The following is a 118,262-nucleotide window of genomic DNA, read 5'->3' as shown; positions in this document are numbered from 1 at the left end:
GTAGCCACTCATGTGCTGTCATTTGCTCATACTTGTGTAGTAGTTGTTGTTTATTGTGGGCTCATACACTTCTTATATGAATGTAGTACTTGAGTTGTACATAAAAAGTACAAATATTTTGCAAATAATAAATTCGAGGACAAGCTGACAAGCTGCAAAGAGGAGGAAACACTGTGATAGAGGCATGCAAAACGACGATCGGTAGGAAAGTGCGACCAGCATATGTTGGATAGTACATATGTACATTAGACTGGGTCGAAAAAAAAAGTTGCTAATGTCCGCCCCTAAATTTAAAGATTATGTTGAGAGGGTTCTGGAAAAATTTACGATATTAATGCAGCACATTTGTTGGTTACTAATAAAAATTACGTATGCGCCCTGGTACACTTTAAACTTACCACAAAAGCGCCGACAGACTTGAGTGAAGGTTTTTGATGCTGGTGCAATTGTCTGTTTGTGCGTATTTAATATGCCATGTGCATGCTATTGTTATATATCTTTGTTTGTAATATTTCACTTTTTTTTTCTTAAGCATTATTTTCGAAAATTTGCGCTTGATTGCACTTAATCAACAAAGGTACGGTTATCAAGAAGTTTTTTGTGCACTTTTTTTNTTAGGTGTGGTTTATTTGGATCTTAGGAAGGTAACACTAAGAATTTAAAGACATTTTTTTGCAATATATATGCGAAGGGCGAACCGTGTTTGATTTTATACAGAGAAGCAAAAAGTTTACCTTAACTTTTGCATTTTGAGCAAGCAAAAAGTGAAAAATGTGCTGTTTTTCCTTTGAGCAGAAAATAACTGCTATTTTTTGCTTTTCTATTTTTTAGGTATTCCTAAAAAGTGATGCTCAGGTCTCACAGCGGTCGCTAGCAGAAAATAAGTGATAATTTTTGCTTTCCGATTTTTGGACAAAACCCAAGCCCCAGTGTAATTTTGAGCTCGAAAATCCATAAAAAATTCCCAAAAATCATCAAACGTTTCGAGTAAACACCGAAAACATCTTAAAGATACCGAAAACTCTCCGAGATCGGGCTGGATTCTGTAACTTTGAACTTTCAAGTGTACACTGAAAATTGAGTACAGTTTTCATTTTGCGATTCAGCAAGTGTGATAATGAATTTCAACTCTCAGGGCTGGTTTCTCCAACTCAACTTAACTTAGTTAAGTCAATTTTCTTCACTTAGTCAAGAATAAGCTGTGTAAAACGTAGGCTAACTTTTGAAACAAGTCCAAAAAATGGCTAAACTAAGTTAATTTGAGTTGGAGGAAGGTCCAAACTTAGATATAGTACCGAAAGAGGAGGTAGTCGATCAACTATCGAAAGAGTATGCACATAAAAATATATATTTACTTTTTAGGTACGTTTATCTACGTTTAGGTACAACTTTTTGGCAAATAGGTACAATATTAAAATTTAGTATTCATCACTGTTGCGAAAAACATTATTGTGACGTCAGTGAAAGGGTGGATGCTGTCAAGGCGACAAAGAGAGGACTGGCGGGCCGCGTAAGGGGCCACCTTTGTTTCGCTGCATCGTGGGTGTACACTGCTTTTTCTCACAGTTACAAAATCTAGCCTCTGGTCGGAAAGCTCTAAAACAATTAAAAAACAAATTATGCTTTAAAAAAATATTAGCTAAATAATTTTTGCTGGCAACCCTACGCAACTAATTTCTGCTAAAGCACCTATCCTATGTTAATACTTTGTAAATACTTTACATACCCTAAATATAATTTAAGATTAAATTTTTTGGTAGCTGGCAATACTGCTCAAAATTATTTGAAACAATTTTTGTATCATTACCAGTAAAAACTTTCGAAAAATTGCCATTGGCAACGCTACTTAAAAAATTAACTGAATAAACAATTTTTAAATCCGCTTCCTTTGGATAATCCTTTTATTTAATATTTTAATACATACATAATTTTTTGTATTTTTTTAACTAAATCAATAGGTCATGTTAAAACTTTTTCTAACACTGTTTATTTGAAATCAATCTTGAAATATTTTTTTTTATAACATGTAATTTAAATTTTTTTTTATTTACGATATTTCTGGTAACTTTGTTTGAGTTTATTTTGATGGGCTGCCAATGTTTCCAACACCCACAGTTTTCCTGTGCTATTTAATCGGCGATCCTACTGAAACTTGTTGTTTAGATTATTTTTCATAAATTAAGTATTTTTAGTTTTAATAATTTCAATAAGTGCCAATTTATAAAAATGTTGTAAAACTTTTCGTTCGATGCGAATCCTGAAAAAGAATTTTCTACATAGTTGGCAATCCTATTTTAACAAATTCTTGCTCATTCGTGAATAGTTTTAACTTGATGCTAATTTGGTTGTCTTTTAAATAAGTTATTTAAATGAATTAATTTTTTTATAGTTAAGAATTCTTAGTAAAAATTGTTGGTATGTATAGAAAAATTTTCATTATTAATTTTGTATTTATTTTAATTATTTCCACAGCTGGCAAATTCCATTTGGAAAGTTGCTCGCGTCAGAGTTTTTTAACTCACAAATTTAGTGGAGTTTTAATTGTTACATAGGCGGCAACACTTTCGGAATATATTTTTGATGATTCTATGATACATTTCGTTTGACGCCATTACCCAAAATTTTGCGTAAGTTACTTAATTTATAAACAGTTTTTAATAAATAGCAAACCTATTTAAAAATAATTATTTGAAATATTGCTAACACTCTTCACATCAAGTCCCTAAAGACACATCTTGCTCTATAATATATTTTTGTGATAGTTAAGGATGTCAAAAACTTCTATCTTTATTATTCAAATATGTCTTTTGAAATACGCTTGCTTTTTTAACCCTTAAGTAATTAATATTAAATATAGTACCTCAAACATTTCATCCCAGAACACCGATCAGTCGAGAGATAGACAAACTCTGACTCGTAAATCACAAGTCTGTACACTAATTACATGCATTTACTTATGTCTGGCTGTGTGTAAATAAACGTATTTTCACATGCATGTGAATGAGAAGTTTGGGTTTTCCATAATTGAGGGGTTTTACCAACCTATCACGCAAAATTTCTCGTAAATAATTAAAAACAAAATGTGTGTGTTTTCTTGCACATAAAAGGGATCAATAAGCCTATGAAATACCTAAAATAAAAACAAAATGAATGCGCCAACCAAACAGCTGCGGCAGACGCTATCCAATGCAAGACCTTTTATCAACTACAGACCTACATATTTACACACATGCAACATATTCATAGATATACATACATATGCTTACACATACTTAACGCATAAACACGTACTGCATTATACTAATTTTTCTTCTTAAGAAAAGAAAAGGGTTTATATTTTTATATATAGTATGAATACACCGTAGTAGTATTAGAGAGCTTTTGTTCAGCTTTGGAAGGTTGTCAACGGTTTGAAGATAATACAAAGCAAGCAGTGAAATAATATGAGTAGAAGAGACGAGTGTGTACACGCATTAATTACTTTTAATTTTGTTTACTCTAAAAATTTTATTTTTACTTTTTAATATTAGTTTAGGATTTCGCTGCGTTGGCGACGGTTACGTCCTTCTGGCACTATTGTTTAAGTCCTACATTTTAATAGATGAGTATGCAAGTCAACCCATATGATTTAATAATGAATTCATCGCTTCACAATAGTTAGAATAGTTATAGCACATTTTGTACCGTTTTTGAGAACGAATTTTGAATACTTGATAAAACGGCTCTTAGTATTTAGTATTAATTGTAAAACTCGCGAGACGACGCCCAGGCTTAGCCACAGCTACAACCATAATACATTGAAGTTTTATTTTAAAGCTAGACTGCAGAAAGACGAGCTACTTGAAAAAAAGTGCAAGAGATGCATTGGAGTTTTGAAGCTTTGGCGAAATTGTTCACCAAAAACTTTTATTTTTTGAGCTTTTAAGCTGAATTTAGCTGCTTTTGACGAAATGTTCTGCCGAAAGCTCACCAAGAACTCTTTCTTTTACTTTCAGGTGCTTTAAGCACAAAATAATTGCAACAACTTGATCGTACTAAAGACGGAAAAGTCAACCAATAGCTATTTACTGAAGCTTTACGCATTTAACGTAAGTTTCGACAAAAATGTTTTCAACGATGTGCGATCCCGTTATAATTAAACAACATATTTAACGGGTCTTAATAAAACGAAAAATGCTTGGAGTTACTGTTTGTTTCTTCCTAAGCTTGGTAAATTGGTTATAGAAATAAAAAGTAAGCAAGTAAGTAACGTAAAGACTCTCTAAGGCTGAGTTCTGTCGTCAAAAGTAAGAATTTTATAGTCTAAGGGCCAATTTCAAATGAATATTTAAACGGCACTTAAGTTTAATTGTGGATTGTTGTTTGAATGTCATTTAGCTTTCGATGAGTTTCAGATCAACTTTGTTTAAATATGCCAAACAATTGGCAGCACTGCTGCTTGTTTCTTGAAATTGTTGTTGCATTTGCTTGTTTGTTTGCATATTCTGCTGAACAGCTGATTGTTTTTTGGTGGGATTGATTAAACAACCTATCAATCAAACTTGGTTGGCGTGTATAAAAACAGGTTTGCATATCTCATATTCAAATAGCCAATATTGGCCATTTAAGTGCAGCTTAAATGTATGATCTGAAAATGAATAGTGGAAGTTAATCAACAATCTCTACTTAAGTAGGCCATCTGAAATTGGGCCTGACAGTTGCTAAATTTGAAACCTAAAATTCTAGGTCGCCTCCGAACGGCAAATGGTTTTTATGAGAAGCGATTTCATGGCAGAAGTACACTTGACCGCAGATCGGGAATCGCGTAGATGGATCTGGATGACAGTCTTCCTAAAAAAAAATTTCAAAAATTTATTGAAATAGTAACTCTTCTGACTATGAATTTTTGAGGAAAATCATCCTTATTGACTATTTTAATAAACAAATTTAGCAAAACGAAGAACAGTTTAATATTTTAACAGGCAGGAAAAACTTAATCAATATTGCTTAAATTTAAGCCAAACGGCAACGCTGATCACAAGGGGCGCTGCCTCTGTAAATTATTCGTGCGAAGCATTGTCTCTTACACAGTGAAAAAAGTAATAAAAGCTCTCAAAAAAGCAAATCCCTACAGGGGTTTGAAAAACCGCATAAATTCAAATCCGCATAAAAAGAGACCTAAGTGTACATATGTATGTACATTCGTACATTCGTTTTAATTTGGCACTGACTTTGTGCTATTTGTTATTAATTTCCCTAGCATTTTCTTTTTTCTATTTCTTTCGCATTAAAAAGAACTAATTACTGGCATAATTAATAACTTTGCTATAGCTTCGGTAATCTTTCGCTGCTGTGACATGCCACAACGAAAGGTATACATAATAAGTACATATGTACGTATACCTGTATGAAAGTTTGTGCTCCGCCCGCTTCAATTCGCATTTCTTTTCAACGAATTTCATTAACAAAATTTACTTTGCCGAGACGCAAGCACGAAAAACTTAACTTCATACAGAAATCTCCTTCGTATGCCGTAGATATGAGAAGTCTTTGACTTAATTCAAACTCGAACAACGTAAATTATTAAAAACAAAGTTTAAGCTGTGTTGACCTCACCAGGAAAACTTACGTTGACATATGCTTACCTGAACCTACAAAGTTATGTACATTAGACCGTATCACATTGTAAGCAAGCAAAAGAAATTTCACTGTACGCCCCTGAGTCAAATGTTTGCAAGGCAATTTCGACAATAAGATTTTTTATTAAATAGTTACGGACGTTAGGGTGGTTAGGGAACTGAGATTTAGTGGGTAAGTACTAGAACGGGTTACTTGAGATCAATGAACTTTGGAAGTAAAAAAGTTTCTCCTCTAGAGAAAATAATAGATAAATCATACTTTGAGATCCAATTGCCGAAGATATGACGAAAAATGTAAAACGGCGTAGGGGTCGGCAAAAAAAACCAAATTGCCTTGAATCGAAATACTTTCTCAGAAAAAGTTTAATAATTTTTGGAGAGCCTTAATTTACCAACATTAGGGTGGTTAAAACAGAAATCTGTTACAAAGTATCACTATAGGTTACTTGAGGTCAGTGAATTTTGGAACATTGTCCCTTCGGGACAATCTTACTTTAAGATCCAAAAAATTATATTTTTTTTAATTGCCTTGCGGTAATAATTCAGACCAAGGGGTGTATCACGTACTTTTTCCGAAACGGTACACTAATGGCAAAAAGTATTGCTACAGAGCATTTTTCACAATACATGAAACAATTTTTATTAAATTGTTTTCCTCTAATTTTTATTAAAAAAATTTTCATACTACAACAAAAATCATAAAAATATAATGTGTGAAATTCAATAATTTTTCATGAAAATTTTGAACTTTAGAATAATAATGTACAAGTTTGAAATCGCTAAAAAATCACAATGATTTCTAACGGACTTCAAATAAACCTCCTTATCTATTTGAGGGAATATTTTTTTTGTTTTGTATGTATCTTACCCCATAACTTTAAACCACGTTAAAGGATTTTTTTAATTCTTTAAGGAAACCACGTTAAAGGATTTCTATAATTCTTTAAGGAAAGGTTGTATCCCAGATATGGTCCCATACTAATTTGGTTTAAATCCGATTATTGGATCTATTGAATATTCCTGAGTTTTGCAAAAAGCTTAGAGATTTTATTTTTAGTTTTTTTGATGTAGTATGAACTACATTTTTATAAAAAAATTATCGATAATAAATTGTAATAAAAAAGTTTGTATATATTGCGAAAAATTCACTGTGCCAACACTTTTGTTCGTCAGTGTATGTACATACATATGTATACATTCAATTTTATACGGCTGGCAGCATGTATCGAATAACCCTTCCGTAAATACATATATCTACATATATACATACATACATATGTATATGTAAAGGTATTTACATACCACATTCGCATTCAACCCGATAATATTTATTGGAATTAAGTATTCGAATTCTTATTTGTCTTAATCAATATCGACGAGTATATGAAATGGCAATCATTCTCAAGTGTGCTTGTGCGTGGCAAAGCGCCCAAATGTCCTGGTTTCCGAACATACCGCGTATGTTAAACTTTAAGTTATAAGAATGTTTTTCCAACAGCAGCACCTTCGAGTGCATTTCTGCCACAAATAAGCTGCTTATAAAACCCTTTTGCTGTTCGAGGGTCTTTCAAAAGTATTGCAATACTAAAAGCATGCCATTGAATAATTGAAAAACTTGGCCTAAACCTTTTGAGATTCCCTAAACTTTTTCGTGGTAGTTTAATTCGGTAATTTCGATAGAATGCTTACGACTATTCCCATACTTAAGTATATATGAGTAAGTAAGTATGTACGAGTAGGTACACAAGTTATGCCGCAGAAAAATAATAAAAACAATCAAGGATTTGTATGTCGATTTCTCCTGCAAATTGTACATTGTTTGTGCAGCTCCTCAATGTATTTGCAAGTTTTTTTTTATTTGCGTGCTTATCAATGACTACCCAGTAGAGAGTAAGGGATGGTTTCTGCATGAACATAAACATGTAATAAATAAAAAAATCTCAATAACTTTGCCATTGGTTCTTTGAAAATAAAAACATATTTGGAATTTAGCTTGTAACCTGATTTTATTATCTTTACAAGAGCAATACGCTGTCTAACTCGCAGCAAGGAACCACTTTTTTCAACGTGGGAGCAACTCTTGTCCACTTTCTCTGTAATCTCATTATCGAAACGTCTTCAAATTTAAAACTAGTTGCCAGTTGCCCAGATTTACTTATTTTCTTTCCTCGAAATTGCTTCTGCATTAATACCCTTCCATTCTATTGCGTTAAAGGAGTTTTGGACGTTTCAGAAGGCTGTTTCCGTCAATCTAACCTTCAGGGTTTTCCCTCAACTCAGCTTGGTGTTTACGATAAGCGAGTTTCTAACTTGTCCTCCCTAGTTTTGGCAAAGAGTATTCAGGGCGGCGGACATAGCCGAGTCATGTTACCACTCAGAGGCGTCAAGTTTTGATACCTGTTCTAACAATTTTTTCTATGCATAAAATCGTCGACAGACCGAGTTCGGTTAGATAAAATGTTTCAGATTTTTTTTTTAACTTTTCTTATAAAAACTCCATGTTCTTTTCTGATTCCATGAAAAAAATTACCGCCATACTGACCCACTATTTTTCCCTACTGTGTTTATGAATAGTTCGTCTATCTGAAATATTCATGCCGAACTTGACTCGTACATACACATGCAAGTACATAAACATAAAAAAAAAACCTAAGGCATATTATTACCAAATTGCATTTTCATGTTTTCANCGTCGGCTCTCGACAGACCGAGTTCGGTTAGATAAAATGTTTCATACTTTTTTTTTTTAACTTTTCTTATAAAAACTCCATGCTCTTTTCTGATTCCATGAAAAAAATTACCCCCATACTGACCCACTATTTTCTCCTACTGTGTTTATGAATAGTTCGTCTATATGAAATATTCATTCCGAACTTGACTCGTACATATACATGCAAGTACATAAGCATAAAAAAAAACCTAAGGCATATTATTACCAAATTGCATTTTCATGTTTTCAATTGTTTGTCAATTTTCATAATAAATTGCCCATTGACGTGTTAACAACCACAAATTGTTGCTATCGACAATATTTTCCGCATTGACTATTCTAATCTAATGCAATATAGATAAAATAATACTCCAATATTCCAAATAAACATTTACCTCAGTACATACATACATACATACATGTACATGCCGCTCAATGATCAAATCGCCCAACTCCACTCAAGTAACTCATTTGCCTATTTTTCCAACCATATCGAATAATCGTTTCGCATTCATNCCCGCATTGACTATTCTAATCTAATGCAATATAGATAAAATAATACTCCAATATTCCAAATAAACATTTACCTAAGTACATACATACATAAATGTACATACATGCCGCTCAATGATCAAATCACCCAACTGCACTCATTTGCCTATTTTTCCAACCATATCGAATAATCGTTTCGCATTCATTTTGCCATCAATCTAACTCTGACGAGTATGCAAATTATTTACTCGCATTTGTGGAAATTTGCGGTTTGCGGTTTCAGTTCCTCGAAGTCAGTGTCGCTTAACGGTATACGAAATAATATTGGTGTCTCTTAAACGTTTTGCTTTCTTTTAAATTTTAAACGGCCGGAAAGTGAAGTGCTCGCATAAAATGTCACTTCCTGCAACAATGTTATCGCCAACATCGTCGTCGCCGTCATTCTCGGTCACCGGTAAAGCATTGCAATTGCAGTTATCGCGCCCACTACCGCAATTGCCCACACGTAAAATCTACAATCCAGCGTTTTTTTTCAACGAAACATATCAACATGAAATCGCCAATAATTATCGTGACTTTAAGCAAAGATCGCGTATACCGCGACGCAGGCGGCATACGATTTATGTGCCATACAGGCGTGAGGCCTTTTACGGTGTGGTGTCCGGTGAGCGGCGGCCAGTGTTGCCAATAGCTGTGCACGATTTTCCAAGGTATATTTAGCGAAGTGATGTGGTCTAGTTTTTAATTTACATATTTAAAATTACATTCGATAGCTTTATAGAGGCCCTTCTTCAAATATAACGAACCAGCCCAAACTTTGTTAACATTTTCTGAAAGTTCGATGAATTTGCAAAAGTTAGCTTGTATTTTCATTTTATGACCTACTAAAACATGGTTAAAATAAATGTCTGAGCGAAATTAATGGTTTAAACATATATACATATAAAATTTCATGGGAAATATTTTCGTAGAACATTTTAGCCCATTTTGGCCCATTTTGATTCTTCAAGAAACCCGCAAAAGGTAAATTTGGACAGTCGTTAGAGGACTGGTATATTATAGAAAATTATTCTTCGGAAAATTTTACTCGGAATGTTCTCAGGCAAAAACTTCATGCCACCAACGTAAAAGTCTATAAAATTAAAAACTAAATTTTTTACATTATTTTTAATTTTTATTCAACAAATTTTGTCTTTGTTGTCAGAATTTGGTTTCAAAACAAAGTAAAAAATTTTTTTAGTTATTCGTTTTTTTATGGAAAATCTTATAATATAATAAATATAATTTTATGCAACAAATTTGTCATTATGCCAAAAAACCTAAAAAATTTAAATTATGGGATGATACGTATTAAAAAAGGTCAACGTTAACCAAAGCGGAAATTACTAGTTTTTATATTTTTTTTTCAGCTTTTGACTTGTTTTACGGAAAAAATATTTTACGAGTTCTTTTTATTTGTTTATCAATTCTTAACAGTTATCCGCAAATATTTGTTTCGGCGTAAAAATTTTGTTTAAAATTAAAGTGAATTATTTTAATTTTTTTTTATCATTTTGTTTATAGATTTCAACTTATTAAATGCAAAATAAATATACAGTTTTTCATCAAATACAAAAAAATTCTAAGAAATTAAAATAAAATTGTAGAAAATTAAAGAAAAATCATGCAAACCTAAAGGCTGGTTTTCACTATATCAAATTCAATGGCATTTGTCGTCAAATGGGTGAAAACACATTGTCACATGGAACTTAAAAACGGTTTATCGATTGATTTAGATTACAATAGGTCTTCAGTCTTGTACATGTGCTGGTAAATTGGCTATCTGTCGGTTTTCGGCCCATAAAATAATAGGTAAAGGTATGGGAAAAGGAGATAAATTTGTGTCAAAATATGTTGAATATTTTTTTTTTGTCAAAATATGACATAAAGAAAACTAGTCTTACAAACTTTTGGAACTTATGATTAAATTTATAAAACATATATCTAAAATAACAATTAAAAAAAATATAATATATTATTTTACCAAGTTTTCTGTAAATATTTTTTTACTTCTAAAAAATCTAAAGTATCTGAAAGTTTTGCAGCAATTAAAAAAAAATTCGACTACGTGTTTTTTACATTTAAAAAATTTATTTAAAAAAGTTTTGCATAATATATTTGAAAAACTCTTAATTATGTATTTAAAACAGTGCTGAATATTTTAAAAAGCTAAAAGCATTAATTGCGAGTTAAAGTCCCGGTGAAGTCTGATGAGGTGATCCACGAAATAGCAGCTATAACTTCTATCATGTGTAAATTATTTGTTGTTTTCCCACATAATTTTTCATTAGAAACGGCCTCAAGCTTAATAAAATTGTTGAATATTTTATTTGAAGAAATTTAACAAAAAGTTAAAGAAAAACTTGCTCCCTGCTTTAATTCTAATTATAAATCTAATCTTTTTATTTATTTATTTGAAAAATTTAGCTAAGAGTTTAAGAAAAATAAATTTATTCTTCTATTTGGAAAAAAATAAAATTTTGTTCCAAAAAGTTTTAAGGCAGTGTCACAAGATTGGTACATTTTAAACAGATTTGTACATTTTGGCAGTTACTGAGTAGTGTTGGTTGGAAATTCTTTTTTGAGCTGAACTCAAATTTCTAAAGAACGCCACTCTGTCACTGCCAAATACAAATCTCCACAAATGTACAACCCGTGTGATCCCTGCTTTAGAACCATTTTCCATTTCTTTATGGCGTTTTCGGTTCTACAAAAAATATTGCCATTGCAGATTGCCCTTTTCTTAGAATTTGTGCGTAAAGGGCAAAGAGAAGGTAACCTTTTTCGGTTGAAACGAAAACACCATTAGTTTTCAAAAGAAATTTTGTAAAAAAAAATTATAAATTGACAGACATTTACATTGAGAAGCATAGAAAAACTAAAAAAAATAAACTTCTCAAACTTTCCCTAATATTCTTATAAGTAGTGTTGGCGCGGGGACATCAGCTCCTTTGGCTGGGGCTGGGTTATTCCGTACGAATGAACGCAAACGCTCACAGCACTAAAAGTATTCGATGTTGTACCTGCTGGCAGGTTAAAGAAGAAAAACTTCAAAAGCGGAAAACATACGGGCAATATGTATGTATTTCCGCAACGATGGACTCCAACATTTTATAAAATCATCAAATGTACTCGTACTTAAGCAAAGGAATGTAATTACCGAAATAGTTTGGAAAATAAACCTTTAATCCTTGGAAATTAAGGCTTTATCATATCTACATAAAAAATCTGTTTACCCCCTTTTGACAAACATAATCAAAATAATTTACTCCTACGCTTGACCATAAGCGCTCCCCTAATGGAAACTGTCGAGGTAGGCAAATAAAAAAGCTATTTGTTTTAATCAGCCTACTACGGTAGTTTTTCTTTGCATCAAAATGAAAATGAAGAGAAAAAACACTCCCCCTCCAACACCTTTGTAAATAGTAGATATAATGTTCTGTGAAAAGCATAATACAAAGCGCAAGGTCACCGAGTGTAATTTACGAATGAACTTTTGCGACAAGAAATTAAAAGAAGCCAAACATGTACTTTAGCGCTTCATTAAAGCATTCACCTAAGAGCTACTTACAGCTAAATACAACGCCTACACACAACAACATTTCGGATGCAGACAAGCCAACGCATAAAGTTTTACAATAGTACCCGCACACTAGTCTAAGTACTTGTGCAGCAAAAGCAAAAGCAAAAGAAAAAAATTACAAAATTTTATTCCCTCTTTTATGTTTGTAAAGTAGGCGTATGCGTATGTGCGTGAGTCGGGGTGTATGTGTGTGTATGTGGGGGAGTGTGGAAAATCCGCAACTAAAAGCCACATAAGTAAACATAAATGCAAGAACAACAATACATACAAATAGACATTGCTGTAGAGGGCATGCTGAAGATGATTTCAGTTGAATGGAGGGCAGGCAGCATAGGGGGCCAAAATCGTAAAGAGCCTACCAACTATACACCATGGTATCAAACTCGCCCATATGTATGTATGTATGTATGTACGAGCCTGTTGATTACTTTGTATAGGTGTAAGTGTTTTGTACAGTGGATGGCGTTCGAAGAAATATTGATTAATTTTAATTTTCTTGACTGAAATTTTATTTTATCCACATGTTCCTTTTGAGTTTCCCACTACAGGCAAGCCAGGTAATCGGCGGAGCTTTCCCAAGATAACAGCTTGTTTCCAACGGTCATTGATTACTAGCGTCTTGTGATCTCCAAGAAACTGTTAAAAGCTGGCCATCGGTATACCTACCGCGCACTGCGACGCGAGGATATGGGTGGTCGTATACTATTTCTTGTCACTTTTAAAGTTATCATATTATGCAATATGAAAAATTCAGAGACCTACCGCATACAGTAAGGTATTTTGGCTAGTCTATGTGTAAATCAAAAGCTTTCTGGGATGCCCATCACTCAGGCTGGATAATATCAATTTGAGGGCGAGGGATTAAGGCTTAGTAGTCTAAGATCTTGAGATTTGGCATGCGAATCTCTACATTCTTAACCTAAAGAGACTACTTTGGTCTCAAACCACTTTTTTTACTTCTTGAGGAGATGGTCTGCTAAATATCCAGCTAGAGAAGTACACCTATCGTTTGTACTTCCTACATTCAAAACTTCCTTTGCTTCTAGTGAATTGCATGCAAAATTTCACTGTATTAAATAGTTCAATGGTAGCTCTATGCGGATGACCCCAAAGGATCGCGTAGTGCGCCGTTTTTACCATCATAAAATTTTTCACCGCTGTCATCATCTAGTTTTTCACACTGTACTTTTATTATTAGCCAAGTGCTCAACCAAGCATGCATTAAGCGATAATAAATTATTCAAAAAGGCAGCCATAATGGCAAACCACCTGTCAGTTGTGTCAAGCGGCAACGGTGTATGCAACAAACCAACTAACCTGAACTTTCCAACACCTCTAAGAAATCCACAACTCAGTCAACCGGGCATGGAACAACGCGACTGCTTTGAGCTTAGCATACCGAAAGCATCTGTTCATGTGTATTATATTTCGCTTCTTTTTAGTTACTTTCATTTGCTGCTTTGGCTTTCGCATTCTGTAGCTATTTGTGTTTTATTCGCTGTCGACTTTTCTTTAATGCTCCACAACACATTGGACTAATTACAGATTCACTGCCGTTTATACGACACCGCGCGGTCGTCAGACATTGTGTGAGGACGCACCAGCTGACGATACGTACAACGCGACGGTGCAACGCATTCGACAAGCTAACGACTATAAGGAACTAAAAGTGCTGGTCGAACGACAGTTAAGGTGGAGTGCGAACCGCAAGAGTGCCGTGACCAATAACAGCAGCAGCAACAGAAGAAGGGTTAACTCGACAAAGAGTAGCCTGCGGCAAAAAAGCGCAAAAGGTGAAGGGTTTGCTAGCTGCAAAGCGGATAAGTGGGCCACGGTTGGTGAAAGAAAGTGCGAGAACTCATCAAAGTTGCGAACAAATAACAGCGCTGACGTCAATGTAGACATTGCCTATGCTAATGGAAAATGGTACGATTATAATGACGATGATGAAGAAACCGATAGTAATGCAAATGACAGCGTAGGGAAAGTTAAAGAAAAGGCAGTACGGCGGACACATTGTAAACAATCGTTGAGGACGAAACAAGCGATATCGAACACACCAAACAGCTTTTGGAACGAAGATACTCAGCGAAAGCCGCGAGAAGTTTTTTGTAGCAGAGCAACTTCAGTCGTAAGTTCATCTAACCGCGGAGTGAGACCACAAATCGACAGCCACAACAAAAGGGAGCACCCGTTAAGTAAAGAGGATGTCGCCTTCCTAAATTGTCCAGAGCAATTTTTACAATTGGCTTGCGATTACTACGAGCAGGGGTTCCTGCGGCACATCAACTACCTCCAAGCTATCGGCAAGCGAAACGCAGCGCGACGCGAACATCTGAAGCGTGCAACGAAGGGTGCATCTTCACAGCAGACAAGCAACAGTAGCAACGACGAAAACGCATCGGCAGCGACTAGCGCCACCAATACACCGGGGAATACGCCACGTTTGCGTAGCGCTGAGCATTTTTTCCGGCTGACCTATCTGCTGCGACACATCGGGCGCAAGCGTAGCTTTAACATCGGCATCAGCGCGAAGAAAGCGCAATCCGCTGCCGAAAACGGTGAAAACAACGACCGTCGGCGTAACAATTCATGCGCGATACGCGTTAAGATCAAACCGAGCGCAACTCAAGCGCCGCGTTACGAAACCACCAACGCAGCTAAACAGTCGACAGCTGTAAAGTGCACGGCGACCACGTTAGATGGTGGTTGTAGCATGAACGATTACCTGAATGCCAATTCGCCAACAACAATTAGTAGTACAACAAATACTGTAGCAACGCGCGCTAATTTCCATGAACTAATTGATCATCTAATGCAATTAGAAATAAGTGACATTGATGAGTCATTGCCGAAAATTACATTAACAGATTGTTCGGCCATTGATAACAACGGTGTCGATGAGACAGCAGCAGTAGTAGCGAGTACAGTTACAAGAGCAACAGCAACAGCAACAGCAACAACAACAACACAGACCAACGATAACGCATTTGCATTTGAATTTAATACAATTTACAACAATAGCAATAATTTTAGTGCCTACAACGCGCTTCATTCGCAGGTGAATAAGCAGAAGGAACAACAGCAACAAGAAGACCAACAACCGGTGCTTAGTTCAGCGCGTCGCAACGGTTTCACGTTGAGAGAAACGAAATTTGGTGCTAGTGCATTGCATTCGAGTCTCGAGCTACCCGAGGAAGTCTATTATAGCAGCGAGGCGAGGCCACCGTAAAAGGTGAGAGAGCGAAGTACAGTTGAGTGATGTTGAGAGTAGGCGTTTGGCTCAATGTTCTTCCAAAGTTTGTAGTTTATGTCTTACGGTCGACTATATATGCACGGATGTGTATAAGCTTGATAAGGAGAGTGAAAGTGGTGTCTACTTGGAAGATTTAGGCATATGTACATGTAGTTCAGCTTCCGAGCTCAGTCTGATTATTGCACTGTTTTCCTGCCGGAAATTATAGTTTTAATAAAGAACGAACCATTAGCATAGTGCAGTAATTCGCAAAGTGGTCCTGGTTGGAGTACCAGGGAGAATCGACGGGAGTCTACGTCGGTGCAAAAAAATGGGGTTCACAACTTGTAAGTTCACGAAAATGTATCTGGTTTCGATAGTAAAGAACATAAATGTTGACTTGGCTTTACCTATCAATGTACGCAGATAATACACTGCTCAAAACAATTAAGGGAGTGGGGAGCAGAAAGGGTCCTTAGTTTGAGTAAAGTCCCATCAGAGACTGCCGCCTATCTCAACCTGCATATAATCTTACTGTTGAGTCACAAATATTCAGTAGCTCAGGCAGAGCAAAATGCAAAGCACGTAAGCTGCTTATCCGCAGACAGACACGAATTGCCTGTAGATTTCGGAGTCAACCATCCGCACAGCGCTAAAATATCTGCAATTCGTAAAAGGGGCAGCCAAGTTACTTTTCTTCCAGAGGTCAAAGGTTAATTGATCTCCCTTGACTAAGCACCTTTATCTGCCAACAATAAAGTATAAATATTTCTTTATAACAATCTTTTCAGAAGGCCTAATTGCCAGTTCGAAGTCGATAATTTCTGTTGCTCAGTCGGGAGCGGTAGTAAATTCTGCTTTTCAAAAATCTTTCAGCCGAAAATTCTGATAGCTAATAGAAATGTATACAAATTTTATTTTTCTATATTACAATCTCTCTCTACTCCAATGCACTTCTTACATTTATTATAAAGGACTTTTAACCCAGTGGAATAGTATTCGGCGTCTTTGTCTACAAAATGCTCGTCTTCTGCCACTTTCATTAGAAAATCTTCATCCTCGGATAAAAAAGAACTGTATTTCAAAAATTTTGAATAAAAAAACCCTGTATTGAAAAATCGGAAAACCATATGGGTAAAAAAAAACAAGTACGCACTGGTTTTCTCTATGTCTATATGGTTTTCCGATTTCCCCATACAGAATTTTGCAATACAGAATATTAAAATACAAAATTTTACGATACAGAATATGAAAACACAGAATATTGCTGTGCAAAGTTTTAATACAATACAATTTTTAATACAGAATTTTAACCATAACCAATCCATCCAACACGTTCAGTCTAGAGCTGGAAAATTATCGATTGTCGTGGCCATCGACAGTCAATAGTCACAACCATCGATAGTATCTTTTTTATTTGAAATAAAATACTCGGTCAACCCGGACTTTTATTTTTTTAGTTCAGTAATAATAATTAAGCTTGGCCAAAATTTTTTTAAAATCGAAATAAAAGTCCTTGCCTAATAATAAACAAACCGCTTACCCAAATTAAAAAAACTTGGTGTTCGGATTTTTCAGATATTTTTGTACATTTTTCCTAAAACTTCGAAAAAGAAACATAATCTAGAATTCTGGTCCAGGAGGTCCTGGGATCAAAGGAACATGGATAAGTTTATTATACGACAATATAGTACCCCGGACTTTTTTTGCCTTTCTTAAGATATTTGCCTTTTTGGCCTTTTCTACATTTATAAAAGTGATTATAGCATTTACATTTTTTTTTTTAAAGATTAAAAAATATGCACATGCCCATGCGGCTTATAGAAGCGCAGGGACCTCTTGGCAAATTGGTGTTGGAAAAATTCAAAGCCGTTTTCTCAGCTAACGTAGGCTTGGAAACAATAAGGGATGTGGATAAAATTGTAAAGGGCGAGGAAAACGCCCTTATTCCTGATAATATGAACGTTTCAAACGTTCCATATTTAAATTGGGCTCCACTTGTATCAACTTACGTCGAGCGCACATTTAGTACATTCAAGGCTTTTCTTCACGAAAATTGAATGAAAATGCTTCCAGAAAACTTCAAAATGCATCTTGTGGTTCAATGTTACTACAACTATACAGATTAAAGCTTTATGAGTTAGAAACTCGAAAGGATAAAATAGTCAAAGATTCAAAGTACAAATTTTTCATATAATGAAACTAGTTCATAGTTTTTCTCTTTTTACTTGTAATATAAACATTTCTAAAATAAATGTATTTTTTGATTGTTCTTCGTATTTTCTGTCTTTTTTTAGTGCCTTATTTTGCTTTTTTTGCAATACCTTTTTTTTGCCTTTTCCTGCCTTTTTCGCTATTTTATTTTGCCTTTTTCAGCCTATTTCGTTATTTTATTTTGCCTTTTTTATAGGTTTTTAGGTCCTAAAAATCCGTTCTCTGGTTATAAGACATTAAATAAATCTTCCAAATTTTTGATGAAAGTTGCGTTGATAGTCCCGGAAATCAAATAGTAAATAAAAAACCCCTTTATGGAGCAAACCTTATTTACTAGCGAACTTTGTATTAAAGCTTGTAACAAATCCAACCAAAACCCATTATTCAATTATTGTTTTTGCTTGGTCCGTGAAATGGCCGTTGACATCTGCTGCCCTTTGAATACTTCTTGGGCCATTTTCTATGAAAAAAGCCTTTAATCGCGTTAATAGACATGCCTAGAATGATATCAAGTACGTAGCTGGCTATTTCGAGACATTTCCAAACTTGAAGTTTCTTCCACTCTCAGACCACTGTGGGCGGGGGTGGGTTCATAAGCGGTAGGATTTTTTTAATCAGGATATCAAGTATTTTTTATAAGAACTGCTAACATCTAATTTGGCCCCATAATATAAATTTTTCCCATAAAAATTCGTCAAAGCCTTTCCAAGTTTTAGACGGTGAACAACTATCTGGCTCCTTCCGAAGTTTTCACCTTTCCAAGCAAAAAAATGTACATAACCGTCCAATAGCGCTTTTTCCTTGCCCAATCAAAGCTGGTGCTTTTAACAGAGCTCCTTGCTAAACTGCGTTAGTCGTAGATAGCAGAGCTAAAAACTAATTTAAATCAATTGTATGCATACTCACGTCAGTTTAATAATTTTTTAAAGCTTTTAATTTTTTGAATAACTAAATACCTTTTCCCAAATTTACGTTAATTATTCCTTTTCTTTTTCACCCTCAGCTTTGCCGATAATATTTTTACAAACTCAACTGTCTTGCCACTTCACGCATCAAAAGCACTTTGCAGCATAATAGCAAACTATAAACAATTCGCCACTCGACAAAAAATCTCAACAATCCCACGACGAAGCATAAGAAGATTTATCGAACTCAAAAGTGCCTTCGTCGTTAGCCGCAGTCGCTTAACAATTCGCTGTCGTCCTTTGACATCTTAAGTGTGAGATCAAGTGTGTTGTTCGACGACTGAATAACTCGCCCCCGCCCCATACCACCGACAGATAGCATAGCTGTTGATATTTTATTTCTATTAACTTTCCGTTTTTTTTTGCGCATCAACGTCGCTGCTCTGTGAACAATGGTTGCAATCGAACATCGTCAAAAGTCATCGACAGCAGCAACAGCAACAGCCACAGCGACATCAGCAACAACAATCAACATAGCCGTACTATCGCCAACATCGTCCGCCTCATCAGCATCGGCTGCTTCGAATACCACTACGACGACCACTTCGAGCATTCAACAACAGCAGCAGCAACAACAACAGCAAGAGCAGCAGCAGCAATCACATAAAAGTCTCGAGGAGAAGAAGCAATTGGTTGAAGAGGTATTGAAATCGAATCCAAAATCACCCATACAAAAGCAGTTAAGCAAAACAGATAAAATGTCACAGCTGGAATCACCCGCCGATACAAAAAATGCGGAGAAGCAACAGCAAAACAAGGATGGCGGTGCAGTCGCGAAGAGCGCGGTTAGTCAGCGTAATGTCGATATAAAAATTTCCAAAAAATCGAATTTGGATGCAGCCACTAAGGAGCTTACGAAAAAGGTACTCAAGCTGGATTTGACGGGGAAGGATTTGGATGAGTTCTCCATTAAATCGCCCAAATCGCCAATAGGTGAGTAATAAGTATACGCACATATACTAAGGCTTTCCCGAAAATTGTGAATTATATAACTTTAACGAACTCAGAGCAGTTTTTACGTATGTACCTATGCTTTGCGGGCTAGGTTGACATTGTTCTTATTATGTTGGTCAGATTACGATGAGGGCCTCCGTTTGATACTATTTGGTTGGAACACTATCCGTTGCGGTATTGAGTTCAAAATGTGGCCTTGTGTTGAAAAAACTAAAGCTTGTTACTTGAGCATTGGATGGACGTGACCTGGTGATTACTTGGCAAGATACATATGATTACTCAAGTTGCATAAACTTGGCTAAGTAGCCATGATTTACTCTTAGACATTAAGTAAGGTGAATGTGTAAGAGAAGGTTTTGACAGAGGCAGAGAGAGCTAGGCTCCCAGATTCCATTGGTGTTTTATCTCAGAGCATAAACCCAAATCAGTAGGCTTTGAGTGAAAATTCAAGATAGAGCTTGGGAGTAAAGCGGACCGTCTAGCTAGGACGGCGGCAGCTCGTCGCCCATAGGGTTTTTCTCTGCGATCAGACCTAGCATAATCAAGGAAGAATCGGCATCGGCATCGGTACCTGAAAAAAAATTGGAATCGGTCGGACTCTATTATTGGCCAGTACCCGATCAAAGCTTTTGTGTGAGCCGAGGATTGCTACTTAGCTAGACTTAAAAAAAGTCTCTTTCTCTCCCGACCTTGCAACTTGTCAGTTCACAGAAACGTTTAGCAAAATATTTCCTAGCATCTAAGTACTGTGCTGCCTCTTGAGATACTAATGCCTAACTATAATTCTTTAATATCCTTTCAGCGCGTTTACCGCATCAAACATCGCTTACCTCCTCGGTCGATGTGGAGGATCGCAAAACGTTACGTGAGGCCTTATACCAGGGTATATTTCATCGACATCGAAGAACCATTTTCGCTGTGGGCAGCTTCTTGCGAATGCTACGCAGCCGCAATTCACAATATAATACCATACGTAGCTCGTCGGAGGGTGAGGATGTGGATGAAGTTAGATAAGACGATGTTTTGTAGATGCGGCAAACCACAGAAACAAGTATATACATGTAGATAAACATATGTATGTATATTTAAACGGATATACTTATATAGAATATATATAAATACATATATGCAAACATACAAACACAAAAAGAATAGGAAGCAAACAAAAAATAAAAATAATTATATACAAAAAAAAAATGTATGTTAAGCGCATAAACGTGAGCGAGCGATAAAAAAATAAATAAATTATGTTATACTAACAACAAAAAGTATACACACATACAAGCAAACATATAGTGGTGCATAGTTAGCTAGAGTGGTTAGTAGATTATGTAGACACAGCTGCATAAATGCATAAAAACATACTTACATGAATGTTCAAAATCATATGCGCCAAAAAACACATAAATACATACAGACATACATATATTCATACATATATTCATATATGGATATGAACTCACAGAAAGTCATAGGATCTTTATGTCATTGTTGTGTAGAAATGTATGCAGGTAAATTATATACGCAGCCACAGCCATAAATTCATACATAGAAAACGAACCTATACATATTTATTGAAAGTTGTACGAATGTAGTTAAATAAAATTGAAGAAAATATATACATATATACATAATTGTCAGAACTAAAGCAAACTGTAAAAAGAATTTGAAAGTAATTTGCGTTGGTAATTCGCAAGTCTAATGATTTTTCGATTTCTCATAAAAAAAAATTAAAATATAAAAAAAGATACACTTTTCATTTTTTAAGCCTTTCACTTAGTGAAATTTAGCTTGTAGCTTAATATAGTCGTCATATACACGTACCACTTCAATTCATGTAAGCATGCAAGTATATAAAATTATTTGAAAACTTGTACTTAGTACCTACTAATATATGTTTTGCACATTTCAGCCGACATTTTTTTGGAAGTGACTTTTTCTAACTGTAAATTGCTTGCTTGCCTACATTGTGTATGTACGTTATGTAAATTGGTAGTTTTTAGTTTTCTTACTACGCTGAATCGAGCAAAAAAAAAGGTAAATTTAAAAGTTTTTAAACTATTTTTTAAATACAAGTGCATACTTTCAAAAAATTTGTTATATGTATGTACGAGTAGTGTTGTCAAACGAGTTTTATTATATACATACACACATACATACATAGATAAATAATATTTTTCAAACCATTTCGCTTAACACATTCCGTATAAGCCGAATAACCTCGAATTAGTTACTTACATAGATAAAGAAATACATAAATAAATATAAAAAATTAATAAATTGGAGTTTTATTTAATAGACAAAAAGAGGTTAGTACTAAAATACAGGCAGAAGCGTTACTTATATTTTGAAACAACTACAAAAGAAATATCAAAATGAAACAAGCAAACTATGAAATTTTAAATAAATATTTACTAGTTGGTAACCCTCATAATAATGCTTAAATCTTTTTATTTATTGCGAAATTCGTCTACTGCTGGAAACACAAAATAAAAAACAAAACTTTTGCAACGATTCGTATAAATAAAAAAGATTTTCCGTACGTTTCCAAGGCAATTAAAAACTGCGTATAATTTTCGACACGAAATGGATATCATAAATTTTGTGTTTCTAGTTCAGCTTTCGTCATTCGAAAATTTTACCCCAAAGAGGTGTTTTATTTGATTTACTATACAGCTGGCAATTGTATTAAAGAAAAAAGAATGTGCGGAGCAAAGTTTTATGACACAAATTCATTTGACATGATTTAATTACATTTTTTTTCATAGACTTATTGTAGGTCATATAATTTATAAAATTTTATAAAATTTATTTTTTTTTTTACAAAACGTACAATAACTTTAATTTTCGAAATACATAGCTGGCAACCGCGCAAGAATGAAATTCGAAATATTGCTTTTCAAAACCTCTTTCGTTGGATACCCATTTGTAGTTTATTCAGCCTTACTTAACTTATGCAATTGTAGATATTTGGATAGCTGGTAAGCCGATTCAACAGGTGGCAACCCAAAAAAAATATATTCTACTATAAATATGTTTCACAAATCTGTGTAATGGAATCACTTTTTTACTACATACATATTTGGCAACACAAGTCAAATATAAAAATTTTTTTGAGCTATTGAAACTTATAAAGTTTTAAATTTTTAGCTGGTTGGCAACCCTGTTAAAAATAATTTGAAATACAGCTTTTTTGAATTACTCAACTCTAAACTCTGTTTTTTGGTTGACTCTTTGGTATAGAATTTCACAAAGTAAAAACCCTCTTAACGCTATAGAGTTGTACAGAAAAATTTTGTAGATAGAACTCGCTGATTAAGATGGGCGGACTGCTGTTGAAAAGACCACATGGTGGCTGAAGAACTTGTGAAAAATTCGGAGGACATGCAACTTTTTTAAAGAAGAAAGAAAAGAAAATGCAAGCAGTCAGAAACGAAAGATTCCCGGTTTGAACCGGGCAAAGAAAAAAGTTTTAATACACACAAATATACTATTTTATCTATAAGAAATTTATTACTGAAAAGAGTAGTGATATGACAAATTTTTTATTACAAATAAATATATATGCTATATATATACATACAAGGAATATAGTAAATTAGATATGTAATTCATCGCTGAAGTTAGCGCGATTATAGAGTGATCTATTAGCGATTACTCTGTCGCGGTTTAGGCCAAAGCAGCCACGACGCCAAAGTGCGATTGATCCCAGTACTATAGGTACGCACAGCAGAATCCCAACAAGTAAACCTATTAGAAAGAGACTACTCGAGCTACCTCCTTCGGTGCTGCATTTTAAACGTCCTTCTGCTGAACTTAGTTGCAATAGCGGTAGACTTCTCAAAGCATTTGGTTGATAACAGTTGATATCCTGAGTCCATCTAGGAGTCGTATTATTTATTTGGATCGATAGTACCTCAATGAGCCAACGATTGCTGCAATCACATGTCCAGTAGTTGTAACGTAAATCAAGTTCAGTTATCTTATCCCAACGTTCGAGCATTCCGCGATCCAAAGTAGATAAGTTATTGTTGTGCAAATAAAGCTAAGAAAAAGAGAAGAAAATCTTTGTTACATTTCAAGATTATATTTTAAGAGGAAACGTTGGAGAGGGTGATCTAAAAAGATCTATTTCTGAAGGAAACATATTCCCCTGAAAGAGAGTTTGGTTTCCTAGATAAAAAAAAACAAAGACGAAGAAGGTTATATTTCGACTACGTCATGCATCTTAAACATCTGTTGAAAGTATAGTTTAGGCTTGGCTACATCTGAAAAAAGGAAAGTCATGAATACAACAAAGAAAGTGTTCTTAACTTTTCCCACGTCTTCAGAAGTAGACATATATTTTATATCTGATCATCCCGCGATTGCTTAAATTTTTACTACTGACCGGCTACAATTTTTCAAGAAACACTTTGTGCTTCTGGACTTTGCAGGCGGAACCGATAGTATTTTTCATGCTCCCGATAACTTGAGTTAATGCCCTTCAACATCTCGTTTCATTTGCAGATATGGTTTGAGAAGATTCGATCATGGCTTTGGTTATATTAGGAACGTTAGCCACTGCATTCCCTCGAAAACCGAAACAAATTTTTGTACCCTCTTTCGGCGGCTGCCTCCAGATTAGTTAGAACACCTACTCACAAGAGGCAGAGAAGCAGCATGCTAAGGGCTGGATAGTTACAGAGCATGTACTGCATGTACTGCACTGTGCATGAAAGTTCTGTGCGATAACAGTGCCTTTATAGCAACCGGACTTCCAATATAAGGATCCAATCTTTCCTTTATCCGGTTACAACTCAATAACTCCCCGCTTTTTTACGGCTAAAACCACAGCTTATAAGAGTTCAAATCTGGTATACCGTGTCCATTTAGGATCCATCTGTATATATATACATGCATTGTGTCAGCCATCCTCTCGCCTTCCGGTCAGCCTTCGACCTCGATAGTGGCTTTGATATTCGCTATAAAGTACAGGTTCAGGGAGCCGAGTTTACAAAGGTTTGTACATCGCTTTCATTTCTCAAAACATTAACAGAACCACTCATAATGCCTCCTATCACGTCACGCTTCTTAGACTATATCTGCTTCCTCAACTTAACAAAGGAAAAGTCAAGCCAACTCAAGTTACTTTTATAGTTGCGGTACTTTTGGGAGTTTGAGATCAATGAAATCCTTGCGGAAAATTTGAGCTTAGCTCGAACTCGATAATGATGCCTCTGTATACCAATGACACAAACACCATGAAGTTCAGACGATTCTTGCAGTAATTTTAGACATAGAAGATGGACGTCAAAAGACATGTAAGGTGAAGATCTAACATAAGTATGTTAAGGAGGTTTGTCGCAAAATTTGCGACTATGGGTGTAAACGACTCGCATTAGGCAATTTAAGTTGTTCGGAGTTTATATAACTAATTTTGAAGCTTGAATAAACTACCAAAATAACTCAGTGAAATTTGCGAAAATTATAGCCAATACTAGAATTAGGCTCAGAGACAATATCTAAGGCACAAAGACACGTTTGATGGCTCTTAAAATTGGATAAAGATTTTGGAGGAAACTTTAGAGTCCAGTTTTATTTTATGAAAAACTGAGAAAAGACAGCATAGAAGAGGGAAAAATTCGCTGAATACCATATCTATTTATCTAATATGGTTTGCAGCTTAGCAGTATGTCTCTTTCCTTCCGGTTAGCTTTACTGGCCTCTTACGATCCACCGTTCGAAAACACATGGAATGGACACAATTGGTCACAAAGTGATTCACGACTAATGCTAGTAGTTTTATAAACATGTTAGGGCGATTTCAAGATTAAACCGATCTAATAGAAGATGGTATCAAAATGCCGCATTATCTGAACTTACCTTTTCCAATGGTGGATAAGACAATATTTCTGGATTCGAAGTATTCTTTGCGAAAGCCTTGACATCAATTGTGGACAACTTTGTATTACTCGATAGGATTAAAGTAGTTAAGTCTATACATAAAACAAATAAAAAGAGTAATGACCATCATCAATAAATCATTCAAAATCTCAACTTACTTTGCAGCTCCGAAAATGCGCCGGGACCGATTACTTTCAGTTCGGGCATGTAAGCCATACTCAGATAGGTTAAGTAGCGTAGAGTTGGGAAAATACTGAAAAAGATATAGTGTGCAAAATTCATGAAAGTATGTTAATAAAATCAAACTTATAAAAGAAAAATAAAATCAAAGTTAAACATACTTTTCGTCCACTAAATCCTCTATGGGATTCTCATCGAGTACCAACTCGCGTAGATTTGGCGCTAAATTTAAATGATCTGGTAGTTCGTCTAAGAGATTGCCACTTAGTATAAGGGTCTCCAAATCGCGCGGTCCGTGAAGTAGAGTATCGGGTAATTCGTCCAGTTCCATGTATGACAAATCTAAAGTCTTTAAAGAGAAAAATATACGCGCATAAATAAAAAAAAAAATGTTAGTGGCATTTTTGGGTATAAATGTAGGTTTGTTTAGTAAGAGCTTTCCATTATCATTTCCTTAAAATTAATATAAAATATGTCTGTTTTGATTATATTTTTGGAGTATAACCTGGATAAATAAGCCGCCGTCCGTTTTTTCTGTTCATCGTCGAATGGAAAACGTAACAAGATATATGCCTATTACGGCATCCGACGGATGCCATCCGCACGGATCTAATCCGATTCGCACTGGCATAACAAGCGACTGAGAAGGATTGGATAGATTAGATCAGATTGGTATCCCTCGGATACATGCCTATTCCATTCGGATGGCATCCGTCGGATGCCGTAATAGGCATGATAATAAAAAATCTCTAATCCGACAGAGAGACTTTACTGAGACGATTTCTGTAACCCATTATTGATGAAAGTATTTTTTAAACTAGCATGTTTACTAAGTTTATTTAAATTGCTATTTCGTACATTAGGTATTGTCTAGGCACTGAAAAAGGTGCTGTTATATTTTTTAGACTATGCATCCAACGTTAAAGTGGTATTCATTTATAGCCTTTTATGATACAGATAGTCCAAATGTCGTTGAAAAATTAACAGTTTCGAAAAACCAAGCAGCTGCCAGATTGAATAGAGACATTGGTCAGAGAATTTCCAACCATACTGTTACTGAGTTTCGTCTTACAATGCATATTCGTAAAAAGCGGCATGTAAAAATAAATATCGGCTCTCTGATGTAGTCATCTAAATAAGTTTAAGACTTGATTTGAGTTTAACTCTTGAGGAAGTGCGACTCGAACTATTTCGGATTCCTGCACAAAAACAACCCTAAACAATGGGAGGCTTCCAAAACCTCACAGCCATTTCTACTTTTCCTAAACTTGCCAAATAAACTAGTTGATATGGCTGATAAAACAGGATGAGAGGAAGTAGATGTTCCTAAATTTGGTTGAAAACATCGGATGAAAAATACCTTATATTATTATATATCATAAGCTAAAGCTCAAATAACCTCAAGTTCATTTCCTTAGAAAGCCCCACAGTACCATTAGCCCAACTAGCTTTCTTAGAAACCCTTAAGAGTTGCTAGATCATTCAAAATCCATTAGATAACTTAATTTGTCTGCCTGATTATATTTTCCCCCTTGCCTTACCAACATGATTTTCAAACCTAGATTACACAGGTATGTACATTTACTAAATGCGATATGCTCCTCAAAAAGATCTGACTTATACTGGGCAAAATAGCTACAAGAACACTCCATGGTCTTCTAAAATCCCAGTCATTCTGATATGTCGAGCTTCAAGATAGCGATAACGAGGGCATTATTCGAGCAAAGGTGCAAAGGGCTTTTAAGGGTTACTACTCCACCATGGTAGATGTATGTCAAGCGTCAGCTCCACCGGACCTTAGCGACCATAAGCTACAGAAAATTTTTGCAAGCACATTCGAGGTCCTGCAGTGGAATTCTGAGAATCGCTACGCTAAATTTTTGTCGGTAAAATTCTCTAAATGAAAAGCAGTGGGGCCTAAAAGTATTCAACATGGATGAATAACACATGCAATGTTTAATCAGCCAAATATGGCAGCATGAGGGGAGTGTAACTAGATGCTGCGTAATATTAGGGGCGCCTGCTATTTTTTTGGAGGTTTTTGGTAATAAAAATTAGCGATAGCAAATGTTGGAATCCGGCTGCTGGTCTCAATCTTGGTGCCCAAATGCCTACAGCCCCGACCGTCATTGACGAACTGAGCCGCAAAAAGATCCTCAAATCGTTTGGTACCGAGGCAAAGAAACGCATCTGATAATAGGACGATCAACCGGACTGTCATCACATGCATCGCCAATATGGACTTCTGGTACCAGTTCTATGTAGTGTGCGAAGAGTTAGACCTGCCAGAACGCTAATATTGATTTTTTTTTTATCATGTGACGTTAATCCCTCACCCGATGCCAGTCACATTTTCCTCTGGCAATATTTGGTATTTTAATGGACCAATATTACAACTTCTAGAGAAGTAAAAAGTTTTGATAACTTTGCTCACTCCAATTAAGAACTCAAATGGATAATCCTCACCCTAATACATACCATAGCATCATTTATAGCTTACCTTCAGGTATGCCAGTCCAGAAATAGCCGTTGCTGAGTTTTGATCAATCACTTGAAATGTGTTTGCGGACAAGCTTAAACTCTCTAATTTTGGTAAATGCTCAAAAAGATCAGAGTCCAGGCTGTGTATGTCATTGTGACCCAAATTAAGTTCCACCATTTTTCCTAGCGGCAAGTAATCATTAACTGAGTACAAACCCTTGAAGACATCGGGTTGCAAAGTTTTAGTTGTCAGCTTATTATGGGACAAATCTAATTTAATCAGCTCTGTTAAGTTGGCAAAAGCAGCTTTTGTTATATTCGTAATTTGATTAAAAGCCAAATAGAGACTTTTCACTGGATAACTGGGAAATTCGCCAATGCTGGTAATGTTGCTGTGTTCAAATTTGATGACATCAAAAGTTATATCACCATTTTGTAGAGTTTTCCATTCTTCCACGCTGAAGAGTGAACTCATTTTCTTACTACTGCAGTCAATTTGGCTATGATCAGGGTTATGGAAACAGCTACATTTTTTGCATAAATCGCTCTCGAGGACATTTATCTGAAAATTTATAAATATACATTATTTAGTAATCTAAAAATTTTAGACTAACGTGGTAATGAAAAATAACTCGATATGCCGAAATTGGAAATGATTGCAAATATTGAAAATGTTGGTCAACTTTCTTACCTTAGGTGCGGGTGTAGCTGGAGCAACAGTTGCATTAGCATCCTGTTGTTTTATGGGTACGGCCTTTTGTGTAGTTTCGTCCGCAGCCTTGGTCAGAGCGCAACAGAGCACAACAAAAACAAGTGCTGTCAGCCAATTATTTTTGAACTTCATTCTAGTCTGGAAAGCAGAGATTAAAAAAAGTTTATTTCTGGTTTGAGCCCATTTTCCGCAACCGCAAACTTCCATAGAAAGTTTAACAGTTTCGAGACTTCAGCAGGTTTTGTGGTGTTTCTAATTCAAAGTAAGTTTCGTTTAAGATAATTTCGTTCGCCTATTGTTAGTTGCTTCTCTGCTTTATATATTTATAAAGGTGTTGCGAGTTTACCCAACTTTCAGCCTTCAGATCCACCTTGGAGCCATCAGTGCAGATGGCTGCTGGCTAAAGTACGATATCAGGAGTCAATCCTTCTCCCATTCACCCCTTGAAGAAACCTTTTCTGAAAATTATTATTTAGTCTAGTAGGCGGGACTGTGTAGCCCAGGTGCCTGCAGTCTGCTGGAAGATCTTCCAAAATTCTAAAGTGCCCGAACTTACAGACTTCCAAGGACGATCACCTAGTGCAGTACCGGAGCCTCTGCTACATCACCTGCGACCGCTCTGGAAAGAACTGCTAAGCCTACCGTCTCGAAGGTCATAACGCTGAGAGGTCCATGAGTTACCCTTCAACGGTTATCACTGGGAATGCCTTGCTCCTCTTGCGGTTCAATTTTGGTCTGTTGAGCCAAGCGCTGGGTTATAAGTCAATTCTCAATTGCAAGAGCTCTCTGGTCTGGCGTGATCCAGTGGCGGTCAAAGATGTTTCTAATGCATACAAAGCCTCAGCTCTCGCAGTTGGTAGCGGTTCTAAAATGCCATAGTGCGATTGGCATTCAATGGTAAGGTTAGGAATCATTTCTCATTCGTGAGGTTATGGTGGAAATATTTTGGCTCGCACTTGCTGACTAACCCAGGGGTGCTCTCAAACATTGAAACTAACCGCATTCGTAATTTTGTAAACGGCTCGCGGGGGGTTTCGCTGATTAAATAATAGACCCCATTTAGCTTTTGTGGTACCACAAAAGGCAATCTCTTAATTCCTCAAGTGCGTCCCTTGTCTGGGACAACCACTATAACTGAACCTAATCTACGTAACGGGTGTCTTTATCCATGGAGGGGGCCTAAAAGACTACTTTTAGCCTTAAGGCAAATGGGTGCTTACATGATACAGTGTTGGGTAAGGCGGAAATTTCTAGAGCCAGAAATATAGATGTGAATGTATTTTCAATGTCGCGGAAAAGTATGGCGCAATTACCTTTGCTGAAGAGATACTATGGAAGTACAAAATTGAGTACCCCAATGCTGAGTGATAGCTTAATGCCAATACTGAGCACGTCCTCACATATTGTTGAGTATTTAATGAAGACTCCAAAACTGACACAGAGTCAGCATCTGGGGTATATGTATGTATATCGAAGGCAACGGCGACAATCTTCACTTTACTCTTGGGCAATATGCCTCGATTTTATTGGTAGACCACGAGAGGACGCAGGTTGGCCACCACTTATGTTGACCTCACTATCAGAGTTTAAGTAGGTATTTGCTTTCGTTGGGCAAACGGGACTGCAGACAACTTGTGGCATTGTTGATTGCTCACTTGTTGTAGCACAAACACCTGACTCATAAATGACGAGCCCATTTGCCCCGCCTTTATAAGGAAGACGTGCGGAGGCAACAATGAGTTGAGACACAAACACTTGAGTTTTTTATCTCTATCGATGTGATCACACATCGTTTCGTGTAACCAGTAGTTGCGACAATAAAGTCCCATTATAGTTATAGTCTTCGAATTGAAGGTCCCCAGCCTTTGTTCTGTTTATATTCGCAGACGGCTTCAAAAAGCATTATATCTTTAAGTAGCAAGATATGCTTGATATTCCGCTGCTAGACGAGTGCCGCGCATTCTCCATATTTTACCATAAAGTGAAGCATTTATGTCCTCGTTGGTAACAGTTGTGAGTTCCAATTTAGTACTTTGTCCAAAGTTACCCCAAAACACATATTTCGCCAGGTTGGAACTCAATTTTAATCCCTCTCCGGGTGCAAAGGTCATGCAGCGCTTCACAGTCAGTTCGTGGATTATATGAGCCAAAATTTCATAGTACGTCGGGTTCAAACAAAAATAGAAAAATTGCCACTCCCTTTGAAAGCGGTAAAAACTTAACTCCAAAGTTAAAGCGGAACTTTCGTGACTGAAGCACGCTCTCTGTAAATTGTATATCGTTCTCACCAGACGAATGCTTGCTAACCTAAGCAGGGGGTTCAAGGTATGCGCAATAAAGAGAGCTTTTTTGCACTTTTTACTATATCTGAATAGGAGTGCATTAAAAGCTATAAACCCATTGAATTAAAGTTCCAACGAATTGTGATTCAGCCGATTTTTATCTTTTTACTTATACACTTATAGCACAAATCGATATGAAAATTCCACGAACGTAAATACTTAAAATGTAATTCTTAAATTCATACTTGGTTCACATATGTAACTACCAAGTACATATATATGTATCGGTTTTCTTTGTTTTTGCAAGGGTATTATAAAAGCACTTGTTATTGCTAAAACTTAGCCAATATTATAAATTTCGCAGATAAGTACTTGATATAAATCGAGTATAGTGTTAATCTATTATTTGTTTTTGCTTTGAAAATATATATGTATCATTTAAAAATTATTTAGCGCAACTTACAATTTGTTATCAAAGCAACCGAGTCTAAATACTTACTGAAAACGCTTTCAACTTAGCAAAATAATTTTATCAATATCTTATCACTACTTCGTACAGTTATAAAAATTGTTATAATCTTATCAATGCCAAATATTTTTTTTTTGTGATAAGAGTAGCGTTGAATGTGGTTAGTGTTTTATGAGCTAACTGTTATAACAGTTTAACTGGAGTAAACGTTATCTTGCCGGCGAAAAAATTGAAATATTCAATGCAGTTTGTTAGCCGTCAATTTGCCGTAAATGAAAGTGGGTATTCACAACTGCGCAGAAAAAGAGCTGGGTGCTAGCTCTTAAATTCCCACAAAGGCCGCTAAGTTGACCAGAATTTCGGTGTGGATTTTGTAGATCTTGATCTTTCTGAAACCAGTGTAAGGTTAGATTGATTTAGGTTAGTTTAGCCGATAACGCGCAAGCGCCGAAGTGTCCGAAAATCTCATGGCCCATACAATATTAACGGATCATTTGGACGCCAGCAGGCAGAAACCCTTCTGCATCCTTGGTTGACAGAATAGTAGAGAAAAAGCTGTAAGCGAAAACTGAGGTTTAAAGCGAGATCACTGGAGTGAATCCCGCAGCCTACTCTTTAGTTTATCATGGAACCATCCGTACATCTTTTTAGATAGCCGTCACCCTGAATATAAACCTGTCGCACATCTCTACTCGTTCCTCTCTGTGAGTTTTATGGAGAATTTTTTGTCTACCATTATCAACCTGCGAGAAGTTGATCGTAGAGATCCTCCAGTAGAAGATTCAAAATTAATTCCACAGATTTATTGGGTGTAGAGATTTAATTTTACCTGGTGAAGAATACTACCTCCAGCATATTTTAGTAGCCCACTCAGGACCTGTAAATATTCTCCAAACTAAAGTTAATCTTGTTCCGGGCCATTCCCTCACTGCAAATAGTTTTATGGGAAGCTTTTTCATGGCAGATATGTACTCGGAGGTTTGCCATTGTCTGCCGAGAAGCGACTGCTGTTATAAAAACGTTTTTTATTCGTACCAGAGATGGAACCTGTGTAGGTCCTAACAGGAACTATGCACTATTAAAAACTTGGCTACGACGGTGTCACTGATACCCAAGTTCTCGGGTCGTTATGGTATACTTTATTCAGACTTTACAGCTCCACGGAGCTACTCGCCACAAGTAAGTTACTTTCACGAGTACCAGTAAGCGACAATGCGATATCAGTGCGGTTTTGAATTGTCCAACTTCTCTTGTAGCAATATCTTTTCCATTGCGGGTCGGACGTACTTTCATTAGATTCTAGGGAGCCGACTTTTTCTGAGACACCCATGACTTTGTGCAAAGTATGTAGTGCAGACTCCTAGCGCATTGGCAATTTTCACTGCCGTTAATGAAGTTTCTTCCAGCGCTATTTCTCTAAGCGAGCAGCTTTTTAATATAAACTGTCTTATTCCACCTTCATGAAGTACACTTGATTGGTGAGCTACCAGCACGACGTTGGCTACATTGGACTTGATGAGTGACGTTATGGGGGGTGTTCTCTTGCAAAGTCCGCGGCACTTCTACAGTTCACCGAGCTAGCCTTTGCCTATCCGCTGAAATCTCAACAGACGGTGTTCGGTGAGTGTTGACCTTACTACTGGTAGATATCATGGCGCGTGGTATTTGCGTTCAAAGCCTTTCGCTCTGTTCAGTTTATTCTTGAGTATTAAATTCGACCGGTTCCACCTGCTGTGTGCCTTCGTTGCGGTCATTTTAAGCCATTGGAGAGCTCCATAGTGTCATAGCTCTAGGCGAAATTGTTTCTTCTGTCTTTTTTTTTTTTGAGAGATAGTAAATTTTCTGGGTATAGATATGCTGTAATCGGGTTCGGCTGAGTATCTCCGTTAGTCGCCAAGTATTCGAAGTCCTCTGTCCGCATAAAAACCACCAATTCGGCCGATCCTCGAGACAGGTTTTATGAAGGCTTCAACCTAAACCTTCTGGATATTTATACTTTCAATAGCTTTTTAGCAGTATCGGAGACTTATGGTGTTTGTTCTGGTTGCCCAGGGCAGTTATACTAATTCTAAGGTGGGGTTCATTGTGATACTTGATTTAATTGCAGTCGAACTTCTAGGTTCGTGGACGACCAGCGAATCTAAATTTCGTAATAAATTTTGATTCGTTGAAGCGCGAATAGCAGCTTGACTATCAAACAAAAGGCTTCAAAATCCGGATGCTGAATACATAGTTCTTTCTGAAAAAAAACTTTAACAAAATCAGCCAGTTAGGCAGATTTAGAAGACTTATTGGGAAACTCCCATTTCAATCACAAGTTTCATAGTGAGGCAAGTGATTCCCAGCAGACATATACAGTGCGTTACAGCTCACTGTTTTAATCAGCTATCGATGAAATTAGAATTGCGGACAGGCCTTAAAAACTTCCGTTCAGACTAATAAAATGGTGGATGGTAGAAAAGCTTTGGTATATCTTTGCATCAGCAAAGCCGCTTTCTGAGCTGAGTTGAGGGAGGGACTGTTTAGTGAATTGGTTATGATTATATCTAAGCTTAGATATGTATAAGCTCTTTGTGTGCACGAGGCCTTATAGTTTTCGAAAGCAGCCTATAGCAAGCTTACGAAAGACATGTTTGCTGGTACTTATTTCTTTACGATAGACAAAGTGATCGAAGACTTCGCGATTTCGACTAAAAACTATCCCGAAAAATTTACTAAACTTATTTAGCTCGCCCGTTTTCGAATGATATGCAAAAGGCTAACTAGCATCTCCATAAAAGCTCAACTCACGCATGTCATAAACGGACATCAAGTATCACTCGATTGTACGATGAACAACTTTAGGTTACAAAATGTACCAAGAGCTGCGAGTACTTTCTCGAAATATTTCTACATGTAAAAAACGGCTATGCTTGTAATTTCCCCTAAACAATTTGTTTTCTAAGTAAATTTATGCAGAGAAGTATACTCTCGGTCTTATTGTTGCTGTATAAGCACGCAGTTCCCGAATTGGTTTGTAGTCTTATTCATCTGACTGCTTCAACCTTAGGTCCAGGAAGCGCTAAAGGTGTGAGTTGGGTGGGGTATTTGAGGCATGCGAAAAAGTAGGCGGTGTTGTGCGGTCCGTTTCTGACGCAAGTATCTGCGATTTGCGGGCCTAACCTGGCTCTGTACGAGTTTAGGCGGCTGCACCAGCCGGAACTGAGTTAATCCAGGGTTGTTCTAGTCGCCATTCGCTCATATCGATGGGTGGCGGTTGTTCACCGAGGAATATAAGTATTTCCGCAGTGTTCGCTTTACAGTGATAGCTGCTTCGCATTAAAGCTTGTTGATCTGACGATGGTCCCTTCCACGCTCTCCAGATCGATCCGGATACCACGCCAAGAGCCATCATACCAGTATACATCCTCGAATATAACTACTATCCTATTTCTATCATATCGCTTTGCTTGGAGCGCGTCGAAACAAACCATTTACTGCCGAACGGAATTATTTAAGCAGGAATGCAATAACTAAAGGAAATTCTTCATTTCGAAACATGAGAGAATTGCAATTTTACTTTTATTTAATACTATTTACATACATACAACATTATTCAAAAAGATAAAAGGAAGATTCCTTAAAATTCCATAAGTGATTGCTGGTTTTTACTTCATTTCACAGAAATTATAGCGTTTCCATTGCCAATCCTTAGGCTTACAAATATAATACTGAAAAACATAACGGTAAAGACGTATGTATACATTTTTACACATAAATATAAAGCATTAAAAACTATCATAAACACAACTACATATCGTTCACATTTTTTGCAACACTTTAGTAACGAACTATTTTAACCAATTTCAATGTAAAAATATCTATGCCTAGACATTTCACGTTTGACTTTACGCAGCACTCTGCTACTTCCTAATTCTCGTACTTTGGTGTGCATTTCCCTTTAATATTTTAATTTCTTTCCCACATCCGACGCGTATTCTCCATAAAATCGCTCCACATGCGCTGCATTAGATTGGGTTGCTGCGGATCCACCGGCGGCCAAGGCACCATTTGGGGTAATGCCCAAGGAGCTTGATTAAAGGGTGCCAAGGGTAATGGACCGAATTGCGGTGCGGTTGCCGGTGGTAGTGGCTGCGGTAGTGGCGGCCATTCCGGACCCAGCTGCGCATTTTGCTGTTCCACATTGAAAGGGGGTGCCTGCGGTGGTTGATCCTGCAAGAGTAAATAATTTGAAAATAAATGTCCCTAATTACAAAGCGCACTGCGCAAATCAGCTATGTACAAACCAAGCATTATGTGTACCCACCTGTTCGATGTCGACTGCAAAGCGGCCCTCATTAACTGCCTTTTGTATGGCATCACGCAACTCTGCTACCTCTTGCAAATTCTTTTGGTTGATGTGCACAATGCCATCGATGGGTGCGAGTGGACGGCTTTTATCCGTAAGCCATGTGGGTTGTACTATCTGAAATAACCAAAAAAGTAAGCAAAAAGTAAAAGCACTCATAAGGGTAGGCTTCCCTCGAAAAGTAAATTTTTTTACCCACCTGACGCTGCGCTCTCTGCATGTCGTACGGCAAATGTACGTGAACCGCTATTGCAGCCTCATTCGGTACTGGACGGGACTGAAGAAATATGCAAAGAAAAATTATATATTGTTTTAAAAATTAAAAAATGTACATATGGATATAGAAAAAGGTTTAATATGTACTTACACTAATTAAATTAGCGGAATACAAAATGGAAATTAGAAAAATATATAAATATTCTGACTGCTGCATTTTGATTTCGGCTATTTTGGATAGTAACTTCAACTGCAATGAAAATGCACATTTTAATTTACAGTTGCTTAATGAATCAGGGGTTGCCACATACAACTAAAAAATTATTAAATTAAAACTTCAATAAAATAAAATTAAATAAAATAAAGTAAAATAAAATCAAAAAATTAAGTGAAACTTAAAAATCAAGAAATAAAATTAGACTAAAATTAAATAATAAAAATTTAAAAATTGAAAAGAAAGTATAACCAAGCAACAAATAAAAAAAACATAAAACAAAAATATAAAATAAATAAAAATAAAATCAAATCCAAAAAATTTAAGATGTGGAGATCTCCGAAATAGCAGCTATAACTTCTACCGCTTAGACTTTGTTGCTTTTTCAATCGTGGTAAAAAGCTCAATAAAAATATTAAAAATAAAATGTTAATAAGCCACAATAACATTGACAAAAATAAAATAAACCAAATAAAAATAAAGTAAAAAAATAAATAAAATAAAAATAAAAATGAAAAATAGAATAAAATAAAAATAATATAAAATAAAATAAAATAAAATAAAATAAAATAAAATAAAATAAAATAAAATAAAATAAAATAAAATAAAATAAAATAAAATAAAATAAAATAAAATAAAATAAAATAAAATAAAATAAAATAAAATAAAATGATGTTAAACTAAGCAAATATAAGTCAATAACTAATAAAAAAAAATTAAATTAAATTAAAACATAAATAAGATAAAGAAAAACTAAAATAAGATACATTTAAAAAAAAAAAACTAAAAACGTAAGATTCAATAAAATAAAATGAATTAAAATACATTAAATATAACAAAATAAAGTTTAAAAATATAAATGAGTAAATAATGTAAAAAATAAAGCAAGATAAAAATAAAAACGAAATAAATAAACTAAATTAAATTTACCAAAATATTTATAAACTAAATTAAAATAAGGTACAATGGGCCGTATGAATAAAAACTAAGCAATTGCTTTTTCTTAAAATTTCATACCTTTTACTTCAATTTTGTTTGAATAAATTGAGTAAAAGATCTGAAATTTTAAGAAAAAGCAATTGCTTATTTTTATTCATACGTCCCAATGAACAATAAGGTAATATGAAAATTAACTTAAATAAAAAAAATAAACCAAAATCATATAAATCACAGTTTTAAGCATTAAAAAAGTGTGCAATTGACAAAAACTGGCTTTGATTTTTTGAAATTTTATTGCTAACGCTCTCCTGCATTTTCATAATAAATTCATGTTTATATGCAAAAATTCGTCACCAAAAAAATTCTCAAAAATCAACGGGTTTTTAGCCTATTGAAACTTGCACTTCATGAGAGTAAAATTATATGGGATATAAAACTGCATACCCAAAAATGTTCTAAAGATTCAGATTAAAAAGTTGAAATTGTGAGGAAAATTTTTTAAATTTTCCTAAATTTTGTATAATGTCTAAAACTTGGATTTGTATGGGCTTGGTTAAAGTTTGGACGCCATTTTTATAAAAAAAAATATCATAATTCGAAAAACATTACAAATATTAAAAAAAAATCAACACGTGGTCATTTGTTTGAGTCACTGACGGACGAAGTCCAGAGGTTCATCAAGCAACCTCTGGACCCGTCAGCTTACCGATTGGCCCTGAACGGCGTTCACAGGGAGTCAGTCTCGAGTTATGTAGACTCTAGACCTGTGAATGCCGTTCTAGGCATACCGCCTCCGGACATAGACGAGACGGAGCTTCATCTGTCTCTGGAGACACGAACGACAATAGCCCAACTCCGCTCTGGCTACTGCAGCAGGTTACCCTCCTACCTGAGTAGATTGAATGAGGATGTGCCAAATGAGTGTCCGGCATGCGGAGAGACCCCACATGACTCGAAACATCTCTTCCCATGCCCGGAAAACCCGACAACCCTAACGGCTTTGTCCTTGTGGACCAACTCAATAGAAGCTGCACGCTTCCTAGGGCTGCCGTTAGTGGAACTTGACGACAACGACTGAGATACCAACCGATCTGGGCGAGGTTGTTGTAGCCGCTACAACAACAACATAAGTTAATAGTAAAAATTTTTGTTTAAAACCAGCTTTCCAATTATGGAACAAATTGGACATTAATACGGGTACTCCAAATATCTCGAATCCTGCGCCACCTACCGGCAAATTTTTTTGTGGAGTTATTCGTTTTCATTTAGGTAATATACACTTGTGGTCAGCTGAATAAGTCAAGTGACATTTTGACTAGTTTTGGCTATTTTTCTTTTGTTTATTTCATGTTTATATTTTTGTATAACAGTTTAGCACTTTACCCAACCAGCGCTAGGAATTTTATCCCTTACAAACGAAATTGTCGACCATACTTTATATATATTATTACTTTAAAAAAATTATTAAAAATCAATGCAAATTTTCTGGCGTCTTGAAATTTGTAATTTAACCTACTAAAATTTAATGAGCTACAAAACTACATACCCGAAATTTTCCTAAAAATTCTGAATAAAAAGTTTAAAATTTTTGGGTGCAAATGTTAAATTTTGTTTAATTTTCAAAATTTGTGTACGAAGTTTGAAATGTGGATTTAAGTGGCGCTGGTAAAGTGCTAAACTTTCATTAAAAAATATTAACATTAAATAAACAAAAAAAAAATAGCCAAAATTAGTCAAAATGTCACTTGACTTATACTTAAACCTCGCGCTACCTACATTATAAATTTTTTGTGGAATTATTTTTTTCCACGTAGGTAATATATGTACATACATTCCGAACATGCGCGGTCCTCTTGTTCTCCTTTATAGCTGCACCCGAATGATTTGCTTTTCGAATCGCAAAACAGAATAGGTCCCCTGTTCTCACACGGAGACAACTGATCATCTGGCAATAGGGTTGGAAAGTACTTGTAAATGACTAAAGGAAACGCGGGTTGCTCGGCTTTAACTGGGCTGCTTGGAAACACTGAAAAATCAAGCATTGAGAAGTATTTTCACAGTCTAAGCAACCAGTCCGAGAAACCATTGCCCCAACCTTACACTTCACCTTCGAGCGATAAATGTGAGCATGACCACAAACGCACTGTGGAATTCGGTTTCTTGCAATAAGTACTCAATATATTTGATAGTGGTGTACATGTCGAATCTTAGAACCTTACTAATTATTTTAGTTTTAGTATAGACTCCGTTTTCGAAGTTGTATAGTAGACAAGGATAATGTATGCATTATACACCCCACTTTACTTGAATAGGTAGGTACTTACGATTTTTCTATCAGCAAAAAATCAACTGCTTTTTAACCGACATAAAAAAGGAGGAGGTTATCAATTCATAGAAATATTTTTTTATGTATGTTACCGGATAGCTTTAAACCATGTGAAACGGTTTCGGTAATTCATGAAGTCGGCATTTTTTTGTTTAAAAATGACTAGTTACTTTTAATTTTTTAGCTTAAGACTTTATTACTCCTTTAAATAAAAATATGGAAACTTAACATTTGTAGGTTTCTTAAACGAATGTTTATAACCGTAATCATTACACATATAAACTTTTATGCACAAGATTGCATATTTGTGTGCAAGTTAACGTTGTTAAAATATAATTTTTTGGTGAGTTTACGCTTTTTACAATGCGCTATTTGAAATAAATTTGCCGCACTCTACAACTTTACGGAAGCAACCTATTTACACAAATATTTGTCAAATACCTATTTACAGTGTTAGCACTCACGGCAGTTATGTTAACATAGAAAATTCATTGCTGAACTAAATTACAATTGCTTAGTCAAGAGTCAGTCAAAGGCGTTCATCTACTGCGACGCCCCTTCGCCGTCTTTACAGGTGCTGTCGTTGTTGCTGCCGCTCCAGCTGCCGTTGAAGCATTCATGCGCATCTGTCTGAAGTGCCCACGTGCTTGCGCTTTTATGCTCTCCACTTCACGCTTAACATTGTCATTTTTATACTCGACTGGTGGAGCGGGTGGCTCATCTGGCGCGGAGTTATCAAACAGTTCGCTAACGTCAACCATGCGTGGTTTAAAAAACATATTCGGCCGTATAATAGATTTTCCATTTGCTTTGAACAGACGCAGAATTCCCCATGACGCTTCAGCCCTTTCACTGTCCGGTACTGAGGGTTGCTCCACTTCCGATTCGAGCACCCAAGCAGCATTACGCACCTCAATGCGCAGTCGCTCGCACTCTTCGTGACTAATATTTTTGCTGACATTCAACACCTGTAAAGTGGAGGAGAGTTAAAAGTTCAGCCATTAGTTTGAAAATAAGTTTGGATACATACCTGTTCTAGCGGGTTTACAATATAAAGCGCCGAGTGATCAGGCTTCGCAATGGCTCGTCCCTCATTCAATGATATCGCGCGATTATGAAAATCAAATTGCGAATAGAATTCGAAAAATTGCAGCAACAATTCACTCGCGTTGGTTGTGTTGCTACTACGAAAGGCAATGCGCTCCAAATCTCGTGCGAAGCTGCAATTTATGCCGTCTTCGGTGAGACGTATATCTTCTGGTGTGGCGGATTTCATTAGCGCGTTGATCGTTGGAAGTATCGGCTGTTTCATTTGTTGTAGGAAGAATATCACAAGGCAGGTGAGCGAAAAGTTGGTTATCCAGCGCCCGGGCGAGGGATTTGTTAGGCCACAAGCCTGTGCCCAACGCCGAATACAGAACGTCAGTGGGCGTACGCGTTCATCGAACTCGCCAAACATGTAGAGCAATTCTGACATGTAGAAGCCGGTGCTGTGGACAAGTAGAAGATATGAAATTATATTAAAATAATAATCAGTTTATGTCAGCGCAAATCAATTCTCGACTAATTCGTATTTTTTTTTTTTGATTCCAGAAGAAAGTCTGGAGGCATAGTAAGCGCCTTACGGGGACACACGGACTTAATTTTCTGCCGATGCAAGAGGTGTATATAACTACATATACTAGTGATGTAGGACTGTGTTAAAATTCCCATGTATTCTGAAAACTACTATGGGAACGTCTCGTTAAGGAAATGCAGAGCCGACTTTCATGAAAAGCAGTTGCAGCATATATTTTTGCTTCTGTAAGTTCGCGATCATCTCGAGGAACAGAAAAGGCAAGCATTTTTGGATTTTCCTTTAGCGAATTAATTCTAAATGGCTAGGAGTTTATAAATAGGGCCGAAGTTGTGCGAGTTTTATGACACCTCCATTTGTTTTTTTTTCAAGTGTTCCTTACGTATGAGATGTGATTTTCACAGAAACTTCTGAATAAGCGCCCGAGTCTAAAGATTGTTGTGCATATTTTCCGGTGTTTGTGAATTTGCCGAAGTTAGGTTAGGTTACAGTTAACAAGATGGAGGGCTGTTAAAGGAGGTCCTTATATTTTGTTACAACTCACGCTTTTGGTGGGGGTTCTGACAGGTCGCTTTCCAAACGGAATTACAGGATCGCGCTTTAAATATCATCCGATCCTTTTTGTAGCATTTTCTAGAGAATTATGAGGTGGAATCACTTCAACTCTTTTTACTAGACTGAACCGCTTTCCCAAGGCTAAGCTTAAATTAGGTACCGTTGTATTGACCGTACCACCTTACAATCCAAATAAAAACGCTGCGTAAAACATTTTTACATTTTTTGTTGACACATATATGTATACATTCGTTAATAAACATTTTTTTTATCCCTTTCAGGAGAAAGGCGAACTTGCTTCCCAAAAAGTTTTTCCGGTAAGACAACTGAGTGAATCAAATTTAAAGTTTTCGGTTTTTATATGTAGTTTTTCTTCAACTACTTTATTATACAATTTTAAAAATACTTTTTTTATCAAACTAAAAAAATTTACCACAAATTAGAAATAATTACTTTAAGATAACAAAAAATTATAGAAATTATAGATAGAAAAAAATTACAGTTTTTTAGAAAAATCTCATTTTTAGAAAAAACTTTAAGATATATACATTTGAAAGATAAATTTAAAAATATTCTGTTTTTGTAGGGGAAAAATTTTGAGGAAATCGAATTGTAAAAAAATAAGGAATCTTTTCTTAAAAAAAATCTTTTTTTTTTACTGACTTCAAAATAGGAGCTCGTTTTCATTTCGTCATTTACATTTCTAATTGCAGACTTACCCCTTCGAAAGGGTTAAATAGTTATACTGGAATAATCGAAATACTTTCTTAGCAAAAGTTTACTACTTTTTGGTGAGCTTTAATTTACTGACCCACCCGAATAGTGGTACGCAAGGTAAATTAACTAATTACAACAATTGTGAATCTAAATCTACATGGCGTTGCACAGGAGAGCTTATAAACCTAAAAGCATTACTTCATTAATGCGAAAAATAAATAATAAAGAAGTCCAGTTTTTGATGGTTGCGGTTCCTTAATAGCGATCAAAGATTCTTCTTCCGTCAGAAAGTTTTTGTTATTGTAACAGCATAAATGTTCCCCACACCAATGGGAAATACAACTGGAGCGAAAGTCCTTGGCCAGATATACATGGATCTGGACCGTTCCGGTTACGTAGGTCCGGCTGTCGTTGGAACGGACATATAGGAGGTCATTTCAGAGCAAAATTGTTCTAAAAGCCTGGAAAACCACTCGCACCTCTTCAAAAATAGTGCCGACGTGGAAGTTGAGACCGAACTTCGTTACAAAATGGAATGAACTTGAAGTAATGTGGGTGCCGGAACACTCTAGTATTTAAAGTAACGGACTGGCTCATGAATTGATGAACTGCGTATCTTTGGAGCATCCAATAACATCGGAGTCCATCTTAGAGCCATTTATTAAATTGACCATCTGCCGTATTTTTGGTTCAAAGTTTTGGCTTCAACATAGGTCGATTTGGAATTTTATCTCAGCATAGAACCCGTTCGGTTTATTCTTAGTACCTGTTGAGTACACATTGTGAATGTGGCCTTAATTTCAATGCTATCTCACTCAGATAAATGTGTGGAACGCAGCTTCCTACTGCCTTTTTTAATGCTAAATGCCTTTGCCGCCTGCTTTAGTAGTCAACCTGTGTGCAGTTGACTAAAAATATTCATCATCTAGAATTACAGCGAACGTCACAATGAATCACGCGACATACCATAGCGGATAAAAATTGATTACAAAGCCACGTACAATGAAAAAAATTCAGCGCGTTAAAGGGAAACCTTCAAAGCATTTCAAAACAAACCCAGGCATTATTGTTATACTTTTAATTTGTCTCTGCCTCGATTTTTCTTGTTGTTGCTGCCAAGCGCGCAGATAACTGATTCACCTGTGCGATTGTAAGCAATAAGCCCTAACAATGAAGAGTACACAAAAAATTGCGATAACCAAGTATCGCGATGAGGCAAGAACGAGTTCATCAAACAAGCGAACAAGTGTCGAACAAGCTTTGTGTTAGAAAGCGCTGCGATTTTTGGAATACACCTGTGCACCTGTTTCCACCAACGTTCGCCAGCGCTAATAGCAGTTTACGTTGGCCTAGTGTTATACTACATATCTTATCAGCTCTTGGAACGCTGGCGGTGGCTTATCTTATCAGCGTCACTTTGTTGTAGCTTTGGTAAGCGTGTACGCAATTCTTTTCGAATTTCGATGTTTTAAGTTATTTTCGTTTGCAAAAGAGTGTTGGATCATTGTGGGTTTGAGGTATGAGTTCACAAAACGGCTGCCAGTGAATTTCTTCAGCGAAATTTGAACGAACGACAACGACATTCGAACGGTGAAGTGAGACTCGGAAGTGAAGAGGTTGCATTTAGGAGATTTTCTTTAAAGAAAATAATTAAAAAATAATTAAAATAAAAAAGGGGAAATCAATACGGAAAATTTTTCGAAAAACAAATATCGTTTTCGTGCCTCAAACCATAAACTTTTGGAATTTAATATCTAAAAGGTGAACTTTTTTCTTACTTATTGCCTTTGAAAAGCGTTCTTTTCGCAAAGAAATAGCTAGCCACCAACCTCAATATACATATTTCCATGTTTGATATTGAATTAAAACTTAAACAAAAATATTTTTAAGAATACTGTCTTCTTATTTCCGGGCATTCAGTTATCATACAGTTTTTTTTTTATCTAAATTGAGACTGCAAATATTGCAACAACATATGTGAAGATAAAACGTACAAAAAACGAGGGCGTTGGCGCATAGCTTTCTAAAGGGAAACTGACAGTGTGTGAAAATGTGAAAGAACCAAAATAATCTACAAAAAAGTTTAATTAATTAATGATAAAATTAGATAAACAAAAATAAAACAAATAAAAAATAAATAGAATTACATTAAAGAAAAAATGAAAAACAAATGCACTAAAATAAAATAAAAAGTTAAAATAAATTTAAAAAAGTAAATTCAATTAAATCAAGTTAACTAAAATAAACTGAAAAATTTCGAGAAAATAAATCAAAATAAAATCAAAAATTTATGAACATGTGTATGTTAAACAAATCAAAATAAAATAAAATTTAATAAAAAAATTAAGTATAAAACATTTATTAACATTTAAAATTAAATCTCAAAAATATACAAAATAATTAAATTCAAATAAAATAAAATTAAAAAAAAATCAACTAAAAACAAATAAAACAAAATAAAAATATAGAACGAAATAAGAAAACTCCAGAAAAATTAATTAAAGTAATATTCAATTTCTATAACGATATTCAATTAAGTAAACAGATATAAAAATTAAATAAAACAACGTGAAAAATATATTCAACTTAAAAAGAATCAAAATAAAATGAAAATTAATTAAAGTAGGTAAAAATATAAAAGTAAGTAAATTATAAATTAAAAGAGTTCAATAAAATTAAATGAAACAAAACATTATATACATATGTACAGGATAAGATAAAATATAATTAAATAAAAAATATATGAATAAAAAAAAAAGAATTAAATAGAATCAAACTACACGAAAATATTTAAACTTAATAAAAAATAAAAGTAGATTAAACACAAAATAACGTGAAAAAATATAACCAAATAAACTGAAAAGGGCGGACAACAAATATTATGTTACAGGTGTTTAATTAAATAAAAGAAAAATAAAATCAAAGTAAACACTCAGTAAAGTTAGATTAATAAAAAATTAAATGCAGCATGAAAAAAGAAAAGTAAATACATATTAAATATAATTTAACAAAATTACTTAAATAATTTTTTAGTTTTATTTAATATTTACTTTTACTTTATTTTATTTTTTATGTCTCATTTAATTTTTTGTTAATTTAATTTCACTTATTTAAATAAAAACCAAAATTAAGTAATTTAAAATAAAATGAAATAAAGCGAATTAAAATGAAATTAAAAAATTTTATGGAAATAAAAAACTCAAGAAAATAAGTTAAATTAAAACAAAATGTTAAAAAGATATGTAAATTAATTACATATGTAAAAATAAATAAAATATTAATTTGTACAAGCAAAGAATAAAAATTGATAAAATTCAACCCAAAAACAACACTAAGAAGTACACGAGTTTTGAATATGTAATTTCAAATCTTTGATGACCTCACTCACACGCGCATTAAATTACACCTGTTGTCGCAACACTAGCAACAAAATTAATCATCAATGGCGCTGAGCTGATAACAATATTTGCTAAATACACAAAGATAATGTCATAAAAAATACTGTTAAGAAGTGGTTAGTTAGGGCGATTGTAAAGTGAAGTTTTGGTTTTGGAAAACTCAATGGACTAACTTTGAAATTTGTGAAGATATTTTTTTATTAAAAAGTAAGGGAGCAAAAACAGAAATATTGAAATTAAGAGTGTTAATTGCGTAAATAGTATGTGAATACAAAATGACTTTTCCTTATAAGTTAAAAAAAAAACCTATTTGAACACTCCAAATTTAATGCATCAGTTTCGAATTTTTTTGTTTCTCGCATCGGAAATCCGCTAAAAACAATTAGATGTTGGGTGTATAATTACTTATTGGACACTGACGTGATAGCTGTATCGTTTCGGTTCATAATTTGTAGAAATTATTTTGTTTTAAATAAAAGTCTTATACACTGAAATAAAATTTAAATTAAAATTTTATAAAACTTTAACCAAGTTACAAAATTATTAAATCTAAAAAAAAAAAAAATAACCACAAACAGCTAACTCCAGCCAACTATAGTCATTATAGTCGCCATTTATAGTCGTATTAGTCACAATTTTTGTTGGCATTTTATCTATGCGCATTGATAAAGTAATTGATTAAGCTCCTATAAACAGGAAAATGGCATATTAATGTACATACATATGTACTTATGTAAGTAGTTGATTGTGTCATTACATAAAAATGCTAAACCACAAGAAATACTTCAGTAAGAGTCTAGCGTCCCTACTTAATATTTATTACGCCTTTTTAAATCCTACACTAATATTTAACTATCTTTTACTTTCACTAATTTCAGTTTTCGCCACTGGCTTTGAGTACAACAACCAAACGATCATTACAATCAAATTAACAACAACGAAGCCAACAAAATGGGTTTTGGCCGCCAGGAGAATACGCTGGAGAAGCAAATCGGTTGCGTGAAATATACACTATTCTGTTTTAACATTGTCGCATGGATGTTCGCCACCGCCTTGTTTGCGTTAAGCGTTTGGCTACGCGCCGAACAGGGTTTCAACAATTGGCTGACCATACTACAGGCACAAATGTTTTACATTGGCGTCTATATACTAATAGGCTCCAGCATTATAATGATGGCTGTCTCATTTTTGGGTTGTCTTAGCGCGCTAATGGAGAATGAACTAGCGTTGCTAGTCTTTATGGGCACACAGATTTTCGGTTTTCTCGCTGGTGTTGCGGGTTCGGCTGTGCTGCTTGACTTCAGTACAATGCATTCCAGCTTACAACCGCTGCTGAGGAATTCGTTGACTCAGTATGTTAGCACTTCAGAGTATGCGCAATCGCGTTATATACTCAATATGATACAAAGTAATATTGGTTGTTGCGGCGCCACTGGCCCATGGGATTACTGGAATTTGCATCAACCACTACCAAATTCATGCCGCGATACAGTGAGTGGTAATTGCTTCTTCAATGGTTGTGTTGACGAATTGACCTGGTTCTTTGAGGGTAAGACCTCATGGATTGTGGCCGTGGCATTGGCTTTGTCTTTGTTAAATGTGATTAGCGCTGTGCTGAGTTTAGTGTTGGTGCAAGCTGTTAAGAAGGAGGAAGACGAAGCACGTACCTACAGACATTGAGATGTTAGCCAGGAGTAGAAGAATGGATGAAGTAAGGGGAAGCAATGGGAGTTGGTGTTTGAGTCGTATAAGAATATGGACGCTGATCTTTAATGAGGAAGCAAGCGTTTGCTTGCATTGAATGACCCCATAAAGTTCCGTTGGAAACCGACAATTTTGAAAATTTTACTTTTTTACTACCACAAAACCGCCGAATGAACTTTTTACATGCATACACATTTTCATACATATTTAATTTTTACAGTTATCCATTAGTGTTTTAAGATTGTTTAACAAACAAGACATTTACAAATAATTCTAAGCGCTCAAATAGTTTTAATGAAGTCATAAATAATAAATGTTTGTATTTTCTTCTATAATTGGAAGAAAATAGCAAAAAAGTATTGAGAGAATCGTTATTAGTTTTTTTTTCTTTTGTACAAGTAATATATTAAACTGATCGTATGTATCTAAAATAGCGTTCAAAACCATGACATACTGCAGAGATTAAAGCTGAGCAGTGATTATGAAAATTAAAATTAGTTTTGTTTATTCGAAATAAAGTAGAATTGTTGTGGTTTTAACAGCAAACAAATTCCGAGAATGAATGCTGCAGCTTTTGTGAATTGGCATGTGGATGATCATCAGGCCGATTCTGAACATCCCGGGAGTTTTCTCTCTTTTCCCTTAATTATTAAATGGCGCTCTCAAAAAGGTGTAAAATGCCTTTTTCGAAGTTCGAATTTCCTCCTCCCAAGTTTTCGAGGAAAATGCTACTCCTGGGAGTTAATTATTGGGGGATTTCTTTCTCTGGAGAAACAAATTCCCGGAGAACAAACTCCCCGGGAATATTAAGAATTGACCTGTATTTGAATGCTGGCGAAACTTTTCTAATAGCTTATTTGCCATAGTTTTCAGTCAAGAACTTCGATTACTTACACTTGGTAGAACTCATAGTGTACACTATAGTAGAACTAAGGGTCGATCCCTGGCCAGAGCAATTTTTAAAAAAAGTTTTCCCTTAATAGCGTTCGCCCCTCGGTAAGCTCTGGTAAACCTCCGAGTGTACTACTGCCATGAAAAAGCTTCTCATAAAAAACCCTATTGCCGTTCGGAGGCATCGTAAAACGGTAGGTCGCTCCATTTGCGTAACAACGTCAAGACACACACCACAAATTGGAGCAGTAGCTCTGCCAAATGAGTAGAAAAAAAACGCCAAATGTTTATTGCTTTAATGATATGCAAAGGGCTGGTCAAAACGTAAAATCGTGGTGAATTGAAGTTGTAAGAACATTAAACATCATTATTTAGGAAAAATGTTGCTGAAGTGCAATGGCTGAGTTGGCTAAAGGGGTCTGTCTCTCATCACCGCTTCTCCAGCGCATACAATTATGAGAAGAGTTTCGAAATCGGCTATCTATCAAGATGCACCTGCTCCATGGGTATAAAATATTTGAATAAACAGGCTATATGCGAGAGAAAATATGGCTGATGTGTTTTTAAGAAAAATCGCAGAATTACTACAAGCATACAGACATAACCACACGTACATACATGAAGTAAATAAAACAAAATTTATACTCACAGATTGCTCATGGAAAGATCTACTTCCAAATTTAAGTGCTCATGATGATATTTAATAATTGGCACACGCGCCTGCAGTATGCGTCGCACGTGACATACACCGGGCAAGAAGAGATGTAACATATCTCCAACACTTTCCATTTGTCGCTGTGTTTGCGTACGTCCATTAGTTAGATTTTCCTTTGTATGAAAAACTAAACGCGCGTCGTTATTTCGCCGCTGCATGGCAGCTGTACCAATAACTTCGCGATCAAAGCGCAATATTAAATCTAAATCACAGCCCATTCTGCCAAAGCCATTTACTGATGAACCAAAAGGTTGCGCATTTGCAAAGGGAAACATGCCGGACACAGCCTGTTGTACTTGCAGTGCTGCGAGGAAACGTAAACGCACGCCCAAATCGTTGAGTTGCGTGCGCTGGTGCAAAAGCAAAATTTGTTGATCTAAATTTTGCGATTCCGATAAAAGTTCGTTCAAAGCATTATTATCAAGCATTTCAGTGCCACCAATTACAACCAACGCGGCTGTTGTTGATTTGGCTGCTGCTTTTAGCTCACGCTTGCTGCTCGCCGCTCTGAACCAAAGAAAGGGTGAATGCGCTGTCACACCGGAAAGCTCATCATTGTACGCTGAGGCAGAAATTGCAGTGGAGGCCTCTTGCGTGCTGGCAAACTCCAGCAATATATAATGCTGATCGTCCTCATGTTGTATGCGGTAATGATGAGCGCTGAGTATTTGCCCAAAACTGGCGCAATAGTTATACAATTCGGGGAATGACTTTTCTGATTGCACTTGCACCACTATACTGCGGGTAGCTTGCTGCTGGCGTTGTTGCATTAGATCATTGTAGGGGAGCTTTTCTAAACGTTAACGGTTATAGTTATAAGATAGTGAGGAATATACAGATTTACTTACCTGGGCCTTCGGTTGCAATTGTTTTGGAGCTACATGTTCTGTTCAAATGTTTGCTCCAAAATATAAACTGCTTTGCGTTGTTTCTCATCAAGCTTTGCATTATAGCGCCTGCTAATGGTCTGCTTAATGCTTGCATCTGAAAATTTGTTTTCTTAAATTAACCAATGGCTTTTATTCATTAACTAAACCACAATTTACAAACCCAAAAAGGACAATTGTTTAGCGGCCGAAAGAGAAAGTTGAGGTTAGGTTGAATCTATCAGCTGTTGTTAGTGATAAATCTAACACTAGGGTCGCAAAGCAATATCAAGTAATCGGAGCGCGTGAAACCGCAAAATAGCATTAGGACCTTTTTGGCATAAGGAAAGATTGGGTGGGCAAGAATAAATAAAAGTTGGGCGTTATTCTATCGGTATCAAAATTTATAAAGGCGCAGTGAGAGGGATTGGTGGGTTAAAATTTTTCTAAAAGAAAAATATTAAACCGATTTTAAAAATGCTCTGATATCAATATTTTTATATAAAATATTCACCGTTACTCAGAGTAGTATTCGTTGTTTAGTTTGTTTACGGCATTCAAAATGTCTTACATTAAAGATCATTTTCGTTAATTTTCTTTAAAACCAAAAAAAAATCAGTGAACTTCAAAATATTACTCAAAATATCAAACTTTTTAACCAACCCTATTATTTAGTATTTTTTTAAAATTTGGCTAATTCTTTACCAAAAACCATATAAATCAATGTTGCAAACTTTCTATTAAATTCCCAAAAATTAGGCGAACTTCAAAAAATTTTCTTATAAATTTCATACTTTCTATCTAACAAACACCATATAAATCAATGTTGCAAACTTTCTGTTAAATTCCCAAAAATTCAGCGAATTTCAAAAAATATCCACCAAGATTTCAAACTTTTTAATCCAATTTTTTTTGTTTATGCTGTTCAGTTTCAATTACAGGTGTGAAGTGACTAGGACTTTTTTTTGAAATTTTTTGCACCAACGGTATCTCCCGTTTTCTTCCATATAAAATTATTATTTTTTTTATACATTGTATGAAAGTAAACGGACGATGCTTGCAGAGAAAATTCCAAATATCAACGATAAGGTCAAGTGTATTGAACAAGGTGTGACTGACAACTCAGGTCGGCTCTCCTTTAAGGCACTCCCAAAAAATATAAACAAACGATTCAAAATTCATATTTTTTTTTCAATTTGACATTATAGGATGGTGCAATAGTTGTGTTTTTTACAAATTATCCAGTAACTTGCCAGCAACTCTCCAGTAACTTAATTTGTAGGAATTCGCTCTCATAGAAAAAATGTACAAAAAAGTACGTGAACGCTTTTCCAGTAATAATTTGCAAGTTTCATGAACAGCTGATAAATTGGTTGTTTATTCGCAGCATATTCCTAATAAAACAATATATTTTATATTTAATTCAGCCTTATCATGAGTTTCATTTTCACCGAACCGGTTCACTTTTCACTTTTGGTTTCCATGGTTTTACTATGGGCGGATGACAAATTTTCGGGTGAATTTTTTTTCAGGCGAAACTCAGGATAAGGCAGAATATCTTTATTTTGTGAATTTCCACAATAAAAAGCCACAAACAGTTTCCTTATTAGTTTAAATTTAGTAGTAAAAACTTGCAACTTCAGCTGTAATTTTTCACTCTCTCAATTTCCCCTACTTTGCAAGTTTTTGCGTACGAAAACGCCTAAACATGAAAATTCGTAAATGAGAAAATGGAAATGAGTAGAAAAAACGCAACTAATGTCAAATTCAATCACACTTTGTTAAATACATTTTCGGAAAGGTTAATAAGGGCCATTTTCACCATCTCTGGTTAACACTATGGCTAGTTAAACATCATTACCGACGGTACTGATTCCGTTCATTTAACATTGGGTGGTAACGTCGGTAACAACAATCGGCAAATTGTGTGTGTGTCTCAGGTGTTTCTGGTGTTAATGGCGCTAACGCGTTTTTATATTTGCGTTGGCGTGGTGTTGGGGTGGTAGCGTAATTGCGCCGCGCAGCGCAGTGTTACCAATGCCTAAGCACAACAAATTTGACAGCTACCAATCAGATTTGCCTGCGTAAACGGGGTGATTATAAAACGAGCTGTGATTAAGGTTATATTTATATTATGTGAACATACCTTTAGGGCCGGTTTCTCCATCTCTGGTTAACACTAACTCCCCGGTTAAACATTGTTATCGACGTTCTAACTCCATGCATATAACAGGGAGTCGATAAGGTCGGTAACGATGTTTACCGGGGGATTAGTGTTAACCGGAGATAGAGAAACCGGCCCTTAGTCCTACTTGACACGGTCAACGGGAAAACGGTCAAGAAAAATTTTCCATTATTTCGTGTGTGTGTCCAAGAATTTTGACATCTGATCACAAAAAAAACTTTAGAAAACCGTAGCAGAAAACGCAGCAAATTCCTTAAGAACTCCGCACTGCCTTAAGGAAATTTGACACAAGAAAATTTATTTGCCATTTCTTGTACGTCATTGTATATGGACTTTTGATTTTCTGGCCATCTTCCTTTAACTTTTTATATGGTCACCTTAACGAAATTCAATTTAACATTTCTGGCTCAACAGCACGTGTGCAATTTTTGACAGTTCTGCGACAACAACAATTCTAAAAATTGGTTTCTATTCAGTTTATTTCCTATTCTCTAGTAAAAGTTAAAATTCCATCACCAAAATGGCTAAAGATAAACCTCAGAAGCCTCGTAGATTGAATAAAAATGAAGGTACAGAGGAAAAGTCCAATGACAATTCGGCGTCCAGCAGTTCTGCTATTTGGCAAGATGAACGTTTCCAGCACCTGGTCAGTGATCCACGCTTTCGGGGCATACCAAAGGTGCAGCGAAAAGTCAAGATCGACAAACGCTTCCAGAGTATGTTCACAGATGAAAAATTCAAAGTGAAATACACTGTAGACAAGTATGGGCGGCGTGTAAACAAAAGCAATGCTGAAGATTTACGCAAGTACTATGAGCTTAATTCATCCGATTCAGAAGCAGAAGAAGATGTGAAGGAACGAACTGAACCAGCAAAACATGAAGATTCTGATGGGGAAGCACAAGAAGAGTTGGAACGGCGCAAGGAGGAGAAAGCGATTAGTCGTGATGCTGATCATTCCGGAGTGAGTATGCCGAACGAAGAGGAACAAGATGAAAATGATAAGCTTGCTAGTGATGGCGAAGACGTGCCAAAAACACTGAAGGAACGTTTATTAGATCCTGACATCGATTACGCGCGAGGTGAGGGTCGCCTTATTACCGATTCGTCGTCAGATGATGAGTCTAGTGAAGAAGAAGATCCCGAGGCGAATATTGATCATATATGGGGAGAGCTAGATCAGGAAGCAGAAACAACAGAAGAATCTACAAACAGGCTGGCTGTTTGTAATATGGATTGGGATCGTATACGTGCAGTCGATTTAATGGTGCTATTTAGTTCCTTTCTACCACCAGGGGGTAGTGTTTTGAGCGTGACAATATATCCATCTGAATTTGGCAAAGAGCGCATGCAGCAGGAGGAAATACACGGGCCAGCAGAGTTGGTCGGCTTGGGAAATGATATAAACAACGAGAAGGTATAATAAACAAATACACATCGTCGTTTAAAGTACAAAACCGCGTATCAACAAAATGCAAAACCGCGTACGTGAGGTTACATAAATTATTTTCTAGAGACACTAAACTAAAAACACTCGTATTTCAAAATGGTTTTTTTAAGCAATTGCATTTCGGAACAAGTGCTGAATACCTACATATCTCTATTTTGAACTTCAATAACACCAGTAATTATTTCCCACAAGAAAATTGATCCTAATATAAATTTTTTTAATAAGAGAAATGTACGTATTCTGCACTTAGTGCAGTTGTACCCAGTTTCTACCTACTTTGAACTTCAATAACACCAGTAATTATTATTTCCCGCACAAAAAAAATATACTGTTATGATCAGGACTAAGAGCCCTATCGATCCTAATATAATGTTTTTTTTTTTTTTTAATTTGGGAATTTTAGGTATTCTACATTTAAGCCTTGGCAGCAAATGTCAGTTACGCGGTTTTGCAGAATGACGATACGCGGTTTTGTACTTTAAACGACGATATGTTTATGTTTTTCTAGTAAAAATTATCTAATTTTCCGACCATGTTTTTCTTTAGAATACGAATTTCGACAACGAATCGGACGAGGAAATCGTCAAAGAGCAAGACAGCGACGCTGAAGAAGGCGATGATTATCACATGGAAAAGCTTCGCCAGTATCAATTGAATCGCCTACGATACTATTACGCCGTGGCAGTTTTTGATAGTGTCGCAACGGCGGATAAAATTTATAAAGAATGCGACGGCATTGAGTATGAAAGTTCAGCAACACGCGTCGATCTGCGCTTTATACCCAATGGTACTAGTTTCGACGAAGATGAACCCACTGACGTGTGCACAGATTTGCCCGATACGAATAGCTATAAGCCGCGACAGTTTACAACAACAGCCTTGCAGCAAGCTAAGGTCGATTTAACATGGGATGAAACGGCTTTGGAAAGGCAAGAGTTAGGCGAAAAATTGGCCAGCGGAAAATTAAATGAAGTGAGTGACAAGGAGCTCCGAAAGATGATCGCGTACAGCAGCGAGGATGAAGAAGAGGATAGCGGAGAGACAGAAGAAAGCGGGCAAGCAAATGGGAAGGAGCATGCCAGTGAGAGCAATGACAATGCCAATCAAGCGCAAAAAACAGAGAGGCCGAAACGTAAAAAGGACGACATTATCAACAAATACAAGGCACTACTTGCAGAAATCAACGAAAAAGAGGAGCAAAAAAAGAAAAACAAATTTGAAATGGAAATAAGCTGGAATGTAGATGAAAAGAAAGACGACAAAGACAAGGAAGCAGAAGATTCTGAAGACAGCAAGAAAAAACCACAGCTGACACCCATCGAAAAAGTTTTGCAAAAGCGTAGTGAGCGCAACAAGCAGCGCAAGGAGGAGCGCAAGAAGAATAAAATGCAAGCACGTGGATTGGATCCAGATGCAGATGACTCTGCTGATTCGGACAGCATACCCGATGGCATTGATATGAATGATCCCTACTTTGCGGAAGAATTCGCTACTGGCGACTACATTGATCCCAAAGCAAAAAAATGCGATAGGTTGAAAAAGCAACAAAATGAATCGGATAAGCAGCAGGCTGCTGAGGAGGAGGAAAGGCAAGCGAAAGAGCTGCAGCTTTTACTGGACGAAGACGACTTGGAAGAGCAAGGCAAACAACACTTTAGCTTAGATAAAATATTAAAATCTGAACAAGAAACGAAGTCGAAAAGAAAACGACGCAAGCAATTAAAGAAATCAAAATCAGCGATTGCAGAGGAAACCAAACCAATAGAAGATAATTTCCAGTTGAATTTGAATGATGAACGTTTCAAGGCTGTGTTCACGTCACCCAAATTTAATATCGATCCTACTGATTCACATTTCAAGAAAACCAAAGCCATGGAGTTGCTTATACAAGAAAAATTTAAGCGAAGACATGATGATGAGAGCTTAAAGAATGGCAATAATGCTGCTGTAGCAGAAGTTGAGGCGAAAAGACCGAAAAAGCAGTTGGAAAATACGCTGCTGGTAAAGAGCTTAAAGCGTAAAATTCAGATGAAGCAGCAGAAGTAAAATTTTATCGCCTTAGTTAATGCAAATTAGTATATGAAAATTGTAAGTGTACATATATACTTTTTATGTAGATTTTACGATTCAATATGTATGCTTTAGAATGAATAGTACTTTGTGAGTGATTCACTAAATTTTGCGACTTGTTTTTTAATATATATGTATTTATGTGCTATGTATTCATGAGAACCAGCATTTTTGTACAAACCACGCTCTGAAAAAACAGAACTTGCCCATCTACCAAGTACTTGGCTGCCGAGATAACAGCCATTGGTCGGCGAAAATCCAGCTACTCGGGCGCGTATTTGCCAGGCGCCAACTGCTGATCCATCTACACTCGTCTCGGATGGCATGACCTTCCACATACTTCAGAGGAAACTCCCGCATAGGCAATGCTTGCTTAGAGTTTGAAAGCCTAGAAGCTTTTACACATTGAAGCGGTTACATCCCCAGTCGTTACTTCTCTCGCACACTTTCTACTTGTTACACTGGTGGTAGGAATAATAGAAACTCCTTACTTTGACCAGTTTTAGGTATGTTTCCTTTGTTTATTTATATAATAAACTGCATATACATAAACTCTTATTTCAAACTTTGTACCAAAAATTATACAACTTTTTTTTTATTAATGTTTTAAGAAATTTATGTTAAAGTTTTATAGCCCATTTTCATAAGATAAATGTAGGTTTCAAGAGCTTACAAAATACTGTTGATTTTTAATATTTTTTTGCCAAGGTTTTGCGGGTTTCTTCTATATAAAAACAATTTGTGTTTATTTGTTATACGAAAGCAAATGCTACAAAAAAATTAAAAAATTAAAGGTAATTTTTAGCCACATGCAACTGGAACTTCATCGTAATAAAATTTAATGGGCTATAAAACAGAATACAGACTTGCGTGAAATCTTTCTAAAAAGTTTGAAATTGTGGTAAATTTTTGTACAAAGTTTGAAATGCGCATTCATGTATACATATGTAGTTTATTTAATAAAGTATTAAACATTAAAATAACAAAATAAATATCGCCAGAACTAGTCAAAATAAGGCGGGTGTATTATTTCTGCCAGCCCGGTGAAACTTGGGCATAACGCTGGAAGAATCGCATTGAGAATATGCATAAACAGTCAGTTTGGATAGCATTTTTTTTTTATATAAAATCTTTTACTTTTTGGTTAGTAAATATCATTTAGAACTAATGTACAAATTATATGTATGTATGTATGTATGTTTGTACTGATACTTTCGCTTATAATCTATTTTTTCTCATCCCTTTCTATTTTTCGCATTTGCATCTCTCGGACATGGTTCATATCCTTGTATGAGCTGTCTGTAGAGCTGTGCTACTTTGCTGTTTTTCTGACAGACGCTACCACCACCGCGCACCAGCTGATCGTGCTGTCGATTAATGTCGCCAACGCAAATCCAATCGGCGCCGCCAACACGCCAGCGCCAGAGCTTGAAACCGCTCTCCTGAGACACGGCCCATTTGGAGTGATCGGAATTGGTGGTAAATGAGATTTGTAGAGCTTGCTCCTTGATTTCTTCTATATTGAAGACCCTTTGGTGAAATAAAAAGAAATATTGCATTTTATAGAAGAAAGTGGAATTCAAAAAATTGTTCAACTCACTTATCACTTTTCGTGCAATTCGTTGCCAAATTGCCACCGCCATTGCGCCAAGTCTCCACTAGCAGATTGACATCCAACGCCGGCGCTATGACATCCTCATACAATTCCGTTACCTCTTTGCCGCTCTTCGCAAACGATTTGAATTTTGTGCCCGTTACCGTCTCCAACTTGACTTTATTCTGAAAGGGCGCCTCTTTTTGCCACTTACCCTGCACTACCTGTTGCAAGACGGGAAAGTGTGAGAGAACCGCTTCCGGGGTGCGCGTATAGTAGATGAGCGGCACCATTAAACGCAGCTGTGTAGCCACCTTATCCACTTCGCTAGCTAGCAGGGACATGCACAGAAAGCTCTGCCCATAGCGTCCACCTGTGAGGGGATATTTGTAAACTGGTATGTCCGGGTAACGTGGCACTGAATGCACCAGCCACACTGCCGACTCGCCATCGGTGGCGAGCAAGCCTTTAGCGTGCGCTTTCGGTGTGCTCGAATTGCTGTTGGGCTTCTGATCATTGTAGGCGACAATCAGCACGCGCTCGTCATCGAAGAGCGGTTGTAGCAGTTTGCCAGGCATGGATGCGGTGGAGGTGACTTCGTGCGTGGACAAGCGCCAGGCATCGTAGTTGTTGCTCGATATGTACAGATAGTTGAAGCCGCTGCTGTTGCGTTTTGCTCCGTATTGGCTGTGTATGCGCGGTAGTTTGTACAAGTAGAACCTAAGTGTAAGAAAGCAATGGAACCTTACTTTAGAACAGAAAATACATACATAAGTGTGCTTGTGAATTCACCAATCTACTGGCGCGCCATCCTCATCTCTGCAAACTACCTTCGACGCGGCGTTCTTGGCGGCCAAACAGCCGACTAGCGGCAACAAAAGCAGCAGCAATAAACTGCGACACATTTTGGGCAACTAAAAAGTACTTTAAATACTTTAGTAGAACTCAAAACTCAGATCTCTGAAACTAAGACACACTCAAGCTATAAAAATACTTTGAAATTTTTTGTTCAAAGGATTACCTTTTTTCTTCAAACGACCGCTCACCGCTGCTCTGCGTCTTAAACTAAATTCTCAAAAGTCGCTACCGCTGAATAAAAGTGCACTACAGTAAAAATTTATCGCTTGAAACGTAATCAAGCGACTAATTGCAAACAAAGCCGCGGCACCAATGAATAACCATATGGCTTGGCATTGTTGTGTGAAATTGTGAGCCAATCTTAAACCCAGTGAGGCACTTAAAAAGGCGACGCTGCTACAGTGCGATAAGACATACACACGTATATGTACACTTTAAATATCATATTCAGCAGATAAATATTTGTTGAGGTACGTATTTTACTTACACACCAAGCATCCCCGGCTCGGTTTAACATTGGATTTGCTTATCGCGTAGAGTATCAGCCCATGCCATAGACAACACTTGCCCAGCAAAAAACACGATTACCACAGAAACGAAAGTGGAAACGAGCTAGGCGATGGGAATCGCTTACCGTTTCGCTTCAAGAAGGCCTTATTTTAACATGGGCATGTCATTGGAGGTAAGCCCTTACCCGCAGCATTACCTTCAAACGAAGGGAGAACGCATGGATAAACAGAATCCAGAGAAGCGAACAAAGAATGCCTTACAGAGAAACTAATGTAGAATGCCTAGATAAGTACATACTTATTTATATTAAATTGAAATCAGAAAATGTCTTAAAAGGTTAAAATTAATTAAAATTTTTATAAATCAGCGTACATATGTATGTATTTAGGTATTTAGATTTTCTTTAAAATCGGTATGTACATACATGCATATTTAATTAAGCTTAAAATTGTACTTCCTCACTCTTGTACGTCACTTCATTGACTGACTTCAACTTCGCTGCAAATTGAACAAAGCAAAACATGATTTTTATGCGAGACAAATTTCCACAGAAAGTAACGGTAGAAAAAGAATTTTTGGATATTCATTCCATTTTTCAGCTGACTACGATGCAGCATTCTACTTTGCATTCCCCGAAATGAAGCAAAGAAGCGAAACGAATAAAATATTGTAGGACATTCTACTTTGCATTACCTGAAATGACGCAAAGAAGCGAAACAAATAAAATATTGTAGGACATTCTACTTTGCATTCCCGGAAATTAAGCAAAGAAACGAATTAAAAAATAAATATTATAGGACATTCTACTTTGCATTCCCCGAAATGAAACGAAGAAGCGAGATAAATAAAATATTGTAGGACATTCTACTTTGCATTACTGGCAATGCCTAAAAGAAGCGAAAAAATTCGAAGGCATTATAACGCCATGCCTTCTAGAACGCGTTACCACTAAACGCGATTACCGATTTTTTGCTGGGTGTGTATGCACCAATGGAAATATGAGTATGCACATAAATATATGTATATGTATGTATGTAAGAAAATATAGATTACGGAATGGACGTTGTAAAAGTGATTGTGGTATTGCCTAGATTAGTTAATCATGAAATCCATTTCTAAGAGCATAAACAGACAGCAGCGTTGATCCGGATCAACTAGGGAATTAACTGCAGTTGATCCGGATTAAGTCCGAGTTAATCCGGATCAACGCTGCCGTCTGTTTAAGCAGCTTCTGATTTCGTTGTGTTTTGACAGGCTCATTATTTCGTCAACTATCCTCTGCTAGACCCCAATGATCTAACTGCCTTCTATGTTGCCAAAACTTTTCTTCGTCTTTGTCCCAAGCCCTGAAGTTTGAAGACCTTGTTGCACTCAGTATTTTGGAGAACGATAAAATTATCTCATCATTTTCACACAAGCTATACACTTTCTTGCTAAGCACCAAGTGGCTGTGCGTTAATTAGTATTCGTATCGCCTGTCAAACTGAAAGATAGTCCCACAAAGCGGTAATTTCTGGGAGGCTTGAGATTATTTGGTCTCCTCGGATTTAGCTCGCTGACCATCCACGGTTGTGTTACCCAGAGATATCCTTGTGATTAGGTATTCATTAATTTTCCTAACATGATCACTGAACGGGGGTAATAAGGAGTTATCCTCCTCATCAGGCGACTCATTCCCTTCAATATTGCTATGCGTAGATCTCTGCATGGAAGACACTACAATCATTTGGTAACCGAAAGGAACATTTGATCTACAGGACCTCCGAGTAGAGACCAGCTCCGGTTCCGTACTCCACCTTTGAACCATCAGTGTAGTCATATCCCCCTTTGCTACTGGTAGTCCTATATCCCATTCTCCTCTGGTCGCGTACCTAGATACCTTAGTATTGAAGTCCCAAACCGGCGGAACGTAGTCAGTGCTGGCTTCAATGTCAGCTTTTATTCCATTAAGCAGGTCCCTTTTAATTTCATTCTGTATTGCTGTATGCCGAAACCGGTGGCTTCCACATATTGGCTTCCTTGAGTCTGAGGGCGCTCTTTGCGGCCGTACCATGAATAAAAATATCCAGCGGTTGTATGCTACAAGAGCTATCTAAGCTATAGCTCTTATACGCTTCCTTTCTAATTCAACTTGAAATCAAGAATTATTCCGAGGTATTTTTCCTCGGAGGAGAGACTAAAAGTAGCTCTTCTATTTTCGGCAGAGAAAAAGTGGGAACTTTTGTTTTTGTGGTAAACAATACCAGTTCTCTCTTGGAGGCGTTAGTCCGTTTAGGTAAGCCCATTTGAAGATGTCACCTCATCATTAGCTCACTTATCTTTCACAAGAATTTGTCAGTGATGAGTATCACAAAATTGTCGGCGTAGGCGACAACGCTTATTCTCTTAGTTCTAAACTTCTTTAGAATTTGGTTCAGCACCGGAAGCCAGGGGGGAGGGGGTAGTACTCCCTTTGAAGTGTGTCCCTGGTGGCTTTCCTTCAAAGAGATTCTGTGTCTATGGTCGCGGCTATTACTCTGCATTTAAGCATAGAGCTAACACAGTGGTCTACTGGAAGAAAGCTCTATGAGGGTTCGACTGTACTCATAGCTGTAGAATGCAGAGCCTCATTGAGTGTCATAGAAACCTTTTAAAAATAGCGAAACTAAAAGTAATTAATTCCAGCTGAGATTAACACATTTTGCTTGATGATGAAGTTTGTTAAACTGGACGGATCCCACTACTTCAAAACGTGTCTGCTTAGCCGACAACGACTAAAACGATATACATGTGTAAGTTCGCCGTAATATTGTCAGAAAGGGGAAATTCGAAGTAAAGGCTCTGAAGAATTAATTCACCCAGTCCAATGCCTTTGCCCGCATTTTGATGAACAGACTGCAGCAGCTACTAAAAAGAGGACACTGGTAAAGTATCGCTCTCAGGCTGGTTATCGCTTCATGAAAAAAGGACATGGAGCTTGCTTAGACGCTCTAAACTGAACCAACTTTTTCTCTTGACATACCAATGTGGCACCTCATCATTGGTGAATTATTCAACGGGTCCGGATATCTGACCTAATTACTTCCATAGCTTCCTGAAAAGCTTGTTGTAGAGTTGTACTCTTAGATTGGAGGGGTTGGCTGTATTCACAAAAATATCGGGGTGATTTAAAGACTTGTATATGTAGTAGCAATCTCACTTTTGCATCAGGATATATGTACATCTTTACCCAACGAGTTAGCTTTTGACTAGCGCAGCGCGTCTTATCTAACCTTAAATAACATCAAACATATGCACGTTTCCAGTTTTATTATTTCGTTTTTATTTAATTTAGTGCATTTGTATCATGAATATAAATGAAATTCAAATTTTTACAAACTTATGCGTAAATATTTTTTTAAATATCTTTAGCAATAATAATAATAATATTTAGTAATAGTAATTAATAGATAATAATAAGAATAATAATAGCATTACTACATATACATACATAGATATCGCGTGCTTGTTGGCTTACCAATGGATCTACAAAAATTAGGCGCGCCATAACGCCTCTGAAAATTTACAAACATTCATAGATTACACCGTGTGACAAAAACACAAAATTTCAAAACACACGAAAGTATCGATATACTCACGAAACTATGGGCCAAATATAGTAAAACTGCGTTTTTAGCTTTTCACACTGACGTCAGGATTTTTGTTCAAAGGACTTTGAAGCTTTAACGATACGATTAATTCAAAAAATTATTAAAAAAAAAAAATTAGTTCAACGTAGCAATATGGATACCAAACGAGAGAGAATATGCTGTAGAATTTAAAAACAATAAAGCTTTTTGGTTTACAAGGACGAAAAGGTGTTGAAAACAATAATTTTTCAAAAATAAATACTGCAAATTTTCAAATATATTTAAGGGCAACAGTTTTGAAGAACATTTTCCATACCCATTCGTCTATATGCACCAATAAATTTATTCTGTTATAATTCTACAGAATTTTTTCTCTTATATGATACCCTCATTGTTATTCTACATTGCACTAAATTTTTAAAATAATTTTTTGAGAACACCTAAGTACGCAGTTTTACTATAATTTACCCATATTTTCGCGAATATAATAATTTTTTTGTGTGTAAAATTTTACTGTTACACGGTGTTATCCATCAATTCTATATCAAGATTTCAATAAAAACTATTTTCTATGCAGACTGCAGCAATCGCCCCCACAGCGCTGCGTCCGCGTCGTTACGGTAAGAAATTCATTTTATTAGAATAGTACAAAAAACCAACCCCCCCTACGGCACCTTAACCTCTACTAAATTCTCTCACTCAGCGTTCACTGCCTTCGCACGGTGCGCTCGCGACTCTCCTCTCGATGTAGGCCATGTCGCGGCGGCGAAGTGCTACCATTGCTGGCGCGCGTCTTTCGTGAACGCTTGAATTTTGCCATATCCTCGCCGAAGACATCACCGGTGCGCAACGCGGATATTAAATCATCGAATTCACCCTTGTTGTCGCCCTTCGCAGGCGAGTTACGACCCGTTGTATTCGCCGACGATGTGAGACCCAAATTGCGCGCCACCGACGACATGAGTCCCTCCTTGTTCTTACGCTCAATGGTGCGCTTCTTTAGCTCAGCCTCCTGTTTGGCACGTTTCTCATCCTCTTCCTGTCGCTTGCGGAAGTTATCATTGTCCTGACGCGCTTCAGCGAATGCGGTCAGGAATGTGTCGAATATGCCGAAGAACTCATCGGGCTGTAGCACAGAACCATCCTCGCCAAAGAGTCGCACAGCGCGATCAAAGCGCGTTTTCATATCTTGAAATTTATCTTCCAATTCGGCAAAACGCACGGAAGCCTGTGCGTGGAATTCCCGCATCACGGGTAGAAAGCGATCACCCGGTTGTGCTGGGCCCGCAGAGCGATGGAACTCGATTTCGCGCGCCACATCCGCCAAGCCTGTGCGTAACATTTGTATATCCTTGTCCATTTCGGCTAGAGAAACTTTGGATGCTTCTCGCACATGGGGGATGTCATCCTCGAGTTTGAGCAGATCTTTGAATTTTTTATCGATCACTTGCACTAAATAGTGTAGTAGCGTGGTGCCTTTGGCGGCGCTGGATTTGGTGTCACCAAGACGATTGAGCGAGGCGAGTCGGAAGCCGGACGCGTTGCCGCGCGCACCACGATTCATGTAGTTGCCTGGTAAGAGAAAAAGTGAAATTAAATAGGATTGTAAAAAAGAATCCTAAGGAAAAAAATATTAAGAATAATAGTCCAAGAATAATAGCAGTCCATTCAAAACCTCTTTATCTAATTCAACTACCTATGGCTCAGGGTTATCGCGATAATCTATAAGAACAAATATTCCTGGAACTATGAACGACTTTTTGATTATTGATCAGATTTCTTCAAACCCACAACGCAGATAATACGCTACCAAATTTCAAAGAAATGTTGGAAACCGGCGTGAACACTGAGACTAAGCTTGAAGTGGTTAAAAAACCGTCCGTGCTCACAACAAATCTCGCGGCTAACCCTGAGTGCTCTTCGGGGGTGAGACATAAGTCACGCATGTATTTCCATCGGACATTGGCCTATTAGATCTCCTTCCAGTAACGAGAGATCGGACTTGTTTCTTTTAAGAGCCAGAAGGACGCGATAGGAAAGTCAAATATATTTTAAAGGGATCTTCAAGGTTATAACGACTAATAAGTGACTGCTTCTCGATAAGTGAAGGATCTAAGGCAGATAAATATGTATTCAGGTGTTAGAACAGCTTGAAAATGCATTCATTTCATAGCTCAGTTACCCAACTCAGCTCTTTAATATTCCAAGGGATGATGCTTACTCAGAAAACCGCGTCTGAACCTATAGATCGATGTATCCCGTCCCATCCATACATTCGCGGAATCCTTTCTACGAATTACTTTTAGCCTTTCTGATATCGCGGTTACCGTTCCCTTATCATACTATGTTATTTCTACTCCAGGCTTTGTTAAGGACTCGTCTGCTTGACGCCCTTAGGTCAGATGGCTCAATCCTTATAAAATCTCTGCGAGTAAGATCTCTCAAGGGCGCAATGAATGTTCGGACAAGTTTATCTTATAACTCTACGAAAGAGTTGAGAAGTGAGTGTCACTGTGTTACAACAATAACACCATCATTTTGAGCATTACCTATGAGCTCAGTAAGTTTAAAACCGGTTTGGGTAGACGTATGTTGCCAAAAATTTGTTTAGAATTCAGAATTTCTAACCAGTAAGGCAGTTCCATATCACCGGAATTTCAAAGAGTTTAATGTCAATTTTAAAGAAATTTTGAAACTCTAGCTATCATGTGTGAGATTAACTGCTCCCTGTCTGCAGTATGATATCACAGAAGAACGTCAAGATTACTATTCTTGAGAAATCTATTATAAAATATATTTTTATAGCTCACTTTCACACTTTGGTCAATCGGTTATTGGGTTGTGAAGAACCAAACCAGAGAACCTAGAACTCTTAGGGATCAACGTCCGTGAATGCGAAGGCCAATGTTCATAGAACATTTACCAATGGCAACTTTTATCTTTCATCTACTCACCCAACGCCAGCACTAGCTCGAGCAACTTGCGCAGCCGTCTCGAACGCGCTACCTCACGCGAGGCCTCCATGACGCTGCGTATGCGTGGTATCAGATCGTTAACGGTGATCATGAATCGTTTCTTGTAGTGAAGACTCTTCAAACGCTGTTCATAGTGAGGGATTCTAGAGAGTAGAGTATAAAATACAATCAAATTTGAAACTAAAAAAGAGTACTTTGCAATTTCAAGCTTACTTCGATATTTCATAAAGGAAACGATCAGCGCGCGCCAAAGATTCTATATCTTCGCTATGCTCGTCCAATAGAGCACGTTCTTCTGCTGAGGGTGTGAACTTGAGCAGCTGCTCGACCATATCAAGCGCCAATTGTTCATTGCTGTCCATGGATAGAATAGCTCTGCAGATGAAAATTGGAAGAAATGCTATTAGTTAGAGAAGAGTTTAAAAGGCTACATGCACGCTGGTGGAAGGCGCTTCAAAAGTAAAGCTTTCTAACCCAAAGTGCTATTCCATTTACTTACTTGGAGATCTCCTCATCACTCATTTTTAATTTACTCAAAAGTATAGTACAGTTTTGTGCGCGTCGTCCATCAATGACGGAGAGTATTTTTGTGCGCTGCTTGCCCATCACGCGTAGGTCCTCAACAGAACCGTCGTTCTTCGTGGGTAAGAGCGGAAAGTATGTTGCTTAGCTCATCGTACAATTTATGCATCATTTAACTTACCACTACGCCATTCTTTTGATAGGCCGAGAAGAGCTTATCTAGCGCCTCCAGTTCCATGTTGTTGTACCATTTAGACTCGTCCAACTCACTCCAGACAGTACCTTGCACTTTGGCATCGGGCAGCTTCGACCAGTTGAAGCTCTTCAGTGGGTTTGAAGGTTGTGGCACATTTTTCTTAGGCACCTCAGTTTTGGGTGGCGGAGGTGCTATGTAGAAATAACATCTTATAGTTCTCGTTTACATAAAACAAAATTACGCGACTCACCCATAGTCGTCGCCATGGCGGGTGGCGGTGGCGCACCGGGACATGGCGGCGGTGGTGGCGGTGCTGCTGCCATTGGTGGCGGCGGTGGTGGCACTATTTTCATGGGTGGCGGTGGTGGTGGTGGTGATACGGCACCATTGCAGCCCGTGAGGCCGGCTACTTTTTGGTCATCTGGTATGCTACCCTCTGTGACTAGCCGCTCGAGACGTGTGCGCTCTTGCTGCTCGGTCATCAAGCGATGTTGCAAATCTTCCGCCTTCATTTCTGCCGTTTGCGCGCGTTGCATTGCCTGTGAGTGATTCGCCGACTCCTTTTCGAGTCGTTCGCGCATGCGCGCTAAATTTGTCTCCAAATCTTCCTTCTCCTGCTGGCGCTGATCCAATTCTTGTTCCTTTTTGGCGAGTCGCGATTGCACTTCAAAGTTTTCACGTTCCAATTCATCAGCGCGTTTGCGCGCCTGTGTCAATTCTTCTTCTTTCACCAACAATTGCACGATTTCGCTAACATTTATTTGTAGTGGCGCGACGTCGGGGTCGCGCACCGTTGGAGATGGTAGCTTCTCTTTGTTGGGATCGTCGGGGTCGACATCGCTTTGTGGACGTCCTTCGGTCTGAAGAACAATCTGCTGGACGACGCGATCGAACATGAGCCAGTGCTGTGTGCACGCACCGGTGTCTGTGCACGACAAAAAGAAATGAAAAAAAAAGAGTAAACGCTGGTAGAGGCATTTTAGCTTAGAGGATTACTCACATGGCAACAACAGCATATGCTGTAAGAATGATAATAAGTGTGGATATGCGGGCGAGTGGCTCAATTTGCGACGCAGCAAATCAAACATAGCCGTGGCGCTTTTCGTATCCACATGTTCGTGATTGAACTTGCGCGCTAGCTCCTTCTCGTCCTCGGCGCGCACCATTTCAAAGAAGTCCTGCAAAGAGAAAGGTGTTATGTTTAGTAAGATTGCAGGAGCCATGCGCTCCATTTGTCTGTCCTACTTACCAAATGCCTATCGAGCGTTTCGTTTTCGTGCTTACGCAGCTTATCGATCACCGGCTGTATGCCGAGCATCAGAAACTCGTAACGCAAGTGTAGACGGAACTCCAGACTTTCCTGTCCGGGTCCGTAGTTGAGCACTGCATTAATGAAGGACATAATGGCAGTCTGCAGATTGATGTTGTCGCTATAGTCGCCTCGCTTGCGATCCAAGTCGTTGATGACGGTCTATGTAGGCGGTGTTAAGCGAGTTATAGTTAGACTGAAATATATTGCTCTTCCTCGTCTTTTCTCTCAACCTACCTGAAATCGCACGCGCTCCGCTGCAAATTCCTGAAAGTTCAGCATGGCTTGCAACACTTTGCGATGACCACCAGGCACCAAGCATACAGCACCCAAGATTTCCAAAGCTGCAATCTTCGTTTTGATATTATCGGCCGCTAACGAACGCGCGATCGTGTCAATCGATGTGGGATGCGCCAGCACATGAGCGCGCCCGGTCTAAAAGAAACAATAGTGCTCATAAATCAATTTTTAACTTTCCGCTAGCAACGCGCCCAACTTACCGAGTTATTCATCAGCGCCTTGATGCAGCCGATTATTTTGTAATGCAGATCACTATTCGCCACGCATGTGTCCATCTTTTTCAGCAAATTGAGTAGGCATGGCAAGCCATCCAGATCGACAAAGCGCAGCACAAAGCTGTGAGTTGACGTGCGCAACGCTGTTTTTAGCGCATCCAGAAATGGACCATGTCCTTCGATGCGCAAATAGTACTCCATGCAGGCAGAATCGTCCGAGTTGAGGCGTACGTAGCGTTCTAAGGTTTTTAGATTCTCAATATAGTAATCGGCTGTGGGCGGTTGTGTAATTGATGCAGCACTGCCGTCGGTTGTATCGATCGGCTGTTTACGTGAACAATATATTTGCCATTTCTTTTGCGGCGGCAAATTGAGCATAGCCTCTTTATTGGGTGCGGTAAGATCGAGTTCTTCAACAAGCTCGGCGAATTTGACGTCCAACTCATCCAAGGGTGGCATCGGTTGTGTGGGTGTGAGCGTTTGTAGCGTGAAAGCGCCCTCAACAACGCATATCTCGGGTGGCTCGTCATCCTGGTGGAATCGGTAAGAGGGGATAAATGATGATAATGATGTAGCTTATATATGTACATGTATGTATGTATAAGAGCGAAAAATGGCACAATGTTGAATTCGGTTTGTTCCAAACTACTATACATATATGAGCCTCTAAAACCCTTACTATATTATAGTGGACTATTTTAAGTTTCTGTTGCAGTTTAAGCTGAACTTATTAGGTCTTATGTAAGACTGCACACTGTCCATTTAAGGAAAATTATATTTTTTCTTAGTTTATTTGTTGTTTTATTGAACAAAAAATTATTTTATAGAATAAAACTCGAAAGTCTACAAATTCTCCACTGACAAGATAAATTTTCAGTGACTCTTTGCACAACACATCATTTTAAGGCCACGAGAAGAAAGTCTCCAAACTCTCCACCAGCTAAAATATTATTTTTACGATTTAATTTAGTTATTTATATAATTGTAAACTCAAGTTGCAATTTTTTGGATGAAAAAGCTTAAATCTCCAAACTCTCCACTATCAAGAATTTTATTATAAAAAGCAAATTGAGCATTTTAGCAATTCCTTACAAAAAGTGAAATTAAATGCTTCATTACTAAAAGTCTCCAAAGTCGAAAAACATTATAATCTTCTTCCGGAGATATACCAAATTTTTCCAACAGCTTATAACAACAACCAATTGACTATTTTAGCACTTTAAGAAACAAACAACGAGTATTTCGTGACTAACCGCAAGGTTAATATGTACTTAATATTTACTATCCCTTCGGGTTAGCTTAATTTGCGCGCTATGTGCAAATGTGCAAATGTCCAAAACAACAAACCGCAACATAAGCTAACTAGCGAAAAATTGCAACCAATATCAATAAATATTGCTAAATCGAATGACATTAACTATGTCAACACCTTAGAAAGTAACCGAGCCATAATATGGAGACTTTTACTATACTCTAACAAGTATTGACTACTCGCGTATGCATCGATGATCCGCTTTGCAGATAGTATGCGGAAAATATGTACGTACATATATATACATAGTTGCACTAAAAAGCAACGACTGTTGTTGTTGGGAATTGTCGTTGCACTTGCTGTTGTTGTACAAAGTGATTGCAACTACATAAGCCAGTTACAACTTTCCCATTGGTGCAACTTTTCCAATGTAAGCAAAAATTATGCCATCAAATTTCGGTGTGAAAGTGAGTAAGGCCTCGTAATTAGCAATTGCATAAAGTGCTATGTTTTACGTTAGAGTTAGCGAGTTTGGCGAAAAGCGAGAGTTTGGCAAAAATGTGTTATTAAACTGATATTGGCTAAAAAGGTGCACTTCTTTTATTGCTTTTTGCGAACTTTAATGCGAACTATGAATTCAAAGCGGGCCCAGCATGGACAATATGTTAAGGCAAGTTAAGAGGTCATATAAATGTAATGATCTGGATGTAAATTTTGCGAATGAGTGCGTGAGGTGAATGAACAGGTGATTATTTTTTTGTGTAAGTGTTTGTACATACATATGTCTGTGCATATACACATGTACATATTTATGCGTAATGTTGTGCTTAAGAAGAAACGAGTTGCACAAAGTTAAATGCAAAGCGTATATTTGTCTACATACATAAGTATGAAAGTATTTCGAAGTAACTATCAATTTCGCAATCTGTAGCAGTCATTAAAGTTTTCTTTTAACTCTCCAAAGGCTTTGAGGTATTAGACACGGTTTATGAAAGTTTCCAGTCCCAATTATAAAAAGGGCGTGAGGTAAAATTTTTTTCAAAGTCTCCACTGACCTAAAACCAATGTCTGCATTAATCTTAAACTTTTTTTATAACAAAATTCTATTTTTGTATTTTAAAAGGCCCACTGATAGTATTTTAAAAGTCTACAAATTCTTTCGAGCCGTCAAAGTTTCCTTCTAACTCTCCAAAAATTTTTCTTCTAACACTCTAAAGGCATTGCGGTATTAGACATGATTTATGAAAATTTCCGGTCCCAAATTATCAAAATTGTGTGAGAGTAAAATTTTTTTAAAAGTCTCCGCTGTCCTAAAACTGATGCCAATTAATACTGACCTTTTTATAAGGAAATTAAAATAAAAAATTTTTGTTTTCAAATTTTGAAAGTCTACAAATTCTTTCGGGAGTCAAATAGTTACAAAAACACTTTGTACATTAAATATACTCAAATCGCATTTAAAATTAATAATTTTACGAAACTCTCCAAACTCTCCACAAGCAAAAATTAGTTTTCTTAGCTTCTACAAAGGGTTTTGGATATCTATGTGCATATCTAAATGTTTAAGGAACAATGTTGGAAGTGATAAGTCTCCAAAACGCCAATTTATTAAACATAAAAATGAATATTTAAACTATGACTGAAAAAAATTAATGCAAATCATTGATCATATATCTACAGTATTTATATGCCCACAGTAATTTTTGCAGCGTGTTTCAGGCAGAGTAAGCCGCTATAAGAGACGCAGTCTACTGGCCATTTACAACACCTAATCGAAGGCTAAATATCTACTCTGACAGTCAAGCGGCAATCTTTTCTAATATGGAGGGTGTAGCAGTTTCGGTGGCAACTGGGCCTGCATAAAATTCTTGCATACAAAGTTGCAAAGTATTTCGAACTGGTAGTCAACCGCAATTGGCAAAAGGGGCTTCTACAGCTGGGTAAGCACAACTTTTCGGCTTTAATAAGAGTCCTGACACTGGATACTGTTCATTAGTACACTACGCAGTACGACTTTGTATCGTTTTTTGATTCCCTATTTACCTAGCTGTTTGGAGGATGACGGAGTGGAATACCTCCAGAATTTGCTTTTAACATGACCTACTTTCGTAGTACCAAGTTGTATGTCTATTTCATGAATACTTCCAGCGGGCGAAAAATCAGAATGCTGCTCTAGAAAGCGCTTAAGAAAATTATCTACTTACAGTAGATGAACCAATTTTAAGGTTCCCTCTGCTCGCTGGGCGAATGAAACAGAACTTAAAAACACAAGCATATGGTCTGTATATGCTCTCCAGATTTTTCGATTTAGTCGAAAAGCGGAAAAGTCAAAAAACTGTGCAGAGATAAGAGCTTGACCAAATATCGAATCGTGTCACTTAGTCTAGCTATCAACTATAGTTTAATGTCTTACTTTGAGCCTGAAAAACAACGTTCAAAAGGCCTCTTTAATGGTGCTGTAAGCGTTTAAGCGGCTTTGGCCGAGTCCGCGACAGCTCGCCAGTCGATTATTTTCTATGCCAACTGACGCCAATTTCAAATGTCATGTGAATCCAATCCTTCTACACCAGGTCTTTTTAACGTAGAGGATGCCTTCCTCTCAAAAAGGCTTACCATTCAACAAAATGATAATAAAAACTCGACAAGCCACATAGATAAATTATCTATTGATTTTTAATGAGTGTGTGAAGTCATATGTTTATTTTTTCCGTAAAAAAACTACAATCCTCTAAGATTGAAAATAAAAGTAAAATAAGCTTCCTTAGTCATTCCGATCTCATGTCGTTATAAAACCATATCTAATCAAAAGTTAAGGTCAGATTGAGGACGTATAATATGTCGAGCCTTAACCGCCAAAAAGACGTAAGCGGCATTTTTGAAAATTTATTTTTGACCCGGAAATGTTCCTAGCATCGAGATGAATTTCTGCATCAAAAATAAAATTTTGAAAGAAATGTCGCTAACATTTTTTGGCGGTTAGGTCTCGATGTGTTTTTGAGGGTTGACTCCTTTGTCACAGTTCGGAGATGATCAGAGTTTAAAATTGGAGCTTTTGCTTCGAAACTAAAATTGCAATGTTTTAAGAAAGTCTACGAACTCTACACTGAATAAAAGTTACTCTCTTAACAGTATTTCGAAGTATTTGCAAATATTTATGCACATGAGTAAATTTTTTTAATAAACTTGAAAGTCCACACAAGTTCAAAAATTAAAAAAAAATTGTTGGTTTTTGCAAATATTTACAAACAAGTTGATAAATAATTTTCATTAAACTAGTAACTCTCCAAACTCTCCATTCGTTAAAACTTATTTTGTAGCAGCTTATTTCTATAAACTCTCCGAAATTTCAAAATTATTTTAATCAACTTATTTGAACTTCTGGTGAACTTGAATGGAGCTCAGTACTTTTCTAAACCAACTATATATGTATTAAATATGCTCATGAAAATATCATCTCAAACATTCTAAATTTAAAGCCTATCAGCTAATAGTGCAGTTCTAATGGCGCCAAATTGCATATTTTCACGCTCTAATTCGCCAGAGAATTTGCAAGAATTTCTTCAGCACTGCGCCGCGCTGGTTAACCATTTAATTGGCATTAACTGCCAATACACTGCAATAAGGAGTGCTTGCACGCACTCAAAAACCAACTAAACAATTTCCGATGCGCTTAAAGAAGTAACAAATGCCTAGCAAGAACGAAAATGACTTTCGTTACACTTCAATGATTTTCCCTCTACCACCTTCCTCATTACACCTCTTCCCAACAACCGTGCAACAAATTGGTCTATGTAACGGGTGATTTTTTAAGAGCTTGATACCTTTTTTTTTAAAAAAAACGCATAAAATTTGCAAAATCTCATCGGTTCTTTATTTGAAACGTTAGATTGGTCCATGACATTTACTTTTTGAAGATAATTTCATTTAAATGTTGACCGCGGCTGCGTCTTAGGTGGTCCATTCGGAAAGTCCAATTTTGGGCAACTTTTTCGAGCATTTCGGCCGGAATAGCCCGAATTTCTTCGGAAATGTTGTCTTCCAAAGCTGGAATAGTTGCTGGCTTATTTCTGTAGACTTTAGACTTGACGTAGCCCCACAAAAAATAGTCTAAAGGCGTCAAATCGCATGATCTTGGTGGCCAACTTACCGGTCCATTTCTTGAGATGAATTGTTCTCCGAAGTTTTCCCTCAAAATGGCCATAGAATCGCGAGCTGTGTGGCATGTAGCGCCATCTTGTTGAAACCACATGTCAACCAAGTTCAGTTCTTCCATTTTTGGCAACAAAAAGTTTGTTAGCATCGAACGATAGCGATCGCCATTCACCGTAACGTTGCGTCCAACAGCATCTTTGAAAAAATACGGTCCAANCAACAACAAAGATTGCGAATGATTGCGCTGAGCGGCAATTATGGCTACTATTACGTATACGCTCCGTTGCACATTTTTTATATAGTACTTGCTGTCGTTAAACTAAGCGGACGAACGAGTTGAAGGCATTGAACACAGCACCCAGGCACACTCACCTGAAAACACCCACACCAGCCACGTCTACCTCGAAATGCTGGCATTTTCTTCTCTTGCTGATGCCGATAGAATTTCTGTAATGGCGTCTCCTTAATCGCGTCCGTCTTTTGCTCTTTACCAAATGGATAACTGATTCTGCAGCCTAAAATGTTGGTTGTATAGTATGAGCTATTATTAGTGCCGCCGCCGGCTTCATCTCTGTGCGGCGCTGTTAAATTATCTACGCCTTGTTGTTCGTGTTGTTGCTGCTGTTGTTGTTGCTGCCAATAACGCTGTAAGCTATAGAGACAATTCAATTCTGGTAGTCGCGCCTTTAAACGATTGAAATCGAAACGCTGTTGGAAGGACGCCGATGATGTGTCACTGGTGGCGCTATTCGTTAAGTGACTGTTGCTAATATGATTGTTGTTGTTGCTGTTGCTATTGATGTGATTGTTGTGCGCTTCGCTGTTGTTGTTGTTGTTGCTGCGTTGGTGCGACGGTTTCTGGAGCGTGCTATCCGGTGTCGTCTGTAGGCTGTCGTTGTTGGCACTGAGGGTGTCCGGTTCGTTGGCACAGCCGATGGGACACGACTGAAGTGTCTGTAGAAAGGGAAGAGAGGGAGAAAATATTTGAAATTAGTGATTTAAGGGCAAAGAGAAGGAAGATATGTATTATATTTTGAGAAAAGTTTGTACAAGTGATTGAAATATTTTTCACAAAAATAATTGTTTACGGATTTTCATGCACTTAATAAACATAAAGGCATAAAATTGCTGGCATAAGAAAATTAAAGGCTGTTTAAAACGAAAATTAAAAATTCTCCAAGCTTTACATTAGCTAGCTGAAAAAATTCCTTAGCTGTTTCAAACGAAAGAGAAATTTCTCTTTTTCTACAAAAAAAAAAAAAAATGAAAATGTGTGCTTCCCTAAAACATTAAAATCCAGATTCTAGACTAACAGCCTATGAAAAAAAATTTAAGCCGTAACCTAAGATGCGGCCATACTCAATAAGCAGTTTGAAATATTTTAAATAATTATTTAAAAAGTCTCCAAACTCTATACCGCTACCCAAATACAAAACATTTCGCGCAAACTATAATTAAGAGCCTAGAATATCCCAAAAAGTTAAAAGAGCGAGCATTTATAAGTCTTCAAAATCTACACTAAACACAAATTCCAGATATATGCTGCTGGATCTATAGCTGGGACTTTAGATTGCTCAAAGCAGTTAATGAATGAAAATTTTGAAAGTCTCCAAAGTATATACTATGTTTAATTATCAGAGATATGCTGCTGAATCTATAGCACCGAGTTTTCAATGCTCGAAGCATTTAATAAATGCAAATTCTGCAAGTCTCCAAGCTCTGCAAAAAAGTTAAATTGTAGAAAAGTCTTTAAACTGCAATTGAATGAGAAATATGAGTGCGAAAGTTAAAGCATTAAATTACAGAACAATATTAAATACTAACTAAATTACAGAAAATAATTTTACTAAATTTTAAGTAAATACGTATAGTATCCATACCAAAAAAATTCATGTCTCTATCGACATGGCGTTATTATCTAAATGAAGGTAACAAATTGGAAGCTGTGGCCCGTGACCTGTCGTTTTCAATGTGTTCAGCACTTCATGCCGAAAAAGGGATCTTAAGCTCCGACTCGATTTCCAGCACAAACTCTTGAGCTCACGCCATCAGTGCAAATAAGGAGTCTGTTTAGGTCACCTTTTATGCAAGAGGCCCATTTACTGAGCGGTTTGGTTGCCTGCGTTGCGTGCTCGAGGACTTCGTGCGCTGTTTTCTCTTGGGAGTGGTGCATGGAGTGCGTATATGGGGGAAAAAATTATACGAAATTAAGTTGAATACATTTCTAGACACATTTTGGGGTTTTAACAACGGTGTCGTAAGTGTCGTATTTTTGTGTGCCGTAAATTTTAAGCGGCTAAAAATATATTAAGGGGATTTGCAAGGTACCACAAAAGTCACATCATGAATTTTCACAGTGCTACAAAAAAGTTGGTTGTTGTTTAAATCGCTCTAAATATTTATTTAAGCTTTTAAAGTTTACGATATACAACAATACGACACTTACCGCACCATTGTGAATACCCCAATTGTATATAGAAGAAGTATACAGAAAGGAAGGAGTGAATTTTTCATTCGGGTCTGTATCTGTTTTATGTACTATATATATACATGGGGGTTATAAGAGCTAGTTATAAGTTCCAGCACCAGTATGTTCTAAACACATTTGTAGTAAACTTAGGTTGCGTGTGAGGATTGTGTATGGAAGACTAAATAGAGTACATGCTTTGTGTATAGGAATCCGATTTCCTGTTGTATACAGGTCCCAATGGATGCCGGATCGATGCTGCAACCGATTCCGTTTGATAGAAAGTTGCTTGCTTCACTTCGTAAAATAAAGTAACATGTTAATGGATGCTTATTTCTTTATAATCGCTAGCATTCAGTTGTTCATTGCGAAATAGTTTGTTAGTCTCTTTTTTGTTTTCTTTCGTGATGCTTGAGTTTAAGCAACCGTTCACATTAATGGTCAAAGTTTTTCATGTACATGACCAATTTAGTAATTCAGGTGTTAAACATTTTCGTTTTGCACATTTTCCAATTAGATTCACCAAAAAAGTTTTACCCATTTTTTAGCTTTTCAGTATAAGGCCGGAATGATGCTTTAACCTTCAGTTGGAATTCATGTCAATGGTTATTGCTTAAGGTAAACTTGGTGTGGAAAATCGGTGACCGGTCTTACCGCTTCTTTATTTTGCGAGTTGAATGTCAATGTGACAATGCAAAGAGGTTGAGGAATAAATACGCACATGAATATGTATGTATGTATGTACATTAGATTGCATCACCAGAAAGTAGCGGTTTTCCGCCGGGACTACAAAATGTATTATATTTGAAGATTTCCACCAAAATATTTCGGAAAAATATTAAAATTTATCTGAGCTGGACCGATTTGAAAATATCTCCAAAAATGGAGTTTTTGATGAATAAAAATAGTCCCAAAGAAAAAAATTCCCTCAGATAGCAAAAAATAAAAAAAACTAAAAACAAAAATAAAAATAAAATTAAAATAAATTATAATAAATTATAAAGAAAAAATTCAACAGAATCATAATACATTATGAGATTATGGTGCTGTTTTTGGACTTTTTTCAAAGATTGGTTAAAGAAAAACTTGAATAACTAGGCCAAAAGTATAGCGATTTAGACTTATGAGGTATTATTATAAAGGAATTTTCTCACCCTTTTTATTTCTTTGCAAATAAACTCATTCGTGTCCCAACTTTTTTTTTGCAAATATCAACGAATCTTAATTCAAACTGGAATGACTTAAAAATAAAAATAGTGAGAAAGTAATGATACCTCATAAGCCTAAAATGATAAAGTTTTGGCTGAGTTATTCAAGTTTTTCTTAAACCAGTCTTTGGAAAAAGTTTAAAAACAGCATCAAAAATCTCATCATTATGATTTCAGTGAAAACATTTTTGTATGCAGATTTTTTAAGCTTAAACTGTTTTGCTATCTGAGGGAATTTTTCTTCAAAAAATCCTTAAAAAACCAATTTTCTTCATAAAAATTTGAATTTTTTGAGGTATTTTCAAATCGGTCCAGCTGCCTTATCCTGAGTTTCACCCGAGAAAAATTCACTCGAAAATTTTATCATCCGCCCATAGCAAATACATTCTGCCTTATCCTGAGTTTCGTCCAAAAAAGGTTTCACCAGAAAATTTCTATTCCGCCATAGTAAGTAAGGCTGATTAATATCTTTTCCGAAATATTTTGGCGCATGTTTCTAAAATATAGTACATTTTATAATTCCAACGGAAAAACGGTAACGATTTTATTTTTATTTTTTTGATGGGGAGGGGTGCAGTCTAATGTACATACATATGTATGTAAGTCAAAGTGCTCCATAGTATAAAAATTTAAATGCCAATTCCCATAAGACGGTACGATTCTCGTCAAGCGGGTAGGTCACAAGCAGAGCAAATAAATTTAAAGTATCAACCAAGACAATAAATACAAAAGTGTCTATACATATATAAGAGGTGTTGCTGCTCATAAAATATAAAATTGATAAATGATTGCAACCGCGCAATTGTATATACATACATATGTAAGTAATGCTGTGTAAATATGTGTGCATTCATATGCAAATTAAAGTTCAAGAATAAGAAGCGGATAAAAATAAATGCAGCAGGCATTGACATGTGAATGTGCAAATAACGTAATCTATTAAATGCAAGCTGGTTGATATGCATGTAATTGTAATTGTATGTAGAGTCATAAAACAATGGTAATTGAAAATATTGTACGAGTATAGGCAACAAGTGGGTTTTTTTTTTTGTGGAGGCGTCAAGTGTCGAATACATTTGCATAGGTGAAATATGCCATGGTTGTTTTAATGGGTTTACAAATAGTATCCATACATTTGCAATGCTTTTTAAATGTTTTACATTCGTGAGTAACTGTGTAGTGGATGTTTATTAAGTAACAAATTCTTTACATACATAGATGTACTTATAAGACAGTGGTTTGCTTTTTTATAACAAAAAGTGGAATAATACGAGTGTGATCAAATTGAATGTGCATTCTATAGTTTACTACATACATATTTCATTAATTAGTATAATGCTCTACATATAACACTGATCTTTTTCTATTCAAAAGAAACTTTGAAATGTTTCTCTATACTGAAACCATTTAAGCGCAAATTGGCATGTAAAGCACCTCCCAATTCATACTTTTTTCAAATTTTGATGAAATAATTTTTCAATGCAATTTGCTCGGTTTTCATATTCACAGTGCTCAGTTAACAAAAGTCCAAACCAGCGTGACTCCATAGTTAAGCTCTTGTGAAATGATTTTTTTTTTGGGGAACGAATTTCAAATTTGTATTGATTTTTAGAATTTGTATATTTTCAGGCGATATGAATTTCCATAGTTAGTTAACTGAATATAAGTTCAAAGTTAAACTCTTGTTAGTGGTTAGGCTAATAACAGTTTAACTAAGCACTGTGAATCGGCACTGAATGTAAACTCAAAGTTAAACTATTGTTGTTAGTTAAGATAACAATGGTTTAACTACGCACTGTGAATCCGGCCTTTGAAAATTTTGAATGAAAAGAAAAAAGTCTCAAAACAGACATACGCCTTAAATTGAAGAAATAATACTATGAAGTCTCCAAAAACTGCCCACGCATTTAGTCAATAGAAATGCGTATTTTGCTAAATATTATTCGTTTAATGCATATTCAGGAAAATATAGCAGGAAGTGAAAAATTCTCCAAACAGGTTATTCGTTTTCTTACATATCTTGATAATAAAAAAAGCAATCAAAACTTGTAAACTGCAAGTTCCTCCCATTGGTGAGAGAATATCAAGGCGCACGCTACAAATCAGAGGAGAAGCTCGGCCAAACACTAACATATTGTGTAAGCGTCATTCTATTATTATTATTATTATTAGTATTATTAAATAATAAAAAATGAGTGATATACCCGCGGACAAGAAAGTTAACTGTCATGCTGAAACTATATTTTTTTTTAACAGGCATCTGGTGGATCGACGTGGTCGAGTGGTTATAAGCTATACAACCTATAACACTATTGAGAGCAGCGCACTACTACTCCGTAGGTCTGGGGTTTGATTCCTGTTCCTCGCAACATCCAAAACAAAAAAAAAATAATATAATATTTTCTATTAGCAGTCGCTCCCCGGCAGGCAATAGAAAACGGCTGAGTGTATTTCTGCCATGAAAGAAGCTTCTCATTAAAACCATTTGCCGTTCAGATGTGGCGTAGAAAATGCCGGCGTGTTTAATTGAATTTGAATGGCAATTTAGGATTCTAGATTAAAGAGAAAACGCTGACAAAGTAAAGTAAATTTACAAATTTAATAAATTAAAAAAAAAAATTCCCAACTCTACAAAAATCAAACATTACTTTAGCGCTTCATCCAAAAAATGAACAGGTTTACAAACTCTCCAAATGAAAAAATTCAGCACTTTTTACATTGACTAGAGTGTCTAAATCCTTTCTTTTTGGCCTAAACAATCGAAAAACAATAAAAACTACAAACTCTACAAAGTCTCCAAAAGTGAGTTTACCATTATATGGATGAAATTCATTAAACAAATCAATTTCAAAAAGTCTCCAAAAACAAAACTGAATATATGTATATATATATATATATAAGCCGAGTCTAATTAACCTAAAAGTACTAATGCATGTAAATAAAGATTTCAATGCATTTAAAAAAATAGTTATTAATAACTAAAGTGAATAATTAGATGTTCACTAGCACACACCATATGCAAGGATGTATGTACACACATACTCGTATGTACATATTTATGTATGCATGTATCTGTGTAGATCTTGGTACATACCCTGCAGGAAATAGGACCAGTTTGTGGCTAACTTTTAGCTATCCAGCAGTCGGCTAGAGGCAGCTTTTTTATTGGTTATTTTCTTCGTCCGGAATTGTTTACTTTTGAAGGGCTCTGGCCCTAAAAGAGTGAGGGCTGGTTTCCTCTGCATTAGGTGTTAAGTAACTTGTAACTAATTACTTTTGGATTTAAAATAACACTAAGAAAATGATAACGTGATTTACCTACATATTTGTTAATTTGTTTAGATATTCCGCTGTAGGTGGTCTTATATTCGAAATCCGTTAGACATAACATCAAAATGATAATATAAAATTTCGATCGTCATTTTATTTGTCCTGAATTGAAAAAAAAACATATGTTCAGTGAAAAAAAAGTTTATTTAAAATAATTTTTGTAGGTGGATATTTAAGTTAGCTAGTTTCTTCATAGCTAATTAAAAGTGATTTATTTGTTGAAATCTCGCAAAAGAGCTAACTACAAGTTAGTTATTTTTATTAATTGATAACTTTTTACTGCAGGGCATTTGAAAGCATATTTGTGTACATTTATACATACATATGTATGTTTGTAATTAATGTGCATTTTATTGCACTAGATCAATTTTTTTTTAAAGATTTGGTGTCATGTACGCCCGCTGCCTTCAAATATGTGTGCTTGATTACTATAATTAATTGATTTTTAAAGCCCATTAATGTTTCTTGCTTTTAGTAGACCAACTAAACGACTTAACATAAATCAAGCGTCTGCATTGTTTGGTCTTTGTTTTAATTAATGCAAAATCGAAAGTTGTTTACTTAGAAAAAAAAAAAATTAGGTATTTGCGGCGTTGAAATATCGATTTATTGCAACCATATTTGTAAGTCAGGCTATTAATAATGACAATTGCATGCAGTTTACCCCGCAGAAGAATGTATGCAGGTATGTAGTCCTCCACATGGACTTGCAAAAATGTATATACAAAATTGCAGCATTTATGAAATTGTAATAAATATTTTATGACTGCTTCTTTGTAAACTTTTATAGACAAACGAGTTCTTAGTTTTACTTTATATATACTTTGTATGTATCGAGTGTGTATTATATCAGTTAGTTTCTCTAAACAGCCAAGAACCTAGCTTTATAAGCTCACACCTGTTTGGTGTGGGGAAAATTGTCTTATACATGCATACATATGTACATACATACATATGTAGTAATTTTATTGACACTTTTGCTTAAGCTCCGGATAATTATATGAGATTTAAGAGGGCAAAGGAGAATAGACGGTTCTTCTCTCTTAAAAAAAAAAAAACAATTGGCGGTGTCATTGGCGGCTTTTATTGTTTTCAAATAGGCACCGTTTAGCAAGAAAAACTTTTTTCTTTTTTATATTTTTTTGAAATTTCTTAAATTTGTGTAATTTTGGTCCCCATAGAAGGCAAAAATTATATATTACGTTGAAAAGATTTTTTAAATCTTAGCAAAGTAGGAATTGATAAAAAACATTAATTTTAAAAACTCTCCAAAGTTTAAAAATTATTTTAAATAATTTATTTATAGTCTTGAGTGTCTAAAACCTTTATTTTAGTAACATATGATTGGAAAAACAATAAAGTCAAAAAGTCTCCAAACGTGGCTTTAACAAAAATTCGTGGAAATTTGTCAAATAAATAAATTTCAAGGAGTTTTCAAACTGAAAAGTAAAAATGTATCTTTTCCAATATCTTCCTTAACTGGAACACATTAAAAGTAAATGTTGGTCACAGAAATAGCAAAGTAAGCTTTTTTAATCTTCATAATGCATCAAATACACAGCCATGTGTATATATGTAAGTACCGATTTGACAAGGAATATGGAAACTCGCTCCACAATACATCGTAAATACATGTCTTTAAAACACACATAAGCACATATCTTAGTATTTACTTTTTTTCAGAGTTTTTTTAATAAATGTTACATTAAAATTTACGAAAATATTTCACAAGTCTACTTTATTCTAATTCACTTTTCCCCCTACAAATTGAAGTCGACTGGACTAAGCACATACCACAAGGCAACTTTAGCACTTAAGCTAAACTCCAAACGCCTTAGCGCCTATTAAGTGCACATAACTCCTTCGCTTTTGGGTGGCTAATCTCGCTTTAGGTATCTAATTTTTTGGGTCATAAAACAAAGTTGGGCAACTAGAAACTACACACAAAGTAGGCAACAACTAAAGTTCGAACCAAAGTGTTGCAATATTGGCATGTGTTTTTTTTAAGTCTCTTTTGAGCTATTGTTGCAGCAAGTAATTTACACCGGCTGCTGTCATAGCCGACTTACTTACTCGCTTTGTCTGCTGGCTGGGCTCGTGCCGCCAACACCACCACCGCCACTGGTCAATTAGCGTATTTTGGTTGACTGTCTTTTTGCCATATAATTGCGACACCGCAACACGCTTGGCTTGGATACTACGTTTTTCGGCACAAAAGAGGGTGGCCCAAAGTACCAAAAAAAGTACGCTAATAAAAAAAGTAAGCTAATAAGAAAATCACGATTTTTTACAACAACCTGCTTGAAAGCACAAAAAATGTTTAGCAACTTATTGCAGCGCCCGCTTGGCTTGCTTTCGAGTTGCATTTCTGTTTGTTGGTATGCCATTATGATGGTGATTAAGGCCTTTTATTGGTGTTTAAGAAAAATGTTTACTAAAAAGGAAAAACTTAAATAGTTTTTTTTTGTATTTCTTTCTGTTTCTTGTTGTGATGCGTGGGTTGTATGTAAATAAGCGCGATTTTGACTACTCGTATTTCCTCAATTTGCGGTATATGCTATACGTTTTGTTGGTGGAAAAAAAGTGTTAATTTTCTTGGCTAATTGTTCATAGTTTTTCATCTTTGTTTACGTGTAGATGTTGTAAGGTGGTAACACGGTAATTAATTGAGACAAAAACGCTAGTATTTTTAAGTTTTGAAATGAACGAGGTTATACGTAGTGAGTGGATCGCTCTTGCTACTTTTCAAACAATTAAAATTTTATGTTTTATGTAATATTCATTAGTTTTTAAAGCTCTACAATCGCTTATTTGTGCCAAAGCAGCATTAATAACTTCTGTTTACGCATTATTTTAATGCTGCTGCTAAGAAAATCAGAAAGTCTCCAAAATATCTACGAAGCGAACAAATGCTGTCTTAAACTACTCGCTGTTGTCACTCTCACCCTAAGAAAAATTTCTCTTGAAAACGTATTTTCGTTAAGTCTCCAAGGAATATTTTTTTTTTTGGCAAATGTATATAAGTTTTGTATTTAGCTTAGTACCTAAGCATATTTCTCTAGAAATCGTGCTTTTCAGAAAGTCTCCAAGGCATTTGTTTACAGATTTTTTGTAAATTTATAGTTTTTTCAGCAAATTTCTCACAAACCATGTTCTTCGCAAGATCTTCATGAAGAGCTTTTAAGTTTTCGGCTCTTTCTCAGCTAAAATAATATTTTTAAGCCGCTCTCACAAAAGTATTCAAAAATATTTTCTTTAGAAATTATCTTTTCTTATCAATAAATTCTTCACAAAATTGGAACATTACGTTGAAAACATATTTACAAAAAAAAAAAAACAATTTTTAAAGCACCACAAAGTATTTTAAGCAAATCATTTTGCAGTTGTAGTACTTTTGCTTCGCCCAAAGTGCCACTTAAATAACTTTTCTTCAACTAAAAATTGCTTTAATAATCGAGTTCATGCTAATTAAACAAATTTGCAAAATCTCTACAAAGTCTCCAAAGTTTTATTCGATATTTAACTTAATGTATGTTTGCAGAACATAAGAAAACCTTTTTACAATGCAAACCATTGATAATTTGTAAAAGTCTCCAAACTCTCCACTCCATTAATAAGCGATTCATTTATTATTTTCATGTTAATGTAACAAATAATTTCGAATTTCTTTAGCTGTAAACGTTTTGAAAAATCTTTTCGAGTACATTTATGGTCAAACAAGTACATACATAAGTGTTTTACTGCTTTCAGCCAAATTAAGGTCTTAAGTGCCTATCGTTAAACAATTGTCTCACGCTTACATAACAATTTCAGTCATCAATGAAGATTTTTTATGCCGTAAAAAGCCCTTATTGCCTTTTGCTCATGTCGAACAACCCGCATTCAAAACTTAATTGCGCCAAAAAGCTTGACATATAGACATACGACGGCACAGTGAGTGGCTGTAAAACATAAGATGGGTAACCGGGCATGACCAATACATTTTGGGCGCTGACTCTGGCCATGCGCATGCTCGCTTTGCAAAAATGACCGCAACGGAAATCGTATTTTTACTATTGTATTTTACCATTTATGTTGGCTTGCAAAAAACATAAATCCTTAAATTTAACTTTTCTTTTTAACAGTGAAAGTAACTTTTGCCATTTTAAAAAATGTTAAAACGCGTACTTTGGGTGGCTACATTGTACCATACATTTGCCGATATCCGTTGCTGGCACATACTCATCATCAGCTGCATAAGCGCGCTTGAAACAATGACCAACATTTTGTTGCTGTCTAGCGGCAATAAAGACGCTTTGAAAACATATTAGTCGTCTATAACAATACTAACAACAATATTTATTAGTTTTTAAAGTGATTTCAAGTGCTCTCCTCAACTTGTTGGCTAAGCGTAAATGTTGTTTGTATGGGGGTCAAATGGCGTTGCGATAATTCGTATTGCAGTTGAAAGTAAAAACACAAATAGAGGAAATAATATGCTTCCAAAAATTGAAGTAGAAGTTATGATAGTTTTTTGAAAGCAACATTTCCCTTTCTTAAGTGAGTTGACTGTCAGTGGAGGCCCGTAAATATGTACAATATTCAGCGGTTACATAATTTCCCGCATTACCAGGACACTTACCGTCCTGGTTTTTTCATTCATAATTGGAAAATCAAAAAGCAGAACCCTAGTACTCTGACCATTCCTGAAGATTCTCGCATAAAGTTTGATTAGGATAAGGATTCTGGTGAAATCACTATGTAGTGCTAGTGAAATTTGAAATTCACTACCACTAACCATGTAGTGATAGTGAAATTTGAAATGCACTACCACTGAAGCCGTAGTGGTAGTGATTTTTTTAGTGTTGGGAGTATCGAGTACTTTTGAGGATCGAGTTCTTTCGTATCGATACTTTTAAGGATCGGGTATTTTTGAGAGTACTGTGTACTTTCTTTAAATATGTACGTGTTGGTTACATTTCAATGCGTTGTGTAGAAATCTCACAAGCTGGCAGCACTTTATTCAAATTAGTATTGTACTTGAAAACTATTGAAACTTGAAATTGAGTAAAATCATTATTGGATACCGGTAAATGTAAATAAAATACAGTACTTCTAAGTATCTACTCGACACTTATACTGAATGCATTGAATCGATCCTGAGAACAGAGTATATTTGATCACAGAGTACTTTCGAGTTCTTTTTTGAGTACTGAGTACTTTCGAGCCCTTTTTTGAGTACTGAGTTCCTTGGAGTACTCAGTATCGATACTTTAAAAAAGAGAGTGCGGTCGATCCTTTTGAGAATCGAGTTCTGAGTACTTTTCATTTTTACCCAATGGTTCTTAACCGACTTCAAAAAAGGAGGAGGTTATTAATTCGTCGGAATATTTTTTTTTATGTATGTTACCGCATAACTTTGGACCACGCCAGCCGATGTTGATAATTCTTATGCTACCGGTAGGTGTTGCCTCAAGGGTTGTCCCATAATAATTTGGTTAAGATGCGATGATTGGGTTATGAAAAAATTAACGATACTGTGAAATGTAAAAATTACTCGTTCATATGTTGTTTACAAGTAACAAAAATTTATAATATATGTACCATCCCATACATTTCCATGTATCCCATACATTTTTGCTGACCAAACAACCCGTTTGCCTCTCTCGTTTTTAACCATAATAAAATATTTCGTTTAACTTATTAAATAGAGTAATTTTAACTGTTTGAACTTGTGGAAACCCACTTAGAGATCATTTTCCAAATAAATAGCTCTTAAACGGCTTTCGTCTGACAACTATATTTTTGTTATCTTTTTTGTATAATTTTTTACAGGTGGCAGCCTTTTTAAACGAAACAAATCACTCTAGAAATCCCCTCGTTTGACCTATAGTAATACCTTACTTAACTTATTTCATGATTTTGAACCTTAAAATTTTGAAAAAGGTGGCCACACTCTTAAAAAAAATATCCTATTTATTAATGCCGGTTATAACCTATCTTTGCACCAAATTTCATTTTCATTCGTCCTGCCGTCTTAGCGTTAAAGAGCAAAAAACATACTCACAAACTCACTCACAACCCTAAAATTTTAAAAATTAGTAGGATAGGATTTTTGCGTAGAAGTTGCATATGTACCTCAAATCTTTTCTAAATGTAATGCATAGCTTCAGCAAACTTAACGAAATGGCAAAACTTTGTAGCTCACTGTAAAATCACTAAAATAGTTCAAGCGCATGTGGCTATTAAATACAAGCCGTCATTAGAGGCAATGCAAATTTAAAAAATGCGGTGATTTTATTTGAAGTGACATTTAATGCGAGGTATGTAAACAAGAAGAAAAGAAGAAAAACGAGCGAGAGAAAATTGCATGCCAATAATATTTTTATGACTTTTTTTTTGCAGATTTCAAATTTCACCCAAAAGTGAGAAATTGTTGCGCAGAAAATTGATAATTCCGCTGTTTACATGAAATGCAAAAAAAAAAAAACGGAAAAGCAACGAAAAAATAATGCAGCAAATCAGCACCACTAGCTTTTTCTCAGTTTCTTTTTTTGCAAACTTCGCTGCTATTATCAGTGTTTATGCTGCTATTCTACTGTCAATGTTGACAAATGCGTTTGTTGATGGCTGCAGCTTTTTTCGCGTTGACTTTTATGTGTCACTTTTGCTTGCAAGCGGAAGCTGAGACGGAAAGCAATACAGTTAAAGTTGCTGCTGCTGCTGCTGCTGTCTTTGTTTTGTTCGCTTTGTTGTAGTTATTGCTTTTAAGATGCCGCTGCTTGCCTGTGCAAAGTGGGTAAAGATGCGCTTAAACTCGCTTTTCATTAGCCGCTATTTGCAGCCTTCACAGCTGCATGCCGCTCCCCACCAGCCATGCGCCGAGATTTTCATGCTGCATTTTCACCTTTTTTTTTCTCTTCCATCACCACCAGCACCTGCCCTCGTTCAATTTACAAAGCGTGACTAGCAACATTTTAGCCATAATTATTACACTGATTGTTGTCGAGTGTTCGTTTTTTTGCTGTTATCGTTTTTATCTTTTTTTTCGTTTATTTTTTTCTGCAGCGGCAGCGAGAAAAAGTTGCATGCATTTATATAAGTGTTAAAGTGTTGTTGTTTTTATTCTCCATTTTATTAATTTTTTCTTTGCTTTGGCCATCAACTGACGACGTTCGATCACAATTTTATAGCATTTCTTTGTTGCATGTGGTGGCGTGCGGCATGTGGCATGCGGAAAAACTTGTTCTGCAACTACTGAATTGAGCATAAGTAAAGCACGTATGCATGTACATACGAGTATGTATGTATGTATAATTTCGAGCGCACTTCGCGCTTGTTGCTACATGGAATTTTCATGCATGCTTGCTAGCTGCAATTTTACCGCTAACTTCTACTACTTTTCACAAACACCCGTTGAAGTTGCTGCTGTTGTTGCCGCTGCATTTTTTTTTTTTAAAGGGCAGCAAAATGCATGCGCATGCACCGAATACCAGAAATCTAGTGACGCCATGCAGACAACTTGTCGACGATGACTACTAAGCTTTTTGCTTGTCGCCGACTGGTTTCACTTTTATTGGACTGCTGGCTTACAATGTCTCGTTGTGTCAAATGACACAATACTTAATCCTTGTCGTGGCGGCATTGCTGCATGTTTTGGTATTCAGCGCCAATGGCACATCACCTGATGTACCTTCGTCTTGCAGCACTTGGAAGTGACATAAATACATACATATAAGCTACATATATACTAGGGTCGTCCTTAAATGTAGGAAGCAAATTTTTACTTCAGATTCCCTAAGCCTCACCACCTAAGTTGATGCTACTATAGTCGAAGAAATCACATGTAAATTTTGATACCGTTTGGAGACGGTTAAGGCGTGTCGCACAGGGGGTAAATTTCAGATTCCTTTATGGAGACTCAAAAAGTTAAAATTAATTTTTTTTTCATCTAAAACTCAAAGTCGATACTACCATAGCCGAAGATATCACTTATGGGTGTTTCCAGCGGAAGGTCCACCACGACAAAAAAAATAAAAGTTTTATATCTAACGTATTTACGGGCCGATTTGTCTGCTTTTTAAAGTATATACTGGCTATGTAAGTAGAATCATGTTTGCATAAAATGGTCTTCCTAGGTGGTGCCAAGGTCGAGATATTTCGAAAAACCGTATTTATGGTCCGATTTGGTTCGAATTTGGCGTATGTGGTTGAAACATAATGAATCATAAATTTTTAATAAATTGACCCTGAATTGGAGCTGAAGTCAAAATATAAAGTATATTCTACATAAAATACAAGTTTTATTTGCGTTAAAAATTCATTTAAAAGCAATATTAACAAAAATATAACGATGGAAATTTATGTCACGTGACGCCACGTCACGTCACGTTTCACACTTGGCGTTGTAAAATAGAATTGAAACAATTTGCATTAATTCAAAAAACTCTAAAAACAACCAGAATTGCTCCAAATCATATTAAAATAAGTTTCATGAAAATAGCCATCCACAATTCGCAGAGTTTTGCGATTTTGTAAGAAAAGAAAAAATCAACTTCCATTTTTTGTCACGTAACGACACTCTCTTTAAATGATTATATTTCAGGACTAAGCAGTTCGATTGATTACATTTTTCGGTTAAATATAGAGCTAATTATGTGCTATACCAAAAAAGTTAAAGAAAACAAATGGTATTCCTTTTTTGTATCACATTGAAATCGTACGACTGTCACGTGCGCCACCATGGGAATGCCCATATACGTTTAGGTCCCGAATGAAGTCGGTCAAGGTTAAAGTTACCCTATGAAGATGTCTTAACCGTCTCCAATCGGGACCAAAATTTGTATGTGTGATCTGTGACGGTGGTGTTACCATGTTACCGATTGAGGTGGTGAGACAGAAAAAAAAACGTTCATTTGATTTTAAGGACCACTCTAATATATACGTACATTTTTTTCTACAGCACACCTTGATAAGGTGTAGGAGGCTTGGCTGACATGCGATGTTGGAATGTATAAAAGTATGCGTTTTGTTTGTTTTATTAGCGAATATATGTGCATGTACTAAACCAGCACAATTACCACACACATATGTACATATTTATATAAACTAATTCAGGAATTATTCTTTACGATTTCAAATAATCGTGCCATAAAGAATAAGGATTTTCCCCTTGGAATACTTGGCAGATAAAAATTAGGTTGGATATAAGTGATTGCCTGAATTCAGTAGCGGAGAGAATATGCCTAGTGGGCCCATTTTGGTAGCGTTTGAGAGCTAGAAATAAAACGAGAGAATTCATAGGGCCAACTATGGCTCGATTCCCCAGACTTTCTACTCGAATAAGTGAGTCAGAACTTTTCTTGTCCTAGCTAGGCCAGATTTGTCGGTTAATCCTAGAGAAGGGTTCTGTAGACCATATTTTCTTTGCCTTTATAAGAAGGTGATTTAAGCCATGAATTACTGGTAGATAGCGGTAAGGTTTCGCATAACGATTGAGGAGGAGAGATGGCGCAAGGGAACGAAACCTAGCCGAATATGCTTCAACATTTACAAAGACGGCTTTAAAATGGTAAAGGGCATAAGTGTATATATATGCTACTGGGAACTGAACATCAGGCGGGCAGTAAGGTTCTCGCACCAGTGCAACATATTTCAAGAAGAGATTTTTGCAATGAGGATAGCCATAGGGATAGCCATAGGGCTAGTCTATACGGAAACGATAATCGAGCTTTACCGACTTTGGTAGTGTTGCTAACTGCGTCCTGAATTTTAGCCGTGGAATCTAATTTACTGAGAGAAGAATACTGAACATTCCGAACTGAAAGTGCCACTTAATCAGATGTTATCGGTAAGCCGAACTTCCTGTAAGAAGCACTTATAAGTAGGATGCCAAAAATTACTATCAGTTATTAGGGGATTCGAAAGAAGTACTTAACATCTTTTATGGATCGATCATATGTATAATTTGAATAGCTCAATGAAACCTTCTCGCTAAAAAGCACCTCAATTGTTTTCTATAAAAGAAAGAGGGAAAGGGGATTATATATATCTTAATGCTCTTAAAACTTACTTGACCCTATAGCAAATTCAAGAGGTCAGGTTAAGAAAGTGTGAAAGATTGCCATTGATATTCATGATTTACGAGCATCCCTGTGATAAATTTTGTTCTCTTGGCATGCTTGACATATGAGCCGAGCGATGAGCGTACACTGAGGGAAATAATGCATAGTAAAAATGAATACTTTATATTTGATTATCGTTTAAAAATGTTCGTATTTAAAAATAATATTTCCATAAAAAATTTATTATGCACGTATTTGACTGTTCACATCTGAGTATGTTTATGTAAGTGTACATACACACCCCAAGCATGCAGAGCGCCGCTCTGAGAGCGGTGACAACACACACATACATACATAGTACCAATCGCGTGATGTGGTGTTGATGGATATTCAACATTTTAAAGCAAATTTATATGCCTGGGTGTAGCTGAGTGCGCAAAGATGCTTGCCACAAGTTGTTGATATTCGAAGATGGTTGGGTTCGAATTCCACTATAGGCAACATGCAAATTAAGTTTTTCTTTTTTTTAGTTTTTGTCTTCATTATTCACTTCACGGATGCTTTTTCAGTACGAACGCGGTCATTTTAATATGCGCGTAATTGAATTGAATATTTACCAATATACAATACTTTCGTTGACGTTTATAGTAAGATCAATTACGTTTCTATTTGATTTTAATATTTTTTCCCTCAGTGTAGAGGATGCTCACGAAAATACTGATATGAGGCCTTTTTTCTAGTGATCCACTGGAAAGACGCGGGGGCATATCGCTGATTGACTGACATCTAAATGACCAGAGGAATACCTTGAGGACTGTGAGATTAACATTTAATCCAATAGTGGGGAAAAACTTGCTTGTGTTTTGGCAGGTTTTCAGGCCAATGAGTTCCCTTGCTCCCTATTGAAGACTCTCGGGAGGCTGATTGCCTTGTGTATAAGAAATAGGACTCGTAACACAGAGGTTCATATAAGTTTAACACTTTTGAATGGCGAGATATTGATTTGGATGTTGTTCGTATGGATCGCCAAATAATATATTTTTTTTTCATTAGCAAAACTTTTTATTTTGTTGTTGCTTCTTTAAACACTTTTTCTTAAGTAAAAAGTTTCTTCGCATTATTGTTACATCCCACAATCTTTCGGCTTGCATTTCGAATATTATTGCTCTTTTTATCATATCTCAAATTCTCAAATAGCTTTTTAGATTTTGATTTAATCTTAACTAATTTGTTTACAAAAAAAATTCTTTGGCATCGTTAAATTATCTTCGGGTTTTCAGGTGATTTATTGCTTTCGAGCAAACAACGCCAACTCCTTTAATTGTAGAATTTTTTTTTTCAAGTAGCAAACCAATCGCAAAAAAGTTAACATCTTAGAAAAAATATAAAAACAATGCAGAAATGTCAATTAAATTGGCAACAAATCATTACGAATCGCTGGTAAAGTCGCCACCGATATTCGTCAGCCATCAGCGTCAAACAGCAGTTTACCTCAAACGGCTCGCTCACTGAGTTATTTAGCGTTTTGCTATGTGCGTTTTCATTTGTTACTACTTTATTTCAACAAAAAAAAAGCTGTCATGGCGCGAGCTCGTAATTTTTTGCAATCACTTTTTATACCTTTCATGAGCATGAAATGGTATTATAACTTTGGTCCGATGTTTGTAAGTACCAGAACAAAAAGAGATAGACCCATGAAAATGTATACTTATATGATCAGAACGTCGAGCTGAGTTGATTTAGCCATGTCCGTCTGTCCGTCTGTCCGTCTGTCCGTCTGTCTGTCTGTTTCTATGCAATCTAGTCTCTCATTTTTTTGAGATATCCGGATCAAATTTGGTAGGTGTGTGTATTTTTATAATGTATTAATCATTTGTCGGAACCGGAAGAATCGGACCACTATAACATATAGCTCCCATACAACTGATTGTTCAGATATGAGATTTTTCATTATAACTTCTCCATTTATGCAGCTACGAACATGAAATTTTGCAATACTTGCACCCATTATCAACAGAATACTTACAGTGAAAATTACAAAGATCGGGTCACTATAACCTATAGCTCCCATACAACTGATTGTTCAGATATAAAATTTTGCGTTATAACTCCTCCATTTATATAGCTAGGAACATGAAATTCCGCACTGTTTTCAATAATTATCAACAGAAAACTTACAGTGAAAATTAAAAAGATCGGGTAACTATAACCTATAGCTCCCATACAACTGATTGTTCAGATATGAGATTTTTCGTTATAATTCATCCATTTATGTAGCTAGGACCATGAAATTTCGCGCTGTTTTCACTCATTATCAACAGAAGACTTACAGCGAAAATAACAAAGATCGGGTCACTATAACCTGCAGCCCCCATACAACTGATTGTTCAGATATGAGGTCTTTTATCATAACTCCTCCATTTATGCAGCTAGGAACATGAAATTTCGCAATATTTTCACTCATTATTAACAGAATACATACAGTGTAAATAAAAAGGATCGGATGACTACAACATATATCTTCCATACATCTGATTGTTCAGATATGGGATTTTACTGTAAAACTCCTTTATTTGAACAGCTAAAACCGATAAATTTCGTAAGATATTTTATAAATAATAATACAAAGTCTACTGAGAAAATCGTCAAAATCTATGCTGTATAAGCTTTATCTCCTATAGCACTGATTGTTCAGATACCAGTTTTTGCCATATATCTCCTTTATGTAGGAAACTAAACCCAATAAATTGTGTTACCGGTTTACATACCGATCACATAGCAGTGAAAATCACTTAGATTGGTGCCATATAAAGTATATCTTCCATACCTCTGATTGTTTAGATGCGATTTTTTATATAAGTATGTAACTCCTCTATCGATGTATGCAGATGTATTCAAAAGTAGTAATCTGTCAAAGTAAAATTTGCAGATGTTCATGAAAGGTATGAAGCCTTCGGCATAGCCGAAGACAGCGCTGCTCTTACTTGTTTTGATTTAGTTTTATATTTCTATTTTATTTTTGGGTACACAGGTAATATGTTGAATCCATTTAATTTTTTGCCACTTGTTGCTTCTTGTGTGCAGGTATTTTTGTAGTTCTTATTGTCTGTTTCGCAGTTGCTTTTTTTGCAAATTTCATTTATTTCTTTGGCTTGGCATTCCAGCCTTATCGTGTTCAATGCCATATTACTGTTGTTGAGGTTGCGCATGCGCATAACAGAAATTAAATATATGAACACTGTGTCACAAAAGTAAGTTACCAATGGGTACTGGAATTTATTGTGTAAATTTGTTAAAGGAGGTTTGTCTTAAGCTGAAAAAAAATCAAAAAACTGGAACCTCGTTAAATTTAGCTGGTAAATAAAAAATTGTACAGGAAATATTTTCGAGTCGCTCGATTAAGTGAATTATTTTCACTTTTCCATTTACAAATGTTCTGTTTTTTTAAATCGAAAACAATTTATGTCCACTTAAAAAGTGACCAAAAATTTATGCGCAGTTTTTAAACTTATGCCCAGTTTTTTAATTGTGAAAAAGTTTACGTAAAGTTTTTAAATGTTTAAATATTTATGTCCCATTTTTAAGTGACCAAAATTTATGTCCAAGTTTTAGATTATAAAAAGTGGTTGTCCAGTTTTTAAGCGATCCAAAAACTTATTTCCGCTTTTATATGACCAAAAATTTATGGCCAGCTTTTAAATTGTTAACAGATAGAAATAGAAATTTATGACCATTTCTTGAATTCTAAAAATTTTTTGATGACAAAACTTTTTGCCCAGTTTTAAATTCGAAAATGTGTATGTCCAGGTAACCAAAAACTACCAGTTTTTAGGGTTTTTAATCCTAAAAAACTTTTGTCCAGCTCAAAAATTTACATACATACATTTATATGTCCAGGTTTAAATTCAAAAAAATTATAGCCAGTTTTTGAGTAACCTAAATTATTGGCAGTCGAGTTTTTTAATCTTCAAAAACTTGTGTCCAGATATGAAATCTAGGAACTTTATGTTTAGTTTTTAGATATATATGTCCACGGTGATCAAAAACTGTTGTCCCATTTTTTAATTCTAAGAAATGTATGCCTAGTTTTGATAAAACCAAAAATTCATTCCCAGTTTTTAAACTTGTGTCCATTATTTTAATTTTAAAAATTTGATGTTAAGTTCTTAAATACTCAATATTTTTTTAAATCATAAAATTGTATGTCCAGTCTTTAAGTGACTAAAAACTTTTTTTTTGAATTTATTTGATCAAAAATTTATGTCCATAATTTAAAAGAGTTGATGTCAAATTTTAAATGTTAAATATGTATGTCCAGCTTTAATGACCAAACACTTTTTTCCGAATTTTTATGACCAAAAAGTTATGTCCAATATTTAAATTACAAAGAAATGTACGATTGTGTAGTTTTCTAAAAATTTTATGTGCAGTTTTTTAGTGAGCAAAACTTTATGTCAAGTTTAAAATTATTTACCCAGTTTAATAATGTATTGTCAGATTTACATTCTAAAAAAATTGTGCTCAGTTTTTCGGTGCCCAATAATTTAAGCAGAGTTCTTTAACTTTAAAAATGTATGTCCAGATCTAAATTCTAAAACATTGTTTTTAAATAATTATACCCAGTTTAAGGCGATGAAAAACTTTTGTTGCGTTTTTTAATTCTTAGCAATTTATGTCCAGTTTTAGCATGACCAAAAATTTATGTCCAGTGTTTAAATTCGAAAAATATTTAGAGATCTCTCGTTTTAAGTGCAATAAAGTTTATGCACAGTTTTTAATAGCTAAGAGTTTGTATTTAGATTTTACTTTCCATCTATCATATCAACTTAAGTATGAACATATTTTTGTATACATATGCGTTTGTATTTACATATACAAAGTAATTTTTCTCTGTGTGCACGTTCTATAGGGCACGCAAGGTAATTTTCATACATTCTCATTGATTGTAATGTGGCGGTATCGTATGACATGATTGCCTACAGCAAAATGTTGCAAAAAATGTCACCACAGACAGCGGTAAAGTAAGCGCATAAATACTTACATAAATACACAGGCAAGCATGGGCGCATAGCAAGACAAACAGTTAGGTGTAGGGAAATAAATAGTCTGTCTATGTGCCTCACTTTGTACATGTGTTTATGTACATATGTAAGTATGTAAATTCATACTTGTGGTGTAGTGTAGTAACTCACTATACTACTATACAGACACGCACAAGGAAATTTGATCTACTCGACTTTGCCGCCTTTGTCTGAGCAGGAAAAAATAGACAAAAGTTGGAATTCATAATTTTGCAAAGGTGTCACAAATAAAATTTGATACTTCTCAAAGGTTATTTGCAATTTACAGTAGTACGAGTATTTGCTTGACTTTGGTGATATAAAATACAAACATATATACCAGTAACATGTACATACATATACCTACTTGAAAACAAAATAAAACAAAAACCCAAAGCTATAGCGCGCTTTAAATATAACGGGTGATTTTTTTGAGGTTAGGATTTTCATGCATTAGTATTTGACAGATCACGTGGGATTTCAGACATGGTGTCAAAGAGAAAGATGCTCAGTATGCTTTGACATTTCATCATGAATAGACTTACTAACGAGCAACGCTTGCAAATCATTGAATTTTATTACCAAAATCAGTGTTCGGTTCGCTTTACGTCCGATTTATGGTCTACATAATCGACCAAGTGAGCAAACAATTAATGCGATTGTGACCAAGTTTCGCACTCAGTTTACTTTATTGGACATTAAACCAACCACACGAATGCGTACAGTGCGTACAGAAGAGAATATTGCGTCTGTTTCTGAGAGTGTTGCTGAAGACCGTGAAATGTCGATTCGTCGCCGTTCGCAGCAATTGGGTTTGCGAAACACATTTCGAACCGAACACTGATTTTGGTAATAAAATTCAATGATTTGCAAGCGTTGCTCGTTAGTAAGTCTATTCATGATGAAATGTCAAAGCATACTGAGCATCTTTCTCTTTGACACCATGTCTGAAATCCCACGTGATCTGTCAAATACTAATGCATGAAAATCCTAACCTCAAAAAAATCACCCGTTATTACGTGACAAGTGTTAAAGTAGAAAAAGTAACTACAAAGAAAGGAAATGTAGTCTTAGAACTCATCAAAAGACCTCGTCCATCCCAAAATCCCCAAATGAAATCCAACAGTTTCAGGAGTGAAAGAAAGTTAATGCGCGCAGTCTATGACCACAGATCATCCAGATGCCTTTGTATTCTTCTAGCGACCGCGCCGCACTCGGCCAAAGAAGGTACAGTGGAGTTTCTGTAGACGTAGCTCAACAATGTAAAGGGTCTGAGCCAATTGCCGGGGTGTTTAATTGGAATACAAGTCTGCAATGAACTGTCAGTTTACCTACTACAATTCGTTTTCTAAATCTCTTGAAATTATAATTTTCCACAGTTCCTCTTTGGAACGAAGTAGCCATGCGATTTCTCTTAGGAACAACCGCTCTTCTACTTTAATCCTTCTCTGATAGTAAGTAAGTGCTCCCAAAACAAGGAAGGATTCTGGTGTCTTGACCGGGTTGCTGCTGCTCCCCATGCCAGTCTGTCGGCGTATCGTTACCCCATATGCGTTTATGGCCCGGGTGTTAAATTTTTCTACACTATACTATACTAAAGGCACCTTCCTAAGCTTTTGAACCATTTTTGTACCACCTTTGGATGCGTGGCCGAAAAGTGTGAAATTGTCTGGTTCCAGGTCGCTGTGCTGCCGAGTTAAATTTTTGTCAAAAATGATTGCCTTTACCATGTGATATTTGTTGAACTGGGTAATGGAGTCTTAACATAGATTTCCTGTCTATGAAGGAGTTTGGTAGTGTCTACTGGAACAGCAATGAACCCCTTGGGATGTGTTACCTCTGGTTTAAAGGCATTGCCCTTTTAGGATACTTGATTTTAAGTGATTGTCTTGATATATGCTCGCCTCCATGCTGGATCAGATCAGAAAATGCCAAACTTTCCCGCATATATCTGTCTAGGATCGGAATGAAAAAGTCTGAGATTTCCGAGCATCTAATAGCTACAGGTTGCCTGATCGGGACGCATGCATAAAGCTTCTTACGGTGGTACTAACGGACACTGGTCTATAGGACACATCACTGATAAGTTCGGGGCCATGTAAATCGATTTCCATGGAAGACCTGAGGGCGAGATAGAGGGAGAATCCGTTAAGTACTCCCTGGACGTATGATTCGTACTGCGAAGAAAGTATTTCAGATTTATTTCATTTATTCGAGGTCTTGTATATTATGAAAAGTTGGTGTGCGTTTTTAGATTTACCACTGAGTGAATTCTTGAAGATATGTTGAATCTCTTTCAGAAGGAACTGTCAAAAATTTATTCACGGATGGCCCCATGATCGGAAAGGGAACTGAATAGCGTCTGCTATATTCCAATTCACTTAAGAATTGGGTATTGCATCAACTGTTTACCAATCGGAAAATGTTTCCAATAATCAGGAAGGCGGACCGTATATGTGTATGCCAGCCATGCTGCCCTGAAAGGCATACCATCTCGACAATTGTCGAGGAGCTTAAGCCAAGGCTTAGTTATTTTGGGAATACCAGGCTCTGCGGTGCTTAAGGTAAAGAACTGGCCAGATGAACTGACGAACATTGGCTCTTCGACTGGTGACCAGAGCCTATTACCATGAAGGTTTTGTAGAAAAAATCGTTTGGATCTGGTCCCTCGAGATACAGAATTGATACATCGGTGCAGCCTCAATACCTGTAAAATAACAGCGCTTCTTGAGAAATCTGAAAAAGGCTGTAGATGAACTGAAAATGAAGGAGCTCGATCGCTAGTTGAATTGATGACGATACGCAAGTGGTGTGGCCCGCATATTGATCAGATGTACTGAGAAGGGATTGGCTATTTTCTCTATCGCTTAATGGATTTCACAGGTTTATTAAGGCCTCAGGGAATTTTGATTCTCATTCTTACTTTCCCGCCATGTATTCGATCGTAGGTTTAGAGAGCAAAGAACATCTATGCCTGAGTGATTGGTGTTTCCTCTGCCTACTCAAATCTAATCCTGTAGTAGAGTATGAATTTACCAATAACTCGAAAAATATTTGAGAATATTAGTTTTAAAATTCCACTTCTTGAATTTCAGGTCTTCACTTTTTATTTCTTTGCGCGTACAATTAAAACTGTAGACGCGCTTACTCATTATTTAAAACCGTGAGTTTCATCTGTTGACCTAAATTATTCTTATGCGGATCAAAAATAATTGTCCGCTACTGACACAAATTAATATTGCTCTACAGATCAAGGTGAAGTTAAGGCGGAATTTTATAAATTTTTCTGCTTACATGCTTGCAAACCTACTCATAGTTCATATAACCAGTCATAAACATATCAAAAAACGGAAATGTTTCTATCATGGGCGTAGATCTTTCATGTCATGACTGGACTGCATGCTAGCAATATTCTTTATGGCCTACACAATCTGACATTTTTGAAGAGTTACCAAGTGCGTAATGCTGTTCTTGCATACAAGTATGTATGCTTTTTTACTTTTAGTACAAAAGTGAAATTCCCTTTGTTAGCTTGGCTAGTTATTAAAAAAAAAAAAATAACTAAAAAAGTGTGTTCTTATGTGCAGTCGCCTCTCTGATGTCCAATGATATAATCGCTTAGACGCGTCGGCGCATTCTTAAAGCTTACCGGGCGGCTGCTCATTCACTGGACTGGTTAGTTAGGTTGGTTGGCTGATGGGCAGTCACATAACACACAAATTGCGCCACATTTTGACGTTGCAGCCACCCATTCAGTGCCGGTAGCTGCTAAGAAAATCATAATGTTCTTAAACAAGTTTCACGCTCCAGCTGTTTATTTTGTGAAAGACTAAGCAATTTGTTAAGCCACAGCTGTAGATAGCCAACAGGCAGTCAGCCGCCAATACAGATCAGCTGTGGTGGTACACATTGACCTGGTTCTGCCGCCACCGTCGAGTGTGTGCGCGCGCAACAAAGCAGTTAGTTGGGCGAGCACGTACGCATGCGCCGGAGTTATGGTTGGGTAGTGAGATTGGAAAATTGATTATATGCTATAAACTATGATTTTAGAAGAAAAATTAAAATATTCTTCAGAATGAAATCAGAAAAAATGGGTCTATTTATTTTCAGAATTAAATCAAAGTTTTCTTTTGTGGAGACTTTAATTTTATTTGAACTTGAAAGTAATAAAAGAACAAAAAATTTTGGTAATTTTAAAATTGGAACTAAATTTTGGTCACTTAAAAATTGGAGACCTTAATTTTATTTGAGGACTTGAAAGTAATAATACGAGATACAAATTTTGTGATTTTGAAATAGGACATCCAGTTTGGTAATTTAAGAATTGCACATAGATTTTTTGAAATTAAAAAATAAGACATAATTTTATGGTTGTTAAAGAGCTAGACATAATTTTTTGGTAACTAAAAATTTTCGCACTTTTAAATAGTAGAAAACTTTGGAATAATAAAAAAAAAACTAGGAAATAATGGTGCACCTTTAAAAAGTGGGCATAATTTTAACTATACATAACTGCTTGGTAGTTTAAAACTCTATATAATTTGTTGGTGATTAATAATTGGACAAACATTTGTGGTAATGCTAAACTATACTTAAATGTTTGCTCATTTAAAAAGTAGATGAAAAAGGCCAGACATTTTTGGTAAAGCAAAAGCCAAAAAAGTTTTTGCTCATCTAAAAACTGGACATAATTTCTAGACATTTAAGAATGGGACACGATTCTATGGTAGTTAAAAACTAGACGTAATGTTGTGTGTAGTTTAAAATTATACATACGTTTTTTTATAATTAAGAACTAGACATAAATTTTTGGTAATGCCAAACTGCCCATAAATGTTTGCCTATTTAAATAATAGACACAATTTCTTATAAATTAAAAAGTTTGGAGAAAGTGTTTTTTTGCTACTAAAAGCTGGACACGCATTTTTGGTCGTCTAAAAACTGAACATAATTTTTAATTATCTATGAACAGGATATGCTTTTATTGTAGATACAATTTTATACATATTTTTTTTGGCAATCTTAAAATTCAAAAAGTGTATTTAAATTATCTTTCAAAAGTGGGCAAAAGGCTTGGCTTATTTATAAATGGAAAACTTTTTTCAATAATTTAGAAACTATATTATTATTTTTTTTATAAAAATTCGACTTAACTTTTGACCATAAAAAAACCGGACATACATTTTTGAAAATCATATTGTGAATAAGATGCTTATGTGAGATGTATAAAAAATGAAAAGGTAAATTAAAGACAATAGCCATCGAATATTTACAAATGGAGAAAAAACTGGACAGTACGAGGAGATACAGTGGTCGAAAAAAATTAAGCCAAGTTTCAAACTTTGTGCAATATTAAAAAAAAAAAATTGGACAAACTTTCGAAAATATTTCGAGCTTTTTAATTAGATTACTTCGACAGACACATATGTTCAAATAATTATGTGCAGTTTCTAAATAATCAAAAATTGATGTCTAACTTTAAGGTGACCAGTAAAAAAAAAATATTTCAGCTTTTTAATACTCGTAGCTAAAGCTGTTCGTCCAAATTAAAAGTTATATAAAATTGATGTCCTTTCTTTTAATGGCAAAAAAAATCATGTACAGTTTTTAATGACTCATAACATTTTATGGCCAGTTTTTTCCCGCTTTTAATAACACAAATTTTTTCAGGTTTTTAATGTCCAAAAATGTACAACCACTTTAGTCACCGCAATTTAATGTCCAATGTTCACAAACCTGTGTCGAGTTATGTTACCGAAAAATTATGGTCAGTTTTAAAATTACATACCATAAAAAAGTTATATCGGGATATAAGGCCAGTTTTAACTTTAAAGAGATGTCATGAGAAAAATTCATGTCGTTTTAAGATAACCAAAAATTTATGTTTAATTTTTAATAACTAAAATGCGATGGCCAGATACAAATAACCAAAAATGTATGTCCAGTTTTTGAGTTACCAAAAAGTTATGCCCACATAAATTTTATTAAAATGGAGACACTTTGATTATGCGACACAATTGACAACACCAACTCGAACACCTTCAAATCTTCTTAAAAATATATATATATTTTTTACACTTTTTACTACGCACTTAAACTAATATTTTGCAACAATTGCAGCTCGCCAATCAACAGCAATCTGAGCAAATCCATTATTAACCTGCTGTCAGTTGCATTGACTTTTCTGCACATATCGCACCGCACAATGCCACGACGTTTCTGAAGCCTAATCAGCTGTGATTGTGTGCAATTTATTGGCATGTCATAGTGGCATACATAGATTGACGGACAGACATGGGCACATAAAACAAGCCGATATACATACTTATTTACATTTCTACATACAGACATGACATTGATTTGCTGCCAATACAAATTGCCTGCGCCTGATTGCCAACTTCCAATTGCCTATAGCCAACTGTGTTTTTTTTTCACTTCACCAACTCAAGGGTATTCTCGCATTCGCACTCTTCTCGGTTCTGTCATTAGCATTCAAACAGCGCTGATTGATTGTTCCGTAAGTATGTAGCATAAGTAGGTGTATTGCTTGTAATCAATTATCAGCGTGTAGTGAGCGTTACCCCTTAATAAAAGCTGTTATTTTTATAACTACTCAATTGGCATCTTCATCATTCCTGATTAAAATTCCAATCACTCTTCCCCATTGCCTTTCGTATTTCTTCCAACTCGTCTCACTGGGTCAGTAGGTAGATTTTCACGTTAATGACTTTTCCAATCATCATAGCGCGTTCGCATGCCAAGCAACTTTGATTAACACTGGATTAAGTGGAACCGTTTCATTTCTGTTAGTAACTACAGAACCATTGCATTTACTTTGATTGGAATTATTTGCTGAATAATTGGAGATGTAACAAGCAGCGGATATAAATCATCGCTTGCTATTTAGAATTGGTATGCATTAGAAGAAAATAATTGGTTTTATAAATACCCATTGAAAGCTATTTGAGTGTGACTATAATGCGGAAAATTAAAATAAGATAAAGTTTATTCATTTCCACTTAGAGTCAGTTTCATTTCTATAAAAAACTGAAGTAAACACAACATTATCTTCTAATTCACGATTAGGCCTTAGCTCATGCTCTTTTCTGGATCACCAAATGAACCTTACTTATTTAATTTAGTCCTTCGTTTGTTTTTCCTTAAAAGGAAGCTCAATAAATATATCACACGTAAAATATGTGTTTAAATTTACAACAAAATGATATCGTTTCTGAAGAAAATTTCTAAGTACATATGTAAGTATGACGATATGTAAGTGTTAAAGATCTGAGGGCAAGTTTGATACTCATCAAAAACGTAACGATTTTTGTAAATATTTTTCATACAATATTGAGTCTTAAGATTGATATAACGTTGTAGAGCGTTCCAAAGAGGAGTTTAAAGACAGTCATGATAGAAATATGGCTTGTAGAGCCTCTTTTGTAAAATATTCAAGAAATAGAATACAGCTTCATCTTTAGAAGGTGGGAAATTTTTAGCTGAGGTAAAATAGAGTGAAAAATATAGGCAAAGATTTTTGAGTACTCGTAGTTAACCAGCAGAGTTTAGTTCCACCTACTGATAATCAACAGAACACTCCAATTCAAAGTACCACTTCTCAAGCTGCGACTCTCAGCAGAAATGGACTAGGGGTTTCCTGAGTTTTGGATGAAACGATGAAATAAATTTTTTTTGATGTCGACCATGTATTGGAAGACGCGCATATGTAGAACTATACACAGAGACTTTAAATAAAACTTATTTTTGGATAAAATAAAAATATGCGCCGAAAAATTTTTGCACTGATTTTTGAAGGTAACATTACACGCGGTTTACATGAGCAAACTTTTGTTGCGGTAATAACTAACTGGTTAGAAAGAGAGTCTATGCTCGTAATTAAGCGCTTCATGACTGACAAAACTAATTGCCCGAGATTTTTTCAAAGCCTTAAATAAAAGTAAAATTCGGGAGATATATTTTGAGTAGAAACAACTCTTTCCTTTGTTTATTTTTTCGGGATTGATAAAAAAGATATTTCTAATTTTTCCGGTTTTTCGAGATTTTCTTGGAATCGATCGAGTCTTTGTGGGAATTTTCGGAGATATTTTCCGGCCTATTCTTAATTTTTAGAATTTAGCTACTTCTCGAGATAAACATACGCCATAGGATTGTTACACAAGCAGCACGCTTGCCGGCCGGGTAAAGGAACCAGATGCGGATTTTTATTTTAGACATGAATACGTTCGAATGACGTAGGAAATTTGGAACTTTAAGTCCAGTTAGGTAAAAAAAAGTGCTTGTATTTCTCTAACTTAATTGTTTTTTTTTTGAGCTGCACCTATCTTCAGAAACGACTTTTCTCTTTGTACACTAGTACTGCCCATCTGGCCATATTTATAGGTGTGCCTGGAAAAAATTCCACACAGGAAAAAATGGTACCATGCGATCAAAGTTTGAGTGACAGTCGAAAATATCGATTGGCGAAGCTTTTTACGAATTGGTAACCGGTACAAAAAAAGCTATTTAATTTTTGAAATTACCGCGAATTATCCTTGTAGTAGTAAAGTTTCAACAAATTACGACCAATTCTTGCATTGTTCTCTATTTGGCCAAGTGAGTCAGTGCTAGGAGCAGCGATGCGCTAATTGTCAACAGTGTAATTAAAATAATTTCTTGTCAAATTGGGAGATAGAAAATTTTCTTATTTCGATGATTTTTTTATTTTTTAACAGCATGATACCACTTTTATCCTGTTTTTTCTATTTTAAGTGCTATATGTATTGACGCTTCTAAAGTAGTTGCTGCTAACATTGGCTTTTGCTAAAGAATAAATTCAAAAGCCAAGCATATTTTGTATACTCCGAAAAGTGTTTTTCGAAGCTTAAGCAGTTAAGACAGATAAAATATTCATTAAATTAGAACATTAATAATTTTAGCAATACAATTATTTTGTAAGAAGAATGACAAATGGCCTTCCTAGTGGCAGGTTGAACACATTCTAGTTTTTGTGCAACTCAGTTGCTGCTTAAGCAGGTGAAAAACATTAACATACTTTTTAAAAAAGCAATAAAATGTAATATAAAATTATGCCAAAAGCTAGAACTGGCCAGTTGCGTACCACTGCATGCATTTGTACATAGTATATAGAGCTACAAGCAATTACAAACCCAACTCGCTCCATACTTGGCACAGTGCATGCAAGAAAATCACGTCTGGCCTGTTTAAATACAACAAACATCTACTTGATTTTGCCTGAATTTTATGTTTTTTTTTTTTGCTTTAGCATTTTAGCCTTAAGTCAAGTGGAAGACATTGAATTAGTTTCAATTAAAATACTTAAATGAAAAATGCAAGTATGGAACGCGTTTGCGATGAGCGTATGGCGGCGCGTAAAATTGTTGAATGGAAAAATGAGCGAAAAAGTGTTAAGTTAGTGTAAAATGAACTGGTTAGTAAGCTAGTTGGCTGGCAACATTGCAAATTCCAAGCGTGTTGTAGCAGGCTACTAAATCTTTGTCTCTAAAAAAAAAAGTGTGTTAATAAAACACGCAAGTGCGAATGCAAAAAATTAAAGAAAGAAAGAAAAATAAATTTTGTAGAGGTCGGTGGAAAATATACTCGCATGCACATACTTATGTATACCAAATAGGCAAGTATACACATTAAAAGTGGGCGATGTGCAAGTGACCGAAAAAGTTACATGAAAAATTGTTGTACTTGAAAATTTTCAATTTGCAACTGATATTACGAAAGAACTTTAAACCTGTCGTAGGCAGTGTTGGCAAAACTCTAATGTAGTTGAAGTTGGAGCGAGTGGAGCAAGTGACAAACTAATTGTATAATGTATAAGAATATTAATGTGCATGACACGATTTTTGTACATGCTTCGCTTCATAACTGTTATGCTTCAATCATTTTTTTTTCAAAGCTGGCAATTTTACCATATTTTATTTGTAAAACAAAAGGTTTTAATAGTATATTTACCTTAAATCTACATTTTGCATAAGTAAATAGGTTTTAAAACTTTCCGCAGTTCGCAACCCTTGTAAAAAATATGTACATATGTAAATATATATCTACACTTTGGCTTACACCAGCACCTTCTGTTTAACAATATTGTTGTAATATTTCATCGAACTTTCGAAATTTAGTAGCTTTAATATTTTTCGGCCGCTGTGGTGTAGTGGTAAGCAGTGCGCGCTTCCACTCCACAACGCCTGGGTTCAAACCCTGGTCAAAGCAACATCGCAAAAATATAGAAAAAAGGTTTTTTCTTAACAGCGGTCGTCCCTCGGCAGGCAATGGCAAACCTCCGAGTGTATTTCTGCCATGAAAAACAGCTTCTCATAAAAATACAATCGCCGTTCGGAGTCGGCGTAAAACTGTAGGTCCCTCCGCTTTGTGTGACAACATCAAGGCGCACGCCACAAATCGGAGGAGAAGCTCGGCCAAACACTAACATATGTGTACGCGCCAATCTATTATTATTATTATTAATATTTTTTGGAAAGGTGGCAACTCTATTCTAAAAATTTTCTACTTCAATATTGTCACATACATTTCATTTGCCACAAATATTTGGTATATTTTCTTTGCTGAATTTATCTTAAACAACTAAATCTTAAATTACGTGGCAACCCTGATCGAAATTATCTTGCTACTCAAGTTTACTCCATCTATTTTCATTTGGTAATCATTTGAATATCCTTTTTTTTAGACTTTTTGGTACTCTTTTTATGTAGGACTGCATTTTTACCTGTATTCCCGAACCGGGAAGGTATAACATGCCTTTTTATTTAATACGCACGTTTTAAAAATTTTTTCGGTTCTCTTCATTATTTGGAAAGGTGGCAGACCCAATCACAAAGGGATTTTACCTAAATTCTATATCTATTTAAATTATGACATGCTCAGATTACATTAAATTCAAATCAATGTTTCAAATAGGTGGCAACTCTAATACAATTATTTTAGTAAAAAAGCCCTCTCAATCTTCTTCCATTCCAATAATATTGCCTCCTAAGACCACATTTTGGTCTCTATCTCAAAGATTATACAAGTTGCGGTCTATCTCACAACTCAAGCAGAAGAGGCTCATCGGGTTTTACAAACATTAATAAAAGTTTGCCTTCCTTATTTATCTTAGCGAAAGTGAGGGCCGAGGTTTGAGAGAAATGAGAACGAAGTAGTTTAGAAGCAAAAAGAGTCCGCAAAAATTTGTATGAGAGCTGCGGTGCTTGCTGCGCTAGACCACAGAGCTTAGCCTATTAGTCTAAAGCTGGCCTGTTTAGTGGCTCAACAATTTTGAGGGAGAAGATTTATTTTAAAAAATTAAGTACTGTCTAACCGATGGATCCAGAAGGATACAAATTTTAGGGTAGGGTTGGGGACCTTCTGCCGGGAGCTCTACAATCAACACTAAATTCAGGCCTCCAAACTGCTGAAGTTCTTTTCAGCTATAAATAGCTGCCACTAAGGAAGAAGTGTACTTACTGCTGAAGAATAAGACGTGAGTTAGGTAGACGGCCCGTCGATTAAGTTAATATTACCGATCAAAATCTGCGTATCACAAAAAATAAAGTCTCCTAAGACTCCTAGTCAGTTATAATTTCGAGAAAGTGGAAAATTATGTTTACTTGGGAACCAGCATGGACAATGACAACATCCCATGAGGTGGCTGTTGAAGTATTCAAGAGAAAAATGTTGCGAGTACCGCAGACGAAGGAATGATGAGCTGTATGAGCTGTACAACGACATTTACATAGTGCAGCAAATTAAAATACAGCGGCTTCGCTGGCTTGGCCATGTCGTTCAAATAAACTCCGACGCCTCAGCTCTGAAAGTTTTCAACTGGGAACCCGCTGGTGGTAGAAGAAGAAGATGTAGGTCCCCACGGAGAGGGAAAGACCAAGTGGAGAAAGACTTGGCTTCACTTGGCATTTCCCATTGGCATCAGTTGGCACAGAGAGAAACGACTGGCGTGCTTTGTTGAACTCGGCCAAAATAGCTTAGGCGGTTATAGCGCCAAGTACGTCCCATATCCGTGACAGCCACCTTCAGCTTACCCAATTCAGCAAACACAATTAAAGTGTCCAAGCAGTTTGGTGTTTCAATAAAGTCATTTCGTGAGATTTCGTAGTATTTGTTCGCCGAGAGACTGCTGCGCTTTTTAACTGCCTATCGAGCCCACGGCACCACCTTCCAGCAAGAATTACTCTTCACTTAATCCCCTAGCTGATGTTGTTGATATTATTGGTGGTGTTTATGCTGCATCTCAGGTAGACTTGTCAATATGATTCGGTAAAGCGAGGTTTGAAAAATATCCTATCCCTGCCACCAAGCCTTTTATTGCACTCTAATGTGGCTTCTTTGCCTCGATTTTACTTGCTCTTGGCGCCGGCCAATATTGTGAATAACGGATCCAGTGCTGGGTACCTTATTGTCTTTGTCTAAGTTTATTCTTTACCAGAGACTAACTAATTATTTGCCGAAGAGACAAAATATTTTGCTTCTCCGTAAGCTCGATATGCAAGCCAGAATAGGCTTCGTAATGAGCTTTGAAACTCCCTTACGTTTATAGACGGTTTGAGGATATTTCAAACTACTAATAACCCCTGCAAGCAATATGAAATATACTTTTCAAGCTTTCGGAACATCAAAAACGCTATTCAAGATCATTTGCCTCTGTTGCTTTTTGCTGAAGTAGCATTTTGAGCAGGTTGGGTGTCTAATTAGTTGCCTGAGGGGGTCTCATGTTTACCTGTACTGCCAGAAATGTGGCCAGAGCTTGTGAAGATTGGACATCCGATACGCGAGCTTTCCATTGCTCTCAAGCTACAAGACTTCCCTGCTTTTCCGCGGATGGGAATGGAATATAATGTGTGACGTTGACGCAGATTTCCAACTATCATCTTTACGTTTTTTTGCAGTATCCAGAATATATACTCTTTGTTTGCCAATTTTTTCTCAATCTGTCAATCTAAAGCAACCAATAGACGTTAAAAGAGTAAGACGATCCCCTATAGGTATACATGCATATGTATGTAAATAAGCAATAAATTATTTATAATAACAAAAACTACAACAACGAAGATTTTATTCTAGCCAAGAGTACAAACCTTCCTAATAAAGTAATTTTATAGTTCGTTTGAAAGGCTTGTCCTTACTTGTGCACAAACTTCAGCAGTAAATACCACTTGAACCGCTTCGAGCCAAACCAGCTAGCAAATAAGCAGTGCAAGACCTGCCGGCTTCGAAAAAAAAAAACAATGCAAAACTAAAGCAAAATACTTGTAGCGTGAGCGCCAACGAATTTGCAATCAATTTAGATTTATTGTTTTATAAGTTAAAAATAATGCAAAGAGCGTTGGTACATAAAACAAATGAAGTGCAAAAACAATGGCAGCGCACGGCATTAAATCAGTGGAAAAAACAAAACAAAAGAACCTTCGAAGCAAGAAAGCAATGCGCTTAATGGCCTGTGTCGGTCGGTGCAGTGATTGTAAGTTTTTGCTCGCTGATCATAGTCAGCTGATGTTAGATTAAGCATTAAGTGACAACGGCACACAGAATTTGACATTTATCAGAGACTGAGGGCACTTAACGAAAATTGTCTTGCATATCTATACTTCTAATATTTGCTAAGCGAGTATGCATATTTGCACTTGTGCTTGATTGTATCGCACCCAGCTTTCCATAGAAACAAAGATTTAAGACATCTAGCTATCTCTAAGGTTTTTTTGTTGTTATTTTCTTAGATTTTGCCACATGCCAACATTTTTTTTTATAAATTCTTAATACGTGCAAGGAAACTTAAAATTGGAAATAAATAAATAAATAAATAAACAAATAGCTAATCATTTTACGGAAATAAATCACTTTAACTCGTCCCTCATTTTGAAAAAATATCTTATTGATTGGCTCTCCGTTTAATTGCTTTTAAGTTTTAAAGAAACAACATTTGTATTATGTAGCAGTAAAAATCACACCAACTAATTTAAAACCTTTTGCTTTAATAAAATATTCAAATTATTCTTGATTGACAGCGATTAGGTAAATTTATTTTTAATTGTTACTTTCCAAGCCAATTTTTAGTGGAGAGTTGTTTACAAAATGTTGAAAAATGTCATAAAAAGAAGCGCACGTTTAGGAGTTTTTGAACAAAATTCCTTTCCTTAATAAAGATATCATTTTACGCTAGTTATTATAATGTCAGATGGAGCAGCTCCTGCTTTTCTCAAATATATTTATGAATATGGGTCAATAAATGCTGAGTCTATCTTCTGATATAAACATCTTCTAAGAAGTTAGATTATGCCAGGTAACCGCACCTCTGATCTAAGTAAGAGACTAGATTTTTTTACGATGTTCATTTGATATCGTCTCTGAAGATTAGAATCTGGTCTTTACTTAGGATGATGTAAGATTACCAGTCACTTCTGTCGTCGAATTCAACATACAAGTTATGGGGATGGGCTTTAATCTCACCTCGAGCTATGGGCATTCCAGTATTCTATTTACCATCTACATTCCAGCAAGAGAGGCCTGCGAGGGGTGCAGTATCTGGAATCGGGGTCCTGTGAACTTATTTACAGATCGATCGAAGCTGAATGGGAAGGTGGGGGCGTCTTCTGCGAAGAACTCTCCACCAACCTGAAATTTAGGCTACCAGATCACTGCAGCGTCTTCCAGGTTGAGGAGCTCTCTGGAGTAACTCCTTTTAGAGAGGTGAATATCTATTCCAAAAGCCAAGCAGCTATTAAGGTAGTTGGCTCCTTAACGGTGCGTTCGAGAATAGTGAAAGAGTGATTACTTCCTGATCGACCGCATCTGAATACTTCGCTGTTAAGCTTATTTGGGTTCCAGGTCACAGCGAAATCTCTGGAGACTGCATGACCACGGAGATGACAAGACAGGGAAACCTCGAGGAATTGCTTCCGGATATGGAAGGTCTAGGGGCTCCAGGCATAGTGTGGTCTGCTTCTAGACAGATGGGCGTTCAGTCAGCTTAGCGAGCACTGAGCGAAGACACTGGAAGCAAGGTGGCAAAATCCTTCTGACCACGGGTAAACCGGGGCCGGACTGGGGAGCTCTTGACACTAAGCAAGCTACATCTGTCGATATTTATGGGAATACTTGAGGTGATGCGATGAGGTGGAGTCATCTCAACATCTGCTGCTCTAGTACCCCTCCTTTCCGAGCCAAAGGTTTAAGCACCTTGGATCAGACTTTTTGGTACTCCCGATGAGCTATCGGGAAAGGACATCAGTCAACTGAAGAGGTTCGTTGCGAGCACGAAGCGGTTCTCCAATAAAAAGCCATAGATGTCGTCATTCTTGCCCAGCTTTCCCTCTCTTTCTAAACCCTCCTACTCACCTTCCGATTTCCTTGCATTCTTTTCCATCTTGCCTTCTTAGGGCATCACAATGGACAGCTTGGTCGAGTCCAATTGGGTCTCCATTCACGGAGGCAGCCAGATAACGTAACCTAACCTTTCTTTTGGTTTTGGTTGATTTTTTAGCACGCAAAATTGTTTTATGGGAAGCTTTTTCAGGCTACCACTCTTAGAAAAAACTTTTTCTAATTTAGATGTTGCTCGACGCAGCGATCGATACCATATCCTCATATACCCATATCCAACTGCTGAGCCATACATGAACCCGCGCAAAAACTAGACTCTGATCTTAGAATAACATAAGGGAGCGAAGGTAACAGATAATCTACACACCCACTCATAAGCTCCTGATGTCGGGTAGCCTTCAATAACTTCTGTTTGGAAGCCGTTATCAAGTCTTGCTCGTGCTGAATATGCAAGACTCCTCATTCTTAAGAGAAGAACTACATATCGTCGTTTAAAGTACAAAAGCGCGTATCAACAAAATGCAAAACCGCGTATGTGAGATTGCATAAATTATTTTCTAGAGAGTAAAAACACTAATATTTCAAAATGGTTCCCTTTTTTATAAAGAAATCGCATTTCTGGCTAGTATATTTCAGGACGAATGGATAAGGATTGAGCCAAGAGCTTGTGTGAGCAAATCCAATTTTTGGCAGCCAATGTCAGTTACGCGGTTTTGCAGAATGACGATACGCGGTGTTGTACTTTAAACGACGATATATTCCACTGCCTACGTAGAACCAGCTATTTAAAGAACGGTACGCCGCAGGAAGAAACTAATCGCACTGATCTGCAATGTGTAACTTAAAGATTTCGCTTATTTATTTACACGAAAACATATACAACTTATTATAAACAAACAACAGTTTTTTCATACCATTAAGTGAATCATTTTCCTTTTGTATTAGTCAATTTTCTCCGACATTGCTTACCTGTAATGAAAAAAAAATAACATGATTAATTTAAAGTTGTTAAAAAGATATACCGTGAACTTCTTAATTACTAAAATAATCAAAGTGTTAAGCTCATAAATTGTTATAAGTAGTTTGTTCTAATAAAATAAAAATAAAACCTTCCCAAAGCCGCCAGACATAGAATGACTTCATCGAGCTATAAATAACAAAAGAACTACCACAGCCACTCCCTCAGCGCAGCATTTTTAAATCTCAAATTTCGTGCCTGTTTACACTATAATTAATTTAAACTACTTTGCTTAACATAATTATAGTTATTTTATGAAAATTGCAGCCATGCGGATAAATATGTACTATATTTTCCAGCTGCCTGAACTCATTTGGCTATAGTGTCGTCTTTACCTTATTTAGTTGGATTGGCAAGCTGCGCACGCCCCTTTGAACATTTATTAAGGAAATTAGCAACACCAAAAGAAACAATGAAAAAAGAAAATCAACTGATTAATTTAAAATTTTTGCACTGTTAAACATGTCAGGTATTTTGTGCTTTCAAGGCTTAAATGTTGAAGTTTTTCTTTAGCATTTTTTACTAAAATTACTAAAATAAAATGTAGCGCTCGTTTAATCGCTTCGCTGGGTTTGGCTATGACGTTTATTGCTGAAATTATAAGGCTATTGTTGTTTGAAATTAACTAAATAAGTGTAGTAAATACGTTAATTTATTATTGAGAAAAAAAATGTAGTGGCAAATTGAGTCATTCAGGAAGTTTATGCGAAATTCTCACACAGCTGAATGATACATAAATTGGGAGGTGTGTTTCAGAATTATGTCTGCATTTTGGTTAATTTTTAAATGCCTGAAGCAAAAATTACGAGCTGCTGGAAATCTAATGAATATAAATTAAAGAAAAAATAAACAAAAATAAGCCATAACATTTGTGTAGACACGCCTCTGAGAATTGAGCTAGTACTTAAACCAAGAGCGTCATAAGTGAATAATCATGAAACGGCTTATTTCCCACAAATATTTTCTTAATGTTTTTAAACAGAGCCTGCATTTAACAACGGGAAATCATTTTAAGTTCCCTTTGCCGGTTCTGAGAGGAACAAATTTGAGCCTTTGATTTGATATCTGCCACCTCCTGTCTGCTTTCAAGACAACATGGGGAGCAATCTTGAAGTGAGTAGGCTAATGAAGGACAGAGTTTACACACGTCTAGGAGAGATCAAATGAACGTTCTTGAAGTATATCTACGCCGCATATGAAAGAGCTTTTGAAAGGAGTAGCGGGTATTGTCAGCCCATATATAACTTTTCCTATCTAGTGATTGGTAATCAAGAATCTGCCTAAAGAGTATCGAGATTCACATAGCTTAGTAAATTTTAGTGTCCTCATTAGAGATGGGCGCGGGATATCGGGACCCGCGGGGCCCACGGTACTGATTCAAATTGGCCGGTATCGGTAAGGTCCGTAACAGTTTTGCGGGCGGGATGGGACCAAAATCCTCTCCCAACACTACCGATAAAACCGAAACACTTCGTAACATTTCATACTGTACAGAAGCGTATATTAAACTTTAAGATATATACTTGCGAGTATGTATGTTCATTGGGGTACCGCACCAATAAAGATGCGGTTTTTCCATCGGCATTATAGAATTTATTATATTTTAAAATTTCCAGAAAAATATATTTTTTTAATTTTTATACAGACATTTCAAGCCTAAACTTTTCTATCATCTGAAGTGATAAAAAAAAACAATTTTTAAACCTTGTGTTATTTATAAAAAGCTCTCGTAGGATAAATCTTAATATTTTTCTGAAATATTTTGGTGGAAGTCTCAAAATATAATATGCTTTATAATTTCTGTGAAACAACAGATATTGAATTTTTCTTATGGGGACTGATACAACTTAAGGCACATGGTATAATCCAAAATTATATATTTTAATTTTTGGAGGTTTAAGAATTCGTTAGTAAAGCAAATTATAGAAAAAGGCAGAAAACAATCAAAATCAAAAATTTTGGTATTCGGCATTTTGAGAGTTCAGAACCGAATCCTTGTTTCATGAAAATATACATATATTTACATTAATTTAAATTTTTTATAAAATGATTTAATTTTCCCAAAAATTTGTATTATTTGTCTTTTGTTATTTATGGCCTTATTACAATTATATTCAATTATTAAATTAAAAAAAAAATAAAATTATTATTATAAAATTATCCAACCACCATTTCATGTCGAAAAACTTGCAATCACATATCAAAAAAATCGTGGTTTTAGCGGTTTTGATTTTCGATATTGAGTTTTTAAAGAAAAGAAATTTTGTTTTCCAAAACTTCGATTTTCGAGATTTCCAGATTAATGTTTTAAACCAGTGACAGGCAGCCAGTAGCCCCGCGAGGCTATAAGCTCTTTGTTTGCTATGTATGCGTGTGTATTTTGCCTGGCACTGCTTTAACTAAACTAACGAAATACAGAATAATTATAAATCTGTATATGTTGGAACTTCGGTATTTATTTTCAAAATTAACGAAATCTTCGTAAATGTTAAAAATTTACCTCGAAAAACCCCGAACTTAGGTAAATAAATTTTTGGAATATTATAATTATATTTTTCGTGTAAGAATTTCCAGACTAAATTTTCAAATAACAAAGTCTCGAAAAACTAAAATAATCTCACACACAAAAAATATACATACGGTATATACTAGAGCACTTGGTAGTCGCCTCGTCGATTATCGGTTAGTCGAATGGCAAAAGTTGTTTAAAAAAATAATTTACTTCACTTAACCGACTAACCATTCCCTTTCGACTTTTTCAACTACACGCTCACAAACAACTAGTGGACCATCCATTCGTTTTTCGATTTTTCTAGTAGTTGTTTTCTTTCAGTAAATGTTATTTTTATATATATTTTTCGAATAATTATGCTCATTAACAAAACCAAACCGCGCTGTTAACAATAATTTTATAGTGAAAAACTGTCATTATTCGAATAATTTCGGTTAGTCCATTTTCCGACTACACGATTGTGAGTCTACGGTTAGTTGAATTCGAGTGGTGGATCGAATAATTGCTACTCGACTATCAACGGACAAACAACATGCTAATCGACTAGCCGGTTAACCGAATAGCCGAAGAGTCGATTTTTAATAATCTTAGTATATACTTGACAAAAAAGAAAATATGTGGAAATTACCAAAAGAAAAAACGGAGCTCGGGTTTCGATTTTTGAGATTTAGGTATTCAACTTTTAGTCGTAGTAAATTAAACTACTTTTCCCAAATTTTTGGACTTGAATATTCGCAATTTTGCAGTTTAATTTTATAAGTGACAACATCATTGGTAATCGAATTGCATATATGACAATTGTGGTATCCGTTATTTCACAAATGGTTTGTTTTGCTGCCGCCTCATGATTTCTTTGTTTTTATCCTAAAAAAAATTTAGTCCAAGAAAAGCCTTACTTTTTATATAGAGCGTTCAATTCTCTATTAAAACATTAATTGGCTATTGCTGTAGCCTATTTTATTCCAGAAAAAAAATTAATGTAAAGTTCCTAAAATCCCAGTTATTTATTTACTAAAATGTACATATGAAATGTTATATGCTTTCGATATGGTTTAATTTGAAAATTTAGAGCTTTTTTCTTTTTCTTTTGTTTGTTTAACGTTTATTATTATTTATTTTTTTTTATAAAAATAGAGCCAAATTTCAAACTTTGACAAAAATTTAACAACAACAACAAACCTTTTACTAAGAATTTTTAGAAAAATTCTAAGTACGCTGTTTTATAGCCCATTAAATTCTAACTTAAGAAATTGCGGATGGTGTTACCATTTTTTTCCACACAAAAAAAAAAAAAATTGTCGTACATACTATGTATGGATGGAAATGCGTGACACAGTCAGGAAAAAATTTAAAAAAAACAACGCGTTTTCTTAGTTACTTGAAACTTACACTTAATGGGTTATATACTTAGATTTTTTCTAAAAATTCTTAATAAAAAGTTTGTTGTTGTTGTAATTGTTGTTTTTTGAATTTTTCTAATTTTGCTTTAAAGTTTGAAATTTAGACTTATATGATGTTTGTTAAATAACTGTATTTGTTTAGAAATATAATAAACATTAAACCGTCAAAAGAAGAATAGCCAAGACTGGTCAAAATGTCGTGTACCTAATATTTTTCACATGACTATATGAACACACATAACTATTTGATAAAAAATGCTTGAAAAAACCCAGAATTTTGGGATTTAGGTTGTCGGGATCTCACGGATGTACATATGTACTTATTTGTAACTTTTCTAGCAACTCCAATTGAAATTTCTGATTGTTAATACATGGTGAATGGGACTAAAAATATGATAAGCATAACCTTTAGTTCGTAGAAAACACATTCAACCTGTTTGCATACTTGTTATCAGCAAATTCATTACAGTTTCTTTTACTATTAATTTTTCTCATTTTTTTTTTTATTTATTTTTATAATTGTAGTTAAATTCCAGCATTCAGCTAACTTAACAAGCGCCATCCATACAACTTGTCTTGTTGAATATAAGTTTTATAAATACCTCTGCAGAGAGATATATTAATTGCATAATAAATGGTTGTAAACACCAAATAAAGCGGCAATGACTTACCATAGTTGAACGTAAAAGAATAGCGGCTAAAATAGAGAAACTAGTTGCACTGCAAGCGAAGAACAATAAGCACCGCCATAAATAAGACACATACAAAAACACACGCGCCTTTGCAAATAACTATTTAGCACATAAATTTACATAATTATAGGGTATTTATGCAAGCGTGCAAGCTTTTTGCATTTGTATATTTAAAAATACACATACACACACACAAACACAAGTTTGAAAGCCAGTCTAATAAGCTTCGTCGGTATGTTACTCATACGCCATTGGCACCTTTTGCAGAGGTTAAAGTGCAAATCAAAGGCAAAATATTGCGGATTGATGTCACGAGAGTTTTACACTCTAATGTGCCAACATTTAACGCATTGCGCTGTTTACAGAAAAGAAAATCAAAACAAAAGCACTTTTATGCATGTATGTACATAAATACAATGTCGCGCGCCGCTGCTGTGTCGAAAGACAAAAAGAACCCGCTTAGTTGGCGACTAATTTCAATTATTTATGCTGCAGCAATTTGAAGCGCTAACAAAAAACACTTTACGCGCGCGCACATACACACAAATGCATTTATAAGCACATATGCATTTAATTTTTAGATCGCAGCTATACGCTTTATATCTATGCTTTTCGCTAGGTGCGAGTAAAAAAGGTTTAACAATGCGATGGATTTCGCGCGTCTACGACAACTAGCTAGCTGAGAGTGCTGTTAAAGCCGGTGTGTTAAGCGCAACTAACGGCTCTTACAGCAGTGAACAGCATTTTGGTGAATTTGCGGCAATAATGGTTACATATGTACATATGCGCGCACTGCAATGTTGGCCATGCATTTTGAATTCGTTCCGCATTGCTTTGATTCGTCGTTAGGGTATGCGATCGAATTTTATGCAAGTAGTACATGGGACACATTCATATTTATATATATTTGTATGTATGTATGCACATTAGACTGGTTTAAAAAATCTACAATTACTTTTTTTTGCAAAATCTCTTGTGAAATATTTTCGGGACTATGAAAAAAGACGCCTGTCGAAAATGCAGCCATTATTATCAAGATTTAGAGGTCGCTCATCGCGAATTTCTATTTTCTATATAAATATCTAACACAGGAAAAAAATTAGTTTCCTTTTTGAAATTTTAATACTTCTCTTTAAGTCAACGCATCGTAATGAGCGGCATATTTTGAAGGAATTGAATTGACTTAATTCTCCAAAAGTTATTCCGGGGTAAAATCGAACATATATCTCACATATATCGAACGTATATTTCACCAGCAAATTTAAATGGAAAACGATTTTTTATTTCTGTCAATTTCCATATAATATTCAAAAAATTAAAATCATTTTTCACTTACATTGCTTTTGTGAAATTGGCTCTAAATATCATAAAATTTTTATTGGAAATTTTAAAATTTTTAATATTTATACCCGAGCGCACTTGTGCACAAGGGTATTATAACTTTGTTCACATAACGGTTGTTTGTAACAGGCAAAACGAATCGAGATAGATATAGACAAATGTATACATAAATGATCAGAATGAAAAGAGAAATCGATTAAGCGGTGACTGTCTGTCCGTCCGTCCGTCCGTCCGTCCGTCCGTCCGTCTGTCCGTCCGTCTGTCCGTCTGTGCACACGATAACTCGAGTAAAAACTGAGATATCTTAACGAAACTTGGTATGTGCACTTCTTTCGGGCGTAGGACGGATG

At 35.9% G+C, this 118,262-nt stretch overlaps 8 protein-coding genes across 20 annotated transcripts; 3 read left to right on the top strand and 5 right to left on the bottom strand.

Moving 5' to 3' along the window:
* The first annotated feature begins 19,222 nt into the window (after window positions 1-19,222).
* LOC108362427 (probable serine/threonine-protein kinase irlF) lies at window positions 19,223-22,086 on the top strand. The gene is made up of 2 exons (XM_017615393.1): window positions 19,223-19,789; window positions 20,613-22,086. The coding sequence occupies exons 1-2, from the start codon at window positions 19,249-19,251 to the stop codon at window positions 20,822-20,824; spliced, it is 753 nt and encodes a 250-aa protein (XP_017470882.1). The 5' UTR covers window positions 19,223-19,248; the 3' UTR covers window positions 20,825-22,086.
* Window positions 22,087-23,335: 1,249 nt separating this feature from the next.
* Window positions 23,336-31,893, bottom strand: LOC108362431 (leucine-rich repeat neuronal protein 1). The gene is made up of 7 exons (XM_017615401.1): window positions 31,815-31,893; window positions 29,049-29,207; window positions 28,377-28,919; window positions 26,038-26,225; window positions 25,855-25,949; window positions 25,676-25,788; window positions 23,336-23,855 (listed from the first exon to the last, which is right to left on the bottom strand). The coding sequence occupies exons 2-7, from the start codon at window positions 29,199-29,201 to the stop codon at window positions 23,409-23,411; spliced, it is 1,539 nt and encodes a 512-aa protein (XP_017470890.1). The 5' UTR covers window positions 29,202-29,207; window positions 31,815-31,893; the 3' UTR covers window positions 23,336-23,408.
* A 3,501-nt stretch (window positions 31,894-35,394) lies between these two features.
* Window positions 35,395-36,693, bottom strand: LOC108362426 (uncharacterized). The gene is made up of 4 exons (XM_017615392.1): window positions 36,536-36,693; window positions 36,368-36,445; window positions 36,127-36,285; window positions 35,395-36,032 (listed from the first exon to the last, which is right to left on the bottom strand). The coding sequence occupies exons 1-4, from the start codon at window positions 36,599-36,601 to the stop codon at window positions 35,769-35,771; spliced, it is 567 nt and encodes a 188-aa protein (XP_017470881.1). The 5' UTR covers window positions 36,602-36,693; the 3' UTR covers window positions 35,395-35,768.
* Window positions 36,694-40,039: 3,346 nt separating this feature from the next.
* Window positions 40,040-50,537, bottom strand: MTPAP (mitochondrial poly(A) polymerase). 2 transcript variants are annotated; one of them, XM_017615383.1, is made up of 5 exons: window positions 50,470-50,537; window positions 50,268-50,403; window positions 49,354-50,212; window positions 40,894-41,353; window positions 40,040-40,831 (listed from the first exon to the last, which is right to left on the bottom strand). In XM_017615383.1, exons 2-5 carry the CDS (start codon window positions 50,401-50,403, stop codon window positions 40,403-40,405), a joined length of 1,884 nt encoding a protein of 627 aa, XP_017470872.1. In that variant the 5' UTR covers window positions 50,470-50,537; the 3' UTR covers window positions 40,040-40,402. The 2 variants fall into 2 exon arrangements, with proteins under 2 accessions (XP_017470872.1, XP_017470871.1); XM_017615382.1 differs by having other exon boundaries at window positions 40,403-40,831; window positions 50,268-50,418; window positions 50,470-50,516.
* On the top strand, window positions 41,171-48,309 carry Tsp2A (tetraspanin 2A). 7 transcript variants are annotated; one of them, XM_017615389.1, is made up of 3 exons: window positions 41,171-41,203; window positions 42,276-42,311; window positions 46,988-48,309. In XM_017615389.1, exon 3 carries the CDS (start codon window positions 47,061-47,063, stop codon window positions 47,787-47,789), a length of 729 nt encoding a protein of 242 aa, XP_017470878.1. In that variant the 5' UTR covers window positions 41,171-41,203; window positions 42,276-42,311; window positions 46,988-47,060; the 3' UTR covers window positions 47,790-48,309. The 7 variants fall into 7 exon arrangements, with proteins under 7 accessions (XP_017470878.1, XP_017470880.1, XP_017470875.1 ...); XM_017615391.1 differs by lacking the exon at window positions 42,276-42,311 and having other exon boundaries at window positions 41,179-41,203; XM_017615386.1 differs by lacking the exons at window positions 41,171-41,203; window positions 42,276-42,311 and adding an exon at window positions 42,585-44,142.
* Window positions 50,538-52,879: 2,342 nt separating the features above from the next.
* Window positions 52,880-56,529, top strand: LOC108362423 (ESF1 homolog). Its single transcript, XM_017615381.1, has 2 exons — window positions 52,880-53,887; window positions 54,467-56,529. Exons 1-2 carry the CDS (start codon window positions 52,991-52,993, stop codon window positions 55,964-55,966), a joined length of 2,397 nt encoding a protein of 798 aa, XP_017470870.1. The 5' UTR covers window positions 52,880-52,990; the 3' UTR covers window positions 55,967-56,529.
* Window positions 56,530-56,998: 469 nt separating this feature from the next.
* On the bottom strand, window positions 56,999-58,990 carry DNaseII (deoxyribonuclease II). 5 transcript variants are annotated; one of them, XM_017615400.1, is made up of 5 exons: window positions 58,930-58,990; window positions 58,606-58,838; window positions 58,377-58,508; window positions 57,591-58,304; window positions 56,999-57,520 (listed from the first exon to the last, which is right to left on the bottom strand). In XM_017615400.1, the coding sequence occupies exons 3-5, from the start codon at window positions 58,487-58,489 to the stop codon at window positions 57,226-57,228; spliced, it is 1,122 nt and encodes a 373-aa protein (XP_017470889.1). In that variant the 5' UTR covers window positions 58,490-58,508; window positions 58,606-58,838; window positions 58,930-58,990; the 3' UTR covers window positions 56,999-57,225. The 5 variants fall into 5 exon arrangements, with proteins under 5 accessions (XP_017470889.1, XP_017470884.1, XP_017470886.1 ...); XM_017615395.1 differs by having other exon boundaries at window positions 58,377-58,550; window positions 58,930-58,989; XM_017615397.1 differs by having other exon boundaries at window positions 58,377-58,544; window positions 58,930-58,989.
* Window positions 58,991-63,001: 4,011 nt separating this feature from the next.
* Window positions 63,002-116,644, bottom strand: DAAM (disheveled-associated activator of morphogenesis-like protein). Of its 2 annotated transcripts, none has more exons than XM_017615380.1 (12): window positions 116,551-116,644; window positions 73,854-74,435; window positions 68,063-68,608; window positions 67,800-67,997; window positions 67,503-67,724; window positions 67,254-67,431; window positions 66,504-67,178; window positions 66,239-66,444; window positions 66,035-66,171; window positions 65,749-65,910; window positions 65,515-65,678; window positions 63,002-64,132 (listed from the first exon to the last, which is right to left on the bottom strand). In XM_017615380.1, the coding sequence occupies exons 1-12, from the start codon at window positions 116,551-116,553 to the stop codon at window positions 63,267-63,269; spliced, it is 3,939 nt and encodes a 1,312-aa protein (XP_017470869.1). In that variant the 5' UTR covers window positions 116,554-116,644; the 3' UTR covers window positions 63,002-63,266. The 2 variants fall into 2 exon arrangements, with proteins under 2 accessions (XP_017470869.1, XP_017470868.1); XM_017615379.1 differs by lacking the exon at window positions 116,551-116,644 and adding an exon at window positions 111,864-111,925.
* Between the last annotated feature and the right edge of the window lie 1,618 nt (window positions 116,645-118,262).

This window comes from Rhagoletis zephyria, unplaced genomic scaffold (assembly GCF_001687245.7).
Source record: "Rhagoletis zephyria isolate East Lansing unplaced genomic scaffold, Rhagoletis_zephyria_1.1 Rzeph_scaffold_01008, whole genome shotgun sequence".
Taxonomy (NCBI): domain Eukaryota; kingdom Metazoa; phylum Arthropoda; class Insecta; order Diptera; family Tephritidae; genus Rhagoletis; species Rhagoletis zephyria.
This window is presented reverse-complemented; position numbering and strand designations above follow the sequence as displayed.

What these genes read in the sequence shown, in the direction of transcription:
- LOC108362427 (XM_017615393.1), top strand. Translation starts at nt 19,249, where the DNA reads ATGGTTGCAATCGAACATCGTCAAAAGTCATCGACAGCAGCAACAGCA. An exon ending in ATCGCCCAAATCGCCAATAG is followed by an intron (nt 19,790 to 20,612) that starts GTGAGTAATAAG and finishes ATATCCTTTCAG; the next exon opens with CGCGTTTACCGCATCAAACA.
- LOC108362431 (XM_017615401.1), bottom strand. Translation starts at nt 29,201, where the DNA reads ATGAAGTTCAAAAATAATTGGCTGACAGCACTTGTTTTTGTTGTGCTC. An exon ending in CAGCTACACCCGCACCTAAG is followed by an intron (nt 28,920 to 29,048) that starts GTAAGAAAGTTG and finishes ATAAATTTTCAG; the next exon opens with ATAAATGTCCTCGAGAGCGA. An exon ending in CGCATTTTCGGAGCTGCAAA is followed by an intron (nt 25,789 to 25,854) that starts GTAAGTTGAGAT and finishes TTTTATGTATAG; the next exon opens with ACTTAACTACTTTAATCCTA.
- LOC108362426 (XM_017615392.1), bottom strand. Translation starts at nt 36,601, where the DNA reads ATGCAGCAGTCAGAATATTTATATATTTTTCTAATTTCCATTTTGTAT. An exon ending in TGCAGAGAGCGCAGCGTCAG is followed by an intron (nt 36,286 to 36,367) that starts GTGGGTAAAAAA and finishes TGGTTATTTCAG; the next exon opens with ATAGTACAACCCACATGGCT. An exon ending in TTGCAGTCGACATCGAACAG is followed by an intron (nt 36,033 to 36,126) that starts GTGGGTACACAT and finishes TTACTCTTGCAG; the next exon opens with GATCAACCACCGCAGGCACC.
- Tsp2A (XM_017615389.1), top strand. Translation starts at nt 47,061, where the DNA reads ATGGGTTTTGGCCGCCAGGAGAATACGCTGGAGAAGCAAATCGGTTGC.
- MTPAP (XM_017615383.1), bottom strand. Translation starts at nt 50,403, where the DNA reads ATGCAAGCATTAAGCAGACCATTAGCAGGCGCTATAATGCAAAGCTTG. An exon ending in AATTGCAACCGAAGGCCCAG is followed by an intron (nt 50,213 to 50,267) that starts GTAAGTAAATCT and finishes GTTAACGTTTAG; the next exon opens with AAAAGCTCCCCTACAATGAT. An exon ending in TTGTAAACCCGCTAGAACAG is followed by an intron (nt 40,832 to 40,893) that starts GTATGTATCCAA and finishes TCCACTTTACAG; the next exon opens with GTGTTGAATGTCAGCAAAAA.
- LOC108362423 (XM_017615381.1), top strand. Translation starts at nt 52,991, where the DNA reads ATGGCTAAAGATAAACCTCAGAAGCCTCGTAGATTGAATAAAAATGAA. An exon ending in ATGATATAAACAACGAGAAG is followed by an intron (nt 53,888 to 54,466) that starts GTATAATAAACA and finishes GTTTTTCTTTAG; the next exon opens with AATACGAATTTCGACAACGA.
- DNaseII (XM_017615400.1), bottom strand. Translation starts at nt 58,489, where the DNA reads ATGTGTCGCAGTTTATTGCTGCTGCTTTTGTTGCCGCTAGTCGGCTGT. An exon ending in GATGGCGCGCCAGTAGATTG is followed by an intron (nt 58,305 to 58,376) that starts GTGAATTCACAA and finishes TCTTACACTTAG; the next exon opens with GTTCTACTTGTACAAACTAC. An exon ending in AATTGCACGAAAAGTGATAA is followed by an intron (nt 57,521 to 57,590) that starts GTGAGTTGAACA and finishes ATTTCACCAAAG; the next exon opens with GGTCTTCAATATAGAAGAAA.
- DAAM (XM_017615379.1), bottom strand. An exon ending in GCATATGCTGTTGTTGCCAT is followed by an intron (nt 67,179 to 67,253) that starts GTGAGTAATCCT and finishes TGTCGTGCACAG; the next exon opens with ACACCGGTGCGTGCACACAG. An exon ending in ATCAAAAGAATGGCGTAGTG is followed by an intron (nt 66,172 to 66,238) that starts GTAAGTTAAATG and finishes TTACCCACGAAG; the next exon opens with AACGACGGTTCTGTTGAGGA.